This window comes from Condylura cristata, unplaced genomic scaffold (genome assembly GCF_000260355.1).
Source record: "Condylura cristata isolate star-nosed mole 26May11 unplaced genomic scaffold, ConCri1.0 scaffold00023, whole genome shotgun sequence".
Classification (NCBI taxonomy): Eukaryota; Metazoa; Chordata; class Mammalia; order Eulipotyphla; family Talpidae; genus Condylura; species Condylura cristata.
In genome coordinates this window covers 12845822-12947186 of record NW_004567124.1, presented here as the reverse complement: position 1 = coordinate 12947186, position 101365 = coordinate 12845822, and the positions used below count along the sequence as shown (strand labels likewise).

General features: G+C 39.3%; 1 protein-coding gene across 2 annotated transcripts; it reads right to left on the bottom strand.

The window, feature by feature from the left end:
• Positions 1–17860: 17860 nt before the first annotated feature.
• On the bottom strand, positions 17861–100213 carry ALDH1A2 (aldehyde dehydrogenase 1 family, member A2). 2 transcript variants are annotated; one of them, XM_004687746.2, is made up of 13 exons: positions 99619–100213; positions 65977–66081; positions 65653–65793; positions 62729–62858; positions 52616–52677; positions 50501–50629; positions 50260–50373; positions 32334–32436; positions 30583–30767; positions 28520–28684; positions 27732–27889; positions 27346–27420; positions 17861–19646 (listed from the first exon to the last, which is right to left on the bottom strand). In XM_004687746.2, the coding sequence occupies exons 1-13, from the start codon at positions 99733–99735 to the stop codon at positions 19574–19576; spliced, it is 1557 nt and encodes a 518-aa protein (XP_004687803.1). In that variant the 5' UTR covers positions 99736–100213; the 3' UTR covers positions 17861–19573. The 2 variants fall into 2 exon arrangements, with proteins under 2 accessions (XP_004687803.1, XP_012584261.1); XM_012728807.1 differs by lacking the exon at positions 65977–66081 and having other exon boundaries at positions 99619–99781.
• Between the last annotated feature and the right edge of the window lie 1152 nt (positions 100214–101365).

Below are 101365 nucleotides of genomic sequence, written 5' to 3'. Positions count from 1 at the left end.
CAGGAGAGGTCTGCCACGCCATGTGGTCACCTCCGGGGCAGGTGGGAATCGAACTCATGCAGAAGTGGCTTTAGCTTCTAAGTGCGGTGCTTTAACCCACTGCACCACCAGGGAGGGCCTATTTGTTAAGGTTTTTTAAAAAATTATTTATGCATATAAGAACTGGGGTTCAGACTAGTGATGAGAGAGGTGAGAGGATTCACCAGAGACAGAGTAGGGAACAGAACAGGCAGATCCAGGAAGCACACTGCTGAGGGGAGCAGTGAGTGAGTCAGGAGTGGTCTGCCACGCCTGTTGGTCACCTTCCGGGCCAGGGTTCGAACTTGTGCTGCAGTAACTGTGGATAGCTTCATATTGCTGTGTTTAACCTGTCATGTCACTAGGAAGGGCCCATATAATACATTTTAAAGAACACTTTAAATATTTGAATTGTTTCATCTATAAAAATGAAAAAGCATTTAAACAAAGTCACCCCAATTGAATTCACTATTCCTATGTAGGCAAAGTAAGTACTTTAAGTTTAGAAAAAGTAGCTGGTGCTTCATCTTTCTTCTAGTTCTAAGTTACAGTTGATACAGTTTTTTAGTTCCTTGACTTCTTGTTATAAAATGAATGTCTCTGAAAGAAAAACAACTCACTGTTTAGCAGAAAAAAACTGCTGTTTTTGAAAAAGTATATTAAGTTCTGAAGCATGAATCCAAGGGTTCAGGAAATTTGCATTGTAGTGGAGATCACTTCAAAACCTCAACCCAGTTTCAATCATGTTTCACTCTGAAGCCAGATATTTATTTTATTTAAAATAAAATAGAGATGAATCCTGGAATCACTGGCTGTGTGAGGCAAAATGAGCCTTAAAAGGCCCTCAGCCAACCCCGTGTTTACAGATGAGGCGCCAAAGCCCAGGGCAGTTGTGTCCTGTCTCCTGCCTCAGAGATGAGAGTGACCATGCTGGGCTGGAACTGGGATCGTGCGGTCATGCCCATGCATGGCCCTCTTTTCTCAACTGTGAATGGTTAACCCTGGAATGAAGGATTAAGACCCTCAACCAGAGGAAACAATCGTGCCTCATACATATGTTTCCTTAATCCTCACAATTAACTCTGTCTTTGCATATTCCTGTTTTCAGGGTCTGCAATTTCTTCCCAGTTGAAAAAGAACACACAGTAATTGTGAAAGAAGCCTTTTCCCTTTACCATATTCAAGGTCAAGGGGATATCGGAATGGCCCCCACATGTTCTACATTTTCCTTTGGTAGTCGTCAAAAACCATCTGTGAGGATTCATTCCCTCTGTCTTGTCACCACCCGTCCCTCTTTCTTTCTTAGTATTTATTTCCCATTCCAGATATCTGAAGCCTAAGGTGTATAGAGTGGACCCCACTCCACATGTTTGTAGATGGAGTCTTCCCTCACATACGCTCCACGACTGATTGTATTTTCAGTTTAGTCTGCACTATATCAACAGCATACTTGCCTTCTGAGTTTCCATCCTGGGATTTTGTAGTTTCTGTTGCTCATAGGATAAGCATTCTGCTCACAGGATATGATCTGTTTCCTTAAGGAGCTGAGGTGCCCTCAGTAACTGCCTGAGACAGTTTCCCTGAAGGCCATCAGTTCTCTAGTCTTTTCTTTCTTAGTGGCTTATCTGCGATGGCAGCTCTGATGGGCAGACACTACCCTGGCCTTGAGGTCCATGCTTTGACAGCAATGTGTGGGCTCTTCATCAGTCCCATGAAGAATTTATTTCATGAACAAGCTTTTAAGATGTTGTTGTGAGCCTTAAGATATTACAGGGACTAAGGGAGCAGCTCACAGGGACTAAGGGAGCAGCTCCACTCTGCAGTTGAAAATTCCCTCTAACTTTTGATCCCCAAAAGTTTATTGAGTCTGCTGTTGACCACACACAGTTATAGATGCAGTATTCTTGTAAAAAAGTAAGTTAGGGCCCTCCCTGGTGATGCAGCACTAAAAAGCTTAAGCCACTTCTGCATGAGTTCAATCCCCGCCTGCCCCGGAGGTGACCACATGGCGCGGCAGACCTCTCCTGACCCGCCCGCTGCTCCCCTCAGCAGTGTACTTCATTAATCTGCCTGTTCTGCTCCCCGCTCTGTCTCTGGTGAATCCTATCACTGCCCCTGCACCTCTGGCCTGTTACCCCAGTTCTATATGCATAAATAAATAAATAAATATTTTTAAGTAAGTTAGAAGGGGAAAAAAAGGAAGAGAAAATATAGTTGACCCTGGATAATATAGGGGTTAGAGAATCAGTCCTCACAAAAGTAATTCTGTACGGTGCAAGCCTCTGCTAGGCAAGAGTCTGCCATCATTCTTGTCAGGGTTCTTACTGCACAATTTTAAAAAAAAATCTTTTTTCTTACAAATGTATATTCCCTGATATATACTGGTCTCATCAACAAAGCTCTCAGAAGTTAGAGATGTTGTAAGTAAACCAACCATGTTGAAAATGTTCAGCCTCGGACGCAGAGAAAGGACAATATGGCCAATCACTCACCCAGCTGCACTGAGAAATAATAACAAAAAATACTCAGATGCTATTATGAGACTTTGATCACCCACGGTCCTCCAGGAGGCAGTGGGAGTCTGAGAGCTGGCTGAGCTGAAGAGCCCACGCTCCATCCATCACCTTCACAGCAGCATCCTGGGCAGGAGAGCTTCCCCGTTGGGCTCCATGGGCAAACAGGCCTGCCATTTGCATTTCTTTGTTGAGCTGTTTGCATTTTGCACTTCACCACCTGTCTACCCAAAGGTAGAACTTCATTAAAATATTCTCCAGCCTGCACAGTCTTCCTTCTCAGGAGATAGGGTTTCCCTTTCCCACAAGGCTCTCCTCCCAGGCAAAGCCTAACCTCAGGGAAGCTCAGTCAGCATTTTTCTTCAAGGAACTTTTCCTTCAGAAGCTTCTCCTTTGTTTTCTAACCCCCTTCCTCTTCTCGTTTTTATCAACAGTTCATGCCTCCCGCATGGGCCTATGTACTCTAATAAGCCTCCCTTGACTAACTGTGGATTAGAGGGAGTTAGCCCTTGATGCTCTTCACATAAACATGCAGATGGGCAGTGGGACAGACCTGACGGACTGTGGGAGCAAACCAGCACTGCTCCACAGACGCAAGCCCTGCGCCTGGAGCCCGGCATCTTTGTTCCCAGAGGCATCTTTCTGGGGGCAATGAGCCCTGACTCCCACGGAGCAGAGTATTTTTCTTTAATATTTCTATGTCATCTCCAGCTACTTCTGGACCTATCTACGGATGGCACCCCACGAAGGCAGGCCCCTCACATAGTTCCCGGAATGTTTGGATGAGTTTTTGAAACTTTTCTTACAGGCTGCTTGGCTCTGTTTACTGAATTATATTGCTCTGCCACCTACAACTAGGATAAAAGTGAAACAAATTGTAACTGCTGTTTCATAATGATACCTGTGACCTTTAATATATTTTGAGCTAAAATATTATCCATAGGAATGGTGACAATATTTTCTGAAACAAACATCATGATGTAAACTCTGACAAAAAGGCAAGATATTTAGAAATGGCTTTGTGAGAGAATAGCGGAGATGTGTGTGATTACAACACACATGTCCTCATAAAAGATGCTTTGACCTGTCTCAGGCACAGCGCCTAAACATAAGACAATATTCCTTTATTCAAAATTAATTATGAAGTTCCCATTTAATTTAGTAGATAGTTCAGTTTGGACTTATATGGACAATAGAAAGTTCAAATTCTTAGGCAAACAACTTAAAACCTCTACATCTCAGTTTTCCCTTTGAAATTTGGGAATAATGATGATACCTTTTTCCAGGATTTGGGAACCAAATCAGATAATATTTGAAAGTGCTTTGCAATACAAACAGTATTTGTTAATGATTCATTTCCTTGGAATCATTGTGTGGGAATGAGAGACTCGCCATAACTAGAATTCATTATACTATGCCATCAAGCAGAAAGGTTCATGCCTTGAGTTTATAGGTATTTCTTGGAGTTGCACTTTTCCTAGGAAATCTGGTAAGATGTGTATAAAGAAAAATACTTTAACATTTTATGGCCACAAAAACAAAACTGAGTCTGAATACCTCAAACATGAAGACTTGGGAGCTAGAATCTGACCAGGGAGTATGACAGCTTGTATGGATAAGCCTGTATCGCTCTGGCCTGAGTTCCCTTATCTGTAAGATGACTTTGGGCTAAGCATAAACAACCCCAACTCCAATATGGGATGATTCTTGGTGACCCATTTTAGGAATAAGGCAATGATAGTAAAAGCCACAGTACTGAGCTCTTTCCACATGCCAAGAACTTAGCTATTTATATGCAATGGCTCATCTGTCCTTACAAAAACTCCCCTTGGCAAGGACCACTGTTATGTTTATGTCAAGGATGAGGAAAGTAAGGCAAGAAAGGTTAGATGACTTGGCTAAGTCACACAGAGTAAGTGTTGAAGCCAGGATACATATGAATCCAGGAAGCCTGGATTTGGAGTTGCAAATTGTAGCCACACCCTAGGCTAAGTATAAATTATTATGTATCTGTCACATTTTTGTTTATTTAACTTTCTCACTGAGACTAACCCATGAGAAAATTCTTTTTTTTTTTTTTAAAGATTTATTTATTCATATAGAACTGGGGTACAGGCCAGAGATGCGAGGTGTGAGAGGATTCACAGAGACAGAGTGGAGAGCAGAACAGGCAGATTAATGAAGTACACTGCTGAGGGGAGCAGCGGGCAGGTCAGGAGAGGTCTGCCGCGCCATGTGGATCTCCTCCGGGGCAGGCGGGAATCGAACTCATGCGGAAGTGGCTTTAGCTTCTCAGTGCAGTGCTTTAACCCTCTGCGCCACCAGGGAGGGCCAGAGAAAATTCTTATAAGAATTTCCTGATAAAGCTAAAGTATTCCTTGATCACCCCCACTCCATACCAGACCCTTCCTGGATGTACCCACCGATAGACGTTTGGTGTGAATATTTCTATTTCTACACATTTACAATAATACCTGTGTACTATGGACATATGTGATACGTTGTGTGTCTGATAACCTGCTCGTATCATGTTTTATGTATTTACTACAAGCTTTCTTCACATAGTACAATCTTTAAAACCATTGTTTTCCCCCTTCCTAGCACATGTAAATGAGTTAGTAAGAACACTTTTTTTATTCAGTCAGTATTGGTGTCATCTCATCATTGTATGTCAGCATTGCCATGATTACTAGTAAGAATGGAAGATCCTTTCCTATGCTAACTGAATTAGCCTCATAGTCTTTCTTATGTGAATTACCTATTCATATTTTTTATTGGCTTGTCCTTTCTTATTGATTTCTAGGAGCTCTTTGTATATTTTTCATACCAATAATTTGTTTTCTCTTAGTTTCTTGGATACATAATTTTTAAAAAATACCATTTATTGAAAGCTTAGTGAGCTCTAGCCTTGACACAGAAGTCCACAGTACTCACAGCACTGCAAACTCATCGTTACTGTCTCCTCTAGTTTTCTAGGAGAGGAACAAAAGATGCAAAGGAATATTGGCACAGTCAGAATTTGAAGCCTGTCTGAGACCTATTGTTTCTACCACTCTTGACTTTGTTTATTCTAGCAGCCCCACTTAGCCAATACTGGGATTATTCTTTTAAACTTCTGGTCATTCTTATAATAGACAATGGATGTAAACTCTTTAATTCAGTTCATATGTTCTCACTTATCTACCATTTATGTCATGTCCAGGAAGTATAAAACAAACCACGAGCCTTTCAAAGGCTGGAGCTAAGTCTGGTTCATGGTGTTACTCCAGAGCCCACTGCAGTGCCTGACTATGGAACTGTAGGGAATTGATGAGGTGAAAGCATATGTCTCTAGCAGACTTTTACTTGCCCATTGTCAACCATGGAAGGATTTATCTTCTCCAGTGTTCGTGAGAAGATCTCTCCAATAATGCATCCCTACGCAGTCTGTGAGCTAAAATCTATGTTGCTAGATCCTGTCCTTAGTGGATTTCTTCTTCCTTTGCATTCATAGGCACTCCCAGACCCCAGCAGAGCAACTGCATTCTACTTGCCAGCCTGGAACACCAAGGAAGCTTTGTCTGAGAATAGGACCATAAGGTAAGTGAACCCTGGTACTGAGTTTATCTTCACGTGCCCCCTCTTCCAGAACATGCCCCAAGCACCTCCTTCCAAGGTTCAGACTTTCAGGGGAGAACAGTGTATTCTTCATTTTCATTTGTTGCTATCAATTCCTTCTCAGCCCCACTCCCTGCCCCTTTCAGAGTGATTTCAGGACCTACCAGCATTTCATTGCTTTGTTTATACACAATTAAGATCAACCCTTGCTAGGTGAACAGTTTCCCGTTGAGGTTGGTTCATGTGTTTTGAAGTTTTCTTTTATTGCTTATATTTTCACTCTCCCTATACCTCCCAAAGTTGCTATCCTAGAACGAATTTTCAGGAGGTTAAGTAAGACTTTGAGCTTTGGCCATGCCACTGATTCTTCTCCCTGTCTGCTACTGGGAAAGTAAAAAGTGCCTGAGGAGTATTAGGTGACATACTAAGTCATAAAGTTCTTACTCTCTTAAACCTATCCTATCTTTGCTCTTCTAAAATCTTTTTATAGAAGCAAAATATGTAAGAAAAAAACCCTCAAATTCACCTTCTCTATAAAATGTCCCAACTCACCCCCAACCCCTGCTTCCCTACCAAAATGCATCACTTTCTTTCTCTACCTTGCACTGCAGTGCTTCTTCCTAGTACACTCCTTGATACTGTAGAGATTTCTTTACCTCTCTCCCATGTTAGAGTATGAGCTCAGGGGATGACACTTCTTACAACTAGGAAGGCCCAGCATGCAGGGCAGTGACAGTGCCTTACACTGAGCAGGGGGCGGTCACCCTGCGAAAAGTATGAGTGAATGACAGAAGGAAAGGACATCAGGGGGAGGGGATAGGCTCTGGGGAGATCAAGTGGTGCCAGTTTATGGAGGGAGACAGAATGACACAAATGTGAGAGTTGGGGTTAGAGGAGGAGGTGAGTGGAAAGTTGGGGGTGGTAGTAGAGTATGCTGTTATATGAAGGCTGGGATGCCTTCACCCCCAATCATGCCAATGAACAGTTCATTGCCCACAGGCAATGCCAAGAGGAAGACTAGCTTCTGTTTCCTGCATTGTGGCTTCTGAGTTCTATCAAGTCTCACTGTCACCCATGAAATGTACTTCACTGTGTGTCTCACTCAAGGTTGTGATGAGATTTAAGTGGAACAATGGGAGGTGAAGAAATTCAGCAAACAAGAAACTGACTTGTGGGAGGAGGATGCGGCAGATGATGTGAGGACAGCTCGCAGCTGGACCCAGAACCCAGGTGCCTGGACTCCTCGTCAGGACCCCTCCCACCACAGCGGGCGCCCCCACCCCCCGAGCTCCAGAGCCAGAACATTTTGGATTTTAAGTAACGCAAAGGAATTCCTCCTATGCTCTCACACAAAGCCCATACTCATTGGCAACTCCGTGGTGAGCCAATTGGATGCTGAGAAACAGGAAACAACCAAGCTATGAAGTAAACTGATCCAAGTGTTGAAAAGATAATTTGTCCAAAAACAGACCCCTGGTGAAGCTTCATTGTGTTATTTATTAGCTAAAGGCAGGAATATGTGGAAATGAGAGGTTGCTGGGACCATTCCTAGAAGAGCTTTAAGGCCATTACTGACTCAGATATCAGGAATGAAGGCTCTTTACTCTCTAGAATTTCCAGTTCCTTCTCTGGGATGCTTTTTCAGATATGAAATAAGTCAACTTTGGCAAATAATCCCTGTGTTTAAATCTTTGATGTCACAAGGACAAAGAGGCAGGAAAACAGTGACACCCAAGATGGGAACCTGGGAAGAAGCATTTTTTATCTTTTTATACTTGCTTCCAAGGCTCCTGAGAGTTCTGTGGCCACTCGTCCAGCTGTCCCAAAGATACTGTGGGTGTTCAAGCTCTGAGCTAAGGAGAGTTCCTCTCCTGGCCCAGTTTGTGGCAAGAGCAGAATTCAGCTCCCTACTCTGCAGGGAAGGAGAGAGTCCCAGACAGCCATGGCCTGCCCAAAGATAGTGAAAACAGCAAACACAGGCAGGGGCCTTGACACTCGCCAAGCACACAGTGAAGAATGCCATATTGTATAGTAGAGCATTCCCCCAAAACTGCAAGCTTAGTGCTTTGCAATCTCTGAGCCTCAACCTCCCTCTTCCACAGCTTGAGGAGACTTACCAGCGGGGCCAAACCACTTGTAGTCACTTGGGCTACTTGTTAAAAAAATGTCGATGAGATCTTTGGAAAGATGCCAAGAAACTGATAATTGGATTTGCTTCTAGAAAGGGTGCTGGGGATTGAGGGTCAGGTGTTGGAAAGAAATCTTCCAATATGCCAACACATTTTTTTTTTTTTTCAATTTCAAACCTACTACATACAATAAGCTGTTAAAATTAATTTAAAAAATTAACTTTTAAACTAAGATGAACCACAGATTTCCATACCCCTCCGAGCCAATCAAATCAGAATATCCTGGGAGAAAACAGGGCAGCTGTTTCTATCCAGTTTTCCAAAGTGACTCTGGTGCCAAGTTGTTCAAAGCCAACTTTTCCTTCTCTACCAACAACAGTATACAGGTTAGAAAACTAATCTCTGAGAGGGGCAGGGGTGGGCCAAGTCAAAGAGTTGTTTAGAAACCGAAATGTAAGTAAAACTTGGGTTTCCAGTGTCCATAGTTCACCTCATCTCACCCTACTGTGGACTACACCAGTCTCACCTCTCAATCCTGTTCCCCTACAGATTCTACTTCTACTTGTTCCAGACTCCGTGTGTATTTTCAAACCCTGTGATCATTAAGCTGACTCGGTAAACTAACTGATGATGTACTTACTGGATTCTAAGGGGCTCAAGTGCTCTATTAAAAGGTGCTGAATGGCATATGAAAAAAATTTCAGCATCGTTTGTAACAAGGGAAATGAAAATTAAAACCCCAATGAAATACCACCTCATACCAGTGAGAATAGCACATATTAAAACAACTAGCAACAACAAATGTTGCTGATGATATGGAGAAAAAGGAACTGTCCTACACTGCTGGTGGGGATACAGACAGGTACAACCACCATGGAAAACTGCTTGGAGGTTTCTTAAACTGCTAAAAATGGAGCTTCCATATGACCCTGCAATCCTACTCCTAGGTATCTAGCCAAAGGACACAAAAACATCGATTTGAAAGGACACCTGCACCCTCATATTACTGATGCCTTATTTACAATAGGGAAGACATGAAGTCAATCCAAATGCTCAAAAATAGGTGACTGGATTAAAAAGATGTGTTACATATGCATAATGGAATATCACTCAGCGATCAAAAAGATAAACTCATGCCTTTTGCAGCAACATGGATGGAGCTGGAAGGGATCATACTTGGTGAAATGAAGCCAGAAAGGAAAAGAAAAACACTAGATGGTTTCACTCATAGCAGGAGTGTAAGGGATCAGGAAGGAGATAAAAAACAGTTGTAATAAGATAAAAATGAAAAACAACAAACAACTATAAGCCAGAGACATTTTATGGGGGTAGGGAGGGGAATAGGATCAAAACTGGGGTAGGAAGAGAACACAGGATTATGGGGATGGCACAGGGTAAATGGTGGTGGGAAGTACACCAAGATGGATTAAACCAAGGGGATTAAACCAAGATGAAAAAAATGCACAAAATGAAGAATAATGTAATAAATAAATAAATAAAAACTAAAAATAAATAAATAAATAAAATAAAAATAGAACTTTAAAATGAAAAGCATTTATATGTATTTACATACAATAAATGATTTCTAAAGAAAAATATATACACTGTTATATGTTAGTACATAAATTATAACATAAAAAAGCACTTCATAGCGTTTAAAAAAATAAGAACATCATTTAAATTTAAACAACAAAGTAATGCATGAGAGCATTGCCTTGAAGGGTAAATTCACCTTAAAAAAATACCCAAAGGGGGGGTGGGAAGATGCTGCATGGGCTCCTCTGGTAATGTAGGGGTTAAGTCTCAGTGCTATCATTGTTATGGCCTGAGTCACCCCATATGGCACAGTAGTCTCACCTGCTGCTCCCCATAGCAATGTATTGCAGTAGATCCGCCTGTTCTGCTCTCCACTCTGTCTCTGGTTAATCTTCTCACCCCTGCACCTCTAGCCTACATTCCAGTTCTTCTATGCAAACAAACAAACAAACGAAAAACAATACTGTATGAACTCTTGTAGAAACTGGAAATTAATGATTCTTTTACTTCTGTAAAGTAATATGGGTTCTTCAGTATAACAGTTTCACTAAAACTCTTTCCCTGGGAAAAAAAAAAAAAAAGAGTGTTGGACTTAAGACACAAGACCTGGGTTGAAAGGTTTACCATGAAGAAACCATTTCTTTTTGGCTCATTTTCTACAGCTGCAAAATGAGGGCATTAGACTGAGTAATCCCAAAGTTCCCTTTGAACTTTTAAAATTTTATTATATAATCCCCATCTAAATCTTTCTTTTCTGTTTAAATCTATATTTGCAACAACAGGCACTGGAAGATATAATTGTCCCTTTGAAAAACAGTTCCCAGTAACATGACATTTCTGCAGCTCCAGTGCCAGCAGCATGATATGAACCATTTCAGGATTCAGTGGGCAGCAAAGGGGGCATCCAGTGCAAGCTACAGCCTTAACCAGAGAAACACTAGCTTGGAACTCAATGAAGAAAGGGAAACCAAACAAAAATCAAAAATGGAAAACAGCCTGTTTTCCCATCCTGGGAAGGTTAGGAAGGCCTAACCTGGGCAGGTTTGTGTTGGCACAATGTGCTTGATCTGTAGTGATCTCTGCTCCTACACAGGGAAGGAAGCGAGGGAGTATCTGAGAAGAGATGGTCAGGACACTCTATTTTCTATTCCTCGAAGGTTGTCTGTACTAGCTGAGACAAGGAGCCTTGATTTCTGTCCTGCTAAAATGTTAAAGTCCAGAGACAGCAATACTTTGCCTTATCAATGATGCCCCCCTGAGCATATAGGAAGGAATTTACCATGTCTCTTTATGAACATGTTTTTTTATAAATATACATAACATAAAGTGTACCATTTAAACCACTTTAAATGTATAGTTCTGTGTATGATACTATGTGTAGTCATTGTACAACCAGCCCCAATAACTATTCCAGAATTTTTTCATCATCACCAATTGAAACTCTGAACCCTTTAAACTATAACTCTGTTGCCTTGCAATCAATTCACCTGTTCTGCTCTCTACTCTGTCTCTGGTGAATCTTCTCACCTCCATACCCAGTTCTTCTACACTCACAAATCACTTAGAAAAAAAAAAGCAACTGCCTCCCTTTTCCCACCCCAACCACTATTTTCTACTCTCTATGGATTTGACTGTTCTAAGTATATCATATAAATGGCATCATCCACTGGTATCTTTTGTGTCTGCATGTTTCACTGAACATAATATCTTCAAGGTTTATCTATGTTGAAGCACATGTGAGAACTAACTTTCTTTTCATGGCCAAATAATATTCCATCACATGTACATACCACTTCTTGTTTTTTATTCATCCATCAGTGGACACTTGGGTTGCTTCCATCTTTATTATATATGTTGCTAATGTGACTATAGGTGCACAAATATCTATTCCAGTCTTGCCATGAACAGCATGATAGACATAGGAGAACCATACCTGGCAGGTGGGGACATGGAGAACCAACTCACTACTCCTGGGATTTTCAGTCTTCCCCTAAAGAAGGTACCTACTTTGTCTATCTCACTCTAGGTCTGTCCATACTCTGGCACCTGCCCACCTGTGAGCCCCCCCTAGAAGGCAGCTGTGTCCACCACCTCCAGGTTCTCCTTCCTGACTAGGGAGGGCTTGACTCAACACAGTTCAGTAGCTCTTGGGAATGTTTGCTCAAAAGTGTGACCCTGGAACCTCCTTAGCTGAGCACTCGGATGCGTGATTCAAAGTCATGACTGAGCACATCTCCCAAAGTCTTACTGACCTTCAAAATAGGAAAGAATTTAACTGGAGCGTATGGGAACCTCTCTCCTAGAGTAGGGCTTTAAAGGTTACCAAAACATTTCTGAACAATGTGTTGAATAGACAAGACTAAAACTGTGGTTTAGTTTCCTGAAAAGAATTCCTGACAAGCTATTTATTACAAAGCCCTTGATATCGCTGAGGGTAAGTGGGGAAAAAAATGACAAGTGTTTCCAATATGTATGTGGCTTTGCGCATTAATTTATTTGTTATCTTTGAGAGGGAAAGGAAAAAAGAACAGATCAGAATCCTCGGTCATCATGCCCCAAGCTGAGCCCTTGGATTGAGTGAGTTTCCACGGTGGGTTTATTTTTCCCCAGGTTTTTTTTAAGGTTGTCGATTCTTTCTTGTAATTAGTTTGTAAGAATAACAGTTTCTTGTGGGAATGAAACAGAACAAAGAGGCATCAGAAGAATGTGTTCTGGGCATTTTTCAGTTCTGCTCTCTGCCATCCTTTGGGCTGGCTGATGTTATATAGGCTTGGGAGAGGGTTCCTGCGTTCACCAGCTGGGTCAGAGCAGCCCCCCTTTTCTGAAAGAGCCTGCAGCTTGGGAGAGTCAGACTTTGTAACTCTGGGGAGAGGAGATGCCTCTTCAGAATGTTCTTCCTGAGATGTTACCACCCCCTTCCTGAAAATCGCTGCTGTGCTTCAGTTTAAGTATTCAAACCAGACGAGTGAATCCTTCCACTACCCTCCCCACCAGGCAAAAAAGTCATCATGTTCTTTGAGCACAGTAACAAAAACAATAATAGTAACCTCAACATCATTAATATTTATTCAATACAAGGTGGCTGAATTCTTCTGAGTTAGTGTTTACTGCTTCATCATTTTATGCTCTTGCCACCTATACTTATTTTTAAAGACTCGTTTATTTCTGCATACAGTACTGGGGTACAGGCCAGAGGTGCAGGGGCAGTGAGAGGATTCACCAGAGACATAGTGAGGAGCAGAACAGGCCAACTGATGAAGTACACTGCTGAGGGGAGCAGCAGGTGAGACAGGAGAGGTCTGCGGCACCATGTGGCTAGAACTAGCATTGAAGTGCTGGGGCCAGCTTGCAGTGCTGCGTCCTAACCCATTGTACCACCAGGGAGAGCCTATATTTATTCATTTTTTACATCATTCTTCATTTTGTATGTTTTTCACCTCAGATGTAATCCCCGTGGACTTCCCACCGCCAATTCACCAGTGTGCCGTCACCATAGTCCCATGTACCTTTCCCACCCCAATTTTGATCCCATTCCCCTCTACACCCTGGTAAAATGTCTCTGGTATGTAGTTGTTCATTGTTCCCTTTTTTTCTTTATTACAATTTTTTTTTTTAATGCTACTCGACTTCCCTTTCTGGTATTAGAACGTGCCAGGTCTGATGCTCTTTCACCCATGTCCCCCACGCACCTGGTCCCCAGCCCGTGCCCACAGGCCCTGTCTCCTGCTCCCCGTGGCAGGGCTGGCATTTCTTGTAGCGCACACAATTAGGAGCTAGGAGTGGACATGGCTGCAGGCTCTGAGCATGTTTGTGGGCATTACACCTCCCTCAGGGCCACCAGGGAGCATGAGCTAATTGTATTAACAAGTGGCATCTGGAATTTATTCAATTTTACATGAATCCTGTGTTGTTTATGAATGAACCTAACTTGGGAAATGGAGACTGAGATCTCAGCTGTTTAACAAACAGAACCTGCCCTTGGGGTTGCTGAGTTCTGGCCAGCTACAGAGAACTGTGGGTTCTTATTTGCCACTCAGCTACCCCCAAGAGAAATGTGAGACTTATCATTCTAGGTTACCACCATGAGGGAAGGATCTACCTACCATAAACTGGATTATCTGTCAGAATCAGAAAGACTAAGCTTTCTTCCTGGGGTCCTGGAACCCCTGCTTTGGACTTCATTGAGGGTAGGAATCGGAGAGGTCGTTATTTTTGCAGCTCAGGCGTGCTTGGGTGCTGTAACTTTTATCCTGTTCAGAGTACAAAATATGAAATCAGTAGTGACTCTGGAAAGAAAGATCAAGGAAACTGTGTTGTAAAATAAATCGGCAACGCAATTCCACTGGATAAATAACCTGTATTTCATGAGAAAGAGAAGGATAGGACTTGCTCTTGAGAAAAAAAAAAAAAAAAAAACAAGGTCAAAAGACCTTGAAACCATTAAGAGGCACTCATGCTCCAGCAGGACTGGGGCCCAGGCCAGGCTGGTTTCAGGTTCCTCCTTGCTACATAGATAAATGGCCAAAGGAAACATTATCCAAGCAGTTTCACATCAAAGGCTAAATGGCAAGCTGATCTTCCTTTTAATCTGGCCAATAACCAAGTGAGAATTAGACAATGTACATGTTTAGGAAGAGGGCTTCATGCCGCTCGGGAGCCGCTCGAGAGCAGACTCTCCCAGGCCTCAGCCCAGCCGGTTCCCATCGAGCAGTTGTTGTGTAAGAGATTCGGGGTGGCACCAGCAGCCTCGGCAGAGCCTACGGGCCTTGTAATCACCCTACAGCGCGACTGATCAGTGTGTTGAGTATCCAGGACCCAGACTCGGCAAACAGTCAGGGCCGCATTCATCCCTCCTGCCCTGAGCTGGCTGGAGGAATGCAGATGAGGTCGGCCTCCAGCCAAGGCCTCCCTGGAAACCCACAGGAAATCTCTCTTGAAGTCAGGACCTACAAGGTAGCTTCAAGACTGGGTGAGAAATGAATGAGTTCTTTTGTTTCAGGAACTGATAGCAAAGCAGCCAGGTGTCATTCTGTTTTGATTTTTTATAGTTGTTTGCTGCATGTGTGTAGCCTGATGTCTCAGACCAATGAAAGAATATCATCACCCCTGACACTATTTACCTCACACAACTTCGTGAGGTAGAAGTGACCTGAAAGGTTCTGTGTTATCCTTTCATAAGCTCATTTAAGTTCCAGGTGAGGAGTTACAGTGAGAAAGCAAAGAAAGGTAGTGAATGTTGGCTGAGTTAACACGAGGTGATGAGCTGTACCAGGATGGTGGCCATGAGCCTAAGCCAGCACCTGTGGGTGAAGGGAACAGCACAAAGGTTTCTTAGGATCGCTGCTCTGCAGTGTCAGGTCTCCTCACCAGGTAGCAAGGACCCTCACCAGGTAGCAAGGACCCCTAAGGGTGACAGAACTTTGGGGAATGTGTTTTCTAGAATCAGTCTGGCTTCATTCATTCCCTACCTTTGTTTTCTTTCATTTACTGTTTTAATTCATGGGAATTTGTTGTTCCTGTTACAGTTAAAACCTTTTTGTGACTGCTTTTAAATATATCTGGGACATCAGACAACCAAAACTAGAAAAATAAATAAGACTATATAAATACATCTAACTGGCAAGGAGCACTTCTATTCTGGTTGTGCCTGCCCTCCACCCCTAGTCAAGAATGCAGCCCATGCGCATTCAGTCTGCCTGGAGATTCTCTGCCAGGCTTGCTATCCCTCCTCTCTACTTCTTTCCGATTCTCCTCATCCGTTAACACCTACTCCATGGCCAGTGTCCTGACCTCGGCCTACTTATCTAGTGCTAGTTTCTTCTCATGTTAACGTGGCATATGTCAACTGTGCGCTGTCATCTCTTTCTGAGGGATTCTGAGTCCACCAAGAGTGTAGAGCAGGTAGACAAGGTGTTCTGTCCATGCTGGCTTCCTGATAATAAGCCTGCCTTTGGCTGTGGAGAGGCCTGCGATGGTGGTGGGTGCCCCTGAGCAAGGGCTGCCCCATGAGGCCTCCTGTCTCTGCATGTAAAGTGCAGGTGACCAGCAGCTGTTCATCATCTCCCTCAGAGAGTGGAGCTTCTTCACGTCACAAATGCAGAAAGCAATTTAAAATTCTCCAAGTGCCTCAAACCATCCTGAGGCGCTCAGCCTCTCCTGTCCTTGAGCATCTCCTCTGCACTTCCCCTATTTCTCCATGCTCTTCCTGCTTTCTGACTCATTATTTTTTCCTCTCATTCTTTGTACACAGAACTGATTCTTCATGATGCGTTCCTGCCACAGTCCAGTCACCTGAGGGAAGTTCCAGTACTTATCTCCAATTACCTGCTGGAGACTTTTGTCTAGATATCGCCTCACCATCTCACATGTCCAAAGCCTGAAGTCAAGATCTCTCCCCAGCATTTTGTTGTTTCAACTTCAGTTGCAATGCCATTTCCTTACTCAACTGGAGTTGCAACTGGAGTTGAAACTTACCTCTCCATCCTTTTATACTCACTTATGAGGTTCTGGTGACCGCTCCATTTCCTTCTCTATCCATATGACCCAAATTCCTCTCATGATCAGTCTGACTTTCCTTCCATCTGCTCTGCTCCAGGCCAGCCTCCTCTAACCACTGCTTCATGACTCTGCTATGCAAAATCTCCCAGAGACTCAGTTTTCTATGTCAGGTCCATGGAGCGCTGGCTGGCCATGATGCCCTACACTTGACCAGTTATCCCCATGTGGTGTCTCTCTTGCCAGTTCATCCCCTCATTCTCATGTAAGGATGTCTCTGCAGGTTGCTCCTTTTACCAGGCATGCCTTCCTCTTGTTCCCCAATCTATTAAAATCACATTCCTCCCTCAAGTCCAGTTGAAAGCTCACCTCCCTCACTGCCATCTTTTCTTACTAGTCTGAGAGATATAATTTGTTTTTTAGCCCCTATATATAATATTGTCCTTTATTACCTAAAACAACATGCAGAAGATCATCCACATGAATGAACTGGAGGTGTTTTTGGAGGACAGGTATAGTGGAAATCTCAGGCGATAACAGTAACAAAAGGAGCAGAACTATGTAGTGCTGATGTACTGACGCAAATGACCAGTGAACTGTCGGCATTAGTCTCATGAATGACATGTTATGCTGTCAGTTTTGATTTCAGGATCATAAAGGCATGAGGTTTGAAACACTAGGCTTTGAAGAACCATGAAAATTATGTCTACCTTATCCTTATCGTGCTATCTATAAACTCTACAATGGTACCTTTCCAGAGACGCCATTGTTTAAATTGATTGATTATGCTATTTTGTTCTCATTTTCTTTCTGATCGCTCAATACAATGAAAATGAGGTAGATTTGAAGGCAGCCCATCATCAGGGTTGAACCCAGCATCCCAGGGACTGCATTTTCCCACGACTAGTTTAGTCCTGAGGGACTAGATGTCAACAATCTGAGCAATGAACCCCAGTGCAGAGCAACACGTCTCTCCCCAAACTCGATTCCCTGTGCGGCTCTCTTCCCCTTCAGGGAAAGGCAAATCAAAACCACAGTGAGATACCATCTTGTTTTTGTTTCTTTCTCACTTGACCAGGACTTGGGTGAAGATTCCAAGGGTTGGAGGGGACATGCAGGTCTAAAGGGTAGAAACCAATCCCCAAAAGCTCATCTCTGAGAATTCAGGAAGAGCAAACAAGCTCTCTGTGGCCTTATAGTCACCATTTACAGCCTCGTTTTCACAGCTGCAAGAACACTGCATCATGTTGTGAGCTTTTGACTTCATTTTTCTTTGGCAAATAAAAATAAAGCTACTGCTAAATGCCACCTGACCAGGCGTGCCTGTCATGTGCTCCATGTTGTAGGAACCAGACACTAAAATCTCTTTTACATTTAGCTCTCACAGAGAATATTTTGAAAGAAAATTGTCATTTCATGTATTCCATATATGTTTTAGCTGTTTTCCACATGGATTTTTAAGTAGTGTCAGAAAATCAGGGACTGCAGAGCAAAGCCCAAGAGCTGAGAGAAGGGCCCTAATGTACTAAGAATGACAAAGACATATAAACACAGCCAAGTAATCCCAAGGAGTACACAATATAAATGCTTTATTGCTAGCACAGAGGTTTCTTTTTAAGTAAATTAAAAGAAATAAATCTTCATTTTCACAGTCTATATTGCAGTTCAAAGGTAACTAGCCAGTTAATGGATATGTTCACTTGGACACACGCTACGGGAAGAGAGCACAGCATTCACATGAAGGACTCAGAACTGTGGCAACTCTCGAGGCATCAGGCCACTGAATGCACTGTCATTTGTAAGTAACAGCAAGGAGAAATTTCTTTAAACATCACAGACAAGGATTATAAATAGAAAATTGGTATGTTAGAAGCAGAAAACTGTTAAATACAGCAGGCTATATATGTGTTCCCATAGTTCTTATACTCTAGGTTATGTCTGGTACTTTTAAATATATGATCTTCATCTAGGTTAGACACTGAGTTGGATTTGGCAGCTGGAAAGAAGGAAGAAGAAGAAGCCAACACTGCCCTCATGAAACTGGTGGATTCATCGGAAAGCAAAAGAGAGTGGCTGGGAGGAAAGGGAGATGGCGACTTCGGTGTCCCCCTCAACAGGTGAGAAGCAGAACACTGTGATGAGCCACTGGCCATGCTGTGGGAGCCCTCAGGGGGCACAGTGAGTAGGGATGTGGTGCTCTGCAGATGGAAAAGGAAACCTCTAGGCTTGGTTAGACTTGCCAAGGTTACTGTCAGTGGATTTAGGGCACACTGGAGCATGATAAACTCAAGTCACCCCCCAAAACACTGGACGTAGCAGGTGTTGCTAGGGAACAGAAAAAGTTATAAAGATAATTCACGTAATAAAAATTGTCAGGAATTATTTCTGGAAGGCACCCAACATTACTTTTTCCAAATTCTTGAGGCTACTTAGATTGTTTTTTGGTTGCTCTTAAAGATAAACTTTGGAGAAGATCTTATCAATATATGAAAAACAATCCATTCCCTGCTTTATTCCAGAATAACCAAGAAAAATTAAATGTGCACGTATACATACACACACATCCACCCACCTCCCAAAACCATGCAACAATTTCTGACGCTACAACCTACACATGATGATCTCCATTTTCCTGGTCTTTCACTCACTGATGGATGTAAGAAAACTAGATTGGGTCAGGAATATCCCAAGTTCTTACTTCTTAGTACATCTGCAGTGTACCAGCTCCTGGCATTTTCAGTCTGGTCTGGCTCTAACTAAAACCATTTCATGTTTTGCTTTGAAGAAATGGATAACATGAAACGGTAATTTGGCTGCAAAACCTTGGAAAATTGTTCCCGGCCCAAACATCTGCCCCAAATGAGTTTAGCTAGATCTTCTTGGAGGAGCAGGAGGGGTGGGTGAGCATGGAGAGCTGGGAAGGGGGAAGATGAAGACAATGGAAAGGCTACTTTTCCTCAAGAGGAAAGTTCTTTGTGGCAAAAGGCATCAAATAATAGAGCTCCCTTATTCAACCCCTCGGTCCAGACACAGGATGTGCCGGAGAGCGACTCCTCTTTCCTTCACCCCACTTTCCCTAATATTTGGTATCTTTAAAGTGATCCCAAACAGAGTGCCAAGAAACCCTGTCCAGCTGGTTTGCTTTAGTAATGCAGTGACCGGCATGGCCTACATATTATCATTTAAAGTTTTAAATAAGAACCAAGTATCGACTTTGGATTCCTGAGAGCTGGGCTCCACAGGGAAAGTCGTGTAGGCTGGCTTTCACCATCCTTCTTGGTCTTCTTAAGAGTTCTTCTGGGGGATCTTTACTGTCACAGTCTTGACTTCGGAGTACTCTCGCAAACCGAATTCTCCCCTGAAAACAGAAACAGGTAGCATCAGAAACGAGAGGCCCCAATGGATGGCTTCGGATGGTCAGAGTCTTGGGAAGGTGCAGCTTATCACCTCCTAACACCAGATCCTGGACTTTCATGAAAAAATTCCTAATGAAAAATTCCAGTTTGCCTTTGTGGGGCAGAGAAGCTGTCACCTCATGAGTAGTAAATGTTTTTCAAAGGATGATTTGTCTTCACATTTTAGCACAGAGAGGCAGCAATTCCCCGCAAGCCTGGGGGTTACTCTCGGCCAGCTGTCATGCAGACAGCCTGGCTGTGCCTCTGACTGAGCACTGTGGACAGTGGTAGACCCCCGTCCCAGGTCTCTAATGTCTGAGCTGAATTTCTACCCCAGGTGGCCCTTGCTCTTCAGGGCAAAGGTGTATCTTTCTCTCCTAAGACTCTGTTCTTACACTATTATAGCCAAATGGGGGAAAGTATTTGTGTGTGTGCACCATACACTTAACAAAAGACTAATACCCAAGATCTACACAGAACTCATACAAATCAAAACCAAGAAGACAACCCAACCAAACAATGGGCAGAAGAGCTAACTAAATACTTTTTCAAAGGAGACACAAACATGGCCAAAAGACACATGAAATAAATGCTCATCATCACTCATCATCAGGGAAATGAAGTCAAAACTACAATGAGATACCATCTCCCACCTGTTAGAATGGTCTTGCTCAAAAAGACCAGAAACAACAGGTATTGGTGAGTGTGCTATACAAAGAAACTTTGTACACCGTTGGTGGAAATGTAGACTAATCTAGCCTCCATGGAAAATAATATTAAAATAGATCCACCATTGATGGCACATGGGTGATTTGGTGATGGAAGTCCACAGGAATTACAACTGAGATGAAAAAAGGCTCAAAATGATGTAAAAAATAAACTATCATTAAAAAAAAAAATCCACCATAAGCTCCAGCAACCCCATTCCAAGTTCTACTCAAAGAATGCAAAGAGCACCTACTTGAAGGGAACTATACAAGCCTGTGTTCATTACAGCACCATGAGCTTACAATAGCCAAGCTACTGGAAACACCCTAAATGACCAATGACAGGTGAGTGGATTAAGAGGTGCTGTATAGACACAATGGAATACTACTCAGCTAAAAACAAACAAAAAAAATGATAAATTCTGGCCATTTGTGACAACATGGATGGATCTGGAGGGCATTATCTAAGCAAAGTAAGTCAGAAGAAGAAAAACAAATACCAATGATTTCACTCATATGTGGAATATAAAAATAACAAAGCAAACAGCAGACTGGGTTGGGAGCACAATGGACTATGGTGGAAAGTTGTGAGTGCTCTGGTAGTGGGTGTGATGTGGTAACATACATTTGAAGAAGTGTGGACTATAAAACATTAGTGTTGTGAACCAATGTTACCTTAATCAAAATGAAAACAAATAAAACCGTTACTGGACACTCCTGGTGTGTCTGTGTTCTCGTCACTCCACTAGCTCTCTAGTCTACTTTAATTGAAGGAAAACCGTGAGGTTTCCAGGCTAGGGTTCTCTCAGTTTGGTATAAATGGATATCCAAAGGCTTATCACAGAAAAACATAGGTCACCTAAGAAGTCTTAAGAACACAATCCTGAGTTCCCAGAGTCAGGGGAAAGAGTTAGGAAATTAAAAACAACCAATTAACAAAGAAGTGGGAAGTGGTAGTAAACTGTCCCCAAGACTGTCCTTTTGCCAACTCCCTCCTGGCTCAAAGCACTCTGGGATATTGGCCATGGATCAAGGATTGTCATTCATTTGATAATCCAACATTTTTGAGCTATCCTCTGGGGAAGCACTGTGCTGGATGGAATGGAGAAAATAAATAATTGGAAGTGCTTACAGGCAGTGGAGAGGAGTGGGCCGAAGCTGGGTCACCTCTTCAGGTGTGACAGGAGAGGGCAGCCTTTCCCAGCCCACTGGGCACTGAGAGGTTTGCCGCCCCCACTCTCAGGGTGGCAGGGTGTGGGACCACGCCTCCTTGTCTCACTGTTCTTCTCTAGTTACTTCTCATTTTTAACCTTTTAATTGTCTTCCTCCCCTTTCTCTGTTTCATTGTAAAATCAAGCATATATCCTGAGTTATTTTCTTTAAAATATTTAAGTTTTTTTCTTGCTGTTATTTTTAAAGCCATGCCTCTGTGAAGCTTTTCGTGACACCTGGCAGAAGGCTCTGCCCCCACGCCCAACACAGGACTCCTGGAACACACCCCTGCCACTGAGGGAATGGTGTCTTGCTAATCTTGCTTTCTGCTCCCCGCCCCCCCAAACCTAATGTGTAACCCACAATGTCAGCTTCAAACAGGTACATGGGGCTATGGACGGGGTAGTCCCTTCCATAACCACACCTCCAGCCACTCTACCCTGTTGCCAGACCATCTCTTCCAGAAAATGGAGATACACTTAAATATGGATTACAAATTTCTTATAAAAGTCATGTATAAAAGATACAAAGTTGCTGTGCTTGGGTTTACAGTGGAGACCTGCTATACAGGAGTTATTCTGTGTCCTTCCAGGAATTCTCACAGCACTACACCAAGCTCATCATTTTGCCAGCAGGTCATCTTAACCTTAAAGACCCCTGATATCCTTTCCACTCCACAGGGACATCAGCGGACAGAGGCAGAGGCAGCAGGTCATTCTCTCATGTGCACTGGCTGCTGTGCTTACAAGAGTGAGAGGAATAGGCTTGGGCCTGTCCCACTCCGTGTTTGGTTCCCTCATTAGCTCCGTTCAGGCTCTCTGTCTCTTCATTACCAGCTCAGCGTTGGCTCTCTCTGGCCTATTTCCTGCCCTTGGGCAATTCCGAATGTCTCTTCATCACAGACCTCATATGCCTCCTGTTTGAAGTAAGGCTCCTCCCTTCTTGTTTCCTGGCTTGTGCACGCACTTGGGGCAGACCTTGAACCACTTTTCTCCCACTCAGATCCTAACTAGGTTGTGAGAAATGTAAGTCTACAGACTCAGAAAGCTTTCAAGTCTGACTGTTGGAGCCCATCATCTTTGGGTACAAGATGCAGGAGATAATTCTGCAGGACCTGAGGGACTCTTCTCCCAGACCCCAGGCCACTGTGTGCTGCCAGAGTTCACACACAACCTGTACACAACCAAGACACAGAATGCAAATCTACCATAAAACATGCTACCTTGAGCCCAGAGAAGGAAAGTGAGATGTATGAGGGCCCTGCTCCAAGCAGAGAAACAACAGTGCTGAGGTCAGCAGGCAGAAGTGCCATCTGGGCTCTGCGGGGGTGGGGATGGTGTGGGGTGGGGGATGCTGACTGAAGCTAATCACCCCCGTTGTCTTGGTGCCCAGTCATCTCTCAGGCAGCAGGGCCAGAGCCTCCACACACCTAAGTATGACCAGGGGAGTTTGCTCAAACTACAGATACCTAACAGTCCCCCACCAAAGACTCCATTTCAGTAGGGTTGCGGAGGCACCCAAGACACACAGAGACAGGAAGCCTTCTGGCCTACCCTTTGAGAAACACTGCTGTAAGTTCCCTGAAAGCCCACAAGTTTGAATTATTTAATTATTTCACCTTCTCATTCTAGGGTCTTTCTCACAAATCTACTTATCCCATTTAAATTCTATAGTTCCAGAGATAAAGAAATTCATGCCTCGAGGCAGACCTATCACTACTGACACACCCCATCCTTCATAGCTGGGCAATGTGTCAGAGTGCTGGCACATTTAGATGCCTGTATTAGAAGCCACACTAGGTTATATTTCTTAAGATGATACAACCTGATATACCTATAAGTAAGGTAAAACATGAGAATTTGGTGTTTCTCAGCCAGTTGTTTTAGGCAATCACTGAGGCTCACCCATAACATATGATTCCTGTTTAGGATGTGTATTTTCCTGCCCTTTTCCTTTGGCTTAAAGCAGCATTTTCTCAAAATAAGATTCCAGCCCACCTGCATCAGAATCATTCCAGAAGCTTGTTAAAGGTATAGATCCTGGGTCCTCACCCAGATCCACTGAGTTAGAATCTCTGTACAGGTCCCCAGATAAGCCTGCCAAACAAGCTCTTCCCTTTCCTTGGCTGAGGTAGCCTCTGTGCACATGTGTGCTGTGCAGGTAAATACATGCACACATGCACACATAAACATGAGAGCCCTCCATAAGAATATTGTAATAATGCTCATCTTCACAGTCCATATTCTTCAGGACTTGTCCTTCAGCTGAGGTCTACAGCTTTCTTTCATCCCCTCTATTTGTTACGTATTTCTAGCTTGGGTTCCTTTGTTCCAGGGGGACCTTAAATGAAGATGAGGAAGAGGACAGGAAGAGTGAAACACCCAGACAGGCAGAACAGAGAGAAGCTCTGGTCTCTGACCCAGAAGTGAGCAGCGAGCCCAGCAGGTACCTGTAGAGGGCAGCCCTCTCCAAGGCTCGCTGTGGGGGAGACTGTGGGAGAGCCCCAAGAGCTCATTTCCAGCTACTTCACTTCTCTGCTCCTCTTAGAAGGGGGCAGGAGGTGTAAGAGACCAAAGCTGCATGGAGTTTGTAGGTAATGAGATAAATAATTCTGTCCAGATGAAGGATTAAGTGGGATTGTGCGACTGTATTACATTGAGGGGAAAAAGAAAAAAAAAAGCAGGGCATCACAACAGGTCCTTTTATTTGCATCATTTCCTACCACTCAAGAACATTTAAGGGAGAGAAAACATGTTTTAGGGGCAACTCAGGACAAAGATCCGTATAATTTAGACAAGATGAAGTGAGTCCCATCAAAGGCACTGTTTCCTAATTATTTTTCAGCAGCACGGAAGGCCAAAGCACCTACAAGTGACAAGACACTGTTCTTCAGACTTAGGCCACCCTTCTGTGAGGTTCAGACAGTCTGTCTCCTGGACCAGCTTTCTAGGCAAGGGGAACATTTCTGATAGGAACAGATTGGACCTGGGCAATATCAACAGCTGGATCCCCAGCAGGAGGGCTGGCCCTAATGGATGGTCAGGGTTGTTGGCCAGGGATTAGAAGCCATCCAGCAGCAATTATTTATTAGCATATTTTATGCTGATGAGTCACTCTGTTAATGATCTGTAACAAGAGTCAATGTGAGCAGCATTCCCAACATCTCAGAGACCAAGCAAGCATGAACACAGAGACAGGAAATGAAATAACAAGTCGAATGTATCTTGAAAAGTGGGAGCAGAAAGTCAAGGCCATATGCAAGTTAAGAAGGGGTACTCGGAGTGCATAAGACTTCATAACAGCTGAAGGAATACTAATAACTGAGGAAACAGGATCCAGATTGGTTATGTGTTCTGGCTATAAAGCAAGTGAGAAAAGACACACAGCTTCAAAAACAAGTGGATTCTCCTGGGCATCACCAGACACAGAGCATAAGCTAGTGATACTAACTGGAATTTAGGAAGAATTCTGGCTTACTTCCAAAATACATCTGTTTTTATTAAAAAAAAAAAAAGAGAGAGAGAAAAGGATCACAAACATAACACTCATTTACTTGATCAATGATGATGAAGCAGCTAACATTTTCTGAAAGTTTTCCAGACAGTCTGCTGGATGTTTGGCTTGCTTAATCCTAGCATCCTCACAAGAACCCTTTGCAGGGGAGGCATTATACTACTAATTCCCATTTTATAGATGAGGAAACTGAGGCTTAATGACATTAAGTAATTTGTCCAAGTCTGCCTAGCTGTTAAGTGGCAGAATACAAGTACAGAGCTGACAAGAGTGATTCCAGAAATTCTGTTCTTAGTCTCAAGGTTATACCTACTTTAGGGTTAAAAGACTATGGGCTAGAAATTACCAGTGAAAGTATCTGAAGAATGCAAATCTTCTGGGCTAGTCTTGTGTGTCCCTGCATTTCCCTCAAGTAGCATGTTTATTCCTCCCACAATGCCTTTACTCACTCTTCCCCCACCACTCTCTTGTTTTGCCCACCAACCCCAGAAAAACATAACCATTTCTTGCCATCTATCCCAAACATTCCTCTCCTTTAAAAGCCAATTTAAACCTCTATTTTAGATCATAACTAGAGGTTTCCAGGGCTTTCTAAGCTCACAATGATCTCCCCATTCCTGAATTCCTCCTTCACTTCACAGTCTTTTCTGGAATTCTTCCGATTCTTTCAATGGTGTAAATTTCATTTATCTAACAAAACTTTAAGTGTCTTAGTGATTTGAATATTCCTACACACATCCTAAGACCAGTATTTTGCACGAAGTATATGCTCAATATTTGTTTATAGTTTGATTGTGATCAAAAAAAGAATGCTTTTGGAAATAGCAGAGGCACTGGGCATGGGAGATGTTTCTACTTTTGGATCATAGAATTTAGAAAACAGGGCTCCAGCTCCTTTCAAAATGAGAGAAAATGGGGGATGGGAACTTGGGATGGAAAACGTAGGCTACCAATCATCTTCTGAATGTCTCAAATACATTTGTATATATTAAAGCTGCAAATTAAATCCCTCTCAAGTCTAGTTTTCCTCTGTTACAGTCACACTTCTCAGGTCCTTCACATCCCAGGAGGATTTAGTCCAACTCTGATTCATCCCTGGGGGGGGGGGGGGGTTCTTGTGCCTGTTCACTATACTTCCTTGCCTGAGTGTCACTAGCACTAGAAGCATTCAGAGCTACTGTTATGTAGGCCACTTACTGGCTGGCCAGTGACTTAGGAAGTTACTTAACCGTTCTAAACACCAGTTCCTCATCTGAAACATCAAGGTAAGTGTATCCATCTCATTTAGTCATTGTGAAGGTCAAATGAGAAGGAAGAGATCTTTAATTAATGGTATCTACTAATGTTTCTGTAAAATCCTTCCAACAGGTCGTCTTTCTCTATATGCCAAGACACCCTCTATATGCCAGGGATCTTTAAAAAACACTGGCATCTCCTCTGCTTCCACCCACTGGCCTTTAAAAGCTTGAACAATGAGTTTAAATCAATCTTTTTATTTTCAGTAGGTCCCCATTATTCAGTCCCAGAGTGAAAAAGAACCAAACACAGCTGAGCAGGTGAAGGAAACAGTCACCTGGATGTGCGCAAGACAGGTAATCACTAATATTCAGCCCCAGAAGCATCAGTAGTGGTGGGGACAGGGCAAACTCAGAACAGTAGCAATTTTGCTATGCAAGAAAGAAACTGAACTTTCTAGATTTTATGTAAACCCTCATTTGCAAATGACCATTAACAAATTTTAAATGTGAAGCCAAACATTCCCACAGCCACATTTGGACGTTGGGCCTGCAGTTAGAGCCCGTTGTTTTGAACACACCACCCTCCATTTTGTTCTTGGCCAGTGCATATTTGCTGTGACTTCACACCTTTGCTCCTGCTATTCCTTCTGCGTGGAATGCCTGCTTATAAAAATTGAAATGTTATTTCCTCTGTGAAGTCTTCTCTGGTCTTGTTAAGCAAAGGTAATTGATCTTTTTTCTCTGCCTGTCTGGCATACTTCTATAATGGCCCATTATTATATGGAATTATGGGTATATTAAATTTTCTCTATTCCCATTTGAAGTGAGAGAACTGAGCTTTAGTCAGCTTTGTAACAGTATACAGGTGCTCAGCAACGTGTCTAATGAATGGATGAGAGTAAGAGAAGTAATCGTGTGAGTGCTCCTTTATGCAGATAGGCGCAACCCCTATGCTGGTGTCTCCAGCGACACCAGCACCTTAGAACACTCACATTTCTCTCCCGTTTCCAGACATCTTGAATCCCCCAAAGGGGCTCTGAGCATTCAGGGCATTGTAACAATTGATCCTGAAAGAAGGGAACAAGGAATTGTTAGTGTGATCTCTGCTTGCAAAGAAATAATCCCACTGGTGTATTTCTTTTACTATTTTATTTTTTAATGCTCTTCTCCCAGACGAAACATATATAATTGAAGGTTTACTTTGATTTCCTGATTTTGCCAGGAAATCCCTTCTCAGGGTGAAGGCTGGGTGTCTTTGGCCTTCTCCATCCCTTCAGAGGATATATGTTTCTCTTATCCAGACTCAGGAGAATTACAGGGCCCCTCCACCACCACTGGAATGTGTTATGGCCAGAACAATGCGACCAACTGATCTTACCAAACAGTCCCAGCTTGCATTGCAGAAGATACTGTGAGGGCCTTGTTGATGTCATTGGTAAAGACCGCTGCTACGAGTCCAAACTCTGAATTATTGGCCCTCTCAATAACTTCATCCATGGTCTTAAACCTCAGAATTTCCTGAACAGGGCCAAAGATCTGTAACAAAACAGTTCCACCCAACATGGTCACTGTCATCCTGTACCTGCTCTCCACATTTCAAAGTCAGTTTATTCTGCCTTCTTATTTAAATGACATTTAAGTTTAATGGCACAAAACTAAATATCCCACTTTCCCATATTACATGAGAGTCTACCCTTAGGACTGAACACCCCTCTCCCCCACCTCTCTCTCATCACTTGACTTCACTGTGTGACTAATGCAGCTTTCTCCATGAGCCTAAACATTACTCCAGCATGGAGAACTACTGCTCTGGATTGTGGGTTCACCTGCATCGGGTCTCGCACAAACATGAAGATGTCTGGATGCCATCTCTTTCTTGACAATGGCCCAGAAAATTGGACTACTGGGGAAACTGAGCTCTAGTGTATTCTTGAGGCCAATCATTGGCTATTACAATTGTGCCGTAAGCTAATAATAAACGCAGTCATGTCACCTGGACTTTATCTACTTGTTTGCCTTTTTGGTTAACATAGGATTTTCACAGCCATGTTTACTGCACTTGCAGTGTATATAAAATATAAAGAACTAAAACTCTAATCATCTACTTGGAGTGCCCTGGAAACCATCCCAAAGATGTGGCTCTTGTTAGAACTCCAAGCTGGATACCTCCTCCTTGGCAATCCGCATGTCATCAGTGACGTTGGAAAACACTGTGGGCTCGATGAAAAACCCCTTTCGGCCCAGTCCTTTTCCTCCACATTCCAGCGTGGCGCCTTCAGCCACTCCACTCTGGATGAGCTCCAGGATCTTGTTGTACTGTTTCTTATCAATCTATAGAAGAAATTACCTTATGACTTCATTGTAAAACCTTCTATGAAAACGGAAATAAGCATGTCCTCAAGAATCTTTCATTTGATTTTTTTCATATCATCTGGAATTGCTGTTAACCATTACTGACACATGAAAAATCTTGATTTTCTATGATTCAAACTAATATATCAAGAACTCAATAAACGTCTTACTCTGAAGATACTGCTGAAGCAAAAGTGCCAGTTGAAGATTTAGGCAATGCTTCTAGATGATGGATCCACTGGCTAATTGATTACTCGTCACTTATCAGGGGACAAATTGGCCTCTACAACCAAATGACTAGTTTAAAATTTGTACTGATACTAAAAATGATGAAAATAGTGGATAAACTACATGGTGCTACATATCAAATCTACTGTGTACATTTTTAATGAAACTCCTATTATACCTTTAAAGGAAAGGATTAAGTTTAATGAGTGAGGGCAAGTTTTTTAGTCCATAAAACAAGGTTAGTCTTGCCTTCCAGAAGTTACAGTTATGTTTATGTTATGTTTCCTAAATTTGATGACTAGATTATGTGAAAAAAGTTATGTTTCCTAAATTATGCTATGTTTCCTAAATTTGATGACTGGACTATGTAAAAAAAAATCTTTATTCTTAGTAAATACTTAGGAAGTAACAAGAAGTTAAAGGGAAGTATGAAAGAATAACACTTCAAATGGTTTAGAAAAAGTAATGCAATTATGTACAGATTAAGCAAATGTGGTAAAATGTTAAAAATTTGGGAATCTTGGCCCTCCCTGGTGGCGCAGCGGGTTAAAGCACTACACTGAGAAGCTAAAGCCACTTCCACATGAGTTCGATTCCCACCTGCCCCGGAGGTGACCACATGGTGCGGCAGACCTCTCCTGACCCGCCCACTGCTCCTCTCAGCAGTCGATCTGCCTGTTCTGTTCCCCACTCTGTCTCTAGTGAAGCCTCTCACCGCTCCTGAGCCTCTGGCCTGTACCCCAGCTCTGTATGTACAAATAAATAAATCTTTAAAAAAAAAAATTGGGGAATCCTGGTAGGAGATACAGAGGAAGCTCATTTATTATTCTTGCAATTTTTTGGTTAAGTTTGAAGTTACTACAATTGAAAAATTATAAAAATATTAAAAACATTATGGTAAACAATATAATAACCTGAATTTGAACTATCTTCTCTCAGCTGGTCCTAAAACATAGCTGTTGTTTCTTTTCAGAAAAACCCACACACTATGTTCCAGATGGGATCTGGTTCTGATATTCCTTTAAAAATTCTCAGACTATCCACAGATCAAAACCAGAATTGTGTTTGGAAATGGGCCTCGATGGCTGTGGAGAACCGAAGAGCTGGACATCGTGGTCTGCAGGGGCTTCTGTGGCCCTGACTAGCTCTCCACAGTGCAGGAAAACATTCAGAGTGAGAGAGAACCACATGCAGAGGGGAAAGCAGCGAGCCCTTTATTTCCTATTGATGAGACACAAGTAATAGGAGATCAGTAATAGGAGATCTCAGATAGGTAGCTGGTGAAGGCATCTTCAAGATAAATGATGTCTGGGAAGCAGACACCCACCCTCCTCGACTATGGTCTTTAAGTCTACTGGTTATTAGAATGGGGGCCAGGCTCAAGTGTCAAGACATCTTGTTATTACCACGTATTTCCTAAGAGCTGAGAAACTCCCACTTACCTCCAAGTTTCAACACAGCCTTAAGGCAACCACAATCCTTCATTTTTTTCAGAGATAAAAGTTAGAAAGGGAAAGAGGAGCATAAAAAGTAAGCAGTGCCTGTCTGCATTTCTAGTAGAGTAAAAGAGTAGGAGGTGGAAGAAAAACAAAGATGCTATTACGCTTGCCAGGATTAAGTGAAGAAAAGAATGACTATGATTTCCCTACCTGGGGTCCCTGCTCAGTGGTCGGGTCAAAAGGGCTTCCCACTATGCGTCTTTTGGCCCGCTCCACACTCCGTCTCACGAACTCCTCATAGATGGACTCCTCTACAAAGATGCGAGAGCCCGCGGTGCAGCACTGGCCTTGATTGAAGAACACGCCCTGGTGAGCCTGCTCCACAGCGTAGTCCACTGCAAGAGGAAGCAGTCACGTTCTCAACGCTGCTGACCTGCAGAGCAGCCTGTCCACAGAGGACCTCCCCTCTCCACACTTACCACAGAGTGTAACAGTGAGCAGCTTAGTGGAAAGCACTAAGGTGATAATGCAACTCAGTTCTAGTTCTGACTATCCCTAGACCCTTAGTTCTAGTTCTGACTAGAGTAGTTCCTGAGGCGAATTTGGACTATTTCACTTGGCATCTCTTTCTTCTGTAAAAGGACTGACTGGACCCATGTCACCCAAAACAGAAGTCTCAAACCCCAATGTGCGAAGGGGCTGGAGATAATGTAATGTTGTGGACTAGGCAGTAAAGGGATGTGGTGAGACTTAGAAAGCTGCCACTATGTTTGGCTGTTAGTGATGTAAACACTAAGCCAATGGTTGCTATATTTCCAAGTTAAAAAAAAAATCAGTGTTTTTAATGTGCAGTTTTTGTTTTTCTAAAGTACAGTGTAATATTTAGACAGGTAATCTAAATTTGGCCAGTGAGTTACAGTCTGTATCTTGGGCCTGGGCCTATAAGACCTCATAGCTGCATGTTTAGTTAGTATTTTGGTGAATTAAAGTATCCTAGCCATGGATCATATCTGAAAACACAACATTTCCTTTATATTTACATGGAGCTGCATAACAGCATATAGTACTTTCATTTTTCTCTTATAAACCTTTTGAAATAGTACTAATAAATCCAGTACATGCTAGTTGCTAAATGACTGGCTGAATGTCTGGACAGTGGTATGCCTACTCTTCAAGAGGAATTCATATAGAAGAAAGCTGATTCTCTTGACAACTAAGATAAAGCTGAAGCTGAACTCTGCAAATTCCAAGGTGAAGCCGAAACTCAGGTAACCTATTTTCTGATCTCTCCAGAGGTGAAATTGGAAAAGCAGCTCAGCTTCACAGGATGTGAAGAAGAAAAAGGATGTTTGAAAGAGATTTTGGGATTTCATTCCCTGGAAAGCTTTCAAAATACAAAGACCACACCTCTATTGAATACGGGAATGGCATCCTGCCTGGAGACATGGGATTCCCTAGGTCACTGCTCCAACTCTTTGTGAAGCTCCAGGAGGCATAACTAGCTCTGATGCAAGTCTCTTCACACAGAACTACCCACAGTGTATGGTCATCCTCAGGGAGTCAGGGAAGCAACAGAAACAGGCTGGCATGACCAAAAAGGTATGTGCACCTGGGAAAATGTTGACTGGGCTAATAAAACAGAAGTTTAAAAAACAATCTGCAGAGGTTTGGTTCACTTCTCTTCCTGCTATATAGCATAGACCAAGCCTTCTCATCTTTTACCCTGTTCTACATTCTGAATCAAAATGACTCACTGGTATCTAGAAAACAAACTGTTTAGTTGTCAACTGCTAAGTGCTGTTTTCCAAAATTAAGCTATTTTTTTTTCTTTAGAATAAAGGCTTCGGGTTTTTGTCCTTAAATGATCTTTAGCTTCAAAAATCGTTTTTCTTGGTGTCCCATGAAAAGAGAGCACCAAAGGGCAGTATGGTGGACATGGATGAGCTCTGGGGTCTACTTACAATCAGCATCTGCAAAAATAATATTGGGACTTTTCCCTCCAAGTTCCAGAGTTACTCTCTTCAAGTTGCTTCTTCCAGCTGCTTCTTGGATAAGCTTTCCAACCTGAAAGAAAGGAAATGGAGGAAAGGTGTGCACACAGTGCAGTTGAGATGTTCAGCCATCAAAGCCAGCTCTGGGTGACAGTGGGCTGCAGCAATTAAGGATCCTGCCACGCAAACTCAGGAACAGCTCCTGTGGTCAACATATCTATGTGGACAAGATGTAAGTCACTTGGGGTGTCCTATAATGTCTATGTTGAATTGAGCTAGAAGGCTGCTTTGTTTAAATCTAGAATCTTAACCATGGAAAGATTTTACCAAAGACAACTGGGAAGTGATTAGAGGATTAGAGGATTTCCTCATCACTTCATAATGGCTTTTCTGGCCTCTGGCCTCTGGCCTCCAAGAAAAAAAAAAAATCAACTAGCTTCACTTGAAATGAATTCTTCGTATATTCTAAAAATGCCAGGTATGACTCTAACCACAGAACCCAAAAAGACTACAGAGGTTACACCTTTGTTGTGCCTCCAAGTAGCTGACAATCTGTCTTCATCTGTGCCTCAGTCCTCATTATTGAGAGTCCAAGCTGAGCACAGGCTGAGTCTAGAGAAACCGCATCTACTGTTGTATGGACTCACATTTACAAGGAAATAGAAAGTGTCAAATGGAAAGAGAGAAGCAGAACCTGGAAGGCCTCTTCCAATAAAGAACACACTGCCAGTGGCAGGAATGCTGTCAGCTTTAGAGGCTGCCTCAGCTGGCACCATCCCTAGGTGGCCCCCATCCATTGGCTGGGAATCGGAGTGGGTAGAGGCTCTCTTGGCCAAGACACCATGCTCCACCACATTATGGGTCAGCTCCTCCTGTGTCCACTCTTCAGCCAGGGTCCCCATAACAAACCCAGGTACCGAATGCCACGTCAGAGACTGCCTCCCGAGTGCCTGCCTCCAGGTAGCACCACGGCTACCCTGCTAGTGGCAGAGGGCAAATTATGGAAAATGCTGAGGTAGCATATGGCTCATAGAGGTAGTTTACCCTGTTTTAAAACTGAAGTAACATTATGTAAGCTTCAGGAGCTCATCCCTGAGAGTCGACATGTGTAAATACTACATGGAATTTACTGCTAATGGGTGAATCTAGCCTTCACCATGTCATTGGCAGCTGCACATTGGTTGAGATTTTAAAAAAATGCCACTTGCACCTGGAACCCTACTAAACAGTAAATATTTTTAAAACTTGAATAAGAGAGATTCCAAATTTTTATTTCACTTCTTGGGTCCTTTGTTGAGATTTTCAAGTAGGACAAACAACTCTTCAGGCACTATAGAGTCCTAATTGAGAAAAAAGATTTCAAAACCTCTATTTTTTACTGATTCTATTACTTACCAATTGTTTCACCTGGAAAATTATTTAACTTCTCTAAGCCTTGGTTTCTTTCTTTGTAAAGAGATTAGAAACAGTATCCACCTTATAATTTAGTGATCCTGAAGATTAAGTGATAGAAGATACACGGCCCTGAGAAATCAGCCAGGCATATGGCCAGTGCCCACAGTGAACCACTGCAGGTGTGAGAAGCTAGAGCTCCTCTTGCCTGTGTTCAGTGCAGAGAACTGAAGGTGACTGGGAGTGGGAGCGAGAGTGGGGGCTAATGGCAGAACTTCTGAAGCAGATCCTCCCAAAACTGTCTGTGAATGCTGGCTGCTTCAGGAACACCCACCTCTTCTTCCCAGGCTTTGAGATTACTCATTAACTGAACCAAATATCTTTGTAATTTTATTATTATTTTACCTCAAGGCAAAACTATGTAGAAAATATACTCTCATTCTGAGGGAAATTAATCTTTTGGGGTGAAATAGTGACATCTGTAAAAGGGGGAGAATTAGTTTCTTGGTTTGCAGACAAACGATACCCATGAGGTATTAAGAAACAGGAATGTCTGGCCTGACAGATTAATGGGCAGCTGCGAGCCCACAGGCTGGACTGTCCCTTCCCTGCTGGGCCAGGTCTTCTCTCTGCTACCTCAAGGGAAATCCCTTGGAAGACTGGCTAAGGGAGGCCCTGGTCACCAGAGAGTCTGTTCTCTCCCCTTTGAGAAGAAAACACATGTGCACAAAGGAAAGGAGAACCTGGTCTGCTGCTGACAAGAAACCAGGAGTCAGGTGGCAGAGATGACTGAAGTTAAGACCCTGGTGCTGGGGGAAACCCTGGCCTGCGGGCAGTTTGGGCACAGCAACTCTTCAATTTCGACCAGCACTAGGGGAGTCCAGGAGGTGGCCATGGTCTGTAACTGCCTGTTCTGAGGAATGTAAGAGGATGAGCTCTAGAGCACTGAGAAATCATATTAACTGGTGGGAGCATGCTAGAGTCCAGGGAGATAAAGGACAAGTGCTTTCTCAAAGAGAATCACTGGAATTCATGGTCATTTGATTTTTTTAATCTAACATTTGAGTCTGCGTCAGACACTTAATGTAGTGCCTCACTTAAGCCTCTCAAAAATTTTACAAAGTAGGTATTACCTCATTTCATACCCAAGGGCTAGAAGCTGATGGTGTCACAGGTTGCTAGCAGTGCCGGCAGCACCTGGGGACTCTCCAGGGCCCATGGGGCAGGGGGGTGGGGGGTGGGGTGGGCTCGCTGTTTCTCCTCCCTTCCTCCAGGCTCCCTGCCCTTTCTGCTTGCCTCTCTTTTTGCCAAGCACTTAAGGTGTGACACAGATCTCCAAGTCTTATCTCTGATTCCAAATTGATTTTAAAGTGAGCAGGACAGCGAAATAAGCCAGAAAGATAAAGAAAAATATTGAATGGTCTCACTTATAGAAGGAATATAGAGAAAACGAAACAAAAAAAAAAAAAAGAAAGAAAGAAAGAAGCAGAAAAACAAAAAATGTAACTATAATAAAGTAAACAAAATCATTAGGCAACTATAGATCAGAGACATTCTGTAAGGGAGGAGGAGGCAGAAGGACCAGGACAGGGGTGGGAAGAGCACAAGGGACTATACAGTGATGGTGCTCAGATGAGATGGTGGCGGGAATTCCACGGGGAAGCCGTACATTGTACAAAATGAAGGCTGATGTAAAGGATATATTAAAAAAATAAAGTGAGCAGGAACATCACCTTTTGTAGCCACAAATGATGACCACAAATCATCAGTTACCAAATTTATATTCAGCTTTTAGATAAAAACAAACAAAAGCAAGGAAAAAACATGGGTTTTACTGAGTAAGACAACTAATCATTCAGGTTGGTAAGGAGAGTGCTGGTCTGCCTGGCATTCTATGCTTGTCAGCACAGCCCTGGCATTTATCAAACTGCTTTATACTTTGATATTTTCTGCCACTAGGAATGTTGTTCAGTGGTTATTTTCATGACTACAGTAACCACACAAAAATCTTGCTTAGTCGGTGATTCCCCCCCATAAAACTAAGAGTAACTTTCCTCTGCCAATTCTTTGCCAACTTTTCCTTAGAAACCAGATTTGTGTCTAACACTGCTAGGCAAATCTCAAATGAATAATGCTTTCTTCTTCATTTTTGAAAGAAGGTCAAGTTGCAAGATAAAGCTGGATGTGTTAGACCATGCAAAACCACTTCCACTGGCAGTGGATGCAGGGACAGGACATTCTGAAAAGCCCTGGTTTTCACCAGTCTCCTTCATTTAACACATTCCTGGGTCTGTTACTGTGTGCCATCTGCAGTGTTGGGCACAGTCCCTTACTGGCAAGAGACACATAGCTCAAACAACTCACAGCTTACTCAAACAACTTACAGGTAAACCTAACAGGTGCTCAACAAAAGTAGCTTTGCAGCCCACTTAGAGAAGAATCTGGATCTTATTTAACATTAGATCTAAGCAGATCAAACTGTGATTCTGCAATACTTGGTATATCTGAGTCAAATTTTAGATCCTTACACCTAGAATTGGCTAAGATGTAACATTACAGGACCAGGCATTTAATGCCTTCCCATGACACGCTCAGTTTCCAGGTCAGATCTTCCTTGGAGAAGCTATTACCACTCATGCATTCTCCTGACAAGTGGGGGGGGGGGGTTAAACGACCCCAGATGGGACCCTGTGAACATGAGGGGGGAAGAGGCAATGGGAAGAACAGACGAAACTTTAAGTGGGGGGTTCTTAACAGTAGTGTGTTTAAAAACAAAGAGTTCAAATGTTAACTCAAATGTTTTCAAAATATGACAGGTCCTGGACAAACCAGCCTAGAATATTACCTGTAGGAATCCCATCAGAAGTTTTCAAAATTAAAATGGATGGGGTTAGTCTAGGAAAGAACAAATCACAGACTTTGAACAAAAGCCTGGGATGAACTGGTCCTTCTCAGGTATACAAGTAGTCCTAAGTGGGCTTCCCTGATGTGGGCCAACCTGGCCACTTGGTGCCATATATGTGACAGTGCACGGTGAGCTCAATGGGGCTGCAAAGATGAACAGGCCCTCTGGAGTGGTCAATTCTATAGAGGTGAAATGAGACAATCAGTAAGATAGAAAAACGTTTGGTTTGAGAAATAAAATTCTGTATGTGAATACAGACAGGCACAGATACCACATTTTAAGTTCATCATTATTTTTTTCTAATCAGAAGAGATTTCACAACATACTCTTTTTCTTTTTCCTGTGCTGCAGCTGGCAACTTAATTACAATCCTATTCAGGTTTAAGGACAGTTTGGCCTACAGGACTCAGAAGACCTAAGAACTACAAACTCTAGTATGGCTTCTAACATACCTTCCATGTGAGAAACCACTTCCCTCTTTGGGCCTCAGTTTCGTCACCTGCCAAATGAAGGCACAAACTAAACCCTTAATGTGTCCCTTAGTACGCTAGTTAGTTGAAAGCGATGAAAAAAACACATAAGATTCCTGGAGCCCATGTTCATACTAAGAAATCTATAATTATTCTGCAATTTTTTTGCTATGGAACAGAAGTAGTTTTTCATGGAAGGAAGACACTACACTGAATGGTAGAAAACCTGACTTGTTAGTTTTTGCATAGAGCTCATTATGAAGGAGTAAGCGATAGTGTTCCTATCATGTGAATTCCTAACTTTGTACTCCCTGCTGAGTCTCTCAGCTGTATCTGTGTACCCCAACAGATAAGGGCGGGGAACTGGGGGCTCCCACACACATAATGGAACTGGGCTAATTCTCAGCAGGAATGTTGGCACGAACCAACTCTGACTCCCCCTTCTTGTTTTGAATAGGTTTTAGGATTGATATCAGGAGTATCTGTGGAAGGGCCACGGTGTCCTAGGATCATGTTCTCAGCAATGTAGCAGGGTAAGGGAATGCAATTTGGTGCTTTGGGAGAAAAATAATTTGTTATACCTGACTAAAAAAGATTGTGCCAAGCTTTCTCTCTTTATTTAAGGCTGTCTCTCTCAGAACAGTTTTTTTGGGTTTGGTAAAATTTTTCTTTTTACCAATTAGTTTATTGTGCATTTTAATATAGGTTCCCTCTCAGAAAGATTTCTTTTCATTGATTAGTTAATAATACTTGGAGTGTATACATTCTCAGAGCTATGCCACCATTTTTTCTTTAACAAAAAAATCTCCAGTAGAGATCTCAGGAAACTTGATGATGCCTGCTTTTTGCAATATATTTTTACTTCTTAAACGCCAAATAGATTGACTGTCCCTGCCCTTTCCATTTTCACTGTCGTGCTTACTGGTTCCAACTCTGGTAGAAACTGAAATGCCCCCACAATATGTACAGTTGGCTATTTCCTGGCTTTCTTAAATAACCAAAATAAAGAGGCCAAATCAATCTACTCAGATTGTTACTTTCCATCAGAAAGTAACAGGACCAAAGCCATATAAATAGTTCCTTAAAGTGATAACAGCAATTCCAAATCTTTATTTGGGAAATTCAGACTATGAAAACAGTACAGCTATTACATTCCTACCGCTTTCCTACCTTCCAGCCACCGCATACCCATCACCAGGCACATGAAACGTCTGTCCTTCCTGTAACTTGCCTTTATGTCTGAGTATAAGCTGACTCATCTGCCTGAAATGCCTTTCCACCCCGTTCTTCCTTCCTAACCCACTTTTCCAGAGCTAACTTTGCCACCTCCTCTGAGAAGCTCTCTTTCTGGGCCTCCCTCCCATCTGAGGATGGTGTTCTTTCTCCGAGCTCACATCACAAGCTATTGTGGTGCGCAAATGTGTGGCGATATTTACAAATTCACAAGAACATCTAATGTGTCTCTCGGGTTAGAGACTAAAGAATCTTTCAGGGCATTTATCTGATACTGGTTTCTAACCTTTTATCATTGGTTCTGCTTTTCAACTCTTTGCCATTATCCCTTATTGAGCACATCTTCTACGCTGCTTGTTTTTACAAGCATTACTTATCTTATGACAAACCTGTGAGGCAAAAGTTATTAACCCATTTTATAGTTAGGGAAAACCCTGCAACTGCAGTCAAAAAAATGATGTGCTTAGAGGCACCCGCTGAGTGGCCTGGACTGAACTGGCCTCAGGAGGCCTCCAGCAAGCCTTGGGCTCTTTTTGCTTCACTACAACTTCTCTTTCCAGATGTTCTCCTGGGAATTAGGTCCTCTTTACCGTATGGAGAATTCTAACAGTTAAAGATAGTACCTGCAACTAACAGAGAGTCCGGGTTTAACGTCCTGTGTACTCAACCATTCTTTTGTTTTATCAGTCTCCTTTCCTCTTTCAGGTAAATGAAAAAATAAATAAATAAGATTTTGTTTTGGTTTGCTTTGATAGAAAATAGTTTAGTGTATTTCGGTCAAAGGTGCCTATGTCTTAGTAAGTAGGTGAAACGAAGGGGAAAAAAGGCCTCTTAGAACTCTGTTTGCATTTAGCCTGAGTTCAGAGAAGAGATACTGCCTGCAGAATAAGTCAAAGAAGCTCAGTGAGCAATACTCAATTTTTGATTTAAGTAGTACAGGCAAAAAGAAACTTAGTAACTTAAAACATAAACATCTAAAAGTTTTGACAAACCGAACACTGTCTTTTGAATCAAAGACTGGATGACTCACTAGTAGACTCATACAACCTTCAAAGGGGCCTATTAGCAGTTTTACAAAACAGTCAAAACTGTAGCAGGTCACTTCCCCCACCTACAAAGAAGGGCGAGGCTACCCAGAGGAGAGAGCTGACCTGATTCATGACTCTAGAGCAGAGCGGGTGTCTGTCTCATGCAACATGACATTCATCTCCCTTAGGGAATGAAAGGAGAACCCCGGCTGCGTAAATCAGAGTCAGTGATAATACAGCTGTTAGCTACAAACATTTGTTTGGCATGAATCAATCTGGACTCTCCCGTAGTTTGCTTTGATGGTCTCTCTACTATCTTGTTGACTAATGATGAAATCATGGTTTGTTAATCTTACAGGATAAAGAAAACACCATACCATGCAAAATGCAAACTGTTTTCCCATACTTTATGGAGGCTGTTTATTGACTCTGTTTATAAGAGGCTTTCATATTCACTTATTAAATATTTACATGTGTTGCTTCTATTTTTCACTACACAGGAGAAATTAATCCGATTGCTAGGCTGAGTAACTGCTTTTTAATGGCCTTTTGCTAAAGTAAAATGGAAAGCAGCCACCTCAAATAATTTTATTGCTGACAGTTCCAAGTCATTTTGTGATATAACAACAGGTCCCCTTTTTTTCCAGGAAAATCACAACAGGAGACACTGAAATCCACATGTTAAGTGACATGCTCTCTCTAGAAGAATGTATACACTATCTTAAGTAATCTACAAAGTTCAGAAAAGATAGATGAATAAAGAAGTAAAAATTATAAGCAGGGGAGGGGTTTGGGGATTAAGATGTCACTTGGTTTACCTGTAAAAATTCTCAGCCCCCACCATTAACATGGCCAATTATAAACTGGCTTTCCTATTCTAGACACATGCTTCTCATGTCCTCAACTGTCTGTCCATGATATCACTCCTGAGAAGAACTAGGAGACACTTCAGGACCACCTCCCACCTTATTCTCAAAAATTCTCCCTTCTCTCTCCCTCTCACTGAATACATTGAAAATCTGTATCTTTGAAGATTACACATGTAGTTTTCAATGTTCTTCCTCTGAGGATAACGAATGCCCTGTTCTATAAAGCTATAGAAGTCAAACAAGTGGGGCACTGGGAAGGGGCAGACATAGATCAGTGGAATAAAACAGAATCTTGAAGTACAGAACTATCTGCAATACAAATATGGAAAAGTGACACCTGAGAAAGGCACAAGGGCAATTCACTAGAAAAGGACAGATGGTGCTGGAACTGTTATCTATATTTTTCATAAAAAGGAAGAACTTGGTTCCCTACCTTAAAATATAAACAAAAATTAACTCAAAATAGACCACAGGTCTGAAAGTTAAACACAAAACTACATTTCTAGAAGGAAACAGGAGAAAACCTTTGTGATGTCAAGTTAGGTAAAGATTGCTTAGGCATGACAAAAAGGCCCGACCTATAAAGACAAAGAATAATAAATTGGAGGTCATCAAAATTAAGAATGTTCTTCAGAAGATATTGTAAGATTATTGAAAGAAATATTCAGAGTAGGAAAGAATATCACAAATTACAGAGGACTTATATTCAGAACACACAAAGAATTTTCAAAGTTCAGCAGTTAAAACACTCAAGCAATGGGCGAAGATTAAAATATATTTTGCCAAAGAAGATATATAATGGGCAATATGCAAATTAGAAGATGTTCAAAAAGTAGAGAAGTGGAAATAAAAACCACACTGAGAAAGGGCTATACAACTGGTAGAATGACCCAAATTAATAAGACTGACCATACCATATGCTGGTGAGGCTGAGAAGGAGCTAGAAGTCTGGTTTGAAGTTACATTGCTGGGAGGATTGTAACATGGTATAAGTAAGTACTTTGGAAATCAGTTTGGTAGTTTCTTAACCTACCATAAAATAGCTGTTCTATTCTGAATATAAAGTCTGTGCATGAAATGTTCACATCATCTTTTATTTGTAGTGATCCCAAACTGGAAATAACCTAAATATCCACCAAAAGGTGAAATGGATAAACAAATTGTAATATATACAGAGAATAGTACTTAGAAAAAAAATTAATAGAATATTTGCAATACAGATGGATCTCAAAATACCTGTACTTAGTAAAAATAGCCAGACAAAAGAGTATATACTAAATGTTTTACTTCATACAAAATTCCAGAACATGCAAACAATACACAGTGGGAAAAAGGAGATAAATGCCTGGGAATATGGGGCGGTGGAGGGAAAAATTTGAGTTTGAAAAGGGCCAGTAGGAAACCTGAGGGTGATGGGTATATTTATTATCTGAGCTGAGGTGAAGGTTTTACAGGTGAATATGCGTATCTCAGGTGGTCCACTCTAAATAAGTGAAATTCATTATATATCGATTATATCTGAATAAAACCTAAAATAATTAAGCAATAAAATGATACCATATTTGAACAGTCATGCCATATATACATCTGTTATCCTTTTGTTGACCTTTCATGGGGGAACTATAATGAACCTCATTTAAAATATAATTCAGTAGTTTTAATTAAAGGTAAATGGATAAGAATATATTAAGTTTTAAATTAGAGACTGAAAGGGAAAAAGAGTGAAGAAAAAAATTAAAGAAGCAAAAGTGGTGAACAAATCAGAATCCAATAAAAGAAATGATGGTGATTCAAACTAAAAGAAGGCAACATTTGAGATTACAGGTATTAATAAGAATAAAGCATCAGACTCAACATAAAAGCTGACAATTATATAGATAGAGGATAGAACAAAGCTACTGAGTTGGGGTCCCTGGATACATAAGGGGAGGAAAGTGATTTTCCTCAAATGGCATGTAGGGTTTATATAACAGTCCTGGGGTCATGCCAGGGCAACAGAGCTGTACTGAACCTATGAGATCCTCTGGAGCCAGGGCTGGAGCCCAGAAGATTTAGAGGAGGAATAAGCTCGTGAAGAACTTTGGTAACTTGACCAAGAATCAGTTCGACACATTGCATACTGGATGAACCCTAAAGTTTCTTTATTTGTAAAATAAGGAATGACTCGGGGCATCTGTACCAGTGCCTGGAACACAGCTGGAAATCAAAATGGCTACTGGGTGGAAGAGATGATCAATCATCTCTCTTGCCGCTAAAAAGCAGCAGGAATGAGGGAGAATCTCTGACATGGCATAGGCACAGCTATGTTTGTTTATGAGGTGCAATTTATAGACATAACATGATTTTACAGTTTGCTCTATGAACTACAGCATTTTTCTGAGAAATGCAATCAAAGCAGTACACCAGTAGTTCCCCTGCCTTGTCAGTGACCTTTCCAGGTCACCAATACTGATGTTTTTGTAATAAATATGAACTTTTAGAACTATATGCAAACTTTTAATGAACATTGGCTTTTTTTGTTGTTTTTGTTTCTTTGTTAAGAAATTTATGGGTGATGGAAATGCTTTGGATTAATTATGTCCTTGCTTCATTAAACTAATTTAGAATTCATTTTTTCCTCTTCAGGCATTCAGCAGAGCTATTACTGGTTACACAGAACTACGAATGCAGCAGACAATGTGAGTGATATTTGTCAGTTTATACAAACATTGTATTTCAGCACAAGTTAACAAAATCAGAGCCATAGGAGTTTTTTTTTTTTTTAATTTGTTTTTGTTTTTTTTGGGCCTGGGAACATGTTCTGGAGTATGACCCAACTATTCAAGCTATATGTAAATGCCTGATTCTTGAATGTATTTAATGAATATACTGATCACTAGAAAAGTTTATTGCAATGAGAATTCCTAGACTATACTTCCAAATGTTCTAACTTTAAAGATCTTGGGTAGCTGCCCAGGGATATGCATTCAAACAAGTCCCTCCTCACACCCCATCACTCCCCTCACATCACTGTGGGTGAGGTAGTCCTTGAAGGACTACTGCAAACAAAGAAACTACATTATATTTTTCTGCAAAGAAATTTCTCCCTATGACAGCATTCAGTTCTAGCCAACTTAGGTTGGAGGAGTGGTCCCACAATTATAACTCCATCACAGTGGAATCATAAGTGAACTCTTAATGGATGCCAAGTGTCCTTCTCCAGCACTATTCTTTAAATTGAGTACAGTATTGAGCTTACAAAGAAAAAAGATTCAAAATTAGTTTATCTAAACAGGCACCCGGGCAATCTTCCAAAAGAGTGAAATAGAACAGCAGAAAACAAAACAAAACAAAATAAACATTAGACAAAAACATTTGTAAAATATTTATAAAAACATAAAACAAAAGGAAAGTAAAATTGCCCAGAGAGATCAGGAATTAATTTTTGACAGTCATATTATTTGCAAATGGAAGTTTCAGATTTAAATAATATTTACTGAGTCCTTACAATGTGCCAAGCAGCAAAATTCGAACTTTCAAATAACTTGCCTCAATTAACCCACAAATAAACCTGTAAAGAGTTACCCATAGTCCCACTTACTAGATGAAGAAATGAGAGATCAGTAAAACTAAAGTTTGCCAAAGTCCAAACAGTCAGAGGGCTGGGATTTGTGCCAAGGTTGGTTGAATCCCTTCTGTTATAGCACACTTTCCCAAATATAAATTGTTTTACAAATTTCATTTAAAAATAAATAGAAAATACTGGTAGCTAATTTTGCTGACACTTTACAAGGCCCTGTGCTAAGCACCTTAGATATACTAGAATATTTCATCCCCACAATCCATGTAGGCACAAGTCATTCTTATAGACAAGAAATCTGAGGCCTGGAAAGATTAAATAATAACTGTAAGTAGATCCACACAACTATTTTAAGTTTAAATTATGTCTAGTTCTCTTACATAGAGTGGTGGGTGATCCACTAAGTTTTAAAGTAGCAAAGTATGGTCTTGTTGTTGAAACATAGTGTTGTTTCAAGCTCTTATTTTAGTAAAATAATTAAGAGTCTTTTATTTTCCTTTAAGACTCCATGTCAAGAATTTTAAGAATTTCCAGAAAAATATGTATCAGACGTCTTGAAAGTGCTGGTCCTTAAAGCCAGACATGGGAAATGATTCTGAGAGCTGAATGATAACAGTATTTGTTGATTATCTGCCAATATCAAGCAACATATTACTCACAAAGGTCCCTGCAGCTGGTGTTTCTTTCCTCCAAGTCCTTTTTTGTAACATGGTTCCCATACCAAACACACAATATCATTTTCTCCAAAGAGAAAAGGAAGATAGACTTAAATTTTTCTCACTTGTAAATACTAAAAGCTCAACTGTGAATTACAGTAAAATTATCTTCTGAGTGTCATTTTTAAATGAAGTAGCTTTTCATTTCAGTTACCTCGAAATAATCACATTTCTTAACAGAGAGATAAGTACAAATCAAGATGATCAAGAGAATTAAGTTCTAGCCTTGATCTTAGAAAGTATCTGAAAAAAATTAAGTGGAATGGTACAGAATTCTTTCCCTCCATACTCCCACACCAGTGGACTATACTAGTTACCTATTCAGATTGAATATGCAACTGCAATAGATTGAAATGCACAAATCCCTTAAGGTCTTCCTTACTACCTGACATTTAGTAAGCACTGAATATATGATTATGGAATTGAATTTAGATAGTATGGGTTTAAAACTTCAAGCTCTGGATCACAGTGTTAGGTGAAGTCCTATAAAACATCAAATGAGATCTAAGGAGGTTCAAGATGCAATATTAAAGTAAATTTCAAAAAAAAAAAATAAGAACTGAGTTAAAGCAGAGTTTAGACCTCTCAAAATAAGATACCTTGGGCCAGGCTTTTGAGAAAACATGTTCACTGAGAGTTATCCTTCGTAAATAACCCCTTCTATATGCCATTCCTCATTTTTAATGGCTTTTCCCTCCTTAGAGATGTTTACAGCCCCTTAGTCAGAGAGGCAATTAGCACTGTGATTTGGAGTGTAACTGAGTATGTTCCTCAGAACTATAGCTTACTGGTATGTGACCATTACCAGGTAATTTGATGGCTCCCAGGCATACTTTACCCACTTTCCAGGGATGATGTGGTGATATAGTGAGATGATAATACAAAGCACTTAGGGGGTACCAGTTTCTCCTTTATGGCCAGAAGCAGAAGTCTCCATGAAACATTTTGATATTGTTTTTTTTTTTTTTTTTTTAAAGATTTATTTATTTATTTGTACAGAACTGGGGTACAGGCCAGAGATGCGGAGGGTGAGAGAATTCACCAGAGACAGAGCGGGGAGCAGAACAGGCAGATCGACGAAGTACACTGCTGAGGGGAGCAGCGGGCGGGCCAGGAGAGGTCTGCCACGCCATGTGGTCGCCTCCGGGGCAGGCGGGAATTGAACTCATGAGGAAGTGGCTTTAGATTCTCAGTGCTGTGCTTTAACCCGCTGCGCCACCAGGGAGGGCCGGTATTGTTCTTTTTTAAAAGAGAATATTTTTATTACAATGACATGTACTTCTAGTGTGAAAGTTTTTCTGCTTACATTACCTTTATTGAGGTGTTTTGTTTACTGTGACATTACAGCAATTATAATTGGGTTATCTGAAATACTAGTACTATGTAAATTTCATATATTACCGTATTTTTTTGGTATTTTTAATATAATAGTTTATTTTTACATCACTTTGTGCATTTTTTTCATCTCAGTTGTAATCCACATGGGCTTCCCATCACCAAATCACCCATATTACTGTAATTTTTAAAAAAACACAATAGTGGATTTTTAAAAACAAGAATAATAATAAAATGCATTATGAGGTATATAACATGTAATAGTAAACTGTGGGACAGTAATAGCCTAAAGGATCGGATGAGAAATGAAAGAATTCTTTTGTATGACTGTCATAAATTAATATATCAATAATTCATTAAATATCAACAACCCTACCAAAAATGGGTATAGAAAAGCACATATTGTAATATTCCAGCTATGTGAAATCCTCAAAATAGGCAAAATTAATAACTCCTGAGGCCAAGAGTGTTTAGACACAAAGAATGCAGTATGCAAATTTTAGGGTATTTTAGGATATTCTGTATCTTGATTTCAGCAGTATTTACATGAGTATGTTCATTAAATGGGTGCATTTTCTTGTATTTAAGTTATGCTTCAATAAAGTCTTTAATTTTTTTTGAATCTTAAAAGACAATGCAGAGATTTGTACCCAAGCAGCCTAGATACAAGCACTATTTTCTTATGGATTTACTAGAGAGCTCTTTTCATCTATCCTGAAAGATTTGGTCATTCACTCAACACAACATTCCAATATTTGATACTTTGACTTAAAAAAAAAAGGTGCTCAACCTTTAGGCTGAAATATTCTTAGATAAAGATTTTAAATGCCTAGAAATTAATTTATCAACTAGTACACCAAAGACCTGTATGATGACCTCAGTGATAAACACAATGGAAAAAGATAAGTGAAGAGATTTATATCATCTTCCTAGATGAGAAGTTAATGTTTAGAGAAAGAATTATAACCAATTTAACATATAGGGAGTCAAATACCAATGAAAGTTTTGAGAAGGACAGCAAGATGCTTTGAAAACTGATTTGAAAGTTCATATGAAAAAAATGGAGGATAGTCAAAAGTTTTGAAAAAAACAAATGAGGCCTCTTACCTACCATACAGCAACCCACCTTATAAAACTTAGCAATTAAAGCATTGGTAGGAGTAAAATGATAGACAAATATAAATTTGTCCTGAAACAAATATATACCTATAAAATTTATCATATAATGTTATGTTATAATCAGATAAGCTACAAAGGAAGAGATTGCTTAATAAATGGTGTCAAAACAAATGAACACTCATTTATTAAAAAATAATTTTAAATGTTTCATTATACATGAAAATAAATTCACATGATTAAAAATTTAAACAACAAAAAAAGTACAAAGGTACTAAAAGGTACCTTTTTATAAAAAGGTAACAGGAAATCCAAAAGTCATTTATTTAGAGAAAGACTGAAAGATATGCCTACATTTAAATATAAAATTTGAGCATGAAAAATAATTCTATTTTAATAAAACCGCCACAAAGAACAAATTGAAATCCTATAAAAAACAAAATTTACACACTTAATACATAAAAAGATCTTATAAGTGAAATCACCACTCTGTAGCTTTATTGGAAATAAGCACCTAAAATATAAATATCATTTTATTTTGCAATTTCACTTCTAAGATGTATCTATCAGAATATCTGTATCTATCTCTCTATACACACACACACACACACATATATACACACACACATATATACACACACACATATATACACACACACTATGTGTGTGTACATATAAATATATGGAGAAAATACACACACACACACACACACACACACATATATATAGGGCAAACATTTTTTATCTCAAAGACTTTATTTCAAGAATCTGTGTTATATGGAAAAGAAATCTGAAGTTTACATGAATGGAGGGTTAAATTATTAAGTTATGACACTAATGCTGAGAGTATCCTACTGTTACTAAAAATATATGAAGACCACAGTGGCCCTGATATATGTTATTATATCTCTTTAAATATTGCGACACTATTATTTAAAAAAAAAACTGTATAGGCCCTCCCTGGTGGTGCAGCGGGTTAAAGCACAGCACTAAGAAGCTAAAGCCACTTCCTCATGAGTTCGATCCCCGCCTGCCCCGGAGGTGACCACATGGCGTGGCAGACCTCTCCTGACCTGTCCGCTGCTCCCCTCAGCAGTGTATTTCATCTCTCTGCCTGTTCTGCTCCCTACTCTGTCTCTGATGAAGCCTCTCACCGCCCCTGAGCCTCTGGCCTGTACCCCAGTTCTGTATACACAAATAAATAAATCTTTAAAAAAAAAACAAACTGTATATCTGATGTGATGTTCAAAATCATATACAGTGTTGAATTTCAATGTCAGTTACCACAATTTAAAAAATACAATTAAAATCTATACAGTAGAAGCTTCTTAACTGATTTAATCAGGACCTACTTGTTGGTTAATTGAAAAATAGGTTAGAACAGGGAAAGATATTTTAAATATTTCATTTTAATTTGAAAAATATGTACACTGGGTCTGCAGCCTTTGGATATAAGGCCAAGGACTTTTCTTTAATTATGAGTCCACCTGTCCTGTCTGATTAAAGCATACCCCTAAAATTGTTTCAGATTGCCAGTTTCAGTTTCTTTAAAGTGAACACTCAAAAACATTTGCAAAGCAAACCAGGTGCACACTATCTAGATTTATGTTTTTCCTCAACCTTTTACCATTGTCTTATACCCACTCCTAACTGACTGCAGCTTTTCTTAACATGTAGCCCTTAGCAAATCTTTCCAAAGCACAGGATTTAGTTTAAAAAGGTACAATAGTTGATAATCCCCTGTCACACTCACATCTTGTTTTTGTATTTCATTAAACTGCAAAACTACTATAACAAGTAGAACTAGAATAAAAGCTTTAGAAACAAACACGATGAGCTCTTGATAAAAACTAAAATCATCTCTAAATGTAAATTAACACTCAGTTTTCTTAATCTCTCATGAATTTTTAACATTACTCAATGTAGCTAAGTATCACTGATTGTATCATTTGATGTCATCAAGTCCCTAGACCTGTGCTGTCCAGTACAGGCCACACGTGGCCATAGAGTCCCGAAAAAGAGGCTAACCTGGATTGAGATATGCTGGAAATATAAAATATCCATCAGATTTTAAAGGCTTCCTATGACAAAGAGAATGTAAAATATATTATTTTTATATTAGTTACAAGTTGAAATGACATTTTAGAAATAATGGAAGTATATTATTAAAATTAATTTTACTTGTTTTTTTTTAATGTGGCTAATAAGGAAATTTAGATTACAAGTGTTTTCTCAGTGTTTTAGACCTACAAACATCCTCTGCTCACTGGTGGTAATACCTCTGAAGTTCTACTCGAAAAAAATCATTCAGACTCTGCCTTTTCTTTTTCTGTTACCTCAATTAAAGGGATTTTGAAGTAGTATTTCATGAGAAATCTCTCTTAAACAGACTTGCCGATGGGCCAAATTTGATCTGTTGCCTATTATAATAGGCCTGTGAACTAGGAATGGTTTTTGTTGTTGCTTTATTGTTGTAAAGCAACAACAATATTTTTTGTCTGGCAAAAAAAAAAAGATTAATATTCTGAGAAAAAATATATGGAATCTGAATTTTGCAGTTAATAAGTAAAGTTTTATGGGCTCATAACCATTCTCACTTTATACATTACCTGTGGCCACTTTATGTTTATTACTTTATGTTACAAAGGCATATGTCAGCTGCAATAGAGATTGTATTGCTGCAAAGTCTATAAATTTCCTATCCCCCTTTTTTTTAAAACAAAAAATTGTGCTGATCCTTGCTCTCTATCATCCCTTATGGCTCAAGTTGCCAATTTCATCTTTGAAGCTAATGAAATAATGAGAAGAGAAAGCTGTATTTCCATTTTAATCTCAAGCACAGACTAGATTTCCAGCCCTAGATTTCTCAGTAACTTCCTTCTGTCGTTATTGCTTGTGACTGAAAGTTATCTAGACCCCCAGCTTTTGAGACAGTTTCTTCTGGAATAGTTTATCTGTTTGTTCACTTTTGCCTCTGATATCTGTGCTTCTTTAATTTCAAATTACAATGCGGTTCTGTTTTTCTGAGGCCAGGTTTACCCAGATGGCATTACAAATCCTCAGAGATCTGTGGCACAAAATGGTTAGCATGTCACCTTTGATAGTCACCATCACACCATCACCATCACTAGCTGTGATACCTACTCTGTCTTTGAGGACTTGGGACTCACTGCTTTTTTGGTGTCGGCCTATAGGTAACATTCTCAGGTTGTTTGTAAGCCCTCTACTCATTTGTAGGCCTGCTCCTCAATACATGGTTTCTCAGGTGCCTACCTCAGTCGACCCTGTGAATGCAATCTTGTCTATGCCAATATGAGAAGCAATCGCTGCCCCAGCCGTTGGCCCGTATCCTGGCAAAATATTGATGACTCCCGGTGGAAAGCCAGCCTAACAAAACAGAATGGGAGGGAACATGGTTTGTGAAAACTGAAGAAGCAAGATAAATGGGATACGTTCCAGTAGGCCCTGAACTGTAAAGGGAGTTCGAGCCACTCCTGAAAGCAGTTACTCTTACCTCCTTGATGAGGGCTCCCATGTAGAGCGCGCTGAGCGGTGTTTGTTCTGCTGGTTTAATAACTACTGTATTGCCACAGCATAGAGCTGGAGCAATTTTCCAGGCAAACATCAGCAGGGGGAAGTTCCACTGAAAGAAAAAACTCAAAGGTTGATAAATGGAAAAATATTCCTCTACTACTTTGTTTTCAAGCTGTGACTTCTCAGATTTCTCAGACTAGTCCTCAACATAAATCTTGTCCACCACAAAGTATAGATGTTTGGATTTTTTAATTACTTCGTTAAGACTTGAATAGGACTGACCTTGGAAATTTTGCCTTTTCTCTCTGTTCAGCAAATTATAGTATTTCAACTACACACCAAAGGAAATCTCATGGTGAAAAGTGGGTCTTTGTTTTTTTATTTTTCAATGTTGTTATTATATGTGTTTTTAAGAGCAGACTTTGATTCCAGCAAAATCTGTGTGTGAAAATTTCTTCCTGCATTTGGGAATTTTACACCAAGATTTCCATTCTGATATAAAAGTTCTACATTGTGGTAGAACTAGAGGAGAAAATCCAGCTGAAAATTACATTTAAGTCCATGGGCGTTTCAAGGTAGCACCTTTTCTTTACATATATGTATCATTACAAAATATACATGATTACAACAAGTAAAATGTATTACTGATGAGTAAAGTTTTAATTTGTCTTCTTTCCCTGCAAAATAACCTGATGGAGATTAAGTTAGATTTGTGTCTACATTTAGGGCCTAAAATGGTTTAAACTGATTTTTAAAGGATATTAAGATTGCACTGTCATAAGCAGAAGGATAAACCTCAGTGCTATCAGGTGTCGCTGATAATTTCATTAAGAGAGAAAACAGAAATTCTGGCCCTCTGGCTTCAGACCCTGACCGCAATGAGTTTCGGCCTGAAGCATCTCAGCTGCCATCCTTGAAAGATTCCCACTGGTCCTGGCAAGCTTGCAAAAATATACAAGTGTCTTGCCTTCACCAAACACCCAATTTCTTTTCCCCTTAGTTGTTTATAAACTTGGGAGTCCACAGTGATGTTTTAATTCCATCTACAGTATATAAATCTTGGAGTGCAGTAATTGAGCCGGAGCCGGATGACAAGCAACTCTTGTCCTGTCAGTGAAAGCTGCAGCTGTCAGTATGAGAAGGGCAAGAAGAAGAGGTTTGAGTTCCTGCAATTAATGTGACAGACTTCACCCCTGTTCTGATCCAACTGGGATTTCCCTGGGTGGCTAGGGGAGAAAGAACTTAATCTAAGCCTCTCATTTTCTGTTTTCATCCTCTAATAAATTTCACAGTAACTTAGAGCTTATAGATCATTTAAAAAATATTAACGCCATCAAAAAATATTTGTCCCCTAAAGCCCAAGATCATCTTTAATTATTCTCCTACATGAGAAGAAAAGGCTTCTTGTCTCTACTGTAAGAGTTTAATCTGAGCCTCCCCTGAAATCCTTGCCTGAACGATTAGCTTTTACTGTTAGAAGATTCGATGATATTTTGTATCGTGCCAAGGCTGTGTATGAGAGAAAAAAAAATGTTTAATGTTCCAATCCAAACACTAAGCACTACATCTATTTCCCTTTACAAGACACACAACAGCCCGGCATGGTTTCAATTATGACCGTGACGTTAATTGTACTGCTGTGTCTTCTGTAGTCTTCTATCTAGATTCTTATGAAAAGAAACAGTGGGAAAGAATAGGATTAAAAGACTATATAAAACAATATGCCTGGAAAGATGGTGAGTCACAGTTCCAAAAAATAAACAAGCAAATATAACAAAACATTAATTTTCCATAAGCAGAATAGACATTCATAACCAAGGGCAGGTTATTAATACAGTGGGCTTGGCTTTGCTTATTTAGATCATGAGAATTCCATGACTTGAGAACTCAACTCCTGGTAACGGAGCTGAAACCCTATTAACCTGTTCAAATAAGCATTTGCAGGGAGACTGTTAAAGATATGTCAACAACATGAGCTCAGTTTTTTTCCCCCTCAGTAATGGAAAACACACATCACTGAGGACCATGTTTTATGTATCTTTAAGAGAACTGGTTCAAATGAAAATAAATCAGAGGTTCGAGGAGATATACTCACTGGGATGATCTGTCCACACACTCCAATGGGCTCGTGTCTTGTAAAGGTAAAATAGTCTCCATCTGAAAGAAATGAGTATGGTCACCCAAAAGCTTCAGATTAAAAGGAAAAAAAAAAAAAGCAGAGAACTCTAATAACAGTAAAACGCAGAAATGAAGTTGAAAAAAATAGCCTACCCAATCAACTGTGCATGGATGCTAGTAAAAGCAATCACTTGGCATGAGGCATCTCCAGATAAAGTTCCTAGACACCCCAAAAGAGCACTGACCAGAAGACCAAAAGGCAAAGTGGGCAACTTGTTTATGACAAGGGAAAAGTTCTTTCGAGTTATGGTGCAGAGGAGGAGAGGAAGGGAAACTGGAAAATGTTTAATATTAAACATTAATTACTCACATGATACTTTATAAAGATCAGTTATTTGACTAAAAAATCTGAGTTACAAAAAATTTAAGTAACTTGCTAAGATATTAAAACTAAAATGTTATTGGGTAAATTATAAATAGTAGGCAACTGGAAAAAGTGAGTAATAAAATAAGGTCTACTTCATGATTCAATGCAGATGTCAAAATGTACTCCCTGAGCACTAGCACTGTTTCAAGAAGGCAAAAGTCCACCTCAGAGCAGGTTCCACAACAACCCAAAGCCTCTGCCCTCGAACTAGTCAGTTCTGAAAAGAGGATGCTTTATAGGAGCAATAAACATTGGAACAATTACTCAAGAGGCCCAAACCAAATTCTTCTTGAGAAAAATGCCATTAAGTTTATCTTAAATGGCTAATTGAAATAACCAAAGAATGGCTCATTTTCACATATAACTTGTAATTTCTGGTATTGGGCTATCTTTGGATTTCCCTCAATGGACAACTGTTGGGTCACTCCACTGATAACTTGTTTTCTCTCTCAGAAGCATCCCCCAACAGAAAGTAAAGACCCACAATTAATATTCATGAAGAACATTACTGACAGGGACAGGTGATAAGGTGGGGACTGGAGGACTGTGCCAGTTGGTGGAAGAGAAGTGATGCAATTGTTTATTCTTCTCTTGACATACCTGGATCACTAATATTTATCACACAAAATCATTTAAATTCAAAATTATACATCTAAAAATAATTGAAGGTCTCTCTCTCTTCTAGACATCTGTTCTCTAGTTCCTTTTTCATAATGAACAGTTAGCTGTTGCTGAAGCATCTTTTCAAAGAAGTTCTTCTCACACTTAAGTACAGTAACATCCTTTTACCAACTCTCCCTTTAAATACAACTGAGACGCTATTCACACACTGTATTTTAGAGCTTTCTTACATTTTCATATAAGGTAACAGTTTTTTTAATAGTTGCCTATTATTCTACTCAAATAATGGTGCCACTGTAAGCTGTCCTGTGCCACCCAGAGATCGCTTTAGGTTTAGGCTATTAAAAGTAATGCTTTATAGGCTATTATGTACTATACATATCTAGGGAATTCTTGGTCAAAGTGCATTGATAAGTATGCCAAGTCACCTTTCAAAGAAGTGACATAATTCATAATTCTGTATTTTCCTACTTAGGTTTCTCAAACTTTTTGATTTCAGTCAACTTGATAGGTAAAAATGATTTGTTTAATTGTTTAAAAATGTGTTTAATGATTCGGGGTTATCAGAAAAGTCATGATGTGTTTTTCCATGCAAAAATGGGTCATGACTTTTCCAACAACTCAATATATTGAGAGTATCATTTATGCTTACTTACCATTTTTTCTATAGTCATATATTTCACCATTTCCTTTTTTTAAAAAAAATTATTTATTTGTGCATACAGAACTAGGGTACAGGCCAGAAGTGCAGGGGCGTTGAGAGGATTCACCAGAGACAGAGTCGGGAGCAGAACAGGCTGACTGACAAAGTACACTGCTGAGGGGAGCAGCAGGCAGGTCAGGAGAGGTCTGCTGAGCCATGTGGGTCACCTCCAGGGCAGGCGGGGATCGAACTCATGAAGTGGCTGCTTTAGCTTCTTAGTGCTGTGCTTTAACCCGCTGCATCACCAGTGAGGGCCCACCATTTCTCTTTTTTAATCATTTAAATAGCTCTATACATTCATACATTTTTCACTAATTTGCTATTTGTCTCCTAACTCTGTTTTATGTATATTACTTAAAGTGAAATTCATTAGAATGAAGGCAGAGTTCAGCAATTATACAAACAAAATTATTTCTGTGTATGTCATCATCAGAGCAACAAAAATAACCTAAATGTGGAAACTGTCTATATAATAATAAGTCTGAGTAATATTTTCAAAATCAAGTGCCGACAACTCAGGCGCCTTCATATTTCTTACAATAGTACAAGTTACCACCACTGTTCTTCAATTTATAAATCTTCAGAAAGGCTGTTGTTTAGTTTTTAAATACATACCTTTCAATGTTTACATTGCTGTCTTTCAGAAGATATGAGTGTGGTAGTGTCACACTCTTCTTCCGGGCAAGATTTTTCACAAGAAGTAATAGCCCTGACAGGTAGTCTATAGAGTTTCATATGCAAAGAAACCCTCTCCAAATAAACTGTACAATTTGGCTGTGATGGAATCAGACCACAGAGTAGAGTGTACTGTAATGTCAAAATGGAGTGCACAGGTGAGGGGAAACAATGGGGAAGGTGAATTGAAGAAGAACATAGGTGTTTACTTTAGTAACACATCTGGGAAACTGGAATGATTCAAAGAAATTTCACAAGACACCTGCATAAGCACAGCATAGTAATTCACAGAGTATTGCCCCCATTTGAAATGCTTAAGAATTTAGCTGTATTACTTACATAATTTTGAAAGTTACTGAAAAAACGAGAGAAGAAAAATAAGGCATTTCAAAATCTTAAAAAAGTTGACCGTGCGAGGAATTGAACCCTAATTGTGTCCCAAGAGAAAGTGAGTTATGGGGAATGAAAACATTTTTGGATAAACTGTTCAGAGAATTGACATTTAGCTAAAGACTGACGTAAAGAAAAAGATTGAGAAATCTTCTGTCCCTGCAGTTCTTCTAAGAATTAAATAAGAAAATGAAGGTTACTCTGGGGCTTTAACTCTTCCCAAAAGAATACTAAATGAAAAACAGCTAAAGGAAGGGTGCAGCTGAGGTCCCATTCACTATCCTACTTGCTTCCTAGAGCAGTCTAAGTATTCCCAGTGTTCCCATCTGGCTAGTAGAAGTTGTCTCTGCATATCCTCAGTCAGACCTGAGATGCCGTGCAAACGCTCAAGAAAGTAAAAATAATATACAGCTACTGCTTTTTATTTTATTTATTTTTTTAAAAATTTATTTATTTATTCATATAGAACTGGGGTACAAGCCAGAGGTGCAGGGGCAGTGAAAGGCTTCACCAGAGACAAAGTGGGGAGCAGAACAGGCAGATTGATGGAGTGCACTGCTGAGGGGAGCAGGGTGGGTCAGGAGAGGTCTGCCGCCACGTGGATCACCTCCGGGGCCGGGGAGAGAACTCGATCAAACTCACACTGAAGTGGCTGCGCCCAGCTTGCAGTGCTGTGTCCTAACCTGTTGCACCACCAGGGAGGGCCCATATTTATTTATTTATTCTAAAGTATTTTATTTGTTTATGCATATAAGAGCTGGGGTGTAGGCCAGAGGTGTGGGGGGAGGGGAAGTGAAAGGCTTCACCAGAGACAGAGTGGGGAGCAGAACAGGCAGATGTACTGAAATACACTGCTGAGGGGAGTAGTAGGGGAAACTGGAGAGGTCTTCTGAGCCATGTGGGTCAGCTCCCTGGCCTGTGGCTGCCAATAGCTTGACAGTGCTGAAATTTAACCCCTGTGCCACCAGAGAAGCCCACCTATTGCTTTTTAAATAAATGTATTTAAGATATAGTCAGAGACAACCTTTCTGATGTTTATAAACAAGAGTTTATAATTCATAAAGAACATAAAAATCTTAGTTAAATACCTTACCATACCTTACCATATGTAATTAAATACCTTACCATATTTGAGCATATGATCAAATGTTACTGAATATGTGTAAATTCATCTTCCAGCCCTCCCTGGTGGCGCAGCGGGTTAAAGCACAGCACTGAGAATGTAAAGCCGCTTCCGCATGAGTTCCATTCCTGCCTGCCCCAGAGGTGACCACATGGCGAGGCAGACCTCTCCTGACCTGCCCACTGCTCCCCTCAGCAGTGTACTTTGTCTATCTGCCTGTTCTGTTCCCCATTCTGTCTCTGGTGAAGCCTCTCGCCGCCCCTGAGCCTCTGGACTGTACCCCAGTTCTATATACACAAATAAATAAATCTTTAAAAAAAATTCATCTTGTAATCTCTAATCTAGATTAATTTCTACAATTATATTTTTAAAAGCATTTGCCCCTAGAGATGAATAACGAAATAAGCCTCTCTTGTTCCATGAAATGTACGCCATGGGCCTTCCCTGGTGGCGCAGCAGGTTAAAGCACAGCTCTCCAAAGCTAAAGTCACTTCAGCATGAGTTCAATTCCTGGCCAGGGTCTTTGGTGAATCCTCTTACTGGCCCTGCACTTCTGGCCTATACTCCAGTTCTATTTGCATAAAAAAACCTTTAAAAAAAAAAAAAAAGAAATGTTCAGTCACTATTATATTTTCTTTGATGGGGGCTTGTCAAATGACATAAGTTAGATAGCAATTATTTAGCTAATTAAAATAATTTAATTATTTGCATACTTCCTCCAGGGAAAACATTACATATTAAAGTGGATTTCACAACTGCATGAAAAACATTTTGACATAATTTTTATTCTCATAATACTATCTGAGATTAGTACAGTCTATATATAACCTAGATAATGATTATGCAATGTACAGTTAATAATAACAGAAAAATCTTAAATGTGCTAGAAATTGAGGAGAAATTTATCAATATGGGCCTGAAGAAATAGTCCCCAGTTATATATAATACTAGGAGTATTCAAGAACTGTAGCCAATTGCATATACCTACTAACTACAGAAATTACTCTATTTAATACCATAAAAATCTGCAACACAATTCAAACAAAGGAAGTTCACCTTCCAATCTCTAATATGTATACAGAATTACCATTGGAGGAGCTAGGAGCCCTTTTGATGACCCCAGTATTAAACAATGAGACCAACTACACTAAACTATTCCATTATGGCCCCATGCAGATTCCTGTGTATTCTGACACTGAACAGACCTCACTAAACATTTTACAGCTACAGTGATAATCTCTATAAATGTCTATACAAACACTGAGACTTTATGTTACTATACGGTCAAGCTAATACTATTCTTCCCAGGACTCGGCTGGTAGCTTTTCAGAAGTTAGATCACATGTCCCTGAGTCTGACATCAAGATATCTTTGCTCTGCCATTACTCCATCATGTGGTTTAAAAACAAGTCAGGTTACTTCTCTGGACCTCAGTTTCTTTGTCTTTAAAATTAAGAGGGCAGCCTTTGGGAATCCTTGAGGTTCTTTTCAGCCTGAATCTTTTGAAAAGAGATCACTGTGAAGTAGACTTCATCACCTCCTGTCACCACCAACTCAGGCCCCACTCACTACTCCAGTTTCATCTCAGCTGGTCAGAGCAAATGGCACCTCTATCTCATTCTGGTGAACAACAAACTTCACCTTCTGTTGACAATACTAACCTAGAGGAGTTGACTGAAGGGAAAACATTTGGGCCTGAGTCACTATCTTTGTACATTTTTAGCCTATAACAGGTAAGTGGGGATAGAGTGAAGTAGAGAAATAATTTTGTTATCACCTGGGCAGTTTTTAACCTAACCTCTTCGTATGTTAATATATTGTAGTCACATAGAATTTATGTAGAATTTGGCTTAAAGCACAGATTGTATTTTCTCCACTTAAACAACACAGTCAATAAAGTTGACACATTACAGAGAAAAAGCCAAAGTAATCCTAATCAATTAACCTCAATTAACCCATTTCTTCCTCAGTAAAATGAAACCAAGTTTTAATCTGTTCTCTATCACAAGAAGTCTGTGGAGCAAAGGATATTGAAATAGGTAAAAATAACCAAAGTAGAGAAAATAATACTTTCCTTGCTGCTAGCACTACTATGAGATTAGAAATACTATAAGGGCACAAAGAAAGTGTTCAATAAATCATAGTAATGGTTACTATTTATCATCATAATTAGGAGTTTCCACAGTAGAAGGGTCAAAGCATGGGATTTATGGTCATAGAAAATGGCTCCATTGAGCATCATGACAGGAAATAATGGAGAGGGTTATGAAGGGTACAACAGCGAGACCCTTGTAAATTCAACTGGTATTGCATGATTTTGCAGTAACATCCACTGTGGGCCTTGAATGAGACAGACAGAAAGGAGTGGGAGAGAGAGAAATAGTTGCCCCATGGATGACTCAAAAGAGGCTAATTGTCCACGATATAGTCGAAGTGTTCTTTCCAAATGCAATTTTGATCAAAGTGCTCATCTATTTAATTCAATGACTCACCACTGCTGTGGAATAAATCCTTAGCATGGTTTACTCAGGCCCAGAGTCCCACTGTCTTTGTTACCTGGCTATACTTGCAGATCCACTAGCATTCTATACTCTCCTCCCTTTATGCCTCACAGACTACTACTACTCACCTGCCCTTCAGGTGTTATCTTGTACATCTTATATCTCCTTCACCAAGGAAGCCCCAGTACTAGGTGAGAAGTGTCTCTTATGGAGTCTATCAAACTTCATGTTTCCATATCTGAGTAAGCCATGCTACACAACAACTGCTTGTCTATTAGCTTATTTACTTTTTTGTTCTATGAGCATCTTACTTCCTCACCTTGTGCCCATTGTGCTTAACACCCAGAATCTGAAATAGACACGGTGAATGTATGAAGAGAATGAGTGAATACTGAGAAGCATAAGCTGATGCCCACTAGAGGAGGTGAAGAAGGTGCTCTTCCCATTATTGTATAGTAGATACCTTGGCCTCCAAAATGTGAAGAAGTGAAAAGACAACAGCGTAATTTTAAGCACGTTTTTGTTCTTAATCAGATAGTATTAGAGAAACTAAGGTGGTTAGGCATGTTGTATGATTAATTGTAGCAAAGCAGCCATATTTAAAAACTAAAATCTCTTTGGTTTTAGTTTTTATGGGTGACCATACTAAACTGTACTTGTCATTCCTGATGCTCACTGTGAAGCCACCTTCACCCATATGACTTAGGGAGAGGGCTCCACAGTTTTAAATGTAAACTGTATTGAGGAGACCAAGCTCTAGATAGAATTGACCCTCAACTGTTGACCCACAATTTCCTTATTTATAGTCCCCCAAATCAGTAGTCATTCAAGGAATGAATAGAACAGAACAGAAAAATGCTGAGTTGCCTGAGGCATATGTTTTCAACTTAGACCAAACAAGGTGTTGTTCTGACTTCTTATTTTGGCCTTTGTACTATTTAAAAAAAAATACTATAAAAAAGTATCTGTTTTTCACATATTTATGCTCATTGATGATTTTCCTGTTTAAGAGGCCACAGGCACAGTCCTGAGTGCTACCTAGTGGCCTTGTACCTCGTATAGAAGGCAGTGATAAACCTCAGGGGGAAAAGAGACATTCGATGGGCTTCATTCAGGCATGAGATATAGTGCTGTTAGCTGTGAGTTCAATGTTAATAGATCTACTATACATTAAATAAAATGACTTTTAGCAAAAACACATATAACAAAGTCATGTTTTGATCAGTTGACAAAAATATTGTGGCTAGAAGCTCACAGGAATGTAATTTTTTTTTCTTTTTCTTTAAACAATGGTTCAGTATCTGCTAAGAGTGTCTAGTTACTTTACAGAGCCTAACTACCATGACTAATGATAATCATCTGTATATTAATCTAAATATTTGTAAAGAATTAAATGCCAGAGAGACTGGTCTCTTACTCTTCCTGCCCTGCTGAAATGGTCTCCATAAGAATACGGTCTATAGGTCTTGGGTCTATAAGGTCTAAAGGTTTAAATCTCAGGCCTGTCATTTCATTCATCTGTGGAATTGGTGATATTAAAAGATATTAAACCTCTCTTGTCCTTCCCTACCTGTAAAATGGGTATGACATCTTTTTATGTATTTATTTATTTTTAAAGATTTATTTATTTATGCATACAGAACTGGGGTACAGGCCAGAGGTGCAGGAGTGGTGAGAGTCAGAGTGGGAAGCAGAAGAGGCACATTGAGAAATACACTGCTAGGGTAGCAGCGGGCAAGATGGGAGGTCTGCTGTGCCATGTGGATCACCTCCAGGGCTAGGGATTGAACACACATAGAAGTGCTGTACTTCAACCCCTTGTGCCACCAGGGAGGGCCCATCACATCTTAAATCTAACCTATCTTTCAAAATCACTGAGATTCTCTCTCTAGTGCTACACAAATATAAAGGATGCTATTCCTTTATCATTTCGAACATAAAAGCAGCATGTTTCACAGGAAAATGCATATAAAACAATAAAGATCTTACGGTTAAAGGTAACAGCCTTCCTGTATTCCAGATTTCATTGGCAAAAGTCAAGAATGAAGATGCGAAAGTCAAGCTGATATTAACTTATGGAGTTACAAATGATACACATGAATACACATGGACTGACTGGATGAATTTAAGAATAAACAAATGAGTAATAACGATGCCCCTTTCCCTGTCCTTTCCCCTTGCCTAAGTTAGTCCAGCTAGATCCACTAAACATATAACTAGCAAAAAATATTATGATGTGTGGTCTCATTAGCCTACAAGTAAGCCCATCTGTATTTAAAACTAGAACTAAGAAGAGAGCTGGCAAGTTCACATCTGCCTTCACCCTCCCTCATCTGTTTGAAGTCACAGAGCAAGAGTTCTTATTCCCCAACCCATTCTCTTAGGAGCTCTGCTATGACAGCCTGAACTCCCAGAACTCCCTCATCTTGGTGTCTCTTTAAGTAAGTACGCTTTTGGAAAAGTTAGGAAAACAAAAAATTCCTTCACATTTACAAGCATTTCTCACCCTTTTTCCTTCACAGTGATAGGATAAGCTACCGCTGGAAGACCAACTGCCTCTATTGCCAGATTGGGGACAGTTGCAGATGGTGTAGTATCAAACATTATCAGAAACTCCAATAAATCTATAGCTAATAAACCTTTATCTAGTCAGGGCCTTCTAACCAGAGGAAGTGGAAGAAAAATACAAGACATTGTTAGGCCAAATAGAGATTTATGTATCTAGTCTTCTGTTTTACCTTATTCCTAAGATATCTGTATAAATAATTTGAAAAGATTAAAGTGCCTAAAACATATTTGTTGTTCTAAGACTGAAAGAGTAGGTGGGATGGAGAACAAAAAAGCTGAGGCCTTTGATTTTAACTCATCTCCAACCTTAGAGGAGATATCAGCCTGAATGGGCTCACACATGACCCGATTTTGACAAAAGTTTTAATTATCAGGCTCTCCAATAGTGTTCACTCTCAGATTAAGACCTTTTTACCCTCTAACTTAGTTTGGTGTTTTTTTCCTACGCTTCAAGAGACCATAGCACTGACAGGCCAGGCCACATGAAGAGCACCTAACTGTAACTCTCCCAAAAGAGATACTTTTTGTGTGATTGGTTTTGTCTCCTCACCTGTATTTTGAAAAAAAGTAGAGCTGATTGTTGTTTTCACTACAGGAAATACAGAAAACATGGGAAAAACATTTCTAAAGATCAATCATTTTGTCACCACTATGAAACAGCAATTGCTAACACTTTCAAGTATTTCCTACCCAAAGAGTAGATCTTACATTTTCAGAGAGCAAGGACCAAGCCTTCATTTTCTTGGAATCCGTCTTGACTTATGCCGTATGTCCTTGCCACTCTGCCACCACCTAACACAGCATAGCGCTAAGCACACAGCAGCTGACCAGCACCTACCTGTCTGGCTGATGGGGTTCCTGTTTTAGGTGGGCCGCCCCTGCTCTTACAGGTGGACCGTGTACATGTGGAAATAGGGCGCTGTCAGAGCAGGGTCATCACCGGCCTGGTCTTTCTCCAGTCCCCACTGTTCTAAGTGTGCTCATACCTGTGTCCCAGGTGACTGCCATTTGTGTCTGGGGGTGGCATGTATTTCTGGTGGAGCCTCATGTTTCCCTTTTCACCACACTCAGATCTCACATACCTACAGGGATGGTCATCCCATGGATTTTGTCAGCCCAGCCTGCATAATACCGAAGGGTTTTGATGACTCCCTGCAAATCCACGTAAAAAGCTTGCAGGAACGGTTTGCCACCATTTAGGGATTCCATGGTCTGTAGGAAAAGAAATGAAAACTTTTTTAGTGATACACTAAATAATGTCTGGAGCAGAAGAAAAAGGGGCAGAAAGAACACTAATGAATTTGAAAGCTAGTGTGTACCTGGTCAACTCCGATTTCCCAGACAAAAAGATTTTTAGTACTACCCATTCAGTTTCTAGTAAGAACCACCATGAATATATATGTATGTGTTCTTCTGCATTGTACATTTCCAGTAACCACTATCCAAATGTATAAACACAACATTTCTTCAACTGATGATAAAGAAATGTTAAGCTTGTCAAATCAGCTTCTGTTATATTAATGATCAGAACTGCATGGGGAATTTTTGGAGTCCACACTAGTAATCTGAATCCAAAAAAAGAGAAGCAAGCCATGGGCTTTTATGCAACTGATGAGAATATAAAACCTTCTCCACAGCTGCCAAGACCCCTGCTGAGAAATGGAATATCCACAGCGCACAGCGAGTTTAGTTATTACCACCAAATAAACAAGATGCCCTCTGGGGAAGTTCATACCTTAACAACTTCAGGGCTGGGTTTTTTGTAAATAACAACCATTATCTATTAAGAGTGAAGAACTGGTCCTTTTAATAAAAATAGGGATATTAAGCAGTTTGAGATTATAAATATTACTCCTAAACTGGTTAAGTCTGTTACAAAAATAATTACAAATGAACACAATGCAATGAGAAAAGAGTATTTTGACTTCAGAAATATTAAAAGTACTACAAAATCTTAACAAATGAAACATGTTTATAATGGAAGTCCATCTCTATAAGGACATTTTATAACACATGCTTGTGTGAAAATTATTTTGAGTGCTGACATAGGGAAAATTAAAATATTATATTAATGAGCATCTCTATTCAAGGACAATGCTATTATTTACAATTAAACTCATTCACTTACTATGTGTATAAGTGGATATCCATAAGATAGGACCATTTTTAAAATACCACATTATACATCACTGTAAAATAACTCAAGTATTTGTATGTGCATAAGGGGGTCATTTCATTCCCCAGGCAGGGAGCACAGAGCCACTTTCTATATATAGCACTGTGAAGCAGACTCAATAAACCAGAATCTGGGCCATCTAAATGGTCCCTAGGAGCTGCTGATGTCATCCAAAGTCACCTTAGGATTGCCAACCCTGGGTTGATTTTCTTGGAGGCAATATTGACTTCAGTTTTCTGGTCAGGAACAGCCCTATATTCTGGCCTACCTCTGATAGCTTGGAGTTGTTTAAAAGTAGAAATCTGACTTAAGCATGAGAGAAAAGGACATGACGAGACATGTGAGAAAAAAGGATGACACTGGATCTTATGACATGAAAATACAAGTGTACTGGCCCTTCCCCATGGTGCAAAGGGTTAGGGTGCAGCTGGCCACAGCCGCTTCAGTGATTTTTAGATCCCCGCCCCAGAGTTGACCCACAATGGTGCAGCAGACCTCTCCTGTCTCGCCTGCTGCTCCCCTGTTCTGCTTCCTACTCTGTCTCTGATGAATCCTCTTACTGCCCCTGCACTTCTGGCCTGTACCCCAGCTCTGTGTGCATAAATAAATAAATCTTAAAAAAAAAATACAACTGTTGAGAGAGCTGAACGCAAACACTTACTGACCATCTATGTGCCTCCATCAACCACTGACGTGCCAGAAACTGCACAAGAATTACAAAACTCAAAAGAAATCATAATCCAGTGGAGAGACATACAGAATAAGCATCCCCAAGCTATTTCAAAGAATTCCACTTCACACAATATTGATAGGTAAGCCAGACAAATAATGTTGAGATTCAAATAACTTCGAGAAACACTGAGTAAGGTTTTTTAGAGTCTATGAACACCTTATTGGAACAGTATTCCTTGGACTACAGAGCAGAAAATGACAAACAGCTACAGTCCTAAATGGTCTCCATAAAGGATTCATTTTTCTTTCTGAAATATGAATAGATCCTGGTGGCAGGGGTGGTAGGAAGGAGGAATTGTGGTAGAAGTGAGAGAGGAGGGCACTAATGCTTTATTCTCCCAAAGTAAGGCCAGTAGTGACTCGTTTCCCCCAAGAAGAAAGCAGGATGTAGGATTCATGGCTCGATGCACTGAAAAAGGCCCTACACACTAATTGACCAAATGTACCTCACCAGGTAGAGATTCCTGGTGTACAGCACAAATGTTCTCAAATTGTTCATTTTCAACATGTTAAAAACAGGAACAACAACAACATTCTACTAGAAGAGAATTTCCTTCTGTGAAGCAAATGATTGTTTTAGGAAAAGAAAGTTGCTACTCTCTCTTTTCTCTTGGTTCTAGACAGTGACAGAATTTAAAAAAGGAAGCAGAGAAATAAGACACCTTCTATTTCACACCCTCCACTTCTGATGGGTTCTCTTTAGTCAAAGGGGGTTCACTGTGGGAGGGTAATAACCATTCCTGGTAGAATCACCTGGTATTAGCTTTCTGCAGGCAGCATGGTAATTCTCCTGTGATCTGTTTTGTTTTGTTTTGTCTCTTGAGGGTGAAGGGGGAGGCTGTGAAGTACAGGAGAAAGGTCCTTACCAGTCACAGGAACTTATGGTGCTGGTCTTCAAAATGCTGTCAGAAGAGATACTCAGCTCATCTTCTTTCCTACCTGAACCCCAAAACCAAACATCTCTCCTTTCTCATGTGTGTTACATGCACTTTCTCCTGATCTGCTTCAAATCACATTTATCAGAAAGATTGACTGATGTCAATTTCAGTGGCATGGTAAATCCAAGGTTAAAACCTAATGTTTTCTTGGGCTACTTACTGCGAGAACTGTCCTGTCTCTTTCTACCAGGTCTGCAAGTTTATCCAACAGACGTCCTCTTTCTGAAGCATCTGTCCTTCTCCACACCGATCCAAGAGAGAAAGCCAGGCGGGCTGCCTGCACTGCTTTGTCTATATCTGCCTGTTAGAGAAGAAGAGGCACAAATAAAGAGACATGACACTCCGAATAAGGGAAGAACCCACTTGTTCTCATGAAAATGATGGTGAATGAACATGAGTGATAGTATCTGAAGAGCGTAAGGTTGGTGTTTTGCTGTTTGAAGGTAGTTATTTCAGAGAGAATCTTTTTCTAAGAAGGACATACCTTGTCTGCTTCTTGAACTTCACACACCTGTTCTCCTGTGGCTGGATTATAGACAGGGAACACTTTTCCACTCTCTGAGTTCTGCCACTCATTGTTAATAAAAATCTAAGGGAGGAGATAACAGAATGGGATTGGTGAGACAGATGAGAGGAAGCCAGGTGAAGTGTATGTATGGGAGTATCACTGTATTAACACTTGTTTGACGTGTTTGCTGGTGTCTAACTAAAATATAAAATTTGAATAGTTGTAAGAGAGCTTTAAACAGTATGCATTCTAGCTCCAGCACTAATTCAGAAATTTCCTTTGTGGTATTTTTACATGATGCCATCTAAGGTTTAAATATAATTCTTACTTTAGTGAACCTGTCAACCAGTGAGAGTTAAACAAGGGTGAAAGAACAGTGTTTCTCACATACTTACAAAACATACTGTAAGTCAGTAAAGTTTATAATAAAACTAAAAATGAAAATATTTTTGTAGTTATAGAACAAAATAAAGGTCATTCTCTTCATGACAAAATTATAAGCCTTCAAACTTTTTGACAGTATTGCACTGTGATCATGTACATGCAAGAAGAGGTAACAATTAGCTCTATCCTATTAGAGATGTGTTTAAAATCTGGAATCACTATTTCTAACATGAATATAGCCTATCTCATAGAGGACAGGTAGTGATCAGTTAGTTGAATTCAAAGACCATCACCCATTTCAGGTACCCAGACCTCCAAAACCAAAATATGGAAAAAGACTTTGGTGCTATGTTTAAATTATTTTGTTGTTTTTACTATCTCTTTTTATCCCTGCTTCTATGAATTTATCATGCCACAAACTTTTTTTTTTTACCTACAAACAGTTCATCAGGTTCAGATGGTAAATGTGGTGACTATTTTTACTTGTATATCAAAGGTAAAAATACTTGATATTTATTTTTGTAGACCTAGCCTTATGACATTCAAGAACTGTGTAATGACGATTTTGTTGATAGAATGGGATGATAAATATCTCCACTGTCCTTGAAGGTTTCAGCCTCTCTGGGGAATTTCAAGTTTTGAATGATGTCAAGAGTGGCCTTCTCTGATCAGGGTTCCTTGGAGAATCAGTTTATTTTAGGACTGTAGCAAGGAAAGCAGGGGATGGTTCTGGAACACTGTCGTGCCAGAAATCAAATACATGCGCAAAACTGATGGGACATTGGAAGACACAGGCACCCGTACAAACAACCCAGTAAATACTGATCATAACAGGTTATTACCGTCAGAATGGAAAAGTCATCCAGGAGTCTCTAATGATAAAAATTTTTAAATGGATAAATAAATGAGGGATAAGGAGAACCTCTTCTTTACAAAATTCTAACTTACAGATGTGAGGGAATGAGATCACACAATCACTGTATGTCAAGCCCCACAGTAATAATTGCTTCAGGCAAAAATCATCAAGGAGTGGTACAATTAGTGAGCAAAAGTGTAATGAAAAATGGATGTTTATGCAGTCTCAAAGTATCTCCCCTCAAGATACTTATTAAATACAAAAAGAAAAATTGGAACTTTACATTGGAGAAACTTGGCAGACAGCACCTTAATCAAGTGATCAAAGTTAACATCACCAGTAATAGGACAAATTGATATCATGTGCTCCTTATATGATGCCCAAAGGATCACTCCTTCCCCCAGGATTCCTTCTATCTATTCTCACTCAAAGGTAAAACCTGAACATAATCATGAGGAACTATCACACAAATCTAAATTAAAGTCCATCCTTTAAAATAAGTGGCTTGTACTTTGTAATTTTTTCAAGTGCCAAGGTCATAAAAATTAAAGACTAAACACTTGTTCTAAAACAAAGGAACACTAATGTATATAATGTGTAAATATATTATGCATATAATATATAGAATAAACAAACATATAAACCATGGTCTGGTTCCCATTCTAGAACAGTTTTGGATTATTAGATGGAATTTGAGTAAGAACTCTCGATAATGTAGCTATACTCGTTTCCTGACTTTTTTCTGTTGATAATTATTCTCTGGTTTTAACTGTAAATATCTGGAGATGCTGGGTGAAGGGTAACTTGGAATGCTTTGAATGTTTTGTAAATCTGAAATTATTTCAAAATAAAAAAAACGAAAAGTTTAGTCAGTGCCACTCTGGCACTTACCTTTCATAATGTAAATGCCAGAAATAAGTTTGTTAAATCAAAGAATGAGGATCCAACATCTTTCTTTTCACAAAAGTTTATCCTATGTGTGTACTTGTGAAAAAAATAATCCAAGCTCTTTTTATAATATGGCCCAAATTGGCCCAATGCTGTTAAATTTCAATTTCAAAAATCATTTCAATTAAAATAGTTAACATCAGTATGAGACACTAGAAAATTCTCTTGTGTTTTGCTGAATTTCAGAATAAGTAAAGGAAGATGGAAATTTTCTACTTTGGAGCTCTCTGACAGTAGAAAAGATGTCTTTTTTTTACAAAATGTAAGTTACCGAACCACTGCTCAGTTACTTCATTTGTGAAATATACAAATAATAACATAACATTGTATAATTCTGTGATGTTCTATTCATAAGCAAAAGAAATAGATGGTCCATAAAAGGTCACGATTTTCTCGAGCTTTCCAAGAGGATAGGGTAGATTAACTCATAAGCCTTTCTTTCGAAGATTGTGAAGAGCTGTCAACTGACACTTTACGGGTTGTTGCCGGTATCAAAAAGACATAAGGGATATTGCAGGAAGTTAATTAATGTTAATTGGAATGGAATGTCTATTGGGAGAGGACATTAATCATTGTCTAACACCTTTCCACAGCACAATAAAATCTGAAACATACTGCAGAATGAAGAAAATATTAGGACATTAAAATTTCCTTTTGTTATATTGTGTTGAATATATACAAAAGAAAATAAATAACATAAAATGTTAGTGTGCATTCTATTAAAGTGCATGGTGAACACTCTATTCAGGCACTAGTAATTATTACCGCTGGAGTTGCTTGTTTGTTTCTCTCTGATCCCATCCTCTTGCCTGACCCACTTTGCCACTAAAGGTAACTATTATTGGAAGTTTAATTTACTTTCTTTAAGATATTTTTCTTGCTTTAATGAACTAATTATTGGCTGCAAGTTACTATGAGTATTTATTATGTCAATCTTATGAAGTGCATTGTTCAGATCCTTTTAATCTTTATTTACATTTTATCTATTTGTCCTTTCTACTGAGAAAGCTATCTTGAAATAAACCTCTGTAGTTATTCATATATTTTATTAAATTATTAATTTATTAGGTTATTTTATTCATGAATAAATGTGCATCTATTAGATTCTCTGAGTTTACTGCAAAAAATAAAATAAGCTGTCCTACAGCTTATTCTAGTAATCTGCCTAAGCTTTTCTTTAGTATTTTCCTGATGTCTATGTTTCCATCTTTTTACTCTCAGTTGTCTGCTATTTTAATGTATCTTTAACTAGTGTATGGCTAGATTTTTATCTTATTTAATATTAAAATCTGTGTTATAACTGGCCAAGTTAACATATTTATATTTATTGATATTATTTTGTCTTGCTTTCTTTCCTATTTACTCCTTTTTCCCCCTTCTATTTTTTTAAACAACTAATGTCCATTATTAATGTTTCAATTTATCCCTTTTGTTGATTTAAATGCTGTACACTATATTTCTGATTTTTCATTGGTTATCCAGGATCTTATTCATATTTAACAACTTGTAATCTAAAGTTTATCAGTATCTTAACACTCCTCCCTAGCAATCACAAGGCCAGAACACTAAATCTAATTCACTCTTTTCCAGGGATTTATTTGTCATAAAATTATTATTTAATACAGAAGGTATTTCTTATAATTATGAAGATTTAATTTTTTTATTCTCACGATTCCTTGTAATTTTACTTAGTAGAGACTTACTCCAATAAACCTTCCTATATTTATATGTATTATTGTATCCTCATTCTCAAGATACCCCTCAGAAAGTTAACAATTCCTAGAAGACAATTATTTTCTTACAATACTTTGAGGATATTATTCCAGTATTTTCTATCTTGCAATAATGTTTATAAGAAACCTGCCCTAAATTTCTGAGAGTCATTTCTGTGTTGCTGATTTGCTTTTCCCATCTGGTTGCTTTTAGATCTCACCTTTGGTGATCTCAAGTTTTCATCATAGTAATCTAGGTACCAATTCCATTTTCATTTTAATAGTTAAGTACTGAGCTTACAATGTCTGTGAACTTTTGTCTCTTATGAGTTCTGGAATATTCCTGATCTTAACTTTTTGAAACATATCATTCTATCCTTCCTTTCTGTGGCAAATACCAAGTGCTACACCTCTTTACTCTCACTGTCTATATTCTTTCATATTTTCCATCTTCTTTTTTTCTTTGTGCTACACAGTTGAATAATTTCTTCAGATCTATCACCTAGTATTCTTTATATGGGTCTAATATACTAATTTTAGTGCTTATTTTTTATTTATAACATATGATATATTATGTTGAGAATTTTTTTCATATACTTAACCTCATTTGGTCTACCTTTTCTGGTGAGTGTCTTAGCTTTTTTGCCTATTACTTAATTGAGGTCTTGCTTTCCTTGAGTTGAATTTAATAATTCTTTCTATATTCTTTATACAAGTTCTTTCATCAATACATGTTTTGCAAGTATATTCTCCTAATCTATGGTTTGTATTTTTATTACCTTTTTGTTTTTTACTATTTTATTTACTTATTTTTTCATTATCTTATGTCTTTTGCATATTAAGTTTTTTGTTTTTGTTTTTTTTTTTAAGATTTATATATTTATGCACACAGAACTGGGGTACAAGCCAGAGATGCAGGGGCAGTGAGAGGCTTCACCAGAGACAGAGTGGGGAGCAGAACAGGCAGATCGACCAAGTACACTGCTGAGGGAGCAGTGGGCCATATAAGAGAGCTTACTATTCCAGCACTATCTGTTGAATATCTGCTGCACCATGTGGGTCACCTCCGGGGCGGGGGTCAAAACAGCACTGAAGTGGCTGCAGCCAGCTTGCAGTGCTGCGTCCTAACCAGCTGAGCCACCAGGGAGGGCCCAAGTTTTTTCTTTTTTAAGGAAGTCCGAAGTAACAGTTTTTCACTCATGATCATACCTTCAGTGCTGCACTAAAAAATTAATTTCCAGGGCCTCCCTGGGTGGCGCAGTGCTACCAAGCTGTCAGCCACTGCAACATGAGACCCATTCCTTCCAAGGAGCTGACTTACATGAGGCAGCAGACCTCTCCTGTCTCACTCACTGCTCCCCTCAACAGTATATTTCAGTAGATCTGCCTGTTCTGCTCCCTACTCACCCCCACACCTCTGGCCTACCCCCCAGTTCTTGTATATATAAAATAAATCTTTAAAAAAATTAATTTCCAAATCCAAGGTCACCTATACTTCCCTCTATGTTATCTTCTAAAGGTTGAATAGTTTTGCATTTTACCTTTAGATCTATCATCCATTTTGAGTCAATTTTTGTGAAAGGTGTAAAGTCTGTGTCTAGATTCATTTTTTGCAAATGGAGGGCTTACTATTCCAGTACTATCTGCTGAAAAAACTATCCTGACTCTATTACTGCCTTTGCTCCTTTGTCAATTGGCTATATTTATGTGGGTTTATTTCAGGGCTCTATATTCTAGTCCACTGAGCTACTGTTCTACTCTTTGGCCAACAGCACACTAACTTGAGCGCTGTAACTTCACAGTGAGTCTTAAAATTGGGTACTTTCTCACAACTGCAACAAAAGTCCAGTAACTTAGTTTTTTCAATATTATGCTGGCTCTTCTGGGCCTTTAGTTTTTCCATGTAAACTTTAGAAGTAGTTTGTTAATATTTACAGATTAGTTCACCAGGATTTGGCTCAGATTACATTGACTCTAAGATCAATTTGTGAAGAAACACCATCATAACAATGTTGAGTCTTCCACATGATTTATCTTATCAATTTATTTAGATACCCTTTTATTTATTTTACCAAAGTTTTCCTCATAAAAAGCTTGTACATATTTTGTTAGATTTATACCTAAATATTTCTCTTTTGTTGTAGGCAGACAACTCATATTATTCTCATATCCTGCAATAATCATTTACTAGTCCCAGGATGGTTTTTCTTTGTTGTTTTTCTACAAGATTTGGGGGACCAATTCTCAGAAATTGGAGCAGGTTTTATTTCTTCTTTTTCAGTCTATATATACTTTTCATTTCCTTTTCTGATCTTATTTGCTTTTAGCAAAGTTTTGTTAAAGGACTTTTAGTAAAGTCTGAATAGGAGTGGCAAGAGGGAACATCTTGTACTGCTCCCATTCACAGAGGGGAAGCATCTAGTTTCTCACCATTAAGTACAATGTTAGCTACAGATTTTATGCAAATATTCATTAAGTTCAGGAAGTTCCCCTCTATTCCTACTTTGCTGAGTTTTTAGCATAAGTGGATGTCAAGTTTTGTCAAATATTCCTTTTGTAAATATAGATATTATTTTATAATTTTTCTTCACTAGCCTGTTATGTGACAGGTTATAATAATTGATTCTTGAATGCTGAACCAATCATACATACCTGGCATAAATCCTCCTTGATTGTGATACAGAGCACTTTTAATACATTACTGGATTTTGTTTGCTAGTATTACCTAGGATTTTTGTATTTGTGTTAATGAGAGATAAGTGGTTTATAATTTTCCTTTCCTAAAATATCTTTATTTGGTTTTGGGATTAGGGAAATGCTGCATCATAAAATGAATAGGAAGAGTTGCTCTGTTTCTGTTTTCTAGAAAAGACTGTAGTGAATGTTTAGTAGCAGTCACCACTAAAACTATTTGGATTTGATACTTTCCTTTTATGAAAAGTTATTAATTACTGATTCAATTTCTTAAGTAGTAGCTTATCCAGCCTTAGTCAATACAACTGTGTATACTCAGCACTCATCAACTATTCCTTCTCTTTGTGTTTTTTTATGGTCAACCTCCTCCTCAATTGGGTTCCAGCACATCTTTTCAAGTCAATCTTCATATGTAAACAAAATGACTTACTCGTGGGTCCAAACATCTGGAAACAAGAAGGTCGAAGGTCGTCATATACTACAGCTTGAGGCCATTTAAGGATCAAATCCTGGGTCAAAGGTAACTTTTCAAAAGAACTGAGGAGGAGCAGACAACAAGTGAGTATCTTAGGAATAGGTGACAATTTGACAGGTGTTGGGATATTTAGGTTTTTTTTTGCTTTGTTTTTAACGTCTTTGGTTTAGTGTCAGGGTAATGCTGGTCTCAAAGAATGAGTTGGGAAGTATTTTCTACCATTCAATTTTCTGTAAAGTTTGTGTAGAGTGGCATTATTTTTTCCATAAATACTTGATAAGATTTAAAAGCATCTGGGCCTGGAGATTTCTTGAGAGAAGGTCTTCTCGGTGAAAATTTTAATTTCTTTAATAAATACAGGGTTTTTCTTTTGTTAACCAACTAAAACATTTATTGATTTTATTGATCTTTAAAAAAAACAAAACCAACATATGGCTTTGCTGGTTTTCTCCATTGTTTTACCATTGTTTCTTTCATTGATTCCTGGTAGAATCTTTGCTTTCCTAATTTTCTAAAGAAATTTTGACTACTTATTTTCTAGTGTATATATTCAATACTATAAATTTTCCTTTAAACACTGCTTTCACTGCATTCCACAAATTTCTGATAAATTATAGTTTCCTTTAATTCAAAATACTTTCAATTTCTCTTAAGACTTACTCTTTTTAGAAATGTGTTGTTTATTCTCCAGATACTGTGGATTTCCAGTTATCTTTCTGCCATTCATTTCTAATTTAGCTGTATTGTGGTTTGGGAATATATTTTTTGCATGACTGCTGCTCTTTCAAATCCATTCAAGTATGTTTTATGGCCCAGTTTGTGTAGTCTGGTCTAGCATGGTGAATGCTCCATATGAACGTATATTCTGCTATTGTTGAAAGGTGTTTTATTTTACTATTTCAAGAATAGCTATTGGTATTTTCTTCTTTAAGAAAAAGAAAAAAAAGAAACAACTTTAACATGTCCTTCAGTTCCTTGGTTCATTTTCAGATCAATGGTCCTTAAATTAATCACTCACTTTAACGCATGTAAGGGTAGCTGCTCTCACTATTTGTTTGATATAATTATAATATATTACTTTAGTGCCACCTAATAAAGCAAATAAAAGAAAGCAAAAAGGTTGAAAACAAACAAAAAATTGTTTTTCTTTTTAGATGTGATTGTGTAGGATTTCTTAATTAGCCTACAAAAGATATTGATAGGCATTTATCAATGTTGCAGCATGTAAGATCAACATACTATCAAACATCATTGGAAAATAAAATTTAAGTATAAATATTTATAGACTCACAAACATTAGTTCATCCAAGATCTAGCTGCATTGTGACAATCACTCTTGAGTATTTGATTCACTTTAATAGCAGAAGTGGTAATCTTGAGTATTAACTTTTGGCAATGACTACCAACATCTTAAATTATTCAAATGTAAAAAGAATAGTTTTTAGAAGTCTAAAGAAGAGTTATGGTTGCTATAATTGCAATGTAATGACTTCATAAAATTGAGTGACTCACAAAGCTCTCACATGCTCTTCTGTAGAATTGAAAGAACAAAAATAGTGTGCATTGGAATTAAGAGGGAAGAGAATAACTAGTTATTTCACAGGGAAAGAAAATGCAAAATATTTATTAAAAGGTCTATTCTAATCAGGGAGTTATTTGTTGGGACTACTGTAATTCTGCTGCCCTGGGACTTACAATCATGTTTCAGGAGAGTTAAATAATGTAAGACACTATGATTTAGTGCTATGATGAATGGTAGAGATAAGCATTGCAGGAGTTTGCTTCAGAGAGGGAGAAACTGGTGTGGGCTGACATGTTAGGAGAGTATTTCAGGGAAACAAGAAATAATGAGGAAGTATGACCCGGGGTGGGGCATGGATAAAGTAGAAAAAGGAAACACTATCCCTAGTAAAATGATTCAGCTGGCCTGATTGTCTCTGACTTCCATTCCTCTCTGAAGATTATTTGATAGCCTGGTTTAAGTGTGACAGAGAAGAAGAAAAGCAAGTTTAGTTTCTAGCCTCTTGAGAGTCCTGGGGCCCAACGAGCAGCCCCAGTGCGAGTAGCATGGGTTCTCAGCGCTAACCTCTACCCCACACACTGACTTCAGAGGAAGCAGAGCGCCTTTCATTGAGCAGGGCCCAGGAATCACGAAGAGACACAGTCAGAGTAGACAGGAAAAACTCATCAACCTATATAGAGTCATAGAAAGAAAACAAGTGAAAAATTTTTCATAAAATGTTATAATTTAATCGCATCTAGCACTGATTAAAAGGGAGTGAAAATACTATAAATAGGAAGAAAAGACTTCAAGACATCAGGAAAATTAATGTTGAAAATACTGTAAGAAAAGGCATTACAGCAAGATCTTCAGTCAGAAAACACTGTGACAGGTGAATAAACTGGTAACTGTATACTTGTGTCATCTGAAGACTGCTAGATGCAGGCACGTATCATGTTCCTGGGCTAGGTCACTTTCGACCTTTTGCTAGTATCCCACACAATGGAGGACGATTTATTCTCTAGGGCGGAAAGCATGGTGTTCCTTGGGCAGCACAATCCTTATATTCATAATTACATGTACTTGGACCAACAGGTTCTTCAAAGTCATACAAAGAAACAAAGACAAGGAATCCCTGGCAATTCTTAGGGGCTTTTTTCTTTCTTTCTTTCTTTTTTAATCTAGTCTAAACACAGCTGTGCTAAGGAGGATATGACTCTTAATACAGAGGTTTCCATGGTCTCTTCCAATTCACACCCTTCATTTCCTCTTTCCTTCCTTTCTTACCCCCTTCTACAGTTCTTACTGCGTGCCTGCTCTCTCCCAGGCATTGTGCTTGCCAGTGTCACCTTAGGTTTCTATTTCTTTTCCAGACTGAGCAAACTATGTCTTCAGGCTAAATGCATCTGCCTATTTCTAGTCTAGAATTTCAGGAGCACAAGTGGCCTAAAGGGGTTCCTGTGCCAGTCACCCTAAAGACAAAAGCCACTACTTGCAAGTAGAACATCCAAACACATCTGAATAACTTTTTAAGAGAGAAAAATACATATCTACTATGACTGATTCACTCGTAGAAAGCAGACTTGGCTAGAACAAACTCAGTTATGTGTATCAGGAACCTACCCTATCCTACTGTCCTAAGATTTTCATATCTGAGGATGTTGTTAACATCTGTTTTAGGAAAAATAACAAGAAACAGCCAACTAGTCTGAGAGGGCTTGAGAGTCACATCGCATTGGAGTATTTGTTTCTCTGTTGAAGCAACACGGCATTCAAAGCAAATACACACCAATGTCAGTTGTGACATATTCCCAAATTAGAAGAAACTATATTTGCCATCAGTGTTGTGGTAAAAGGCAATGGGAATTGCTACTGGTAATGGTTAATGTTCATTTCTTCCTGTTCCACTTTCTATAAACAAGGTAATGCCTATACAAGCTCATTACTGTAAACTGAGCACATTTAAATTGGCAGTAAAACCAGAGTATTTACTCTAGTGCACATATAAAGTGCCTCATCCAATGTTTTGGAAATGTTTCAAGTTTTGAAACCAAGCAGCTGGCAGCTTTACAAGCCAAACCTTACACTTAAATCACTCACTCTAGAAAGTTTTTTGGTGTTCCGTGTCAGGTAGTACCACTTCGCAGACATTCATTCCCCCACCCCTTGGATTCTTTTGCAATAAATTTGCATTCACAGGGCTCTTATAACTCTTCCAGCACCACAGATTCCAATGGCTGCTGACTCAATGTATATATCCTGTGCATTTAATCTGACTTTCATTATGGCCACTTCGTAAAAACGCCACAGACTGGACAAGCGATGACACATACCAAGAATCTGGAATCCCTGCAAAGCCTCAGATTAGGTTTTTTTTCTCCTTCTTTATTAATAGTGACCATTTTGTGGCCTTGCTCTAAATCAGCAAAAGTATTTGACAGCAAATGTCCCTATCTATGGATTATATATAACCTGTCCTAAGCACTAGATGAAAAAGGGATAACCCCGGAAAAGGAAGGGCTTGCTTCCATGTAAATCATGTTACAAATTGGACAACACCCAGAGAGTTCATTGTTCACCTTCAATTGTGAAAGCCATTCCCATTTACTATCCCCCTAGAATCGATGTTAATTAAGGCAGACTGAGCCCATAAATCAGTCTGGGAGCTTTACAATGTAACTCAGCATTAAGCATATATATTTAAATTAAAGGTAACTGATTAACCACTAGAGTTTTTCCAGGAGTTGCTGAGGCCATTTCTTTATAATGAAGGCATGTCATCTTTCATTTCTGTGAAGTAAGGAAATAAAAGAAATATTATCTTCTAAATAAGTAAATTAAAGTGAGCAAGAGACTCCCAACACTGGTGGCTGGGAGTAACGGAGGAGCTGAAAAGAGAGAGGGAAGAAAAAAGGGAGGAGAGTTAATGTGAAAGGGTAGAGTGGCATCTTTTGTTCTATCTCTCTTAAAGCCATTCATTCTTCCCTTAATCATAATCATTTATTATGTACCTACTATATGTCCAGCACTGTGCCAGGCATCGGGGAATACAGAAATAAAAAAGAATCAGCACCTTCCCTGGAAATAACTATTCAGCACCACAGTGGGAAAGACCAACGTAGTCTCACCTCCAATCAAAAGTATTTACTGAATGCCTACTAACAGACTCCAGAGATCATATATTTCATTGTATAATCTTATAATCACCTGTCACTAGACAGGTGATTTGTGTGCTTCAGAGTAATCTAACCAAAGAACACCCCTGCCTGAGACAAGGACTTGGACTTAGTCAGAGAAAGCAGTGGCTATCTAAATCAGTTCCAGAAATAGCACTGTCTGACTGGCAAGCCTTTCTTCAAAAGGTGGCTAGCAGGGCACATCTACACACACACACACACACACACCCAGTACTCTATGAATACTCCAATAACACGCTGAGGGAGGACTTAGGGGAGGGACTTGTTTTAACCAGAAATGCACAGATGATACCCATTCAATAAATAATTCACTTTATTAACTCTTATAACTCACCATCCACTGAGTATTTCACCATTTTATTTAACATTTTATGACAATTATGAGATAACAGTATTATTTTCCTTTCAGGTGAATAAGCCTTAAGTTGCAAACCCAAATTTATACTGCAAATAATTTTAAGAACCAAAACTTTAACATAGGTCTCCTTGCTAAGTTAAGTGCTTTTTCATTTCTCTCAAAATTATTGGTTTCTGCACCTCTTCTCTGCTTAATTATAACTTCAAGTTAAAGATCTATGCTCAATTAGGCCAGAGACAGCAGAGAGACTATAAATGGAACATTTACTCTAAAGTCAGAACCGATAAACCAAATAAATCAGAGAAGAAAGTGAGCATGTCTTTATTCACTTAATCCTCAAAATTCTCACATAAGGTAGGTACTATCATTATCCCCATTTTATAGATGAGGAAGTTGAAGCTCAGAGATGTAACGGTGTTTGGCATGGGTAGGAAGCTGTGCACTTGGGCACTAAGCCTATACTGTCCGGCTCCCTTACCCCTCAGACTACATACAGTGACTAATGGCTGGAGTGATTCCCTTCACGCTGCATAACCTTCAGATGCCTGTTTCAAAATCAATTAATTAAACATGTTTCTTTTTCTTCCTCATGTTTGGAATCCTCTGATTCCAAACCATCCTTCTATTCTCATCACTAGCCATTCTCACCAAGTATCTAAGTCAAAATAACATCTACAGCACAATACCATTTATGTAAGTGGAAAAGAGACAACCTAACACCATATTTTCCACTAATGTTTACATCAAAATATAAATTGGAAGGGGTGTCTGTGAAGGAAACGGGAGGTTTTACCCAGACCAGTGTCTTGTGATATGCCGTAAATTGCGGAGTATAATCTAAAACATACAGACCTATGTTCCTCCCTAAGTCCCATACTAAAGCCACACTGATTTCTAAATATGTTATAAACTGTTATGAGTAAGAAACTTCAAACAGGCTGTTCTTCCCTCCCTTTTTTACCAATAGAACAATAGAAACTTAGTTATCCATCAAAACTCAGTTCAAATACAACAGCTTGGTAAAATTTTCCCAATCCCTTCAGACAAAGCAAACTGGTAGGCTTCTGACATCTGCCTACATACACACTGCCCTAAAATATTTTACCAATGTCCCTCAACAAATGGTTTGCCTCTTGAGAACAAATAGTCACTATGTCATCTTTATTTTTGTATCTTCTGTACCTAGAAAAGGTACAGTGAAAGAGTAGTTTCTCAGTAACTGTTTGACATGTATTGTCATTATTGTACTTCTTTCCAACAAAAATCAAAACAAAGTATGTGTTGATTTCCAGAGCTCAGGGCTCTTAGAATGTTAAATTTTCACTGAATATCATCTCACTGATAGTACAAGCCTCCTACTTTTTCTTCTCTGAACTGGTAACTGCTTTTCTAAACACTGGGATTCTAAACACAAAATTGAGGTTATCAGAGAGAGTGAAGGAGAGGGTGTGAAGAGTGGAGGGGTCTAAGGGACTATGGAAGAGAGTTATTGGACTTTGGTGGTGGGTGTGGTGTGCTAATATACATTTCAGGACCTATGAACATGTACTCCAAAACATATACAATATTGTAAACCAATGTTACTTAAATAAAAATGAAAAGGACAATTAGTTTCTGTCCTCACATGACTTTGGACAGACATTGTAACCATCAAGATAAAAGAGTTATTTGCTCACCTAAAAAGATTACTGCGAAACCCTTTAGAGTGAGGTGGCTCAAAGGGAACCACTTTTCTCTAGAGCACTGAATCCTAACGCTGGCATTTTCTTTCATGATCTCCAATCTGTAGGGCCAAAATGGAATTGCAGTATCTTCATTTGAACACTACCATTATGTCGTGTGGCCATTTTGCAGTTCATGATTTAGATGACTATGCCCACAGCTGACTTGTAAGGGGATAAATTTCAGTGATTTGATTTTCTTCTACAGAAGGAAGAAGTGGAATGCTGTGTTTAAATCTTGGTTTCACACTAAGAGACACTGGGCAAGTCTCCCAGGGTCCCCAGTCCTCAGTGTCTGTCTATGAGACTACTGTATTGTATTGCACTTCCGTACAAATCTGTATGGAGCTTTGACAGACGTTCGTAATTGACCATGACACCTTCCAGTTGAGCTTTTGAATAATTTTTTTCACCGTAGCACTTTAAAAAAATGATTTATTGAATGAAAGCTGTCAATTATTTTAAAAGTTACTGCCATCCTTAAACAACTTTTCCATAGTCCGTATAATCCTAGACAGTGGATAAAAAATACATGTGGCCACCAGTGGGCGCTCAATAAAAAAGTTTATCGGAAGTTTATCAAACTAGGTTTGTCTTGCTCCTACTCTAAGTGCTTATTAATGTCCTGATGATTTCAATAACACATCTATCTGTGTGTCGATAGCAGGTTTCAAACACCACTACCTCATTTTCCAACGATGTCTACTACTTGAACAGGTAACTAATGTGCTACAAATAGCAATTGAAAAAAAGTGAATTTTAGGTGGAAAAGACAACAGTTTAAAACCTATGTAAAGTCATCACCAAGAAGAACTGAGAACTTCCCAACTCCTAAGAAAACTGGTTTGGGTTTCTCACTGTGCAACTATGCAGTATGGCAAGATTATACTGTATCGCCAAGTCTTATTAAAGCATATTTTAAAATGCACTAGTGAAGGAGTATTTTTTTTCTTGGTCTAAATATAGTAGGGGCTACTTTCATTAGCAAGAGATATCAGAGTTGAAAGCGATTTTAGATAGAATCTTCACAAACGAAAATGTTATATAAATTTGTCAAAGGAAGCCCAATCACTTGGCCAGTGCCAAATGACCTGGTATTGACAAAATAAGGACTGAAAATCCTTATTTTGATTCCCACCCCAATGCCTTTCTCAATTTAACTTTTGCTGATGTTTTCTAGAAAGCAGATGTGATGGCTGGGCAGGGAATATAAGCAATTCTCACTGTATCTCTTTCACAATGCTCATAAAAATTATTCAGTGTATAGAATTTTGTTTGAGTTCCCTTTTTCTTCAGCAAACAGATGACAGTAAAATAATTTTTCATTTCCTTTCTTGAAAGCAAAATGTGTTAGGGAAACAGCGGTGATTTACATTCCTAATGGGATACTGGTTAGAAATGAGATCCTGGGACATTTTCTGCAGTCTCCCCAGGTGCAGAAGAAGGAATTCAGCCAAAGGAGAGACAAACTATTGTGATTCTCAGATAGGAAAAATTTTCTGTATTTTATTAAAGAACATTTTTGTACTCCTGCAACTAAAGGCTATATTTGAGGGTCCAGAAAAGGGACTTCAAAACCAATCCCTATGCTAATGACTTGCCCAGTAGAACTGGTTTTGGATGAGCAAAGGAAAAAGGATAGAGCCAACCTTGGCTGATTTAGGAGCTGGTTACAATTTCACTGCATCAAAGTGACTGTTTTTTCATATGTTCTTTTCTCTATAGAATCTAGGTGTCCAAGATTGAATAAGGAAAGGGCATCAAATGCCAAAGTCTTTATAAAAGGGCCACAGCTATTTGGCCCTTTATTTTAAAAAATCATAATGGCACTTTATTAGGGACACTCTACACAGGAATTTAAAAGAAATCAGTGAGTATTTCATAGCATCTTAGACAAATTTTCCCCCCAGAAGAGACCATCAGGATATAACAAGTTAACACATAAGTCTGTTTTTCCCCAGGACAAGGGGAAGATTTAAATGTGATAATTAAATATTAAAAGTGTCACATCTTTATATAAGAAATAAGGAAATTCTTTAAGGATTGATGTGATTAACACTGCATGTATTCCTTTATCTTCTTTATAAAACAACTAGAACAGAGGCACTAGAGTTGAAAGATCTTTTAAATACCAACCTGCATTTTAACATTTGAGTATCCTGAGATTTCGATCTAAACTCTAGGTTTTGTTTCCTTCTCTGTAAAAATAGAAATAAGACCTATCTAATTTGCAGACCTGTTGTGTAATTAAAGGGTATAACATATGACTTTGTAAAAGGCTAACCTTGCTAAAATGAAGTTTTTCCCTACCCTGATTTCCATGAAGAAAGGTTTTCCTGGCTACACTCCCTCTGTCCCCAACATCCTAGTATTGCACTTAACATGTAGACAGTGTTCAAAAGATGTAACAAATCACATTACTGGGGAAAGTATTGAAGATGGAATAAGCAATTCAGATTAGCTGTCAACAGGGATCCAGTTCATCTAAAAGTTGCTTTACGTTGTTTTAGAAATCACAGCAGATACTTGGATAAAGATTAAAACAGCGAAGTTGAGTCATGCAAGCCAATCCTCATCACTTGGCCACTTTTGCAGCAAGAAGATAATCAAGGCCAAACCAGGCTGACCACATTTTCCAGCCCGTGGCCAAGTCGCTGTGCTTCATAGATACCCCTAGAGACAATACATAGAGGTTGCCATGAATTTTCTAATTGCAGAATCCAACCCCCTGAGGAATTTTCAAAGCAGCAGGCACTAATAGGAGGTAGGTGTAAATAATTTCCTATCCTCAATGATTCTTTGACATAAAGCTGCCATGTTTTATTTCAGTCATAAAATGTTTTCTTTTAATGATAAATGCTTTAAATGGTTTTTATTCAACCCTGCAGTAGCTTGTGTCTTAGAGAGTTAAAATTTCCTCAACTTGCCACTAAACCTCTTTGGCTTCATCAAAGGAGAGTACCAGAAAGCAAATTAATAATCAGAATCATCTATCTGTATGAAAAAGTTTACTTTGAATTAAACAGTGCGAAGTAGTGAAGACTTGTCACCTATTAGTTATCTCCCTCTACAGGAATGTTGTTCTGTTTCTACTGATGCATTTGAAAGAGATTTATGGACAATAAACAGCAATATCATTCAACTATATAAAATTAAAGCTCTGTTGTCATATTGCAAAGTTGTACTGATGATCATCTCAGTATGGCACCTTGCAAAGCCAGTGGCCTCTGAATATTACTCTCAGAAGTAATGAAGGTAGTTTCTGATTTAACATTAACAAAAAAAAAAAAAAATCCCCACATTAATTTACTTCTAATAAAGAGTATTTATATAAAATAAAATGCTGAAACAAATGTTCAGATCATCTTTGTCAGGGAGTTAGAGCAAAACTGGTTTTGTTGACTTCCATTCTTCACTTTGCTTCACGCCAAAACATCTGGCTAAAAAAGTGAAAAAACACCCAAATGGCTTTGTATAGGAAAACATCTAGATGATTGATTGTATTTTTCACTTTAAAGTCAATGTTTTCATATTATAGAGACATGGCCTTTGCTCAATAGGTGCAATCTTTTACTGGCAAAAGGCATGGTTTTACAAGGTATGCCTTGACAAGGCCAAATTTATTAATTCTAATTTTAAATCAATGAAAACTTTAAATAGTGGGTCCAATAGGGTATGTGCTGAACCACATTTATCCCGAGATTCTAGGCTGAAAGGCAGGAAAAAGTTGAAAAGCTTTTTCTGAGAAGACTGCAAACTAGACTTTCAAAATGTGCAGCTAGCAAGAGAAAACCAGAGGGCAGCATTTTAAAGCAACTTTAAAATATGATTCTAAAGTAATTATGCCAGAGTATTTTAAAATAAATATATGCCCAACCAACACAGTTTCACTGATGTGCAATGATGACACAAATTATGTTAATGTTGTAAACAAAAAATGTTAGGACATTAGCAGTTAGGTAGCAAAGACATTAGCAGTTAGGTAGCAGAGACCTAGCTTCTCACATATCCAATCTATCCTCAAGGCCTGTTTCTGAAAGTGAAAGGACACTGATGAGCCCACAGAGACAAAAGGTCATTAGTTATGTTCCCCAGAGGACAGTTCAGTTTGGTAAGCTTTCAGGAGACAAGACTGGCTCAGAATGAACTGAGAGTTGAGATCGGGGAAGGGTGGCCTCTTTTCTAGAATAAGGCTTCTTGGTTTATTCACATTAAAGGGTTCTGGGGATAATTCCAGGGTCCTGTGGTACAGATTAGGGAAGACGTAGTGTTTCATTTGATTCAAGAATCTATGTGGTATAGCAGGGTCTCTCTACAATAAATTTAGCTGTTTGGTTTTATTTCGCCACCTAAATGGACAAAGGTGCCCTAACTAAAATTAAGTGTTCCCTCCCCAGTGTTCTCACAAGATTTCTTAAGAGCCAAATTCCTATCAAGATTACTATTATAGATGGTGTGACCTAGGTAGGTCACTGAAACGGTCGGTGGCTCAATTTTGTTATCTGTAAAATATGATAATAAAATCACCTTGTGCCTTGGTTGTAAGGATTAACAAGGTATTGGATTACTAAAAGCCTGGCCTGGTGTGCTCTCAGATTTCCAATAGATGCTGATTCTGAAAGTAAACACTCAATGCAAAACAATTAATTACTGTTCTTAAAACGGCAGTCACTCCTTATACTGGCCTATCTATCCACTCTTCGCTCTACTGCTAGGTACTGAAACTCCTTTGCCAGAGTCAGAGTTTCTGCTCTTTTTTTGGATGACAGAAGGTACAGAAGTGAAGGTGATCCAACACATTAACTGGTCCCCCAGAATTTGTTTGCTACCCTTTCTGACTGCCATGAAGCCAAGCTGATTCAAAAACACTAGGGTTGCCTATTGTTGGGATGGGAGATGTGCTTTGAGAAGAGGAAACTCAGGGAAAGGGATTTAGTAGGCTCTGGTTAGTCTTGAGAAAGAAATTTAACATGATTTCTTTTGTCTTCTGCTTGGAAACAAATGTTGCTTTGCCTATCTTCCCTAGGTTTAATTAGTCTTCAGCCCTTCTCAGAATTCAGCCTGTTCATTTGCAAATGGAAGACATCAGAAAGGCTAGTGAGTGTGGTGGGTGTGGGTGTGTGTGGCGCTGGTGGGAGGGGGGGACTGAGTGTTTATTTTCAAAACCACAGGGGTCCCCATTTGAAAAAGCACCCAGCTTATCTCAATGTTTTTGTTTGTATGATTTTGAATTAAAAGGTTGAAGCAATTCATTTAGGAGATTAAGCTGTCTTTACAATGGGCCTACTTGCCCCATTTAGTCACTAGTCTTACTAAGGCTTAAAAGTCTTTCCACTATGCTCCTACTCATTAGATGAGGGCAACAATTTGAAAGAGTTCCTTTGGTCTTTGATTTTATTACCAATTAATTTTACATTAAGATGTTGTTTACTTCCTTGTCACAAACAAACACCACAAACCATGTATCTGATAGCTCAGGTTGCTGTCGTCTTAGCAAATAAAGACACAGGGTGCACAGTTAAATACAAATTTCAGAAAAACAATGGGTGAGATCTCTATGTAATTATATGCCACATAATTAGTAAGTTTACATAATCATGTGGCACAAATTACATAAAAATGTTATTTACTGAGAATTAAAATTCAACTCAATGTCTCATAAGTTTATTTGGCAAAACTGCCAGATTTCCATGGTTACTGTACATGACCCTAGTAAGCTAAGTGAAAGTAGGAGAAATTTCATTTCATTATTAAACTTCCTCTCTGCAAAGCTCAAGTACTTCACTGGTCAGAATAGTAATTCTTGGCCTATAAAACATATCTCAGGATATCACCTGAATTGTGACTACAGAATAAAGACCTAGGGCTAACCGCTAAAACCTATTCCACTTACGGTAATTTTTCTCATTAATAAAAAAAGTAAAACACCAAAGGGACAACTGGTATCTGCAGCTGAATTAGAAGTTAGTGTCACAAACATGACAATTATCATCTTTCGTTTATTCTGCACAGAGGGGCTTAAGGTCTTCAAACCAAAAAATGAATGATTTATTTTTCCACTGGAGACTAAACACTTGCTTGTGACGGTAAACACAAAGCAAGCCACATTTTATGTAGCATACTCATCTTCATGTATCTGCCCCTATAAACAAACAGTTAACTTAAGAGAGGGATCATTGAATTTTGTCTTTCAATCAAAATTTTCAAATCGCTTCTGACTCAAGTCTTAGCAAATACTTTACAATCAGATCTATTTTGTAACTAAATGATTAAATTCTTCCTCTTTGCTCTTGGCCACTACAAATATGCACAAAAGGTCTGTTTGATGCTTCCCTCTCTCCAGGAATTGCATTCTAATATTATCTGTAGTAATTCATTCTTAAATTCCTGCATTAATAAAATGTGACAATAAACTGGTAAGCCTAATTTTGCACAGCTATTAGAATCAATATCATCACCTTAAAAGCCTAGCTAGTATTTAGGAAGAAAGGTTTTTGTTTTGTTTTGTGTTCTATTGTAGACTTCAACGTACTTTTTTTTTTTTTTAAAATATGCATTTTCCTGGGAAAAGGAAAGGCAACATCAAATGAAAAGCTGAAATTCACTTTCAGTTATTTGATGAGGAAGCCCCTATTCGTGATTTAAATAGAGTACTTTTGTTAAATCTTACTAAAACTTAATTTGAAATAATCCTCACGTCGGAGCTAAGTCTTGCTAAGAAATGCCACTGAAAGCTGCCACTTGACCCGGAATTCCTCTACAAGAAAAACTAGCCATAACTACATGAGAGACCTCTATGAGCAACTGCCGGAATGTCAACTTCATTTGCAGTGGCCCCATATGGCCTGATCATTCTCCTGGCATGATAAATCACTGGCAGAATCCTTACCTTCCTACGTTTGATCTCTGCTCAGCAAGATGTGGTTTTGATGTGAAGAACTCCAGATCTCTTAGGTCAGAGACAAATAGCAGTGGCACTGACCTGCAAAGTGCTAAGTCTCTATTAGGCTCAAGTGAAAAGCCTTAAGATTCTGGCAAGTTCCCTCTCGACACCATTTACCTGACCCACTGAGGTTTTCATGAGCTTAGGCAGAAAAATGCTAAAATGGTTTAAAGGAAAAATGCCAACAAATCTTTTCTTTTACCACTGTTACCAAGGGCTGAAGCCAATTTTCCATAAGATTTGAAGAAATCTCCTTGGGTGTCACTGCTCTAATTTCTAGGACTGTAAGTCTTTAGTTAACATAAAACATTTAATTTCCAGTGGACACTTTCAATCACTCATTCATATAAGAAAAATCATTAACAGACATCTCTTTGGTAATTAAAAGTACACCCTTAGGAAAATATTTAAACAGCTTTGTTTTGAGTACAAATTTTGGGTCCCAGAAATACTGCAACTAGATATATGACTTTGGTATTTTTCTCCTGACCATCACATTCTTGCTCCTTCTAATTCAGTCCTTTTTATAAGTATTATGATTACAAAGAATCATCTTATTCTACTTTATCATTTTATAAATGATAAAGCTTATGTCCACATAATTTAAGTAACTTACCCAGTATCACAAAGCATTTTTACATCCCAGAGCAAGTATTCAGTTAGCAGTCAAATAGTTTGTTCACTCATTAATTCAACGATTATTTATTGTGTGCCAACATGTATAAGGAACTGTTAAAAGGACACACATTAATGACTGAGTTGGGACTGAAACACAGGTCTTCTAATTTTGGTCTAAAGCCTGTCCACTGCTCTGCAGGACTCTCAGCCTGCCTACTTCAAAGCAAGCAAGGGGTATGCTAGAACAGGGGCATCCCCCCACCCATGCATTGGGGGGATAGCTCAAGGGATGAAAGCTCACTATTTCAAAACACTTTATCCCGGAAATCACTATATCTACTATTAACTCTGCAAATGGGAATAAGTAATTTCCTTTTCTAGTATAAATTCATTTACTCTTTCATTTACATAAAGATATGTAACCACTCTATTGTCAAGGCCACCATGACACCAGCTTCCACGAAAATTTGAGTTCAGGAAAAAAACTAGTCTAGGCATTTACATAACATTTGGATCCCTTGGTATGGCATTATCAAATACAAAATTAAAATGCAAATATTAAAAATAAAGATCTGAGATAATTCTACACAATCACATTTAAAATTTCCTGCAAGAGATTCTTCTGTTGTCAGAACTCATCTGTCACTATAAAGTATTAGCAGAATCACTCCAAATCTGTAAGACTAAAGTTGTTGAAAAAGTGTTGGATGAAATGCTGAGGAGTTCTGAGAAAGCAAAGCATGCTATCATTTTAACAGCTGCATTATTTCAATAGCCCTCCCCTTTAAGCCACTCACAATTAGAGACACTCATAAATAAACTGCTCTTTAGCTCTCTGTAGAACTATATTAGTGACTTTAAAGTGTTCATTACAAGCAAAACGTTTGGTTTCTTTTGAGCTAAATGTAGTTTACGTACCCATATTTGTACATACATGTCTACACTAAATGCTGAGCAATAATCCTCCTCCTCAGTTCAGATCACCAAGAGTTCCAAAAAACTCACTGTTTTGTGTACTTCACTTCTAAGCCTTCTCTTTTTCGCTGTTGGAATTCCTGGTAATGATACCAGAATGTGGGCAAACCTCATTAGTCTCCCTGCTGTTTACAAGACAGGATTTATGCTCAATGTGCTGAACACAATGACACACATCACAAAACGCTAGAACTACCACCCAGGCTCTAATCTGAGAAATTTTTCACTCAGTACAAATACCTATCAGCATGGAGAGACATGGAAGAGCAATTACAGCCAACACATGTAGTCTTTTAAGGAGTACACCAATAAATACCCATTTGTGGAGGTTAATTTAATGCAACCCAGGCTGTTATCTAGAATAGTATATGTCGCCAATTCAATCCATTAAGTAATTACTGAATTCTCAGGAGGGCTCACAGAAGTCAAATGTGGTTATTCCAGGTTCACTGCTTCTAGTCTCCCTAAGGACCATTTAGACCAACAGCTGGAACAGCTGACTACAAAGGCATGACTAACCATAACTAACCATTTTATGAACACAGGTAAGTGAGTCTACCCGGGGAATGACAGACCCAACGAGGGTCTGTCCTGAGATAGATACTTAGGGAGGCAAAAGAGAAGTGCAAGTGTGTAAGAATAAAAAAGGTAAGAAGAGGGGAGAAGTTTTACTGGAAAGTAAAGGAGAAAGAGAAATGTGTTCTCCCTAAAAGTGAAGACAGAGAAATCTTAAGACTATAAAATGTTGCTTAAAGAAGACCCTCCCTCCCCTCAGCTTAATATTAGAGGAGATTTTTTAGTCATTTACAGTAAAACATGGTGCATCCCAATGATGAAATGCTATGGAAGTTTGGATATTGTATTAATTTCTGGGGACTACTCTTCTGTTTTCCTCATCCCCACTGGGGTTACATGGAGTACTAGTTTAGCCTTAGTGAGAAATAATTATTCTTAAAGGCAAGATGAAACATCTCTACCCACCCAACTCTGACAACTCTGATCTGTATTCTTCCACACAGATCATAGTCAAGTTACAGAAAATGAAAGTCTATGGGAGGAAAAGAAGCGCTGGAAAGGATGTGAAATTTTTTCACTTTCAACAGTCTTATCCATCCTCACTCCCAGGTGAATATGAATAGTCATAACAAAGAAAAACACTTTCTGAATGAAAAAACTAACAAGCAGGTGTTACTAAGTGCTGTGTGTTACTCCCCAACCAGTGAGAACTCAAAATTTTACTATGGCCTTAGAAATTACACCTACCCAGTTGTGATTTATAGCTGAAGTGTCAGTAGTCAGTTCTTCCCGTCCCACCTTTTTTTGGTTGGGTTGTTGGTGTGTTTGTTTGCATAGGCACTCTCATCTGTATGTCAGGTTGAAACTTTTGTGAGTGACAGTTGCACACAATGCCAAGTAACATTAAATTTGAGATTTATAGTCAAAGAACTAGAGTTAGGATTATCCTGTAAAACACTCAGCAAAGCTTCAGGCAAGCAGTTCAAACTTTATTATCCGTTTTGTAGTTCTTGTGGTCTTATTTAAGCAGGGGAGGAGAAGAATACTTGAGTCCTAGAACTGCCACCTACTAACTATTGTGCCTGGAAAAATTATTTTAACTTCATTATACTTGCTTTTCTCCCTTGTAAAATAAGAACACTAATATAATACCCACTCTAAAGTGCTGCCACAATAACTGAATGTAACTATATGTGAAAAAGCACTCTGCAAACTGAAGTATTAACAAAAGCTGTAGCTATTACTATTAATGACAATAAAATCTAACAAGTATTCACTCAACAAACATTTCCTAAGCATGAAGACCTAAACATTTCCTAAGCATGAAGACTGTTGGAGACCAAGCTAGATGCTTCAGAAATACTCACATGAATGAGAGTTTATAATCTCTCTCTCAGGAGAAGGGCACACAAGTAATATGGTCCATCCTTAAAAAATAATAAGATATGGCCAATTCTGTTAGGTTTTACATAAATAAAAGACACCATTTTATGTTGGAGAATTTTAACCTTCTTCAGTAGCTTCTTCAGAACAAGAAGCACACACACATATCAAATGACATAAAATCTAAACACAAAGTGAATGTGTAACACCAGCTTTGAATTTAAAACATGAGGGGTTAAAACATTACCAAACTATAAAATGATATTACTTTTAAACCTGGTTTTAAGGCACAATTTAAATTCTCTAAACTAACTGAATGAGCAGTGTATTGAGTCAGGTATTAAAATAAGGTCTATTAAAAATTGTTTTTCACATTATATTCCCACTTCTCTGGTCTTTCTCTGGTCATAGAAACAAATTCATCTATCTACCAAGTAAGGGCCCTTCAGATATGGATGTTGTGAAAGAAAACAATTCTATCTAACATTCGCATGTGTATTATTTTCTAGGTAATAGCAAAGTTGTTCTTGACATAACAAAAGTTATAATGAACAGGTTATCCTAGAGTTTTATACTGAGTTTTAAGGTAGGTTTATAGGATGCATTATTCTTTTTAGTTTAGGGAACCAATTTGTAGTAAAATTATCCATTAGAGTAGAAGTATTTTCTGGTATTTTCCCACTAAGGAGGATATCAAGCTTAGCAAAAACCGTACATCTTTCTGAACCTCTGAATCTTACCTCAAAACTGCATAAACTACAATTTTGAAGAAGTACACATGAATATTGACTCTCTTTAAGGCTTGTTTATGTCTGTACTCATAAGCAAATATTGATTACAGGTGTATTAAGATACAACTGCAAATGATAAAAACTGTAGTAGTAAAAACAAACTTCCAGGAGACTCTATAAAAAAATCTCGAAAAATCTGGAATAAGAATGGGTCTCTTAAACAAGATACCAAAATAATAAAGCAAATGAAAAAAAGAGAACTTCTTTGCAATTGTATTTAAAAGTATATAACAAATATACCAAAAAGGAAGGAGGAATAAAAATACAAGGGGAAATAAAATGTTTTTGTAAGATTTAACTGTCAAAGAATTATAACTCCAAATATATAAAAATTGCTACAAATCAGTAAATACACACAAGTACTCAAACAAAAACAAATGATAAACTGGACAATTCACAAAGAAGGCCAAATGGCTGATAAACATGAAAAGATGTTCAATCTCCCAAGAAATCATGAAAATGCAAATTGAAACAGCAATCAGTTACCATTCCACACTTGTCAGGTTGGGAAAATTTAATAAGTATGAGAACTCTACGTGTAGGTAAGGATATAGCGTAATGGTGATTCTAATGTACCACTTGGTAGAGGTAGAAACTACAATAGCCACATTGTATGGAAATTTGGCAATCCCTAATTAAGTTGTAGATACAGATACCCATTAGCCAGCATCATTCCTAACTAGATATTATCACAGGCATATACGGAAATACATTCATAAATGTTTAATGCAGCATTACTGTAGTAGCAAAATACTGGCAGCATCTTAAATGCCATAGAATAATTGTGATATATTTAGAGCTGGAATACTATGCACTCATGACAATGAACTGCAAGTATTTTTAATAACATGGAGACATCTTGAATGTACTATGCTAAGCAAAAAAACGCAAACTGAAGGAGGTACAAACTCTAGCATTATTTGTGTAGAAAGTTTTAGCTTGCCAAGCAATAGGATATTGTTTATCAATACATAAACATGATAGATACATCATCTGTGGGAAAGAGAAATGCATCTGTGGGGAAGGGAGGGTGGGTAGAGTTCATTATTTTAAGAAAAAGAGAAACAAATATTGCAAAATATTAAGAACTAATAAATCCTGGTAAAAAAAAATACACAGATTCCTTGCAAGTACTTTTTTTTTTTTATCATGAACCACAGTAATTTGTGTACATGTCCTCACTCAAATGAGACTTTTTCCAAGTCTTTTTGGGGGCACAGGACATGGTCCTTTGAGGTACCTTTTGTGGCAGTGAGAAACAATGCTTTGTACACAAGGGACCTTAATAAATGTTAAATGAGTAAGCTAATGAATAAATTCAGAGAAGCAAAAATGTAGCTCTGACTGCAGTTAAAATAAAAAATAATACAATTAGGTAACATACCCTGTGAGCATCAAGTTATATTGGTGCTTCAGAGATCAGTCTCTTAAATATAGATGAGACAGGATTCACTGGTTTCATGTTTTCTCGAGAATATATCAAATGGTCTAGCACTAATTCTTGATCTCAGCCTGAGTAAAGGAATCCGTGAGGCAATAGAATTTTTACACCCAGGGAAATAAGACTGTAAGTTAGCTCCTGTAAACTGTATAGACATTTTGTAATTTAGCCTTCCCAAACAAAGCCTTCATATTTCCCGCATCATGGTCCCTTAGGAACCCTTCATTGTCCACAGCCTGGGTGGGTGTACTGGTGGTAGAATTGGAGAAGGAAGGAAGTAGGAATTGTTTCCTATTAGTTTACTAAAGGCACAAGGCCCCATTCTGCCTCAAGAGCCACAAAACTTACATTTTTTGACTCAGTTTAATCTTTAAGAAATCCTTAGAAATGAGACATGGGGTCCAAAACCCTAAGAGTTTCTGGACTTAGGATAGATGGATGTAAATTATGTATGAAAGGTCACACAAAAACATAATCTTTTAATTATATGGAAGATATATTTTATTTATTTAGCCTATATTTTATAATCAAGAATAGAAAAGAGTTTTGCTAGCCAAGATATCCTAATTTCTTTCTATGTAACAGGTATTTTCAGTTTCAACTAGACAAAAATGTTTTATAACTTTTTGGATATCTAAGTCTTGAAAAGAAGGAGAGGAAATGGAGATTTGTAATCATTACTGGGTGTTACAAAACTAAAGGAAAGTAAAAGCTTATTGGAAGCTTCTTTCTATAATAAAAATTAGAATGTTCATTCACAGACATTCTCACTTTTAACCACATTCTACAGAAGTCAATAAACCCCAGTGTTTAGCCACTGGGATGTTTTGTTGAAATCCCAGCAAAAGTCAAATTGGTAAAAGCAACCAATTATTATTCCAACTGGAATTTTTTTTTAAGGATTTATTTATTTGTGCATACAGAACTGGGGTACAGACCAGAGGCTCAGGGGCGGCGAGAGGCTTCACCAGAGACAGAGTGGGGAGCAGAACAGGCAGATCGAGGAAGTACACTGCTGAGGGGAGCAGCGGGCATGTCAGAAGAGGTCTGCCGTGCCATGTGGGTCACCTCCAGGGCAAACAGGAATCGAATTCATGCGGAACTGGCTTTAGCTTCTTAGTGCTGTGCTTTAACCTGCTGCGCCATCAGGGAGAGCCCCAACTGGAATTTTTCAATGACTGGAAGTGTTTTCAAATCATGTGCTCCAACAGAAAGTGGAGATAAATAAACTCTAAATGTTAAGATGTTGAAGGGCAACAATTTAAACATAACTCCACTTTAAAGGAAGACAAAGAGAAATGCCAAAGAAAAGAAATTCCCAATTTGGATAATTTTCAGTATCTGACAGATAAAATGAAATACAGCTCAAAGGTGTCTGAAAAGGAAATTAAAAATTAACCAAGTGCCATTAGGACAACCACTTCTATGTACATTAAATTTGGTGTTTGAAGGGGCTTTGAAATGACTTACCACAAAGAAATTTTTTTAAATGCAAGGAGGACTTTCAAAAATAGTCACTATGTGGTCACAGGGTTTTGACTTTTTGAAAAGTGAAATGCCTTCACACTGGATGGCCAGGATCAAAGCTGAAAATCTTTTCATATTTTAATTATATAAGAAACATTTCCATTTCTAAAATCATCTGAGAATGTCTGTATATATAACCAGATTTGTGTACTGATGACTTGGCAACATCTTTGTCCAAACTACTTAAAATACCAAAAACATCTTTGATGTTTGCAACATCAGACTTAGTCATTTGGGTATACTGAGGCATATTAATGTTGTATTTTGGCACAAATATCAGATTTCCCATTAGATTATTGAAGTACTGGCTAGGGAATTGTTTGATTTAATGACTTTTGGTAAGAGAAAACCTTGGTAAGAAAACTCCCAAAGAATCTCATTCAATGAAAATCCTACACAAGCATATTAATATTCTGTAATTATCTAGACATTTAGCCCAAAATAGTCAATAATGGCCTGTTTTGTAAGACTATTAAATCATACAATTCTGATATTTGTAAAAATTGGTCTCATGTTAAACTAAAACTACAAATGTAATTACTACTTTACCAAAATAAAACAGAATTGGCATCATCTAACTGTTATTACATGCCACTTAACTGCACAAACATGCATATTTAGTACTGTAACAACCCCTGAAGCAGGTACTGTTATCTCACTGTGAACTAAACAGAAATTGGCCCTGAATGAGTAAACTCCTCAAGAGGGGTCACCATACATACCTTGTTTACTACTGCATTTTCAGAACTTGGCATTGCAGCTGGCACTGTGTGGTGAATAAAATGTTCACTGCTAATAAGTACATAGTAAACAAGATTTGAACACAGGCCTATTTTGACTCCAGGGCCTTTCTTTCTCAAAGGCACATGGTCTCTGCTGCAAACACTTGAATTTACCATTGTTGTCCAAAAGTAGCTACAAACAATATGTAATTAAATGAAGTGTGGGTGTGTGCCAATAAAACTTTATTTACAAAATCAGTCAGAACTTCCCGCATTTTGCTAGCCCCTGCAAGCTATTACTGAGATCATGAGAAAGACAAAGGTATAGATCAGTACTTCTATTTCATTGTCAACTGGTATTGGAGGTGTTTTCTGATTTGATCATGGTGTTTCTCTTATGCAACAGACAACTAACTATGTATGCACTGTTTTTCTTAAGGTTGGCTTCAAGGAAGTTAGACCTCACTGATCAGGCTTCTTAGTGAATCTTCTATTCACAAACAAAATCTACCACTCCTTATTTTACAATAATAAAGGACAGGAGGATCACTACAAATGATGATTCCATAAGGTAACATAAGCCAGTATATTAAAAGGCTTCAGGGAAAGACCCCAGGAGAATGATTTAAGGCCCTATGATGAGAAGTTGTTAAGTTTTCCTCAGTTAAATGTTAAATGAAGATATATAAACATTATATAAATATTAAAAACCTGTATAAGTATGCAGCTTTATTTTATAAAAATAAAAAATTTTTCTATTAGCATGAAGTTTGATTAACAATTTATCATCAAGACAATCTTGAGTAGAGGTTTTTAAGTAACCAATTCCATCTTAAAAGTTCCATCTTTTAAGAAACATTCTCTGGGGCAATCTAGCCCTGGACCTAAAAAACAAACAAAATACCTCATGAAACATCCAAATAGTAATTTAAAGTTAAAATGTCAAAAGCAGCAAAAAAGCTGACCAGTTCATAATTTCACCATGCTTGCAATAGGGGCAACATAAAAAGTAAAGATTTAAATTTTTTATTTCTCCCTCTCTTTGGGGGTGGAGGGGGAGATCTGTGATTGCTCAGAGCAGCAAAGCATATGATGAGGAATGTTCTATAAATTTTTTTGTCAGGACTAAAGGTCTTTCTTATCAACTATTCCTACTTCTTACTTCTTTTAGCCAGGTTCTCCCCTTCAGAAGATTTTGCAATGATCAAATAAGAGCCATTTATAAGTATTATTATAATTTCTGTTATTATATCGATCAACTGAACATTTTTTGCTGATTATTATGTGAGCACCAGATGGACTACAACCACTTTTGGGCATTCAATGTTCTACCAAATCCTAAGATCCTCTAGGAGGCAGACACTTCCACACTTTTACTGGCATAAAAGCAAGTAGCATATCAGAAACAAGACCAGTCAAATATCTTTTGAACCAAAATAGAACTGACCCCAGATAACAGATGTTCAACTTAAGTTGTTAAATGAATAAAAGAATACATAAGAGTTAGTCAACACACTTGAGCTGAGCTCTGATTTTCAGCTGACTGCTCTTCATTTTTTCTCTCCTAGTTTAGCAGGTCAGTCCTCAATAAATGTCCTCTCCCTCCCTCTCTTCTAGCTCCCAACAGTATCAGATGTTAGAAGAAAACACAACCTTTTATGTTACTGTTAGTATGGGCATAAATCCTCTCTGAAAAATGGATCAACAGAGAGATAACACTGTGTGTGTGTGTGGTATGTGTAGCAGGAGGAAGAGACTCGTAGACCCAGAACAGATGACAGAGTCAGTAGAGAAGGTAGGTGTAGGGTGAAGACAGTAAGTTTCCAAAGACCTTGAAATCTAGGAATATGGGAGAGCTATCTCCTGTATTTAAGGGCAGTCAGTAAGTACTAGCTTCAGTTTTACAATATGTGTACACCTATAATGTATTCAACTACACAATCATGTGAAAAACTGACTGACAGGAACAGCTCAGAGGACCTAATCCAAAAAGTTACAATTTACACAATCATTTCATTCCTAAAAATGCAACTAAAAGCAATCGGATTCCCATACTAGCTGTTAACCAGTCTCAGGATACAAGCAAGAAAGTACGAATTCTCTTGGCCCCAAATTGATCCCCTTGCTGCTGCACGTTGGAGTTAGCATTCTCGTGAGAAACAGTCAGCCTATGTATGCATCTCTCTCTCTCCCCATATTCCTTAGTAAGTAATCATTTTTAAAATTTGGTGTCTAGCTTGCTTTATTAGAAAATAAAATGGTAGATATATATTAAAGATGGTACTGCCACTGGATCATTAGTTTAAAGCTCCACTTACTGGAGTTTCAGAAAGGTAGACTAAATTTAAAAGGTAAACGTAGTTGTCTGAAAGTTAATATAAAACCACCAGTTTCACCCTTTCAGTATCCTTGGGGATTAGACATTGTTGGTGCATTTTAGTGGACTTGTGACAGACAGCGGCAATAACTTGTTTTTGACCATTGCTTCTATATTCCCCTGTTATAAATAAGAGAGTGGTGAAATAAATAGAGAAAAATACACGTGCAAAGTATTCTAAGTACATGGAACTTGAAATTCTCATAATCTGGTGAATTAGACATATGTAGTGACTTTATCTTATTTTAACAAGACAAAAACCATTGAGTAAGGATACATGTGTGTTTGTCTTCTACCATTTCTGACACACAAATTACATTTCTTTCCTGTGGTAATTAACAAGCCCCCTCCAACATAATGCTTTTTTTTTTTTGTTATTACCTTTAAATATGTCCTAATGAATGTGCTATCACTGCTCTAAAGGACTGTTTCTTCTGCTGCTAAAAACTGCAAATAGTATTTCTCTTACTGGTCATACATTAGTCTCAACTACCAAAAGAACAGCTTCTGGTCAAAAAACTGCTTGCCCACAGAGTTTCTCTCAAAAAATTTAAAAGTCTCACTAAAGAGTTGAGGAGGAAAGCTGCTGAGACGGTTCACAGATACCTGATTTTACAAGGCTTTGTGAAAAGAGCTTGCCTTTAGATTAGTATTACTTAGTGTTTATGAGGGTTGTTTGTCAAGCCAAAAATAAGGTGCCTCCTCCCCACAAATTAAAGAATCAAGTTACAATCCATTATTTCGTTTCTGATTGTTTTTCTTTGTAATAAGTGGGAAAGTGGATACTGGATAAAAGTCTCCCCTGAGCTAAAAGACTGCACATTAAAGGCTTCAATTAGCTATAAATCAGTTGTCTTTTCTACTAGGGGAACAAGAGAAAAAAAAAAAGAATGGGGGTTACAAAAAAAAAGAGAACTGGAAGAGCTTCCAAATTAAATTCTGAGATACCTACTACATACCTAAACTTCTTTCATGGGTTATTAGGTAAGTCCACAAAAGTGAGGCGAAAATCAAATCCACCCAAATGTGAGGGTTAGAGCCTCTCTGACATCTAGAAGATCACCTTTAAAAAGAGCGTGAAGAGGTTAGGGACCTTCATAAAACAAAACTTGTATGCTGCATGTTTTGGGGATGAGTTCCTAAGCCGGGAGACCTGCCACACATTGGTACATTGTTATGCAAATAACGACTAAATGGCTGTAACTATTAATGACCTCTCATTAAAATGGCTTTCAAAAATTTGTCACACCATCTAAAAATCCTAACAGGTACATCCAATCCATCCAAACAGACACTCAAAATACGAATCACCCTGATTTGTACCCTAAAACTCAACGCAACTAAAATTTCAACACTCTGATGATGTATTTTGTATTTCTCCTAAGTCAGAAGCCAACAATTTACTTCCCCACAAAATTTGGTTTATCTTATAATAAGCATAATAAAAAACAACTTTAACCATATTTTGTGTACCGCATGTGTTTAAATTAATCTGAAGAAGTTTAGAATAGAAATCAACTAAAAAGAACAGAAAGTCAAACACGAAAACTAAAAGAACGCAAATAAACGAGATTTTACACCCCCTCTATCTCTAACCCTATCTCTGTCCGAAATCTGCTAATTCCCCTTATATGTAAATAATGAAATTTTTCTATCTCGTATTTGTGGAATGTAAATTCAATTTACATTAGGTAGTGAACGTCTATTCTTTTTAATGTCATGCATCAACCAAAAAAATCCTGCTTGGCAAACCCAAGACGTCAGAGTTCGTTATAAATATACATGTGTGTGCGTCTGTGTGTGTGTATTTTTTTTTTTTCAGTTCAAAAGGGAACCCGTTAATTTGCACAAATTTAAAGGCCTTTCAAATTTTCCAGGAAAACTGCCACTGCCTACCGAATTCGATTGAAATGCTGTTATTGGAGCTACTGTACTTAGCAGCCCGGTTTCCATGAAATCCGTGAGCGCGGCCGCAGCGCTGCGCGTCCGGACAAGGTCTACGGGAAGGCGCGGCGCGGGCACCGTCCGGGCTCCCGCGGACCTGAGCCGGGCCATCGGCCGAGCGGCCCCCGAAGGCGGAGCGCCCAGAAGAGACGGCAGGGCTGCGTGGCCGCGCAGGCGGGGAAACCGTTTTCCTCCGTTCGAGGAGCGCAGCGGCGCCGACGCCTTCCCGGCGGCAGCGGGGATCCGAGCCTCCGAGCAGAAGGCAGCGGGCGGCGCGGTGTGGGGAAACGAGCCGTTGACGGCGACCCTCAGCGCGGCATTTCTGGTTGAGACGAGTCCCCGGGGCGTCCCAGGGCCGTGGCGGGATTTCAGAAGTTCCAGCCCTGGGGACGGGACGTCCCTGTGCCGTGCGGGGACCACAAACTAGCTCCGGGACCCAGTCGCTCGCCCCCATCGTGCCGCCCTCACTCCTCACAGAGCCTGGCCAGCAAGGAAGATTCTAGAAAGTCCCCGCGAACGGACGGCAGGCGCTTACCTTGGTGTACTTGATTTCAAGGTTGGGCGTGGGCGACGGCAAGAGGTGCAGGGACGCCATGAGGGCGGCAGGGTCTGCCTTCACCTCGCCGGGCATCTCGATCTTACTGGAAGTCATGGTGGCGGGCCGGGTCTCGCTCGCCCGCGGCGTGGGCTGTGCGGGCTGTGCGCGCGGTCCGCGGGCCGGGGGCGCGCTCGCCTGTATATAGGCAGGTGTCAAGCTGGGGCTCTTCTTATTGGACGTGAGGCCCGAGGCGCGGGGGGCTGGTCCATCCTACCTAGGACGCTGGGCGCAGCCCCGATTTACATAAACCCGCCGCGCGGCCGGGACGTTCGGCGCCCACGGTCAAGTGCGTCCGGCGGCCCCCTCCTGTCAGAGGGCACCCGCCGGAGCCCACGCCGGTGTCCTCGACGGCTGGAGCGCAGCCCTGCGCTGCCACCGGGCGGGGCTCGGCCAACGCGACCCGACCTCACTCCCTCAGAGTCGGCGCAGGCGAGGCCTCAGCGCACCTTGGCCCAAGTCGGGCACGGGTCGTGGCCCCTAGAACGGGGCTGGCGCGGTGCCCAGAGTCTGGCGCGCGGTGCCCACGGGAGAAGCTCAGAGGGCGGTTTCCGACCGCCCGGAGGCGGGGGGCAGCTGAGGACGGGGCGGGCGACGCTGGTGCGGACTCAGAGATCCCCCCCTCTTGCCCTCTGGCCTTGGCCCGTCCCGCAGAACCCCGGCCCCCTTCTCTTCCGAGGACGCGGGGCACTCCTAAGCTGTTTCCAGTCAGGAGCGCCAGGCTCCGCGGCTACTCCCTTCCCCGCCGCCCACCCACTCGGCGCAACAAGGTCTGAGGTGTGCTGTGGCCAGAGGGTTGGGTACCATAGTGGTGCGTGCGAGTCGCTCACCGCGCACTCAAAACGAATCCCCGCCAACGGGTCCACGCCGCGCGGCCCCTCGCCAGGCTTCTCCCGCCCAGCTGCTGCCCTCTGCCGGCGGGACACCGCTGCTCCAAGGAGTTGCATATTTCGTTGGCCCCTTTCATCTGAAATTCTTCCTTCCAGCTCTTTCCCTTCCTTACCCCAAAACACACATGGGCTGTTTTACTTTTCTGGTCTTCTTGCTAACTGCTATCATCGGGCCAGGCTTTGGGGTCCTCACTTGACTGCTCCTTTGGAACTGAGTTTGCATATCTAAACCCCCTAATTTAAATGTTTCCAATTTCAACAATATAAAAAAAAAAAAAAATTGTGGGACCCAGAAGTCAGCATGTGGGTATTTGATAAGAATCCAGCCACCCTATCCCAGGATGGACTTTGGACTAGCTGGGCTAAATATGCAACCTTAATGAAATATCTTTGGAGTTCTCTTCCTTCTTTCCCCACTCTAATCCTGACAGAGACCTCCTGACTTTCATAGTAAATGCCATTTTCAGAGTCATCGGAACACCATTTCTTTAGGATGCCAGAAAAGATCTTGCCTGGCCCTCCCTGGTGGCGCAGCGGGTTAAAGCACTGCACTAAGAAGCTGAAACCACTTCCGCATGAGTTTGATTCCGCATGAGTTTGATTCCCACCTGCGCTGGAAGTGACCACATGGTATGGCAGACCTCTCCCGACCCACCTGCTGTTCCCCTCAGCAGTGTACTTCGTCCATCTGCCTGTTCTGCTTCCCACTCTGTCTCTGGTGAAGTTTTGCCACCCCTGAGTCTCTGGCCTGTACCCCAGTTCTGTATGCACAAATAAATAAATCTAAAAAAAAAAAA

Bases quoted from the DNA above. Each gene is read 5' to 3' on its own strand.
- ALDH1A2 (XM_004687746.2), bottom strand. From the start codon at position 99,735: ATGACTTCCAGTAAGATCGAGATGCCCGGCGAGGTGAAGGCAGACCCT. The intron at 32,437-50,259 runs GTAGGCACCTGA...CCTTTCTTTCAG, and splicing joins CATTCACAGGGTCGACTGAG to GTTGGAAAGCTTATCCAAGA. The intron at 30,768-32,333 runs GTAAGTAGACCC...TTCCTCTTGCAG, and splicing joins TATTTTTGCAGATGCTGATT to TGGACTACGCTGTGGAGCAG.